Source organism: Pseudorasbora parva, chromosome 7 (genome assembly GCF_024679245.1).
Source record: "Pseudorasbora parva isolate DD20220531a chromosome 7, ASM2467924v1, whole genome shotgun sequence".
NCBI classification, from domain to species: domain Eukaryota; kingdom Metazoa; phylum Chordata; class Actinopteri; order Cypriniformes; family Gobionidae; genus Pseudorasbora; species Pseudorasbora parva.
This window is the reverse complement of record NC_090178.1, coordinates 15239680-15383858: the sequence shown is the minus strand read 5'-3', so window position 1 is coordinate 15383858 and position 144179 is coordinate 15239680. Positions and strand designations below refer to the sequence as shown.

Below are 144179 nucleotides of genomic sequence, written 5' to 3'. Positions count from 1 at the left end.
CCATTTCTTTTTTTCTTTGTTCTTTTTTAACCCTCTGAAGTCATATTTTATAGTTGACAAATCTCCACTCACTTTCTGTTAGTTTCCATCACTTAATGTCACAAAGAGTGCGGCGGAGTGTCTTTGAAGGGCTTGTTCCCTTTAAATCCTCGAGCACCTGCGAAACCACTTCTTTCGCAGAGTGGCATTTCAACATTAATTCCTCATTTTGATGAATTCACAGGCCCGGGGAATGCTACAGGGTGGAGGAGCTCAAGTAAGAATGTTCCAGAAAGAAACACCCTCCGATGGAATAGGAAAAAAAAAAGGGCTATAGCTAGCTCTGGCCAAGGTTTGTTTTCACCTGAAGCAGCCATTTGTCTTGGCGTTTGCCCAGCGCTAAACCACTGTGTATGTTTCTATGGTCTCGACGGACCTGAGTGTGCACCACAACCACTTAATGTGGTAGAGGAACCGAAGATCTCTGTAATAATCTTGAAATTGTGAAACCACACGGTTTCCTCGCACCAAAGCTAACAGGAGAAAAGCACATTTCCCTTAAACTCTAGCCATACAATACTGTCAAGAGAATGCCAGCTCATCAGCCAAACCTGCAGATAATCACACAGGGGCATAAAGAGGTACTTGACCTTGTTGAGCTTGAGGCTTCCAAGAGATCCTGAAAAGTACCAAGATTTAGATGAGAACATCTCAGAATTGGGTCACTTAGCACTTGAATGCGACGGTGACTGTCGCAAGGATGAAGCCCTGAGGGCTGGACCTGATCTCCATGTGGATCAGATAAAATCGAGTGCGAGTTTGTGAGCTAATCCCTCGACGAGTCGCTCACCTGCATAGCAACGAGGCTGAAGAGGCTGACGCATTCCTCGCGCCTCGTTTGAGAGAACAGGATAGAGTGGGATTAAGAGCTACTTTTGAGACAAGCCATCACACAACAGCAGAACATAAAAAAATACTGTCCATAAAAAATATGGAGCGTGGTTCTCAGGTGCTTCTCCGGGTTAGAAAGCTCTCCCGAGAGCTTCCTGGAACATAACTTGGGATTAGACTTATGTCGCTGACCTAAAGAAGGATCTGATAATTTATGGGAGGGATTTAACTGTGAGGCCACAGTTGCACAACAAGGCAGTCACTTGCAGGAATCTTCTGTGTTGATACACTCTGATTTACTGGAAGTGGAAGCAAGGTCCAAATGTTATCGCAACCATATGGAGTATAGGTTATGAATATTACGATTGAGTGTCAACATGACCTTGGGAATACCAACCTTGTACTTGGTTCATTGCTTTAGTGGAAAATTGCGTATTCAGACCAACTTTAGACAAGTCTGAGGAGCTTTTTGTTTCTGCAGAATTATAAAATTCAACATTTCCTGTAGTAGTTCCTGATGAGCCCGGGCTGTCTGTGTTTATGTGGGTGGGTGTATATGTATGTGTGCAACAAAATATACAGTGAGAGTCAGTAAGCAATTCAGCTCTCTTAAAAGACTCTTCTAAGACATAACAAACAGTAAATTGTCTGTGCTAAAACAAAACGTTTAAAGCACGTGGGGATACGGACTTTGCTATGCCTCTTAAACCCTACTGTTTATGCGTGTTGTTCTATGAGTTATATATCATTAAAAAGAAACATTTCTGTTTTATGAACATCAAATTAAAATGGTCTTAGATATTTGTAACCAGTATTGCTACTTTTTAAATGCATTTTAAATTCATTATATTCTATATCCCAAATTACTACAGGACAGCTATAATATTGTAGCTCTCACTTAGAACATAAATAATTTTATTTGTTGTGCAATCATTTCCACCACAGCAAACAGTTTTGCCTCTAAAAAAAAATTCTCTCTCAAAATGTAGTGTACCAAGGAGACGTTTCATAGTTTCGATGAAATATGAGATGTGATATGCAAGTAAAATCAAGGTAAATGTCACTTATGAACACGTGCGTCTTTATCAATAAACTATCAATTTTGAAAAAAGTGTGAGCATTTAATTAAGGTGTGTATTTGAGATACATAAAATGCTTTGGAAGTGCCATTTTTGCCAATGTTGTTTCCACAGCTGTCATTTCCGTGACTATTAAAATACATAATTTGACATCAGATAGAAATAAACATCTTTTTTATTTTTATTATTTAGGTTTCAAAAGCAAATGGCTAAAATGACAGAATTCTCCTGAAAAACATTGTTAGCAGACAAATTAAACCATGTGTGAAAAGTGGGTTTTAAGTGGGTTTATTTTCTTTAAGCCCTCAGGGCCAAAAGTGACCATGCATAGTTGAAGAAACACCCATATACATTTTCAAGAATGCAACTTTGCCGTTTGATTGCAGAAGTTGAGAGTCTGCAGCTTAGAAGATGTAGGTGGATTCAGCAGTGGACAGGAACATATGTGAGCCGAGCAGGGTGGAGCTGGACCCCGGGCCGCTGATCGTGACTGGTTGGTGGGGAGAGAGGCCCCGGCAAGGTGGGTCCCAGGCCTGCGGCGAGGTCCTGGGGAGTCATTTCAAATATTGTCCATGACATAGCGCTGGGCTGATTCGTACATGGTGTGCACGCTCCCCTTTTCTACTCACCCCGCCTGTCTCACCTCTGCTGCGCTGGAAGTGGCGGAGTTTTGACAGCTGTGTTTGGATCACTCCGATGGCGGTCTGGGGGAAAAGGGCGTGTGCTTAGCTTGTGTGCACTTCGATATCAGGTGTATGTGAATTTCTGTAAGTTAGACTGGTGATCTATAGGCAGGGTGAAAATTTGGAGCCTAGTCATACTCATTTGTTGACATATGACCTTGAAGTTACAGTACTGCATGTTGCCCTCATCAGTGAGGCCGAAGCTTTGGGAATAAACCTGGAATGTGGGCTGAGTGGGGGCTGGCGGGCGGCTCAGCTCTTCTGGGTTGCGGGGAACATGGCCTGGCCGGCCACATGAGTCTCAGCTGATCCCAGCGTTAACCACAACTCTGGTGGTATCAAGGCTGGAGCGAACTGGAGCCACGAGCCCTATACACTCTTAAAGGGTTAGTTCACCCAAAAATGAAATTGATGTCATTAATGACTCACCCTAATGTCATTCCACACCTGTAAGACCTCCGTTCATCTTCGGAACACAGTTAAAGATATTTATATTTAGTCCGAGAGCTTTTCTGTTCCTTCAATGAAAGTGTATGCACACTATACTGTCCATGTCCAAAAAAAGCATCATCAAAGTAGTCCATAGGTGACACCAGTTAATTAAATTAGAATCTCTTGAAGCATCGGAAATACATTTTGGTACAAAAATAACAAAAACTACGACTTTATTCAGCATTGTCTTCTCTTTCCGATTTGTTTTCAATCCTCAAATAAAGATTTAAATGGTAATTAGCGTATTGTTTAATGATTCAGATCGCCAATGTGATGTGATTTTAGCAGTACGAATCATGAATCAAAACGCTGATTCTTAACCGTTCTAATCTTTATTTGAGGATTGAAAACAATGGGTGTGGAACAACATTAGGGGGAGTCATCAATGACATTAATTTCCTTTTTTGGGTGAACTAACCCATTAAAAATAAAGGTTCCAAAAGGTTTTTTTTTTTCTGCGATGCCATAAGAACCATCAGAAGTTCCTCTTCAGAGCTCCATTTTGGAGGTAGACTTATAATCTTAAAGTAAAATCTGTGTAAAATACATAATTGCGCTTTAATTGACGTCAGCCAGATGTCGGCTAAAGTGCAGAAAGAAGCATCGGGCCAATAAACTTGCTTATGTCCAGGTCAACAGAACTGAATTCAGTTGGATTTCTATAGCGGCTTTTTTTCTGTGCGCTGCACATGATGCATCAAATGTGTAATTGCTTTATTGTTTTTCTTGGCAAAGCGAGCTTTTTCACAGCTGTGAAGTTGAATAGACTAATTAAGTTGGAGGAGGTCACTGAGGGGCAAGGTGAATCACTCTTACCGCACGCCTGGCACCTGCGTACCAAACAAGCCGTGTTCCTGCAGCGTTACCGCAACAATGTCGCATGTTTTTTTTCCGATAGCATGGATGACCTCATGTGAGGCTGTAAAACCTTCACACTTTCGTAAGCACTTTATTGCAGGCACCTTGACTTGACTCTAGTTTACCGACCAAACACCACTGCTTATCAGCAAGGCTGACACAGGAAAAGACAAGCAGGAAACAATTCTGCCTTACCAACAGGAATGCTGTGACATACCTTCTTCTTTGGAATAAGTAAAAGCTAGCTAATAATTACTCTGACCTTAGCATCATTACACATCGAATGTGTGCTTTTACATCTTTTGGCCAACCTAATAAAAAAGGCATGTTTTGTGTTCTGTTGTTGCTTTAGATTTGTCCTCTGGGAAGGAAAGTGAATCAACGCTAAAGCTACTTTGTTTCTTTTTTCCTGCTGTTTTTCAGGATGGTCATAACCTTAGGTGGTTACACTCTCGTGGTAGAATCAGGAAGTAGTTCCCTTTTTTCCCCCATTTTGCCCAAGAAGCTCATAAAAACACAGGACATCCTGTGGACTTTTAATGACACTGTGCACATTGTAATGAAATGAGTCAAATAAACACTCCTGGTCATGTCAACCAATAAACAAGCATGACCTGAGGAATGGGTGGTTTTATGTATCTTTATCATTCATCCTATTATACCAAGGGTTATTAAATGGCCCACCTGTTGATATTTTCCAAGCATGCAAACATGCTCGGTTTGGGTTTGAATCATCGTACCGGTAAAGCCCATTGGCCCATCGCTTTATTATCAATGCCAAATGCTTTAGTCTCCATCTGTGGCTGTACTTTTTTTGTCGGTGAGGTTTGGCCTATTGGTAACACTTGATCCAGGAAGACTCTGGTGTTGCCACGCCACCAGGTGGCTAATCTGGATTATTGCTCTTTTGCATGATTTACTGTCATGCAACAGATGGTGCAAAAACATCTGACGATGACCACAACTTATAAAATCTCAGAAGAAAAACATTATACCACATAAGAGGAATTGTACTTATTTTTTGTTTCCCACATATATATATTTTTTTTTATCACCAAACAAAAAGTTAAAAATAAGGCAGCGGTTTTAATCTTTCCTTTCATGGTTGCATTTCTGACTATGGTGCTCATGTTTTGCCCACTGGAATATTTATAGTGCAATTCAATTGAATTATGCCGGACAAGCCAGCGGTATTAAGAGCTGCTGCTGTGCCAAGATAAGAAACTGCAGGAAAGATAAAAGTGTTTGGATCTTGCATAAATAATGTTTTTGATTTCTAACTTAAGCCTTAAATGTGCATAAATATTACATGCAGTTAAATACTGTAACTTCACTTGGTAGCAGACTTTGATAATGATTTGTGGTCATAATGCTTTTGTAAGCTTTGATAAGAGTATCATATTGATAAGATGGCTGATAGTACTCTCATATCATATCTTTCAAACATATGCTCAGAAATCCAACAATATACTGTTCTTCCAACAGTGAGAAAGGACATTTAGTCTTTAATAGGCAATAGGCACCTCAGAGTATATATATATATATATATATATATATATATATATATATATATATATATATATATATATATATATATATATATATATATATATATATATATATATATACTCATTTAGGTTAAGGTTGCTCTTTAAAACTCTTTATTACAAACTACCATATTATTGTATTGTAATATATAAAATCAAGTACAGTACTACTGGTTACAGAGTTGGTCAAAGGGCACTTTCATTTCTCCAAATTTTCATATTGTTTTACATATAATATAAACTTTTTTTTATTTAATGTAAATCAGTCATATTTTTTTAAATCATATTTCATTCCAGAACCCATGTTTGTGATTAGATAAAGGTAGGTAAAGAAAGGCTTAGAAATTTTTATTTTGGTATTGTTTTACTAATGTACTTCATTTCATTTCTCTTGCAGATGTGAGCATTATTACTAATGAGTAAGTGTAAGTTTACCAACATAGTAATGATGGTTCAGTCGGGTTGATTTATCACACGTTTTCATTAAAAGGTATATATCAGTAGTTCTTAAACAGGGGGACTCTTCAAAGAAAGCCTCGATATGCCCTCAAATTATTTTAAATAAGACAAGACAAACATTAAAATAAGCTAAAACAACTAAAATCAAGTTATTTATAAGTATTTACACACACACACACACACACACACACACGCGCACGCACGCACACACACACACACAGTACATGGTGGGTTGGGAGTCACTGGTGGGGAGGAAAGGGGCTGGGGGATGAGGAATGGAGAGAGGGGACCATGTCTATCTCGAGGATTTGTGTTGGTTGTGCTCACTGGCAATTGTGGAGTTGCTCCCAGACTAAAATATACACTAAATTAGTGTATATCTACAATAACGTTACTGACTATTCTAAAGTTCTTATTCTTCTTATTATTACTAATACTATTATCGTTATTATAATTCACAGATGATACAGCTACTATTACGATTGTTAACATGAATACTATTGCTATTACTACCACTTCTGCTACTATTATTTTTGTTGTTATATTTATTATTATTATTACTACTGCTACAAAAACTCGATTACAATTTTTTTTCTTTTTTTCCCTCTCTCTCTCTCTCTCTCTCTCTCTCCTCTTATGTAAGTGTATGTATATCATTGATCCCCTACCTTGTATAAGCTATTTTGTAAATTTGCAATTTTGCTCAATAAAAATTAAATAAATTAAAAAAGAGTTCAGTACACTGACATCACATACTGTGAGTCTCATACACCATTGCCTCCTCCTTCATATGTAAATCTCGTGAATCAAAAAACACCACAGAAAATTAAGTGCTTCTCAGCATAAACCCAACCGTGACGCAAGCATAAACCCAACCGTGACAAAAACGGCTCTCATGACTCACGTCATGTTCAGGCTGTGCAGGGGAAGTGAGGACTTTTCATATGTAAACAGTCATGGTTGAGGTTTATTATAATTGGATACCACAATAATTTATTTCAAAATCTTTCGTTTGTTCAGCCCATTTCAAGCAAGCTTCGCTCAGCGTCTTAAACTGAAGAAAGGGGCAACTGTATTCCTGCAAGCAGTAAGTAGTGATTTATCCACTTATTGACTAGCTGTTTAAACAATTTCTGATTAAATTGAAAGTTTCTTAGAGAGACCGCATTGTCTAGATGACGCAAGATGCTAGTACAGTAACAATAGGAAACACCAAGTACCATACAAAACTAAATAGTGTCTAATGACAATGGTTAATATTATTTTGTATTACAAAATACAACCGTAGATACGTTACTTACAGATCGTTCACACGATCCTTCTAGCAGACGTCATCTTTTCCACCATACAAGTTAAAACGGCTATTCATTTTGTAAAAATAGAAGTTATATATTTATATTTTTGAAAACTGAAGTAGGCCTATGATGTTTTTTGCATGCTTGTATTTCAGATTAGGCTACATCAAAGTCACTGTGTAGCTTACATTGTGACTAAGGTTATATAAACATGCAATATCGTTGATGAAAAAAGACAAGTCTAAAATGTAGACTGAATGCCACTTTAAGCAGAACATCACAAAAGGCAGATTTCTGAAATAAAGCTTACATGTTTATTGGTGTTTTCAGTTCACCGGTGCACGAGAGAGAGAGCTTGCGTGCATATGGTTGCCAGATTGGACATGTTTAGGTAAAACACCGGATAGTATACGTGTTCTTTTCACAGAAAAGCTCTGTTTGGGGGATTTAAATTACTAAAATCTGGCAACCGCAAGCACGCAAGCTCTTTCTCGCGCGTAGATGACTTTTAGCGCAGCTAAAAGGCTGCATTTTAGCTATCTCCATTTGAGATGTTCTGCTTAAAGTGTCATTCAGTCGGTTTGTGTTCTGTCAGGACGGTCAGGACTCACGAGTCGCTTCACTGAACAACTGAACTGCTGTGAGCTGAAATAAGCCAATCAGAGCAGAGCTCAAAATTTATATTCAAGACTCTTCCAAATAAGGCAAAAACAGAGCATTACATCCTACACTGTAAAAAATTATTTAGAAAAAAAGTTACCTGGTTGCCTTAAAATTTTGAGTTCATTGAAATTAAAATTTTGAGTTAATACAATGAACATTTCTTGAGATTTGACAACCTTTATTAAAATATTATTAAAAGATTTTTTAATTATTGGGTAATTGTGTGTTTTATATTTCTGATGATGCAGTGAAACATGCCAAAAAGTGCTATTTTCATGATTTATCAAAATTTTTATGTCGTTCAGATACAAAAATATTTTGAGTTTCTATTTATTTAACAAATTTCCTTCATTGTATCAACTCAGATTTTTAATTTCAATAAGCTCAAAATTTTAAGGCAACCAGGTAACTTACTTTTTTTAAGTAAAACCAACAAAAAACAACACTTTTTTTTTTTTTTTTTACAGTGTAGGGACAATTTACAGGGTTGTAAATGGACCTGTAAAACTGGATCTGGGCAATTTTTCATTTGTCCTTTTGTGCGTGTGTCAGAAACTGAACGTGCATCTGTATATCCAGTGATTATAATGGGTTCTATTTGCTATTTTTTGCTCACATTCAGTGTGTAGGCAAATGTCAGCAGTTAATCAAGTGCACTATAAAAAAGATAAGTTGACATAACTTAAAATTTGTAAGGCAACTTGCTGCACAGCTTTTTTGAGTTTACTCAACTTTTACACAATTTAGTTCACTCAACTTCATTAACTAAGGTCACATGTCTCCCAATTTAAGATCTTTTGTTCAGCTGATTGAGTTTGTATCTTTTTCTTTTTTTTGACTAAATTTTTTTTATTTTTTTTATGTCGCATAATGGTGATTCGTGTTTTATTTAGTTGGGCAGTTTGACAACTTTTTAATGTTAGTGTTTTTCTGGCTGCTAAATAAGAACTGAATCATTGTGTAGTGGTTTAATTCACAGATTTTATGACTGAGTTTAATATGCTATATACTATTAACTGCATTTTATTGTGATTCTAGAAAAGATCCAGCACGGTTTTAATCAGAAAAGCTGAATAAGGTTTAAAATGATTGTACTGATTAAGCACTTTGACCTCCTGTGAGATTTACTCCCACAGACATCAAGAATCAGCATATGAATCTCAACAATGGTGACATGCTTCATGCCGCAATTAATGCTGGGAGTCATTGATGAGTTTTGCATGATGCACCCAGAATGCATTTTTAACTTGTATGCTTGTAAACTTGCAATTACAAATCGAATTTAAAAATGAATACTAAATTGGTACAACAATTGTACAACAACTTCTTTTCACTGGTTAAGCCAACTTTTTTGCATTTAATTGTCCAGTTAACTAAAACATAATCATTAGCCTAAATGTTTGGGAACTGGATTTTTTACAGTGTGAATGCCAGTGGATGGGGCCAGTGGTGTGATGGCATTTAACTATTCGGCGAAGTAATTTTGTCAAATGTATTTGCCTCTGTGTGACATCACAAATCCCACGATATCCAAACGAGCTGTTTTTGAAGCTTGATTAAAAAATTGCTTTGTTAATGAGGAGGATGTTTTAAACTATGAACTTTGTAGGATGTTTTAGCCCTATTCGGAGCGTACTAGTTCTCTAAATGATGTTTGGGTTGAAAGTTTATAGCAGTGGCTGTTTATACTAATCTTGCATAAGTGAGCAGAGACATCTAGAGAAGTATTTTACTCTTACCTGACACAGATATTAAAATAGAAGTCTTCATAGTTTCCACAATTTTGCTCTATTAAGTTTTTGTTATTTTTTCGTCTGATACCAATTGTAACGTTGTAAATAATTTGAGCACAAAATGATTTGTGCACAAACGGTACGTCAGGTATAGGTCAAAAAACACACAAGGAAAAGTGATTGGATAATACAATGTCAGCAATCACAGATTTTTGACTGTTGAGTTGAGGAAAAAAAAAACTGTATGGTATTTTGAAGAAGAAAAAAAACAGACTTGGCAGATTCAGATGGGATTTAAATTGCAAAGTGCATCTGTGAAACACACATTTCTTAACCCCCGGGAAAGCTAGTCCCATCTCAATAGGGCTAGACCTCTTATGTGTCACAAGATCAAGGCAAACTTTTACACTTGAAACTGCAATGGCATCTTTGATGCAAACACAGGTGGATGTGAACATAAGACTGTCTGAGAGTCATACGTCCTTTTTCATCTCTCGTCTGTGTATTTAATGAAGTTCTTTCTGTTATGAGTGGTTTGAATACACCTGGTTCCATGCCAGATCTTGGGCTGGCCAGTTGCTGCGATACGCAGGTCATGCACTCTCTCTCCCTCCTGCAGTGGGGCTCTTCAAGACATGATTAACGGCCGTTCTTTTTCCCACTCTCTCATTCTTGTTCTTTCTCTCTTTTCCTGTCGGGATTCTTCCTCTTTAACCTATAGCATTAAGTCTGTGGCCCGTGCAACAGCACATGTGTGTTCCAAGTTCGCACAGGGAAACTGCTGGGGTTGATGAGAGAGGCGGACGGCACGGGATGGCTGGGGTGTCGTTGGTGGGGTCCCGATCGGGGCTGTAAATTCAAGCGGGGAGGGCGAGATCCTGTAAGATGAAACCCTTCTCCCTCCGTGTATCAGCAACACAGCTCAGGCCGAGACAAGAGAGAAGAAGCAGGCAGTAAATCCATTGGAGTTCACTGATAGCACTGTTTGCACAGCCACCGCCGCCTCCTTTGATCAAATCGCCGGGGGAGTGGGGGTCGTGTGTCGCTGCCAAAGGTCAGCTATATATTACGCTCCTAAAAGTGATTACTGAAATTCTTAACTGAAACCATTCTGCTGCCAGGGTGTGCCAGAAGCCCCTGCAGCGGTGTCTGGCCCGCTCGGGGGCCTCTCTGCAGCACCGTCCGCCAGAGAAATGCTTTCTGCTTGTGTTTCCTATCATAAGAGGAGGGCCCGAGAGAGCCACACATGGAAACGCGCTATCCAATTGCGGCGGCGGTGGGTAAAAACCCGCAGCTGAGGCTTTAGAGTCAGGAAATATAAATGTGTAGCGCACTTCAAAGTGGGGGAACTGCAAATTAGGCCAAGGCAGTAAGTGGCCTTGCATTCAAAACAGTATAAACAATGTCTGCTTTGTGTTTACTGTCCTCTTTCTCTCTCTGTCGCTGTGCTGGATGGGAAGAAACCAGCTGATCACTGCTTTGCTGTAGGTAAAAGGTTTTAGACGACAGCTCAATTAAGTTGTGTAGGCGGTGTCTGCCACCTGTTTAAGTAAAGGGACAGTTCACCCAAAATGAGTTATCATTTACTCAACCTCATGTCATTCCAAACCTGCCTTTTTCTGTTTTTGAAAATGGCAAGGGGAGTCCAAAACAAACCTCAGACATTTGTTCCACAGACCAAAGAAAGTCATGCAGGTTTGAAACAACATGAGGGTGAGTAAATCATGACACAAGTTTCATTTTAAGGGCACCGTATTGCCCACGTGACACCTGTAAGTATGTGGAAAGTCCTTTTCGGAAGAGCTGTTCAGCAATGAGACGACTGACAATCTAAAGTACATTTTGAATCGGTCTGAATAATCCCGCAGCTCCTTGATAATGAGGTGGAACTCTCCTTCCTCTACGCAATCGCAGGAGTGGATGGACCCTATATTTCGTCTTTCTTTTTCTCTTTTTAAGAAGATAGAGGACAAAAAAAAATCATCCTTACTACTCGAAGACGCCATTTTGTATTGTTTTGCATTTTATCCCCAAAACGCATCGGATCACGAATACAAAAACAAAAAATGTGAGAGAAATTGTCTGTGCTTATTATTTTTCCTAAAATCACTGTGCCCTCATAATCTTAATCGTCATAAACCTCCCTCTTGCAGCAACATCGCTTATTTTCTGGCACAAGGGCAGGACAACATGTCAATAACATGAGATCATCACAACATTAAACCACAACCATTACCCCACCCCCAGGAAACCAAATGTAGTATATTTTTGTTCAATAATATTTTTTGATTATTATTTAAAAATATAGAAAGGAATAGGAATTTTATGATATTGCGCAATATTAATAAAATTGTATTAGCTATTAGCTAAAATAATACAAAAATATATTTTGATTTTTGAACATGAAGGACATTTTTCCCCTACCCTTTAATCAGGTAATGAAAATGTTTTTTTTTTAATGGTTTATATTTTTTATAGTAATATAATTTTAAAACGTTTTAGGTAACTACAATATCCCTGCTAATGATCATCACTTCTACAACATTCCTTCTATAGCTGCTGAGGATTTAAAACGTTGCCATCATGGGATAAAAAGAGAAATGTGAAGTCAAGCTCAATGAAACTTTATAAATGTTCGCTGATCATTATACCTAAGATTGCATTGTGTTAACTTTGGCAGACCTCAGCTTGGCACTTAAGTTAAAAGGGATAATGTATTTCCTCTTACAGTACACCCTTTGCAGTGGGCTACTGAGAGAGAGAGAGAGAGAGAGAGAGAGAGAGAGAGAGAGAGAGAGAGAGAGAGAAGAGAGAGAGAGAGAGAGAGAGAGAGAGAGAGAGAGAGAGAGAAAGAGAGAGAGAGAGAGAGAGAAAATTATGTCCGTTTGACCGGCGGGCGCATGCCAGAAATAACAGAGTGGACCTTGCTCTAGAGTCTCATTAGCTTGTGGAAAACAGTTCCCTGGAGGCACAACAGGGTGTAAATACGTTTTAAACCTTCTCAGACCTGAGGCAGACCTCTGCCAATTTTGTCCAATTTCATTCTCAGAGCGAGCAAGATGCACACCCATGCAGATGTAGACTTGAACTGTAAGCTCCTCAAGAGCTGAATCGTGTGTTTTTAAGTCTCATAAATTTAGGCAAAGCAAACCCTGAAAGCTGAAAAAGCTGTACGCTAGAAATCTGATATGAATTGTAAGTCTTTTCTTGATTTGATGACAAAACTAAAATTATTACACAGCAGATTTTCTTTGTGGTTGGTGTGCTCTGTATCAAATCAAGGTTATGCAATTTGTCATATTAAATCTGACTAAAGGAGTATTTTGTTCCCCTTCTGAAACATTGAGATTTCCAGACTGTTTTCTTCAGTAAATGTTAAGACATTTCAGTTTTCACTAACACGCAAAATTCAAATTTGGTTTTTGCTATTAATTAGTCTTAATTATGTTGATGCCTAAAACAGGACTTAAAATTCAAATGAAGTAGATTCAAACTGGGATTAAATTATTTTTTTGTGTTTAGGTTCGAATAAGTAGGAATCAGTATTAAGTTTGATTTGTGATTATAGATTAAGAAAAAAAAGGCTCATTCATTAGAAATGAGGAAAACCATTTACAACAAAATTGACATTTCCAATAAAAAATAGCATTTACATCAGATATAGCTTAGTTAATCTTACCATATCATGATATCTTGAATTTTTAAGCCAAGTTGCACTGTAGCTTCTTCTCCACCTCAGACTCTGGCTATTGACACAGCTGTAGTAAAACTTTTATTAAAAATTAATCTTCTACAGAAAAAGCCACATACAGTGCCCTCCACTAATATTGGCACTCTTTGTAAATATGAGCAAAGTCAGCTGTGAAAATAAATCTGAAATGTTTATCCTTTTGATCTTTCATTAAAAAATTGCTCACAATTTCTATGAATTATATTCACTTTTTCTTTTTCTAAAGCACATCAGGGTGATAGGAGCTTGAAATTGTCCAGCCATGACATCTGTTGCACAGGAGTATAAATAAGAGGAAACACAAAGGCCAAATTCCCTAAATCATCCATCACAATGAGTAAAACCAAAGAATACAGTTCTGATGTGCAGCAAAAGATTGTTGAGTTTCTCAAAATAGAAAGTAGCTGTAAGAAAACCGCTAAAACACTAATTGCAAATCTGCCTGGAAGAGGACGGACATCATTCTAATGCACAGTGATGCAAGTTTGCATGGCCAAAGCCTCTTCAAAGATCACAGATGGACAGTTGCAGAGATATGTTGAGTCTTGGGGTCAGAAAGCCTAAAGAAAATTATCAAACAACCCCTACATCACCACATGTTGTTTGGGAGGGTTTCAAGAAATATTCTTCTCGATCATCCAAGAACAAACTCCAGCATATTCAGTTGTCAGACATGACTGGAACTTCAAAAGGGACCTGGGTCTATGGTCAGATGAGAGAAGAGCTTTTTGGCAGAAAACCCACCAGATGAGTTTGGGGCTAACAGGGATAAAAAAGAACTCTACGCACAGTTAAATGCCGCTGGATCTTTACTGTTGTGGGGCTATTTTTTTTTTCTGGAGGTCCTGGACATCTTCTTCAGATACATTGTATCATGGATATCAGCAAATACCAGCGGGTTTCTTCTGCTAGAAATCTTATAATGGGCCGTGGTTGGGTCTTCCGTCAGGACAATGTCCCAAAACAAACATCAAAATAAACATAAAAATATGTCACTGAGCACAAAATTAAGCTTCTGCCAGGGCAGTCCCAGTCCCTTGACCTAAACCTTATAAAATATGAGTGGGGTGAACTAAAGAGAAGAAACACCAACATGAAGCTGGGGATCTGAAGGATCTGGAGAGATAATGATCTCTGATCTTTTGTCAGTCCAAACTCATCAGGCAGAAGAAGAATAAGAGCTATGTTGGGAAAAGGACGTTGCAATAACTGGGTGCCAATAATTGTGGCCAATGTGAACCATATAAAACATTTATTTCATAATGATATTTCCCCTCCACTTTCAAAATACTTTTGTGATTTTTTGACTGAAAGATCAAAAGGATAAACAATACACATTTATGCTAATGCACTTTAACTTAGTCACTGTACTATTTTAGATAAAGCATCACATGACATTCTTATATATTTGTATTCTCAACTTCAAAATTCTTAACACTATTATTCCTGAGCCTCCTAAAATTATTGACCTAGACAAAAAATGGCAAATATAGAATCTTCTTAATAGGAACTGAAGTTATCAAATAGCATGTATGTCATGTATTTAACATACATTGACATAAATGAATATTATTTTGGTGCAGATGTTATTGCCTTTTCTAGACATGTATATCTGGGTACTGCACCACACTATCTTAATAGGCCTACTTTAACAAAGCCAAAACCCTTTTTCTTTTCATTGGTTCATGGTTCATTGGTAAAGATTGGTGTTTGTATTATCTTGTGCACCAGGCTAGGAAAATTCAAAGAAATTATTTAAATCTATAAGTTATAGATTGTGTAATAAGAGCTTTATCATTAGGTATTTAGGCTTGCCCAGAAGAGGGCAGTGGTGTGTTGGTGAAAGCAACAGTATAAAAACCCTGAATGAGGGTTTTTATACTGCACTAAACTCTACATTTTGGAAAAACACCAAATTATTACTATAACTCTATACAAAGATAATACGGTACATAGATTGTTAACTGTCCAGTGAGCAGGACACTTGTGCCTGGTTTCAGACTAGACTTAAGTCTAGTGCCAGACTAAAATGCATCTTTGAGTCGTTTTATCTGAAAGAATATCTTTAAATATATCATTGCTAATGGTTAATCTCAAGATGCACACCACTAATTTAGTTTTTTCTTTGTTTCTAAGGGACATTTATAAAAGCTACTTAAATGTCCTTATTTAACTATGACCTACTTCTGGCTTAATCTAAGCCATGAAACCAGGGGTTTGTACATTTTATGTATTGCCCTTACCGATCACATATTTTAGTAATCGTCAGAAATTAAGCTTAAACACTCCACTCATCCTGTTCTGAATATAGACACTGCACTACCATGGAAATAACCGGTACTTTAAAACCTTTTAGCAGGCTCGGTTTTGGAGTACAATTTGGCTGGAGGCTTTGATTTTCTAGCAATATAGTTCCAAATTTTATAAAATATGTATTTTACAAATAAATACATTTTGACTTTTTTTTTTTAATTACAACAATTTAAGTTCAGATCTATGCTCAAGAAAGGGGGTGATAGTTAACCGGTTAAATTATTCAAGCTGTACAAAATAATACAGTTTATGTACAAACATGATCGACCTTTATTGGCAGTAACAAAAATACAATGAAGAGTGAAATCACACCATGAAACAATTTAACTTATAGCATCCTGGCATTGCTATTGGCATAATGTCAATATAAAAATGACAGATACTCTCATACTGAGTATTTTCAGATATACTGAGCATCATGTCGAGTGCTGGGCGAGGAAGGCTCTTATTCTTTGCAGCAGCTCCTTCTTTACACTGTCAGGCACCAGGGCTGAGGACACAAGGGAGAAACAATATATACTATTAATTATATAATTTCTCATATTTGGTGATGTATTTTAACAACCAAATGGTTTTAATATATAATTGGGACGTAGAGAACAGCCTACCTCTTCCTTTGGGGGTAACACCAGCAACCAAGTCCTCTACGGTAACATTCTCTATACCTTTTTCCTTGATCACCTCTGCAAAAAACAACGCTGCGTCAAAACAACAACAACCATGGAACGTATGCAATGGTTTCTGAGAGATCAGACTAATGTTCATACCTTTGCAGAGTGCTTTGAGCTGATCTCTCCAGCCACACTCGATGAGCTTGGCTCGAAGCAACTCCTTTAACCTGATCAAAAGACAATGACCTTCATAGCAGAAATGCAGCCTGTATGGGATGCGCCTAAAAGCTCAGCGAGTTCCCTCGCTAGACAGCATTTATACAACTGTACGACTACTCACAAAGAGTCATTTGTATCCAAACCAAACATTAAAGGGTCTAAAACATTTCTGAAATGACTTAATACTTCATAAACTCCAGGAATGTGTGTCCAGGCAGGCAAAAATGTTTGAGACTATGATGGCCAAATGTTGTACAAGTACGCAATTGCTAGGTTTTAAAACCCAGTCCATGGAGGAACATGAGGATTATATGCACTTACCTCTCCCTCTCACCCATTTCAATTAACTTCTGGTTAATGGCGGCCCTCATTTGTGATTCTTTACTCATATTATTCTGAAATAAGAAGAAGATGGTGAAACTTGGCGTGATATCGAACTCGTAATAGATGTGTCGTAACAGAGCCACACACAAATGTTGTCCCCACTCACAAAACCCATTTTACGCCTCATTTTTTACATTAATCATGAACAAAGGCAGGCATCTAACCGGTTTTGGGTGTTTCAGCTTTTTTTTTTTGATGAACTAATGTGCATTTTTGTGTTATTTTGGCGAACACATGTGGACTGTTTTTATGGACCGTGGCAGAGGCAGCATAACAAGTTAAGGTTGTTACAAATATAACTTAGTATTGTTCAATAAACGTACCAAATACTGATGAAAATCAGCATAATGTTCTCATCGGCGTGTATGCGGACCTCTCTGCTCTTGTTTGTAGCCGGCCGTTCCGCACACCGTTTAGCTTCCCCACAGAAACACGATGGCCGGTGGAAGGTTCCTTCCTACTTAATGGTTCCTATGCAATTGGCAATTGCAATGTTTATGGCGTACGTTCTTGCTTGATACATGCTAAACTCCTGTGACATTTTAATTGTTAAATTGTGTAGCTTGTATTTAAAAATAATACGCCGTATTGAGAAAGAGCGTAACTGTGCTCACAAAAATAGACCATGTTTATCAAGACGTTATTTGATAGGCCTACTTGGCATTTTGATAACGTTAGTCAATTAATCTATTAAACGTTAACAGTTAATATATTTATCTTTTCATTGATCTTAGCCTACATGCTACGAGAAGCAATCCATGTTTTTTAGGCTGTCTGAACCAGCATTACAAGTAGGCCACAGTTAAATCAAGTAAATCAGGCAAACATTTCTGACGGTTGAATTACGCGAATTGATACGAAATGCATAGCATGTTTACTTTTACTTTCTTTTTATGAAGGTATATCATACCACAAGATGGCGATGTGTCACAGAGAACGCGAAAGATTGTCGATCTGCCTCCTCGGCATATCAGGTAAACAATAAATATATAATGTATAAGAAAATCATGAGGTTGTGATGCCTTAAGCAGGTGACCGAGTTGGCTCTTTCTGTAAGCTGAAAGATTAAGCTTTCCTCATATTTTTTCCCCAATTGCATGTAAAAAGTCATTAGGTGTATCATGAAAGAAGTAGGCCTAATGTTGACAGACAATTGGTGAGGTCTATTTAAAGTCAGTTTCATATGCCATGTCTCTTTGGACACAAATGCAAAGCTTTGTTTACAGTAATTTTTTTTAGTTTACCAAAACAACCGCCTACTTCTCAAACTCATGTCACCCACTTTTATTCACTCTAAAGGAAAATGTTAGTGATTTGCTGGTCACTTTTTTTTTTTTTACTGTGCAGTTACAATGAATGCGAGTAGAGATGTCAAGCTTCAAAAAGTATGCAGAATCATCATTTGAATCACAAACACAAGAGCGTAACGTGTTACAGTAATAGCTATTAAACTACTTAGTAACTTTTTTGTCACAACCACTTGTGATTTGAAATAAAAAAATCCAATCATCCCTATCAATTTTCTTAATCGCTTAATATGACCTCACTAACGCAGCAAGCTAGCTTCGTCCAACGATGGATAAGCCCACATATCATATTCTACCTGTGAGCTCTGTTGCAGATTTTACTATGTTGCTGCTTTATTAAGTTCTGTAACTAATCTGTAACTATCATGGATTCACAGGCTGCAAAAAAAAGATGCAATTACCAATTTCTTTGGGGTGTAATGGAAAAGTAATGTAACTAGTGTAATTAATTACTGATGGCTTTGAGTAATAAGTAAAGTTTGCTTTACTTTACTTTTGAAATGAGTAACTAGTAATGAGTAATATATTACATTTTTTGAGTAACAAGCCCAACACTGAAGTAAATGGTGACTGAATTTTCCTTTCTTGGTACATGGTTCATGTAGGAATTACTGAATCAAACCACCTTAAGAGAAGACAATACAATAAACACTTGTTGTTTAAGTATGTTAGAACTTGAATTAAACCAACATGTCTTTGATGGCCTGCGTGCCAACATGTCAGTTTAAATAAAGATAAATGTTCCCCAACAAGTGTTTCCTTCTCTATGGTGGTTTTCTGCTTCCATGCACCTTGTTTCAATAGCTATTTCAGGCTAAAGCAACAGCCAGAAGCCTTTCAGTGAGGCAGAAGAAGTCATCCTGACTGGCTGTTTGATGGAGGCAGAACACCTGTGGTACAGATTAAGTCTCGGGTTGAAAATTTCATTTTACTGATATGTGTTGGTTAGCCTGGACTATGTGCTAGATTTGTGAAAACTAATATTAATTATACATATAAAGAAGAAGAAGAAGAAAAAGCTTGGGATCAGTAAGAAAGTATTAAAAAAAAATCAGATAATAAGCATTCAATTAAATAGTTGATCGTTGGAAAAAGTTATATTATATTTAAGTTAACAATCTTTTGAGCTTTCTATTCATGAAAGAATCCTTAAAAAAACACAAGGATTTGTGTTAACACAACTGCTTTTAATGTTGCCGATAATAATAGAAAATATTTTGAGCACAAAATCAGCATATTAGAATGATTTCTGAAGGATCACATGACACTGAAGACTGGAGTAATGATGCTGAAAATTCATATAAATTACATAATAAATTACATTTTAAAATTCTTTTAAATTGCATTAATATTTACAATATTACTGCATTTTGATCAAATAAAAGCAGCCTTCTTTCAAAGACATTACAAATTTTTACTGACCCCAAATCTTTGAACGGTATTATTATTATTATTGTTAATTTTATTTTTCAAGTCAGAAAAGTCTGAAACATGTAACTGGACATCAATTCTCGCTCTTCAAGTTTTTATTTATTTATTTTTTAAATTATTATATAATTACATATATTAAATATGACATATTTGAAGCAGGCAGGTGTAGCTAACTTCTTCAGTTCTAAGACCAAACCTCTGGTGGTTAGACAAAAAGTATTTCAACTATCTAAATGATAATTTCCACCCACATCAGCTAATTAATCCATGGAGTGTCATAAATGGATAAAACGTGTGGCATTGTACTTTTTAAGGGGTCTTATTATGCTTGATTTGAAGACCCCATGACAGTCTATTACCATGGATTTGCTCGTCTCTAGTTTAATTAAGCACATACTGAGCTTTTAGATGCCTCATGATTTTTAATTGCCTTTGATTTACTGATTTCTAAGCATTGTAAGCTCTGGGCTGAATGGGCTAGGGTTCATAACATTTGGTGTTAGCACATTTCCAGACATTGTGTGCTGATTTTTATCGATTCTGACCGGTATGTGTGTTAAAGTAATAAACTGAGGCTATACGATTGAGGGGGCGAGCGAGCAATCAAGTGGAAATATCCTGGTGACAGAGCAATTGATGGATTACAAGGTCTGTAGAGTCATAGTATCCTGGCCCCAGTTATATTGTTTACTTTGTCAATGCTGACACCTAGTGGTCACTTTAAGAATTCTCTCGCTTTTAGTAATGTATCAGCCATTTTGGATTTCGGAGCTCATGGTGCAGTGCATAGAGGTGCATCCACGTCCATCCTTTTCGTTTCGCTCTTGAACAAGGCACAATCTGTAAGTTTAAAAGATTAAGCTATGCGAAAATACATGACTATGTGTAATTTGTTAAGTTAGGTAAATGTTGGAGATCTATTTACATGTGATGTGATAAATGTAACTTGAGGACCGTAATTGTGATGCTAGATTGTGTATTTACTTTAACATCGTTTGTTCTACGTTTTGTAAAAGCAATTTATATGCATCTTACACTTCAGTGAATCTTACATTGGGACAAGGGACTGTAACATTGTATGAGATAGTGTTTTCTCAATATCATTGTTCATTTGTGTTGCAGTTTCACAAATTGGTCTTCAGTAAAGAAAGTTTGACCCTGACTTCCGTCTATGACCTTTACTGGGACTTTGTTTAACTCGCTGCCAAAGCAAAGTTCAGAAAACGCAAGCTGAGGGCAGAAGAGTGAAAAGATTACCTTCACATCGAAAGCTTTATAGTGGACTACATGCACTATCTCCTGAAAGTACCAGAATGTCGCACTCGTCGAAGCACAGCCAAGTTTCCAAGATGGAAACTAGGTCAGAGGCTAAATCTTCACCAAGCAACTCTTCATCCTCACGTCACTCCCATAAATCTAATGCAAGCCAAGCTGCAGCTGAAGCACGCGCAAAGGCAGAGGCCGCACGCACAAGAGCTGAGTTTGCAAAGCGCCAGATAGATATGGAGATCGAAAAGGCTAGGATAGAAGCAACGCTGAATGCTCTGAAAGAGGAGGGTGAAGCCGAAGCAGCTCTCGCAGCAGCAAGAGTGTTGGAATCAGCCGCAATCTGTTCCAATGACGAGACGGAAAGGGGTAGTTTCGTTGCAGCTGAACGCACAGATGAATATGTTAGAACACACTTTTCTCAGAATCAGAGTGTGAAGAAAGAAAAGGATAAAGGAAGCGCAGAGCACAAAGACATTCCTGAGACCTGCCAGTTTACTCCTGAGGCTGTAAATACAATGAATACACATGACCAAATGGGGTATCACCATACAAGGCAGCAAAATCGCTTTCCCTCTAATGTGAGAAACCCATGCTTACCACGTACACCGGCCCCTCGATCCAGCGAAGTGTCTGATCTTGCGGTGTTTCTTGCGAGACGTGATCTGCTCACTAGCAGCTTCAAAATATTTGACAACAAGCCAGAGAATTACATTCCATGGAAAACAGCGTTTATGAACGCTATTGATGGTCTGAATCTAAAAGGCAACGAAGAGCTTGATTTGCTTACCAAGTGGCTTGAAGGTGAGTCCCTCCGACATGCTCTGAGGATAAGAGCGGCCCATGCACATGATCCTCAAGCAGGCCTCATGCATTTGTGGCAACGACTAGACAAAAAATATGGTTCCCCTGAGGTAATTGAAGCATCTTTATTCAAACGTTTAGAGAGTTTCGCTAAGATTTCGAACAAAGACTTCAATCAGTTGCAAGCGCTCGCAGATCTGCTCCTGGAGGTGCAAGCAGTAAAAGAGGAAGGAAATTTACCTGGTCTTGGATTCCTTGACACATCAAAGGGAATCAATTCCATCGTCGAGAAACTGCCTCACAATCTGCAGGAAGCATGGATAGTTAAGGGAACAAAGTACAAGAAAGAATACCTACTTCATTATCCACCTTTTTCATACTTTGTTGAGTTTATCAATGAGTATGCTGAAATGAGAACAGATCCCAGCTTCTCCTTTCAATCTTCTAACCTGTTGCCTCTTAAAGCGGAAACAATCCCAATGAAACAGTCAAGATTCAGACCTTCTTTCTCTACCAGCAAAACAGAGATTGAGTCGAACATGTCTGTATATTCCAATCCCAGTTCAGTTGACCTGACAAGACAATGTCCCCTCCACAAAAGGAACCACTCACTAGTGAAATGCCGAGGTTTCAGAATGAAGTCCTTAGCTGAAAGAAAGAGGTTTCTCAAGGAGAATTATATCTGCTACAAGTGCTGTGCTTCCTCAAATCACAGGGCCAAAGACTGCAAGGTGAATATCCATTGTTTAGAATGCAATAGCTATGACCACGTCTCTGCTCTTCATGATGGTCCAGCTCCATGGCTTGACAAGGAACCTACCACACCAACAGAGGCTCAAGGCGGGGAGCAGGAGGAACCAACCCCCCAAGTGACCACATCTGTCTGCACAGAAATATGTGGAACAGGGCTACAAGGAAAGTCATGCTCAAAAATCTGTTTAGTCAATGTCTACCCTGATGGTTGTCCTGAGGAAATGAAACGTATGTATGTCATGTTGGATGATCAGAGTAATCTCTCTTTAGCGAGGTCAGCCTTCTTTCATATGTTCAATGTTCAAGGAGAAGTCTTCCCTTACACAATGAGAACATGTTCAGGCACAGTTGATACCAATGGAAGGAGAGCAAAGGACTTTGTGGTTGAGTCATTGGATGGAAAAGTATCAATGAGGCTTCCAACACTCATCGAGTGTAATTCGATCCCTGACAATAGACTGGAGATTCCCACTCCTGAGGCGGCTGCTTACCACCCTCATCTTCAAGCCATTGCCTCTCAGATACCTCCACTGGATCCTACAGCTGACATTCTCATTCTCATAGGGAGAGATCTTATTCGTGCCCACAAGGTCCGTCGACAGCGCAATGGGCCCCACAATTCTCCATATGCCCAACTGCTCGACCTGGGATGGGTGATTGTAGGAGAGGTGTGCCTCAGTGGAGCTCACAAACCCATAGTGAGCACTTTCAAAACTAGTGTACTCGAAAATGGCAGACCCAGCTTTCTCACACCTTGCAAAAACAGCATCTATTCTAAAGAAAGGTTCACAAATGAAGACCCCAGACTCTTCATGAGGAGCACAACACGAGCTCATGACATTGGGAAGCATATCTTCAAACAAACCAATGAAGATAATATGCTTGCGCTATCCGGAGAAGATGAGGCTTTCCTGGACATTATGGACAGTGAATTTACCAAAGACAAAGCAAATAGTTGGGTAGCTCCACTCCCGTTTCGCTGTCCCAGAGAGCGCTTGCCTAACAATAGAGACCAGGCTGTCAGTCGTCTCTTATCACTTCGTCGTACTCTGAAAAGGAAGACAGACATGAAAGACCATTATGTGGAATTCATGGAGACAATGTTCAAAAAAGGTCATGCTGAGATTGCCTCCCCTCTTGAACACCACAAGGAATGTTGGTACCTCCCAAGTTTTGGCATTTATCACCCACAAAAGCCAGGAAAGATCAGGATAGTGTTTGACTCAAGTGCCCAATACAATAACATATCCTTAAATCAAGTTCTCCTTAAAGGCCCAGACCTGAACAACAGCCTAATAGGTGTGATCATCCGCTTCAGATCTGACTCCTATGCTGTGATGGCAGACATTGAGCAAATGTTTCACAGCTTTCTGGTCAAAGAGGAACATCGAGATTACCTACGCTTCTTGTGGTTTAAGGATCACAATCTTGATGGAGATATTAAGGAGTACCGCATGAGAGTTCACGTTTTTGGAAATTGCCCCTCTCCATCAGTAGCGGTATACGGGCTCAAGAGAACAGCTATAGAGGGAGAGCAGGAATATGGAAGTGATGCAAGGCTCTTCATTGAGCGGCATTTCTATGTGGATGACGGGCTGAAATCATTCAGTTCAGAAGCTGAGGCCATTGATGTACTATACAGAGCTCAACAGATGCTAGCAAGATCCAACCTCCGCCTACACAAAATCTCATCTAACAGCCCCGTCGTCATGAGAGCCTTCCCGAGAGAGGATCTGGCAACTACTTTGCAGGGCCTTGATCTTGGCGTGAACTCACTAGTCATCCAACGAAGCTTAGGATTGTGCTGGGACTTGTCGACAGATACATTTGTATTTCAAGTTTCCATCAGTAACAAACCTTACACTAAGCGAGGAGTGCTCTCTACCATCAACAGCTTGTACGATCCTTTGGGATTTGTAGTACCTGTAAGCATTGAGGGTCGATCCATCCTGAGAGACATCTCTGGAAATGCAGATGATTGGGATGCTATTCTGCCCAAAGAGAAACAAGAGCGATGGCAGAAATGGAAAGATTCCCTCAAACATCTGCAAGGGTTAAAAATCCCAAGAATGTATACATCCACTTCATTGTCTAGTGCACACAAGAAAGAGATCATTGTTTTTTGTGATGCTTCTACTAAAGCTGTAGGTACAGTAGCTTACCTGAAAGTTACTGACGCAAATGGTCTCAGTGATGTTGGTTTCCTCTTCGGTAGAGCAAAACTTGCCCCAAAGCCGGATGTCACGATCCCACGACTCGAGTTATGTGCGGCTGTACTGGCAGTGGAAGTAGCAGAGATGCTTAGAGAACAGCTGGACACAACACTGGATGATGTGAGATTCTACACTGATTCTAAGGTGGTGCTAGGATACATCTTCAATGAGACAAGGCGTTTTTACGTCTACGTTCACAATCGAGTACAGCGCATTAGACACTCTACACAACCGCATCAGTGGAACTTTGTGCCCACTCATCTTAATCCAGCTGATGCTGCTAGCAGAGGACTCCCCTCTGAACAACTGACTTCATCATATTGGTTTAAAGGGCCTCCATTCCTCCTACAAGCAAGACAAGACGAACTTGATAAAACATCCTACACCCTCATTGATCCTGAAACGGATGCAGAGCTTCGTCCTGAGTGTATTACCTGTGTGACTAGCCTGTCACAAAGGAACCTTGGGAGTGTAAGGTTCTTACGATTCTCCAGATGGAGCCCCATGTTAAAGGCTGTGGCACGGCTGCAACACATAGCCAAGTCCTTCAAGCATGGGTCAGATGATGTCTGTCATGGATGGCACATTTGCAACAAGCATAAGGAGGAAGAGCAGCTAAAGCAGGCTAAAGCTACAATCATTCGAACTGTCCAGAGAGAAGTCTACAGAGATGACTTTAAACGTCTAGAACAAGGTCAGGCTGTGTTAAGGTCAAGTCCTCTCAGCAAACTCTGTCCAGTCATTGACACAGAAGGGCTTCTCAGAGTAGGAGGTCGGCTGGGGAGGGCTCTACTACCATCTGAAGAAATGTATCCAGCTCTCATACCTGGTAAACATCATGTTACCCAGCTTTTGATTCGACACTTCCATGAGAAGGTGTGTCACCAAGGCCGTCATCTCACAGAAGGGGCCATCAGGGCAGGCGGCTATTGGATTGTTGGGGGTAAGAGATCAGTCAGCAGCTCTATCTTCAACTGTGTCACTTGTCGCAGATTGAGAGGCAAACAAGAGGTGCAGTTCATGGCAGAGTTACCAGCCGACAGATTACACATAGACCCACCATTTACATATGTGGGGCTGGATGTATTTGGTCCATGGCCAGTCGTGGTCAGGAAAACAAGAGGATGTCCGGCAGAAGCTAAAAGATGGGCAGTTATATTTACGTGCATGACCACACGGGCGATTCACCTAGAAGTGATCGAGTCTATGAGTGCTTCGTGTTTTATCAATTCCCTGCGACGTTTCTTTGCCATCAGAGGCCCTGCCAAAATCTTGAGGTCTGATTGTGGAACCAACTTTGTGAGAGCCTGCAAAGAGCTACAAATTGACAAGAAAGGTTGCCACAACACGAACATCCAAGCTTACCTATCGGATAACCAATGTTGCTGGCAATTCAATCCTCCACATGCTTCACATATGGCAGGGTCCTGGGAGCGCATGATTGGAGTTGCCCGGCGTATCCTTGATGCCATGCTGAAGCAACATAGCCCTGCAAGGCTCACACATGAAGTTTTGGTAACATTCATGGCAGAAGTGAGTGCCATTGTGAATGCTCGTCCCTTAACTGCAGTCTCCACTGATCCAGAACAACCAATGATACTAACACCAGCAATGCTACTCACGCAGAAAGTTGGAGCCCCACCAGTACCACCTGGCCAATTTGAAAGTCCTGACTTATGCAAAGCCCATTGGCGTCGTGTTCAGTATTTAGCTAATGTCTTTTGGGGAAGATGGAAGAATGAATATTTGAGTGGACTTCAAGGACGTCGCAAGTGGCGTACAGCTAAGCCAAACCTATAGAATGGAGATATAGTGCTTCTGAAAGATGCCCAGGAGAAAAGAAATGACTGGCCAGTTGGTATCATAACCGAAACCTACCCAAGTCAGGACGGCAAAGTTAGAAAGGTTGAAGTAAAAATCGTGAAGAAAGGTGAACAAAGGTTTTTTCTGAGACCAGTCACTGAGGTTGTTCTTCTGGTTTCTAAGGACACAAGTTAAGATGGCTTAATGATCATGTACTGTTATGTTGACCTTTTTTTACCGTTCCTTAAGTCTGGCGTGACATCAGTTGATGTCAGACGGGGAGTATCCTGGCCCCAGTTATATTGTTTACTTTGTCAATGCTGACACCTAGTGGTCACTTTAAGAATTCTCTCGCTTTTAGTAATGTATCAGCCATTTTGGATTTCGGAGCTCATGGTGCAGTGCATAGAGGTGCATCCACGTCCATCCTTTTCGTTTCGCTCTTGAACAAGGCACAATCTGTAAGTTTAAAAGATTAAGCTATGCGAAAATACATGACTATGTGTAATTTGTTAAGTTAGGTAAATGTTGGAGATCTATTTACATGTGATGTGATAAATGTAACTTGAGGACCGTAATTGTGATGCTAGATTGTGTATTTACTTTAACATCGTTTGTTCTACGTTTTGTAAAAGCAATTTATATGCATCTTACACTTCAGTGAATCTTACATTGGGACAAGGGACTGTAACATTGTATGAGATAGTGTTTTCTCAATATCATTGTTCATTTGTGTTGCAGTTTCACAAATTGGTCTTCAGTAAAGAAAGTTTGACCCTGACTTCCGTCTATGACCTTTACTGGGACTTTGTTTAACTCGCTGCCAAAGCAAAGTTCAGAAAACGCAAGCTGAGGGCAGAAGACATAGTGTCTTTTTAAGCGAGAGAAAAGGATGGTAAGATTGATAATTCTCACATGTGAAATCTAGAAACTGCTTGTTAACTGTCAGTCTGATGGGATTTATAAAGATTGTTCCTTATTTAGTCTCCTTTCCGCTTAACTTCAAACTTTTTTGTGTAACGATAAATTCTCTGTTAAGAACCAAATTCTCTAATAAGTAATTAACTGTTGAAATATGAGGTGCAGAACATAATCTGACAGTGTTATTAATGCTCTGAGAAATAAGTTCACAATTAATCATAAAAGTTGTGTAAGTGATAGGAGGTGAGCAGTCAAAACATCCTCTTTTGCCTGTTTCTCTGATGCTAATTTTTATCACTATTCATTGAAGTGAAGAGCGCAGATGAGACATGCCTTAACTGAGGAATGTACTGGAATATTTAATAAAAATTCTCCATGGATGAATGGTATCAGCCTCACCGGAGCGGAAGACTGTTACTCGCTGACTAAATAATGTCTTTAAACCACTAAAAACACTTGCTTTAATGGCTTACAGGAAAACCATAAATGTTAAACCTTAGGAAAATAGACCATAGGCCTTTTTTAGGATTTAAAAGAATCATTAAAGACGTTTAATTGTTTCAGGAAGTTTCTCCAGGTGGTGTTTTATGGAAGGGGACATGGTGATTCACTGTCTCTCTCTTCTACAGCCTGGTGCGGCTCTCAATCTGCCACTTACAGCTGCTAATGCCTGGCAACTTCACAGCCGCCATTTAATTTGTCATGATCCGGGGCCATTTGCCTTTGTTATACACTCTAAAAAATGCTGGGTTAAAAACAACCCAAGTTGGGTTGAAAATGCACCGACCCAACAATTGGGTTGTTTTAACCCAATGGTTGAGTTGTTCTTACCCAGCAATTGGGTTGTCTTAAGCAACATTTAACCCAACCACTGGGTTAAAACAACTCAACCACTGGGTTAAAACAACTCAACCATTGGGTTAAAACAACTCAATTGTTGGGTCGGTGCATTTTCAACCCAACTTGGGTTGTTTTTAACCCAGCATTTTTTAGAGTGTATAATTTAGACGTCAGAGTGAAAGAGAAATCGTGAGCTTGCTTGGCATTATTCAGAAAACATCAGCATTGCTTACTATACTGTTTAATAGTATCAGATGTAAATATAAACTTCATGCTATAAAGATATTTGGTTTAATTGTAAAACTTGTGATTTTCTTATTTGTATGTCCAGTATCGACACAGCGTAGTAGTTGAACCATTCTGTTAAACTGCTTTACTTCTACGTGGCATTGATTCAACAAGGTGCTGAAAGCATTCTTCAGAAATGTTGGCCCATATTGATAGGATAGCATCTTGCAGTTGATGGAGATTTGTGGGATGCATATCCAGGGCACGAAGCTCCCGTTCCACAAAGTCCCAAAGATGCTCTATTGGGTTGAGATCTGGTGACTGTGGGGGCCATTTTAGTACAGTGAACTCACATGTTCAAGAAACCAATTTGAAATGATTCAAGCTTTGTGACATGGTGCATTATCCTGCTGGAAGTAGCCGCCAGAGGATGGATAGATGGTGGTCATAAAGGGATGGACATGGTCAGAAAGAATGCTTAGGTAAGCCGTGGCATTTAAACGATGCCCAATTGGCACTAAGGGGCCTAAAGTGTGCCAAGAAAAAATCCCCCACACCATTACACCACCACCACCAGCCTGCACAGTGGTAACAAGGCATGATGGATCCATGTTCTCATTCTGTTTACGCCAAATTCTGACTCTACCATCTGAATGTCTCAACAGAACTCGAGACTCATCAGACCAGAAAACATTTGTCCAGTCTTTAACTGTCCAATTTTGGTGAGCTTGTGCAAATTGTAGCCTCTTTTTCCTATTTGTAGTGGAGATGAGTGGTACCCGGTGAGGTCTTCTGCTGTTGTAGCCAATCTGCCTCAAGGTTGTGTGTGTTGTGGCTTTACAAATGCTTTGCTGCATACCTCGGTTGTAACGAGTGGTTATTTCAGTCAAAGCTGCTCTTCTATCAGCTTGAATCAGTCGGCCCATTCTCCTCTGACCTCCAGCATCAACAAGGCACTTTCGGCCACAGGACTGCCGCATACTGGATGTTTTTCCCTTTTCACAACATTCTTTGTAAACCCTAGAAATGGTTGTGCGTGAAAATCCCAGTAACTGAGCAGATTGTGAAAGACTCAGTATTCAAGCAAATGCAGTGAGTGGTTTTGTTTTTTTGTTGTTTGTTGTTTGATTTCTTATCAACAGCATATAAAGCAGTAGGTACTGTATTACACTGCTTTCACTTTAATAGACAGATCTAATATAAACATCCGATTTCGCTCCCTGCTTTTTACATTCACAGACATAACCGATTGTGTTTATTTGCATTTGTGTTTTTGATATTAACTTATATTATTTGACAGCTATTGTATTTGACAGTTGTGCAATAAGACGTGAAAGAGAACTTTAGAAGTTTACTCACTGATGGATGTGCCGTCTGACATCCAGCTTCCTGTGCGCATAGAAAACCATATATCAGAAGTTTAGACTGATATGGCTTTAAAACACATGCAGATTTTAAACTTTCATGATGATATAGGACTGAAATGTAGAGATGATAATCAAAACCCAACAGATGAGGGTTGGGTCATTTGAACAGCAGGTCATTTGCATTTAAAGCTACATGCACGAAAAGCATGTTATTCCTTCCACTCAAAAATGGGCATTTACAGCATGGTATAATAAATGGTCTGTGGGGTATTTTGAGCTAAAACACACATATTCTGGGGAAACCTGAGACTTCCTTTAAAAAGGGGCATTATAGGTCCCCTTTAAGTTATAATGAAAATTGCTAATTCATAGGGTATCCAAACGTCTTGTTTTCCCAGGACATAGACATTTTTGCTATAGATAGTATTTTGTAATAATTTTCTATCCACACAGAGGAGGTATACTTTAAATGTATTTAAATGAATGGGGCATCTTTGAGTAAACTTCGAGTTTCATTTGCGTATTGCTGGGCTGATTGTCCTGGTTTTCGATAATCAAAATATGGTCACCCTACTAATTCAAAATATGAATAAATCCTGTTAATAGTATATAAATAATATTTAATCCGCTAGAAATTGGAAACAGACATTATTTTTGCTCAGGTTCACACATTGCTTACGACAGCTTTAAAATGTGTTGGAAGTATTGTTATGCATAAGTTAGTTCCACTCTGTCATTCCTGGCACAGCAGCTGCTGCACGTCTCCAAAATGTATGTTAGATTTTAAAAGTGTGATTAAAGTACTGAAATACATGAAAGTCTTTCTGCTTGTGCTCATTACCTGATGGCGTTGTGGAGATCTTCTTTTGAGAGCGGTAGCGATCCCAAGAGACAGTCTGAAGATTCAGGGCTCAGGTGGGAACGTTGAAGTGTGGAGGATGCGTCCCTCTCATCAGCGACACTCGTTTGCTTCAGCTTTAATCAGTGACAAACCGGTTTGGTGCAAAATCACTCGGTGAGGAACAGAGCATGCGGCGGCATTCATTTGATGATTATGCATAAGTTGCTGTGGGAAATTGGTGATTGTGCCATTGATGAAATCTTGTTTGAGATGCAGCGGTAAAGTACATCCCTCGAGAGAAGCTGCACTGCGTACTTGAGCCTGGCATCGGGGCTGTCACTGACCGTCAATTTCTGATCTTAATTAACAGGGAATCAGCATGGCTTTCCATAACCCTGCTGGGTAACCCCATCACATAATTCCTCCATCTGCCACAGAAATATTGTCCTCAACAGTACCATAGCATATTGTTTATTTGTTTGAGTCTCTTGCGTGCTCCACGTCTATACTTCGCAGCTAATCCCAGTGGCCCAAATGGGTTTCTCTCAGCGAGCACCTGAGGAGAGACACTTGCTTAAGTTATAGTCATTGCTTTGATTCTCTTGGCCACCTGCAGCTCTGCAGTGTTGTTGAATGCTTAATGAAGTAAGCCAACACTGCCTTCGAAATGAGGCACTCTGTTGTGGTCGATAGAAATGCTGCGAATAAATCCTGGGATGCAAACATCAGTGCAGCAAATAGGGAATTTATGAGGTCAGCTTCCGCCTCAAGTAGTTGATCACATGGAGGGACATTTTAAACACATTCTGCATCAGCACCACAGCTTAAGGGCTTCAATATAGCAGATGTGTTCAAGCTAAAATTGCGGTGAGAGCTCTTTTAGGTCCATGTTGCCTCTGCCAGTAGCAGTCAATATGTTCACTGTCTCTGTGGTGTTGAGGTTACTGAACTGCAATTGATGATGTGGGTGATGATAGACTCGTTTTCTTTCTGTCTTTTCTTCCAGCTCTTATTCTTTTTTTGGTTGCTTGTGGACATTTCCAGTCTTGTCTACACAATGTTAAAACAACAATCCCATTTCTAGCGCACTGTTGTATAATGATTATTGCATTATGGTGGCATCAGTGTTGGAGAGTAAATTAAAAGTGGCTTTTACAGAATTTAGTTTATTCATTAAGTAGTGGTAAAGTCGCCAAACTGCTACCTTGGTTTCTTTTATATTTCATATTCAGTGTTGTAGTGTTGCAATGTTGAAGTTATTAGTCTTGGAGTTGGATTGTTTGATTAGTTTGTGTAAAAAATAAGAAAAAAAAGAAGCAATTTGAGTCAAATTTCTTGCTGTTTTTTTAAAAAAAAGTTATATTTTTTCAAATTTAGCGTTTAATGCCGATTAAGCAAATTAAAATTAAAAAAAAAAAAAAAATCGATTAAATCTAAAAAATAAATATTTTTAGCTCGATTTTCATCTTAAATATGTTTTTGGTAGCACTTTACAATAAGGTTTCATACAGTTAACTCCATTAATTAACATTAACTAATAATGAACTGCAGTTCTACAGCAATTATTAATCTTTGTTAATGTTCATTTTAAAATAAAACATCAATCAAAGGTGCAGTGTGTCGTTTTTACGAGACTCTATTGAAAGAAATGTATGAAAATATGCATAACTATGTTTTCAGTGGTGTATAAAGACCTTATATAATGAACCGTTATGTTTTTATTAGAATGAGCCATTTCTATCTACATACACCGCTGGTCCCTGTACAACAAATTTACCAATGTGCACTGCCATGTTTCTACACTAGCCCTTAATAGACAAAATGCCCTACGGTCTGCTAGTTGCTCCCTGCGATCTCAGAAGACAGCGTCTTTGTCCTGTGTCAGCCACTGTAGCTTCTCTATCTGTTTCAAAAGGGAGAGGTGAACAGTGAGCGTTGGATGGTTGCAATTCATGGTGCTCCTTTAACAGCTGTATTTTTAACTAACCAAAGATTAACAAATACAGTAACAAATGTAATGATCATGGTTATTTTGTGTTAGTTTATACATTGACTTACAGTGGGTACGGAAAGTATTCAGACCCCCTTACATTTTCACTCTTTGTTATATTGCAGCCATTTGCTAAAATCATTTAAGTTAATTTTGTTTCTCATTAAAGTATACACAGCACCCCATACTGACAGAAAAACACAGAATAGACATTTTTGCAGATGTATTAAAAAAGAAAAACTGAAATATCACATGGTCCTAAGTATTCAGACCCTTTGCTGTGACACTCATATATTTAACTCCGGTACTGTCCATTTCTTCTGATCATCCTTGAGATGGTTCTACACCTTCATTTGAGTCCAGCTGTGTTTGATTATACTGAATGGACTTAATTAGGATAGCCACACACCTGTCTATATAAGACCTTACAGCTCATAGTGCATGTCAGAGCAAATGAGAATCATGAGGTCAAAGGAACCTGAAGAGCTCAGAGACAGAACTGTGATAAGGCACAGATCTGTCCATGGTTACAAAATAATGTCTGTTGCACTTCAGGTTCCTAAGAGCACAGTGGCCTCCATAATCCTTAAATGGAAGACATTTGGGATGACCAGAACCTTTCCTAGAGCTGACCTCTGGGCAAACTGAGCAGTGGCTGAGCTCCAGAGATGCAGTCAGGAGATGGGAGAATGTTGTAGACAGTCAGTCATCACTGCAGCCCTCCACCAGTCAGGGCTTTATGGCAGAGAGGCTCGATGAGCCTCTCCTCAGTTCAAGACACATGAAAGGTTGCTAAAAAAACACCTGAAGGACTCCAAGATGGTGAGAAATAAGATTCTCTGGTCTGATAAAACCGAAATATAACTTTTTGGCCTTAATTCTAAGCAGTATGGTAAGCGGTGGAGAAAAATCAGCACATGTCCAATACGGTCCCAACTGAGAATCATGCTGTGGGTTTTTTTTCAGATGCAGGCCAAGTACAGGGATATCCTGTACGAAAACCTTCTCTGGAGTGCTCAAGACCTTAGACTGGGCCGAAGGTCTATGGCCCTAAACACAGCTAAAATAACGAAGGAGTGGCTTCACAACAACTCAGTGACTGTTCTTGAATGGGCCAGCCAGAGCCCTAACTTAAACCCAATTTAGCATCTCTGGAGAGACCTGAAAAATGGCTGTCCACCAACATTTACCATCCGACCTGACAGAACTAAAGAGGATCTGCAAGGAGGAATGTCAGAGGATCCCAGGTGTGAAATGCAGGTGTGAAAAACTTGTTGCATCTTTCCCAAAAAGACTCATGGCTGTATTAGATCAAAGGGGTGCTTCTACAAAATACTGAGCAAAGGGTCTGAATACTTAGGACCATGTGATATTTCTTTTTTTTCTTTTTAATAAGTGCAAAAATGTCAATATGGGGTGCTGTGTATACATTAATGAGGAAGAAAAAAAACAAAGAGTCAAAAATGCAAGGGGTCTGAATAATTTCCGTACAGACTGTATGATGACAAATGAGACTGTCGCAAACAGAACAGGACAGACTAGGAAAGCTACAATAACTAGTAGTCTGTATTGTATATAGCAATGGAGCTGAGCGGGAATACAACAGATAAGTAATGTAGTGGATGATAGATAGATGACTTAAGGCTTATCTAGTAGTGACACATATTTCTTCTTGCAGATGGTGAATGATGGAGCAGCCTGACAAATGGTAAATCCAGAGGGATGATGAAGGGAAGCAGACAGAAGTCAGATGACAGAAGATAGATCCGGCTATTCAGGTTCTCAGGTGAGTCATACAGGTCGGAATCTGTTGTTTGTAATCGCAACGAAACCAGACTTTGAAGTGCAGGGAACGGAGGCAAGTGATTGTGAAGTACATGCAGGTGAGAGCCAAGGAGGATGCTCGGAAGTGTAGTGCAGAAATGACAGGTGACAGAGTGGGTGACTGTGACAGTCTTACCATGTTTTTCATAGCTTGTATTGTAACCAGTTATACATAAAGAGATTACCTGTAGTTGAAAGGGGTCATAATACACTCAATCTCATGTTAATCTTGAGTACCTATAGAATAGGATTGCATCATTCATGCCTCAGAAGAGTCTTTAGTTTTATCAGATTAATAAAGACAGATACACTGTCCCAATTCTTTCTGAAAACAGCTAAGCTCGAGGAAGCGTGCAGTGGGCGAAGCGAAAGAGTCCCAAGCGCACACGCACGCATGCACGCACGCACGCACACACGCACGCACGCACGCACTCACACACACACACACACACGTCGTGTTTCCATGTATAGGGACTTTCCATAGGCGTAATGGATTTCATACTGTACAAACTGTACATCATATCCCCCTACACTGCCCCTGCCCCTAAACCTACCCATCACAAGGAACGTTATGCATTTTTACTTTCTCAAAAAAACTCCTTCTGTGTGATTTATAAGATGTTTTCCTCATGGGGACCTAAAAATGTCCCCACAAGGACAAGGATTTCGGATATTGCCATCTTTGTGGGGACATTTTGTCCCCATAACGTAGGGATTACCAGGTCACTCACACACACTCTCTCTCACACACACACACACACACACACACACACACACACACACACACACACACACACACACACACACACACACACACACACACACACACACACACACACACACACACACACACACACACACACACACACACACATGTTGGTCTATGTGGTTTACAGGGACTCTCCATAGGCGTAATGGTTTTTATACTGTACAAACCGTATTTTCTATCCCCTTACACTGCCCCTGCCCCTAAACCTACCCATCACAGGAAACATTCTGCATTTTTACTTTCTCAAAAAAACATCATTTAGTATGTTTTTAAGGCCATTTGAATTATGAGGACATTTGATATGTCCTCATAAACCACATTTATAGTGTAATACCAGTGTAATACCCATGTAGTTATACAAATTTGTGTCCTCATAAACCACATAAACAGGCTCACACACACACACACACACACACACACACACACACACACACACACACACACACACACACACACACACACACACACACACACACACACACACACACACACACACACACACACAATACAGCATCTTATGATCACTGGATAACTTTCGATTCACTATACATATGTGTTTTTACATTTTATGCACTTACGCTCTGATTGCCAACAAAACATACATTAGATGCAGTTTCACTCGATGCCTGCCATTTTGACCAGGGTGTCCGCGGGGTTTTAAAATGTATCAAAAAGTGATAAATCCAAATTGTCAAATTTAAGGCCATTAAAAGTGTTAAATGTGGTCTCAGAGGTATTATTTTTTTCCAAATTAGGTATTATTTTTTCAGACTATCAGGTGTCCTATTCTGATTGAAATTCTATCTGGATTCGCGTTAGTTCGTTTAAATATGGGTTTTAGCATATCTGGGCACATAATCAAAGATCTTTCATCTCTGTCTCAACCATGGTCTCAACGTATGTTTGATGCTGACGTCATATTCAGTGGTCGTTCGGCATCATCTCAGAACACTGCGCGCTCAACAGAAGTGGCTGGCTTAGGTTTTATTTTAGACTTGCTTATCTTAAGACAAGGCATAACTTCAACGACTATCATTATAAGAGCAATCTTAAATGATTTATATAAAGTCTAAAATTAACAAAAAGAGTTGTGAGAGAATAAGGCGAGATTCATAGACAGTATACAGTGAGATCCGCGTGTCTGTCTGCTCTTAAAGGGACAGCAGCCAATAAAGCTTCCTGTCAGTAAAGTTAAAGAACAAAGGGAACAGAGAAATTGACCTGCTGCTCTTGACTAAATAACTTTTGTAGCTTTAATAAGGATTAACTATTTCATTTATAGTTTATGCAGTGCAGACTGCATATAACTTTGATAACTTTATTAAATTTATGTATATTTCCTAACTGTTAAGACAGGAAGGGCAGGAGTAAACATGACATTTATTATGGGTTTATGTTAGCATTGTTTTAAGTTTACTTAAATTAAAAACTGTTATATTTTTGAAGCCTAATAATAAATGTCAAAAAAAAAATAAAAAAAAAAAAATCAGTAGCTGTATTAATAGGCCTATCAGTAATACTGGCCTTCATTAATAAAAAGATGCCATTTAAACAAGTATTTAAAATATACCGTCTTTATGTTGTTTCTACATTAATTTGATTAACTGTGAAATTATGTAAAAAAAATATATTAAAAACGTACAAAAACATTTTTTTTTTTTTTGCAATTAATCACAGAAAAAATGTGTGATTAATCTAGTTAAAGTTTTTAATCGATTGACAGCACTAGTTTTTAGTATTTTGTTAAATTCAACAACTTATCACAGTTATAGAAACTGAATATTTGGCTCAGGTTTTGTTGTTGGAAAAAAAACATTAAATTTAATTGCTGAATTACTAATTATTAATTGAAATCAAATGTGTATGCAGTAATGCTTCTCCTTAACCAACCTTTGTGAATGCTGAGATCTATTTTACTGTGTCTGAATGATAACTTGTAACAGATTTCCTCCTGGTGTCGATTCTAAATCTATTCTTTTTTGTATGTTATATATGTCAAAATCTATGTAAATAATAGAAAGGTCGCTGATTAACACTTGCAAATCAGTGTCCTGATAGTTTTAAAAAAATATTCTGAAGGTAGTAAAAAAGGTATTAAAAAGTAGTAAATTTAACCTAAGGATTGCTGTATATACCCTGTTGACTCTCGATGGGGATATTCTATCACTAGGACCGCTACATCTTTCAGTTTCAAACAACCTGCAAATCCAGCATCGAACTGGGCCTAGTTTATAAAAAAAAATGTCACGGAAATGCCGGGAACAAACAAACACACTTGTGTTTAACACACTTGCAGAACTCTATTGCTGCTCCGGAAAAAAACTAACTGTGTACTGTTCCTTTATTGCTGGGTTATTTTGGAAGCTAAACAAGGTTATCTTTTCCTCACAACCAAAAACACACTTCGTTAGTGACATCTTTAGTTGATTTTGTGGTATAAAAACGTGTGCACATGCTCATCCTGGAGGAGTGCCTATGTAAGGAATTCTGCCCTTTATGACATTTCCATACTCAAAAAAAAAAAATATATATATATATATATTTTTTTTTTCCAAAACTTAGTCAGAATGCATGAAATAGCATTAGATCCCTGCCCCTTTAACTGTTATGTTATTTATTTTTTGGGGAGTTTAACAAGATAAACTTTAAAAAAAAAAAAGCTTTTCCAATACTGGATGGTGGATCCATCCAGTATTGCAATTAGTTGGCATTGGTAATGCCAACTAATGCTGCAGTGTGTGACTCTATCATGGTGTCTGTGCCAAATGACTACTAATTCTTGCTTTCAGATTATCATGGCTGAATATTGGATGATTTTTTTTGGGAGGGTGGCAAAGCCTGAAAAAACAGCCAACTTTGGACTGGGGCCGGTGTGCAAACTGCCATGTCATTTTTCATGCAGCTGTGTGGAGTGTCAGAGATAGACTCAGGATATTTCTCATGTCCTTCTGTTTACTGTCGATGGGATAGATGGCAACAATGCCCCACATAAATTCATCAACTGAAATGGAGTTTCCATTAAGAGATAAAGATACTTAGGCTGAAAGCAGTCCTCTGGCTTTGGCTAGTTACAAAACTCACATTTACACAGCATGCTTAGATAATTAGCTAATTAACATGCAAGCTGAATAGCTTCTTTATAATGCCATGCTGTCATATCTATGTCCTCTGGTCATATAAATGACAAGCTAGTATGAAAGACATCCTCTGGTATTTTCTGTTCATTATAATAACAAGCATGGTACTGGAATATGCCAGGAAGTCTTAAAATAAACAAATTATACACTAATACATATCTGCAAAACCTCTTGCTCAGTAGGCTACAATGTTGCAGTATGCACATTTGTAGATGTGCACATACTGGTGGGGAAATCTTGGCTGAATGTAGGGTGAATGTGATGTGCAGTGACATTCAACTGAGAATTAATAACCATGCATGCAACAAGTGACATTTAGGGTTAGAGGTTTGAAGGCTCCAATCTAATAAGCTCCAGCCTCCTCAAACAGCACCGGACTGTTAATTTTCAGCCTAACCTGAGTCCAGTGTGTGTAAGAGTTGAGAAGCTCTTCACTAATGGTTTATTGATGGTCTTCTTTAGCCAGTATTTGGAGAAGCTTTAATGCTGGCACAGTGATTGATCTTAGGTGGAGGCTCGGATGGTAATAAATGAGCTTAAGTCAGGAAGGCTCTGTGACTAATTTCTCAAACTGCATGGAGGTTCAGTTGCTGAAACAAAACAAGGTTTCCAAGTAGAAGCCTGGATGATTTTGTACACACACACACACACACACACACACACACACACACACACACACACACACACACACACACACACACACACACACACACACACACACACACACACACACACACACACACACACACACACACACACACACACACACACACACACACACACACACACACACACACACACACATGTACATTGTGTTTTTGTGAATTGTGGGGAATTTCCATAGACATAATAATGATTTTTATACTGTGCAAATTGAAGTTGAAAATGCAAACTTTAACGTATATTAAATTCCCTAACCCTAAACCTACCCATCACAGAAAACTTTCTGCATTTTTACATTTGAAGAAAAAACCTGTAAAAAAAACACAATTTAGTCGGATTTATAAGATTTTTTCATCACGGGGAACAAAACAGTTCCCCACAAGGATTTTGGATATTGTCATCTTTGTGAGGACATTTTTCCCTCATAACTTGGGTTTACATGGACCACACACACACTTTAAGCCCCACAAAAATCAGAATTCAAATGTTGAAGTCACCTTCATTTGTTTAGCACAGATTGCTTTAAAGCAGCTTTAAAGTGATAACAGGAAATTAAGAGAGATCGTTTTGGCTGCACAGCACCTAGAAAAAAGTTATCGTCCAGCTAAAGTAAGTTTTTGAGTGATTCATTTCTGTTGTAAATAAATCAATAGCTATTTACTTTGGGGACACTTACACAACGCCATTTTTAACTAAAAGTATAGCAGCTCTAGAAAAAAGTTATTGTCTAGATAAAGGAAGGTTTTGAGTAATTACTTTCCGTTGTAAAAAATCATTAGTTATTTACTTTGGGGCCACTTACATGAAACCATTTTTAACTAAAATGGATAACCTTTTAATGCGATTGGACCATTCATTTGCATAGCAAAAGTGTTTGGTGGCTTGAGAACTCAAACGTAAAAAATTGGTTCGTTATCATCTTCGTGTAAACTTGTCACATGCCTGTCCTGTCTTGTGTAGCACATGGGTGTTTTGTTTTTTTGGGCATGTGCTCTTGTCTCTGTCGGATCCCTTCCCCTTTTGATATGATTAGAGTTTGATTTCTCCCACCTTTTCCCTCTTAAATTTCTTCCCTTTATAAGCTCCTTGTGCTTGTTAGTATTTGTCGGATCGTTGTTTTGTCATGTCTACATCTCCAGTTTCCTGTTGGCATGTTTGAGTTGTGTTTTGTTATGCTTATTTGGTTTTGCCCCATTGTGAGTTTTTTGTTGTGTTTATGCTTCTTTTTTGAAATATATTTACTCCTTTTTGCATACGAGTCCTCACCTCAGTTTCCTTTTCACATAATCAAACGCTAATCGGATCACAAGGGGGAGGGGTCAGGCAGAGACACGAGCACATGTCCAAAATAACAAAACACCCAAGTGCTACAGGACAGGCATGTGACAAAACTTCCAAAAATGTTGATCTGTGAGAATGGTGACGACATGCGCAAGCATTAAGTGTTTAGTCTGTAGGCAAGCACACTAATATTAGCATAGATGCCATTCTTCTTATAATGTAATGAGTACCAGGTGTTATGGGTAGCGTTACCAGTTCCGGATGACCTAGTTAATGCATCCTTTCAGGCTAATTAAAATGACAGAATACTTGAACTATTAAAAGGGCTGGCTCATTCATTAGGGAATCGGACTACACTGGTCGCACTGTGTGATGTTTGATTTGATGCAAAGTAATTTTTTCATTATTCATATTACAGTGGTCATGCTGTATGTTTAAAATTGACTGAAGAACAGGCTCATAACAGTCTGTTCGTGAATCTGACTACATTTGGCTAGTGTTTGTGCATGCAGTCCACAGCTACAACTCACTAGAAAAACTTTTATTGACATTGGGATTTTACTGAGCACCACTTCAGGAAAGCAAACATGGGAAACATGGCACTCAAGTTAAAATAAGTTCAACTTGGAAAAACAAATGCACACCTTGCTTCACTGCCCTGTGTCTCATGTTTTAAATGCAAAAATGTGTGTGAAGCTTAAAGGTGCACTATGTAGTATTTTTGCAGTGAAATATCCAAAAACCACCAGGCCAGTGTTATATATCATGTTCAGCTGAGTTCTTACAATATCCCAGATGTTTCCAACTATTTGTAAATTGTGAGAAAATTTGTATTTTAAGGAGCTGGGACGTCTGAGGGAGTTGCCTGTCAGTTGCATCATAACTGTGTAACCCTCAGTTTCCGGTTTTATTTGGCTGAAGCGCTTTACTCTTAGCAGTGTGAACAAGTGTCACAGCAGCCGCTGAGCGAACACACAGAGTAACTTCATAACATCATTTTAAACACACTTAAATGTATCTAATATGGTAAACGGAGCTACGTTACCTCATACTCATGACCAGAAAAGCGAAAATAGCGCCGGGCAACTGTGTCCGTCATAATAGAAGTCCCGCCTCTCCTGAGCCGTGTTGTGTAACAATGGCATCAGCGGCCTTGCTCAGCTCCTCTAACATTCAGTCCTGCTCTGCTTCATTCTACAGTAACTTTAATAATCACATTCATAATATTGGAGTCGTATCCCGATTATTTTCCACTGGCTGTGAAGTGAAGCCACATGTCCCAAGTGTCTGCGATCAAACTTGGCTTTAAATGCATTTTGTAGGGCAGGAATTTTAAACGTGCCTCATGAAGAGTTTATATTTAGTAGGTCACGTGCTTGCCATTTATTCATATACATTAAATTGTTATGGACATTAAGTACAGACATGGGCAGTCTAAGTGACCAGAGAGGGTTAGTCATTTGCTGTTGAAGATAAAGAGTTACATTACAATCGACAGTGTATAAACAGGATTTATGATGTTGATAAAGGCAAAGCATCTCTGTGGCTTGAATTTGTCTTTATTTTTTTTGCTCCTTTATGGCGGAAAAAACATTTTACACGAACCACACCTTCTATATAAATGTTATCTATAGCTGTCTTATTCTTCAGACGCACAGCCTATTGTGACACCTGGTGCAGGTTGGCATGATTGCCTTCAACTTTGTCCTTGACTTGATTTATATCTTTTGCTATGGGCTGAAAATCAATTGTCACCGCACAATTTTGTATGGCCTCATAGGTCACTTTTGACAAAAGGCAAGTCATTTGGCATCTGCCAAGAAAAGCAATGTAAATGAAAACCATTCCATTTTAGTGGAGGCAATACTTCTTCAGATTTTTAAAAATACATTTATTCCAGTTAATGTGCTTTTGGCTGTAATCCAATCTGATCTCAGCTGTTAATGCGATGGAATGCGTTCATTCAGTTTAATGCAACACAGTCTAGAGTAAGAGAGTAAATAGGCAATTAATTGAAACAACTCTGTTTGGAAGGTTCATAGATAAACTACTGTTGATGTTAGTTCCCGAGACAAGTCAACGCTGCTAGGTCGAAATGGCGCCAAGTCACCAGCGTCCTCTGCGATAAATGCATGCCCAAACACTTCAAGGCAAAGATCTATAAGACAGTCATCTGTCCAGTCGCCCTATATGGAGCCGAGTGCAACCAACAGGCATGAACAAGCCCTTCATGTAATGGAGATGCGGATGCTCAGGTGGACAATAGGGCTATCTCGATGGGACAGAGTATAAATGATTGAGGAAAGACCTCGCTCAGGAGCGAGGAAGAGTCAATAGCGAAGAGGACCCTAACGGCCGTTTCACACCGCAAGCGTGAGCGGCGCGTGAGCAGCGCGTATTTTTTTCGGCGCCCATGTTAATCAATGAGTGCATTCACACCGGGAGCAGGAGCAGCACGTGAGCGTCAAGCAGGAGCGTCGCGTGAGCAGCAGTGAAGCGGGGGTTTCGGCTGCGAGCCTATTTTTGCTGCGCTGCTGACGCTTCTGACGCTCAATTAAAGTGAAAGCACACTTTTAAAGGACAAAATAAATGTGATTTCACACAAAAAGTGCCTAAAATGCACACAGGAAGCACGTGTAGTGTATTTGAACAATAACTGGAGTATGTCAGAGAAGAAAACGAAGAATAAAAATATCTGTGGAAGATTTTAGCAATTTAAACTTGTTTTGATTTTTCAGTTTGGGTGAAAGTATGGTTATGATTAAAAAAAATAAAGTAAACTAGCCAGAAAATATAACAAACTTTTGTTTAGTTTAGTATTTAATACTCAGACAGGTAAAGGCTCTCGGTCTGCAGCTGCAGTCACGGTGCAAAGCGAAAGCACACTTTTGATGGACAAAATAAATATAATATCACAAAAGCGCTCAAAATGCAGAAAAAGAAAACGAAGAATAAAAATCATCTGTAGAAGATTTACCCATTTAAACTTGTTTTAATTATTCAGTTTGGGTGAAAGTATTATAAAAAGTAAAGTAAACTAGGCAGAAAATATAATAATTTATTTTAGTTTAGTATTTAATACTCAGACAGGTAGGCTCTATCATTGTGGGAGCCGCTGCTGTGACGCTGCACCAACGCTTCCAGTGTGAATACACTCGCGCGTCTGCAGCTGCAGTCACGGTGTAGTTACGCTGAAGTGCAGCTCACGCGCTGCTCACGCTTGCGGTGTGAAACAGGCGTAAGTCTCAACCCTGAAGAAAAGCGACTTAGAGGAAGACCAAAGAAGCAACGGGTGGATCAGATAAAGGAAGACACGAAACATGACAATGTCGCCCCCGATGATGCCCTCGATCAGAAGAAATGGAGAGCAAACTGCCTCTGAGAAAGAAAGGTACTGGGGCGGTACCCTAAGGTACAAAAGTAAAAAGGTACATCTTTGTAACTTACCCTTAAATGGTACATATTCAGGGGTATGTACAGAGAGAGAGAGAGAGAGAGAGAGAGAGAGAAAGAGAGAGAGAGAGAGAGAGAGAGAGAGAGAGAGAGAGAGAGAGAGAGAGAGAGAGAGAGAGAGAGAGAGAGAAAGAGAGAGTGATTGATTGATTGATTGATTGATTGATTGATTGATTGATTGATTGATTGATTGATTGATTGATTGATTGATTGATTGATTGATTGATTGATTGATTGATTGATTAATTTACAAGTTTCATTCTGGGGTAAACTTTTCCTGTAAAAGCTTAAAGTATGGAATCTAAATCATAAAACTACCGACTTGTTAGAATTCAATATGAGAGATATAAGGTCTCTTGTGCATATTTTACAAAAAACACAAATAATTATCTTTGAAAGTCATTGGTCTTTTTCAGGAAACTTTTTTTTTTTTTTATTCTAAAAGTTGAGAGAGTCTTTTTTTTGCCCTAGTGTGTCATACTGTATATTCGAGTGAAACGGCATCTCGGTCAAGAGAAGAGAAGAGAAGAGAAGTGAAGAGAAGAGAAGAGAAGAGAAGAGAAGAGAAGAGAAGAGAAGAGAAGAGAAGAGAAGAGAAGAGAAGAGAAGAGAAGAGAAGAGAAGAGAAGAGAAGAGAAGAGAAGAGAAGAGAAGAGAAGAGAAGAGAAGTGAAGTCACCTTCCTTCCTTCCTTCCTTCCTTCCTTCCTTCCTTCCTTCCTTCCTTCCTTCCTTCCTTCCTTCCTTCCTTCCTTCCTTCCTTCCTTCCTTCCTTCCTTCCTTCCTTCCTTCCTTCCTTCCTTCCTTCTTTCTTTCCTTCCTTCCTTCCCTTTCTTTCTAGTTCATTGCTTCCATTCTGAAAACAGACTGTGTAGTGTGTTGCCTTTTTCAAGAACCCCCACAGCACCCGGCGTAGACCCTTGTGTGCACTGATCACTTTGATTTTGAGACGTACTGCTGCAATCACACTGAATGACGGTGCTAGTTTCTCTATGGGGACTGAATGTCAAAACCCAGAGTGATTTACCCTCCCACTCAAAACATCACAGCCAGACATTGATTAATAACCACTGGACCGTGAAGAGTCAAAGGGCTCAAAAGTGAATCGCTGCCTGTTCCGTTGCTATATTTCCGTGGCGTGACCGTTTGATATCTTCCTGAAGAAGCACTGCAATTTGTTAACGTTGTTTGTATGATGAGTCACAATTTAAAATAGAATATAATTATATGGCTTATTATTAAACACTGATGCTAAGCACAAAAAAAATATAGCAGGGGCTCAGGTGTTTAGTTGTTTGGTCTCCCAAAACCTTACAGAAAAACCTTTCTGTAATTACTATATTACTATTACCCTGTACAATACTACAGCAAATGTTCGGTATAATAAATATCTGTAATTCCCTTTGCATCATGGGAATTTTCTGTAATGTCAAACAGCACATACAGAGATTTACTTTATTTGTAAAAATTGCTGTAGGCTGTATTATTGTATGTTCTCTTTGGCGCCATACAACATTTTATTTATTTTCCACATTTTTTTTTACATTTGAATTGACAAGATTTGTTTTACACGGTGTCAAAGCCACAACAGCTTGAGGCTGTCTACATTGCAAACAGCTAATCAATTTGTCTTTTGTGAAATAGCTCATTCACTTGGAAGTAAATATAACGTGGCATCACTTATCTGGGATTTGTCATGTCCAGTGTTGACAGTATCACAGATTATAATGGGTTCTTGCGTTTTTTGTCCCGTAGTGGTGCTCGTGTTCCAGGGTAGACACGGAAGAAGCACGGCATACAGCGCCACAGCCCACGGATTTTTCCTTGGGGTTGAAGGAGTTGAAGTGTATGGACAAAACTTAAGAGTTCACACAAAATGAATTTTTCAATTCCAATGTGCTACTTTTCCATTGTTTTTCTATGTAAACCTGCTAGACAAACGTGTACAACCATTGCGCTCTTGTCTTTTGCATGTCTCGCACATTACATGGCATTCTGAAAAGGCTGTGCTCAAATTAAAATCAGTTCAACTTTTTTTTTAAACGCACCTCGAGACCTTGCATTTTTTTCCCCATGCCTCTGCCAGCATCTCTTATATTATAAAGCAAAAATGCATTCTATGTGAACAAGCCCTAAGGCTGCATCCAGGGTTGCCAGGCCTGAGCAAATCCCAATGGTCAGTCAAAAGTAGGCCAAAAATAGCCCAATGCAATTTGTTTTTGCCTAATTCTCCATTAAATTTGTACATCTGCATCTAAGTAATTACTTGCATTTTTTGTACATCTACATCTAAGTAATTACTTGCTAAAAACTGCTAAAAAGATATAGTATGAATGTGTGTAGGATAAATGTAATCTGGATATACTATATTCACCATGTTGTCATAATCATGTGACCTACCAGCCTCCGTTTTATCACTTCACTGTCTGTCATAAATCCTCCCCTGTGGCCTCATGGGGTAGTAAAGTGCCCATCATACATTTCCATCGTATACTTCAGAATCTGAATCAGAAAATAGGCTACTCTTTTATGAGTACTGTGAATTCTTCTTCTGTCACATACTGTTTTAGCCTGCTATATAGTAGGGAAGTATGTGATTTCGGATGCAGCATAATAGACCTTACGAAGACTGTTATCCCTGAAAGAATAAGAAAGACCAGCAAGCAAGGTAAAAACCTATGTGTGTGTGTGTGTGTGTGTGTGTGTGTGTGTGTGTGTGTGTGTGTTTGTTTGCGTGTGTGTGTTGTCAGGTTTGTGCACCCCAGTTTAACTTAGGTTAACATTTACTTGTCAAAATGACAGTAGCATACATTTTACTGTGGTAAACTCCACTTACGTTTTATTTTGTAGTTTTTTTTTACAAAAAATTGGATAGATTATTGAATTACTGAATTACAATTATTTTAACAAGCAACACATACGGTGCATTCACACGGGTCGTCTGTGTTAACACTTCTCATTTACTTTGGATGACATCATGCATTGCCGAACTGAATTGTGGGTTCCATTGCATCAGGTCACGGGTGTTGCTTATGGCAGAAGTTGCAGGCGTCGTCAACCAATCAGATCGCCTATGCATATACCCTAGCTCATACGTTAGCTCTTTCAGGTCTATTAAGTCAAGAACAAAATAGAAATGATTTAGGAATTTTTGAATATATTGCAATTCAAGATGATAATTCTGAATGAATGTTTTGGCGGTATGGCTCTGTTCCGGGAGTCCTCTGACCTTTCATGAGCAGCATGAAATAGCAGAGAGTCAGAGGACAGCAGCAGCATTAGGGAACGCTCGCACAGTTTAGCCTGTGAGAGCTGAACTATTCCCCCTATGAACAGAACAGCAACGATGACAAAGTTAAATGCCATGTTATACACGACATGGAGGAGCTGGGGAGGTGGTGGGCAGCAAAGAGCTAGCAACAGCAGTTTAGGAGCGAACTGAATCTGTTTGAAGATGCGCGCTGTTATATCATGGCCATTAGCAGCAAGTGGAGTGTGAACAGCTGATGCACTGATGCATCTCAGCTGAGCAAAAACAGCTGATGAGACCAAATAGTGTTAGCAGCGTCTTGACTACCTAGCCTGCCAGAAATGACGCTTACGCTCATTCTAGCTAATTACATTCATGCAACACCGAAAAAGTAATGTGATTAGCTATTGTCACTATGACAGTTATGTCAGCTTTAAGCTTCAGGCTTTTGTCAATCGTTGATGGCCGTGTGAATGCAGCGTTAGCTTACCTTAACATTAAGTTATCTAATGTGGCATTCTATCCAGGTTGTTAATGTTGGTCAGTAGTCTACCTAGCTGTAAAGATAACATTATATGTTAGCTAGGATAAACAAACCTTTTATGGCTAGTCACCTTTTTAGTTGTAGAATTAGTTTATTATAGTGTTTTTATGGAATTTAATATTTACTGCATTTTTGTGTTTTAACTAGGTAATGGCAACAAAGCACCAAGAATGAAATGAGCATGCCAGCCACTCTGAGACAGATAATTCTTGGTAAGTGAAGACTTGCCTATGATTTGGAGAGTTTTTTGTATTTCACATGGAGTATGGCTTTTAAAAGTTTCTTATTCTTGCGGATGCTCAGGTGGACAGTAGGGCTAACTCGATGGGACAGAGTAATGAATGAGGAAAGATGTTTTACATTTATGTTTTTCATTTCTCTCTGTAACAAAGTGGATGGTAAGCCAAGCTGGCATACCTTTTAAAGCAGTACCTGGGTTTTTCAGACAACTTATATGTATTTTTGCTGCTTACATTATTTTACATACATTTTCTGTTGCCTAAAGATTCTTTGTGAGGATAAATCCAGATTATATAACATAATGGTACAAAAAGTAGTAAGACAGGAGAAATGGTGATGCACTGTCTCAGCGTTGGCAGAATGTGTGTTGTTAATATGCAAGTGTTATATATGCAGGGGTGCTCTAGCATTTTTGGTCTGGTTTTCAAGGGAGGTGAGGCTTGGTACTCATACTTTACACGGTAAACTTATCATACAAGCTGTCTTCATTACATTACTTCAAGCTCCTTTCAAGTACTTTGATAAAAGAGAAAGAACTATATGCCTAACTTATGAAGTTCAAAGATTATTAAAGACAAGTGAACAGTCATTAATAAAATAAGAACAATTACACAAATTACAAGCAGAGATGAGTACTATATAATATTATATATAAGTTACAAAGTTTAACAGTAGCATTTAATTACAGAAATTAATATTTATGCTTTAATGTAAAATAGCACTATAGAAATAAATAAATACAGGTTTATTGTTGTTTTAACACAAGTATAGGATCACACCATTGTGATCAGTCTCGGCTGTACCCTGGAGCATACGATCACACCGGTGTGATTAGAACGGTCAGTGCATCACATGACCATTTGGTAAATTCAAATGTGTTTTTTGGCGTGTTGGCTGGTGCTGAGCCAGAGACAAATGCATTCAGCGCTTGTCATATACAACAACAATTCAGTATTTTCAGCTGCATAAAGCTTAGTTTAGGTTTCAGACATTGAATTACCAACAAAACAATACATTTAGATTTTTGTAAAATACACACTGATGTCTATGAAAACGGCAAAAATAATCCTTTCCATTATAATCAGACAACAAATTTTATTCATATCAGACACATTGTGTAAGTAACTTTAAAGTTTATTCTATTCCTCTCCCAGTTCACCGGCCACTTGTGTTCATGTATTTCATGAGAAGTGGATGAATTCACGTGTTGTAAATCTAATATATCTGATTCTCTGAAAAGAGGAGAATAGCGCAGTTTAATTTTGGAAACTAAGATGGCTGCACCCATCGCGCAAATAGCTCAACTAATGCTATAAAGGTGTTTAAACAACCAAACACATCCACTTGCCCATATTTGACAATCAGATATTTCATGCTATAGTTAACAAATGTGTGAATATTTTTAACAAAAAACCCCCAGAAAAATTAAAATCACTTCAAAAAATTAAGTGATGCATTAAAAAAAACTCGCTTTGAAAAACTCACACTGGGCAGTCAGCCAAAATATTTTAAACTTAAGTGTGAAAGGGTTAAAGACACCAACAACAGCAGGGATATTAGGCTGCTGTCACTTTAATACCGAATACACTTTAAGACTGAATATACTGACACACATCTGGTTTCTTTTTCAACTTTTCACTTAAGACAAAACTGAGAGAATACTTGCAGATATAGGTATTTTGAGATCATTTTGTGCGTATGGGTCTGTTTAAGCACAAGTAAACGTGAAAGAGGAATCAATTCAGTGTTTCAGCTCTATCTGAAATGCATCTCTATTGCTGCATGCGTGCACTTCGGGTGTGTGCCGCTGTGTGCACAGATGACAGTGTGCAAGTCCCAATTTTCACCTCTTCTTCTTCTTTTAATGGGTAAATTGTAGATTAGGTATTGTTAGGAATTTCACAATTCGATTCGATTTCGATTCTTGAGGCTTTGATTCAATTTCAATTATTGAAATTTGATTTTCGATATTGATTTATTAGCTTCGATATTGATTTGCATTTGTTATATTCACTAATAAGTTCTTATTCACTTATTAATTCACTAAGAATTAATATTCACTAATTAGTATTCACTAATAAGTGAATACACAAGTAATTAAGTAGCTGAGTATATTTTTATTTTTCGACCCCAGCCTGGTTCCTGTCATGGTTTTTTTTTTTGGTTTGCGGAACAAACTGTACAATATTGTACATGCGTTGAGTACAAACCACAACTGTAACAAACAGGTACTTTATTAACACCTCTAAAGTGCATGTTACTGTAAGTAGTAGAAAGTGTATTTCTTTCTTGCTATACATTCAAGTTATAAAAGAAATGTAAACAGAAGCACATACTCATAAAAAAAGTGCATACTCATAAAAAAGTTCAACCATAGATATTATAAAATTACAAAGTTTTTTTTTGTCAACACAATACAGTGTTTCCCACAGATTCAAAAGTAAATTTTAAACGATTAAAATTTCACATTTAAAGATATCTAGTGTTTGACCATGTCTAAACATGTTCAAATGCAAATCCTAAAAATAAGCAAGCAGTTATGATCTGCAATACTATTATTTTGCCTCTTTGCATTGGAATTCTAGCCTAGAAATCGAATGCACGAGTTTTAGGTTTTATCCTATAGTTTTATCACTGAGACCATTGTGTGAAACTGGCAAAGGGCGCATGACACACGTCACAACCAAATGTTAGCGATTGGTTATGGCAGATCCAATAGTTTTAAACTTCAACAGAGTACCTGCCTTCGCGGAAGAAAATGCTTGTCAATGGAGAGTGACCAGACTCTATGTAGAAATGAAATATATGAGAGTCTGGTAAGACCAGGCTACTGTATTACATGCAGTACCATGAAGTTACTGTAAAACTGAAATACGGTTCTCTTTTAACATCTCGTGTTTGAGATCCACCTATGAAAAGGGCAGTCGTACCTGACATCTGCAGAAGCATCCTATTGCACCTAGCCTGGCAGGACGGACAGAAGCGCACAGCCAATGCATGTTAAGACCCCACCCCTTACCCCGCAGGGATATAAAGCCTCTATGCGCTATACTGTTCATCAGTTGACATTCGCTTCTTGCGATCTCTTCACTGACAGCTCCATTGGAATTACGCTGCTCACCATACTTGTCTGCAGGAGGACAAATCGCCAGATCAGCGTTTTTTGGGATTTGCCTAACCCCCCTGCCTTGGGATATAACTTCCATCAGGGCAAGGAAAGACCCCGCAACAAACCCCCGAAACCTTGGGGAAATTCTACTCATGCCGCGGCAAAAAACCTCACCTCAAACCTTTACCCAACGACTCGAAAGGCAAACGATGATGTTCGGCCGATGGGGGCTTCGAGTCCACGTTCACGAGCGTCAAGCCCTGTGCCCCAGAGCCCCTGTCCAAAAGATGGAGGGTCTCTTGTGGAGGTCATCCCCTTCTTACCTTCTGCCATGAACCCGCTCTACAGAGATTGGGGCCTCCACCTTCAAATAGTGGGAATGATATGGATGAGATTCAGACAGCCATCCGTCTATCTATTTTCCTTGTGCGAAAACACCCATTGTCCTATGTTCTTCTTGCTAAAGGACGTGGACGTGCCCCTGGGGTTGGACGCAATGGCCCAACAATGGCCCAGAGTGCTACTGTATCCTTTTCCTCTCCTGATGATTCCCACACTGGCCAGGGTGAGACAGAAGGGCACGTCTCTCATTCTGATAGCACCTAGGTGGACCAAAGCACCATTGCTGGCAGAGATAATCCCTCTGTTATGCCCAGCCTCAAGCAAATAGGAAGATTTATCACTCCCACCCGGACAGGGTGGCACACTGGGCCTGGCACGTGAGACAACAAACCTAAGTGCACTAGGGCTTACCCCGCGTGTGGTTGCTACTATATAGATTGCCAGGGCCGTTTCTTTGCTGTCCCTGTATGGCTCTAAGTGGCCAAATAAGTGGTGTGATGGGAGTGGTCTCACAACATGTCAGTCCTCTGTTCGTGATATTTTGTGTTTCCTTTAAGACCTTGGGGATAAGGTTAGGTCTTTTTCCATGATTAAGGTCTATCTGGCTGCTTCTCTGCTTGTCATATGGGTTTTGAGGGCTCAATGGTTGGGCAGCATCCTCTAATCTGCAGATTTATGAAGGGTGCTTGTCACTCTTTGCCATTCATTTGGAGAACATTTCCTGAATGGGACCTCTCCATGGTGCTGGAGGCTCTGTCTCAATTCCCTTTTGAGCCTCTGGGAAATATTGCCCTGAAGCTGCTGTCTTTCAAGACAACTTTGCTCTTGGCCTTAGTGTCAGCTAAACATGCCATTGAGATAAATACACTTTCGGTTCATTTCTTGTGCACTAAATTCTGGGTGGAGATAATGTTTTCCTTTAAGCCTAATCCGGCCTTCATGCTGAAATGTTTCCCTGCGTTCACATCGAGGGGTGTGAACTGTCGGCTTTTCACCCTCTGCCCTTTTCCTCCACGGAGGATAAAAGGCTGAATGTCCAGGCCAGACATATTTGGGTAGGACCTGTGCTTTCCGGATGAATGACCAGCTCTTTGTTTCATGGGCACCCCCAACCCCCCTTATGATACTTATGAGGTCCTGTCTTTCTCTGGCTTACAGAACCTCACTGTGAGTGTATTGGGCAGTCGGGTAGCTGTCCATAGGTGGGTCTCGAACATGAGATGATGAAAGAGAGCAATAGGTTACTGTCTCTGAAACATTTAGTGGAGAGAGCCACTGGCTTTGCCCGCTTACTGCACAATAAGTGAATATACTTACTGATGAACAGTAGCACATGCAGGCCTTATATGCCCACAGGTTACCTTACTGGGCATTGGCGACTGTAACCTATTGTTATAGTAAAAAAATAATTACAGTAACTAACTGGCAACACTGGCAAAACTCTTTGAAATGTCTAACCTGCTTATTTATCCACAGTAAGAGGCCACATTTTAGTTGTTTTTTCCTATGCCAAACTCATGCTGACTAACATGAGCACTGTTGATTGGTTTAGTATGTGCGATCCCATGTTATGTCAGTCAGTTTCTTTGCAACATAATTAGCTTTTATGCTTCCCCTTTATGTGAACACCACAGAGAATTATTTAAGATGTTGTTTATTCAAACCTGCCTTTTTTCTTATTTTATTGTCTTGAAAGGGAACATTTTGTCAGTGTTTGCATGCCATCCATCTGGGGTGTGTGTGTGACGTCAAATGACTGTAAACAAAAGATGGAAAGTACAAAAAGACCAATGTTTAATATCCTCTCGCTGTTCCACTCATCAGTGCCTTTTCATGCTGTTCAATATGTGAGATATAAAAGGAGGGAAGTTGTTTACCGTCCCTCCCTCCCTCCCTCCCTCCCTCCCTCCCTCCCTCCCTCCCTCCCTCTCTCTCTCTCTCTCTCTCTCTCACTTACACACACACACACACACACACACACACACACACACACACACACACACACACACACACACACACACACACACACACACACACACACACACTAGATGCATATTTTTTCACAAACACTCTTTCCTTCCTTTGAACCCCAAAAGCTCACATCAGAACTACAAAACTGTTGTGTTCACTTGTAGTGTTGCCATAGTGACCAGATGACGGCTAATGGTAACTTGAAAAGACGTGCTTCCATTTAGCAAGAGGTTTCTATATGTATTCTCTTTATTTGGAGATTTTTAATACCTGTTAACAGTTTTTTCCCCTGTTTTTTTCCATTAAATCAATTGTGTTAGTTCCTTCTGCTTCAGAAATGCAAATGGAAATTTTAATCAAAAACAATATGGAACATATAATAGATTTTAAGTTGTTTTATAAAGATTTTATTTGTATTCATATGTTAAAATATATGAGATAAAACATTACAATTGTTACATTTTAACAAGAAAAAAAGTTAATGTAGGCTACAGTTTACTAGAAGACAGCACAAAAATTGAAAATTAGCTGCTTCGAACACAAAGTTTATTACTTTAAATGTGCTGTGCTCTCCTTTTGAACTCAAATGAATCATCACTGTTGTCTAATTATGAGAAAATTACAGTCGTGTTGACCATTTTACTCCAAGATTGAATTACACCTTTGTGATATCTGCCATAGTTCTGACTTCCGGTTCATTTTTATGTAAAATGGATTTGAGAGAAGGTTCTAGGTCCAGCATTAGCCTCCTCTTGTACCACTGCAAAGCTCCTTGCAGGCTGAAATTGGGAGATAAGGGCTATTTGGACGAGCCTTTGACTGACTGTGCCATTTATAATAGAGCCATTCAACAGGCTGAAAAGAGCAAACAGTATACTAAGCTTCTCAGTCCACATTTTGTAAAAGAAAAAAAGGTGGAAAGACTTGTTTTTTCACGTTAAATCAATATTTGATATAACTTTTGAATAGGATTTGTGTTATAGTGTCAGGGATCTGACAAATATTTATGTGTCCAAGCGCATTATTTCCTTTTAAAATTTGAAATTTGATAAATTCATGACATATAACTCTTTATTCTTTAAAACCTGATGTGTGAAAACCTGATGTTTGTACATTTATGTAATTTTAATACATTTTAATAATACATATTTTATGTTTTGTTATCTTAAACCCCCAAATGCAGGTGGTGCAAACAAATAAATAACAAAACTATTTAAAATAGTGGCTTAATAATACAAAATTAAAAACTAAATAACTAAACTTATCATTTTGTTTTTTAAAACCTTAAAACATTTTATAAATATCCGTATTTATAAAAAAGCTGTTGGGATAATTGAAATATTTTGTCCAGCAATTTGTATATTCTCAGATGTCAGGGTGGCACAGCGGCAAACATGGCTCTTTTATTGTGAATTGACAAGGTAATATTAACCAGAAACATGATAATGCATTATCCAGAAGACCCCGACCTGCTAATTTAAAGTATGGGTATTTTGGTACACTTTCCATGTCAGGTGGTACAAATCAAGCATTCTGTGTTAGTTCAGGCAGGCCAACTAGTCAAGCTCCACTATCAGCTGATTGGAAAATTACAAGCCCGCTCATATCAGCTGATCCGATTCCACTATTATTGCATACTGTTAATGTACAACAATACTGAGGTGCAAATAGCATGTATCTGTCAAAATAAATTATAAATAGCATCAAATTAGGATACTATTTACACATATTGCAAAGACCTGCTACTTTTACATAGTGTAAATAGAATATATAACTATTTTCACTTTGTGAACATTGGTCTGGGGAGTCTTCTCTTTTGCACAAAAGGTATGATCAACGGGCATATTTCAATTGACTATACAACATTGGATAGACCTTCAACCAATCAGACCAACGATGCATCACTTCTCTATCCGTCATTGTGTCAAACCCGCCAATAGCGCGCCAGGTGGATAAGCCGATTTGTGATTGGTCCCCGCAAAATTGTAGGCTGCAGGGTGAAATCAAATCGCCAGCAGATCTGGCTGCGTTTACCAAGTCTATAGCTTCTATTTGCAGTAAAAATCATATATAGCTAAGAAAATACATTATTTTCCCTTAGTGTAAGTTGCTTTTTACACTTGGTGAAAATAGCATCTATTGCTATTTGCTCTTAGTGCAAATAGCCGCCGCCTAATCTATATCATTATAGCAGGGCTATTCAAATCTTACCCTGGAGGGCCAATGCAGTGCAGAGTTTAGCTCCAACCTTAATCAAGCACACCTGAACATGCTAATCAATGTCTCCAGGATCTTTAGAAAATCACAGGTTGGCGTGATTGATCAGGGTTGGAGCTAAACTCTGCAGTGCATTGGCCCTCCAGGGTAAGATTTGAATAGCCCTGCATTATAGTCTCAGTAGATTTACTATGTGTCACATGTCTGGTCTTTGTCTGTCGTGTTTTCTCCATGTTCTTCCTGGTTTCAGTTTAGTCACATGTTCCTTTGTTCTAGTTTTCCTGCCACAGTCAGTCCCCTCGTGTATTAAGTATTGTCAGCTGTGTCTTGTCATCTGTGTCACCTGTTCCCCCTTATTAGTCTGTCATCAGTGTTTGTATTTAAGTTCCTAGTGTTCACTCTGTTGTTGTTCGGCCTTGATGTTCTCACCATAGATGTTCTCTACGTTTAGGTAAAGTTTTAGATGTTTCTTGGAAATCCAGTTTTGTAAATAAAGATTGTTTGTTTGAAAGTCTTGTACTCTCCTTTGTCTTGGCATCTACACACCCCATAACACTATGTCACTGTCATGCATTTTCCAACAAAGTACACTATTTGCACTCGGTTTAAATAATATTTTGTCCAAGTTATGGCTTATAGCTTAATGGGGGTTACTTATGATTAAAGTGGTGATGAATTGTGAAATCAATTTTCCCTTGAGCTTTTGATATATAAAAGGTCATGGTAATATAAGAATATCCTGTAAGTTTCAGAGCTGAAAACGTCCTTGTTAGTCAAAGAAAGGTTTGACAGGGGAGCTGAAGCTCATTACATATGCAAATCTTATCCAATCCTATAGCCTTGGGCGTTTACTTCCAAGTCTTCAGTGCGGCACGCCCAACTGTATGTAACCTGATGATCATGTTCTCCATATTTGAGAATATTCCAAAGAACATCTTAATGTGGAAACGAGAATATCTGACATGTATACTTCACATGATCAATATGTTTCATTAGTGACCTAAAAATAGTGCAGAATCTTAAATATTTTATGTATCATTTCTTTACATCGCTTTAAAGCTTTCAGGTTTGGTTTAAATAATGACTTAAATGCCAAATTTTTTTAAATAATTGTTGGACTCCATTGTAGATATTGAGACAGAAAACAATTATTAATTGTTAACAAAACGAGGTATTAGTAATTTCCAAAACTTTACCATCTTTCCATCTTTCCTTCTCTAGAAAACGTCTATTTGGAGGATAAGCTACATGAAAACAGCACTACTTCTATAATGTCTGTCCATGTGATCTCTCAAAGAAAAGGCTGGGATGTTTATACACTTCACCAGGGTTAAGAGAGAGTCAAGAAAGAGGAAAAGCAATACTGTAAGTGATTTGAGTTTTCTGTATTTTTTTTACTTCAATATTTCTTTTAATGCAATGCAAGGTCATATCGGTAAAGGGTCTGAAATTGTACTTTTTATGTGAATTAGAATGCAAGGTTTTCAACATTAGCAAACAAATGGGGCCATATGTATTTCCTTGTGTGTTCTGATCATGCCGATTGCTGCACTAATCGTTGCTCTTAAACACCAAATGGTGGCTTATTGCTTACAATCAGGCTAATACCACAAAGATGCCATGATATTTAAGCTATAAATGCCACCTGTCTCCCACGCGGTTGCCATCCGGAGGCCACGTTATGAGAGAATGTTTTAATAAGAGCAGGCTAAGCGATGGAGGAAGTAAACATTAGCCATCTGGAAGCATGACCCAACACTCAATGGTCTTCTCTTTTAGTTTGCCGTATCGATTAGTTATCTCTTAGTCTGGAATAGGTATACATCCGATACACACGCAGCAACAAGATTATTAGCACTGTTAGCAAGCACACACAATCTATCATTAGCGATTAGGAAAATGCACTGTATTACTGAAAGAATTCAGCATCCCAGAACAGACTTGACAAATATATAAAGCTGTTTACTGTTAAGCATGTCTGGACAATCTCACCAATTGTCGTCATAATCTTAACAGCCCTTATCGCTCACAAAGTGCTGCGGTACTATTGAGCTGCTTGTCTGATATGGCACCATAAACAACCCAGAACAGGAAATCTTTGACGTAATATTTCTTAAACAAACATGAACTACTGTCACAGTAAATCCAGCCCAATGCGACAAAATCCAAACCACCCAGGTTACAATATATTGCAGTCTGACATAAAGAATGAGAAAATCATCTTTTGTGTTGGTTGCTATGTCATTATGTACAGTATGCAGTAGTAATTATATACATTGGGTAATTTAAAATGTCTTGTATATAGCCTTTATATTATACTCATCTAAAAATATGAATATGAATAAAGTGTTTTCCTTCCTTGCAAAATATTTTTATTATGTCTTTTGCAGTTTTTCAGAATGGTCTGAAGCCATTTATTGTACCGTTTGTCCTCCATAATTTTCTTTTTTTTTTTAGTGAGTCATCAGATTAATCTTCTTGTGCTCTGCTTGCATATGGCTAATGAAAGATATGATGTCTTACATTATAAAGTATGTCTGACCAAAACACAGTAACTTTCTGTCTTCTGGCTGTCAGTGAGCTCCAGAAGAGGGTATAACTAAATTGATCTCTCCTCTGGGGCTAGTTCATTAAAATACAGTCAAAGCAATTGTTCCACGTTTGTGTTTGATGCTGATTGGTCTTGAAAGCCAGGGTACCTGCGGATAGATGAAGACATGGTACAGTGATTTGTATTTTTAGTCACGGTTGCTGGATCAATTTGTTTCTAATTACATCATAGCTAGGTCATCTCGGGATACTTTTGACTGTAAGTATCTAATCTGGTTAATGCAGTTCCAATCAATGAAAATCTTCAAAAAGGAAGCATTTTATCTTATTTTCTTTGAATATATTAACTGAAAGGCTACAGTTGATGATTTTTAACAGTAAATATGAGCAAAATTTACATTTGTTGTGAGTTTAATTGCTATATAATGTAAGGCTGAAGGCGCTACAGCTCCAATATCTGTCTGTAAATATGTTTTTTTAAATGTTTTTTCAAAACAACTTGCATACAAATAGATAACCTTAGCTTTTTACAACTTGCTGGATAATGTGTCATGTGGTGGCGTTAAATTCATGCTGATATTTATGGCTGTTTACTCAGAAATGCACCTGGCAACTTTATTGACTGGTGAGAAAAGAGACCCCTAATTGTATCTCAATGAGACTCTCAATAGGTCTCTATGGGAGTTTCACAGATCAATACAGCTGCCATTTAAATCATCTTTACATATCAAAAATATAACAGAAAAGGTATCCATGTACTACTAATACAGTATCTACTGTGCCAATAGACAGTTAAGAATAGTTCGCCCAAAAATGAAAATTCTGTCATTAATTACTCACCTTCATGTCATTCCAAACCCCTTAAGAATTTCATTCAACTTTGAAACACAAATGCAGATCTTTTTTAATTACTGTATATCTAAGAGATTTCTGTCCCTCCATTGACAGTCTAGGCAACTACCATTTTGACACTTCAAAAAGTTCATAAAGAGATTATAAAATAAATCTATGTTAATTAAGCGGTTTAGTCAACATTTCCTAAAGAGGCTCGGCCACTTTATACACTAATACAATAATCCTCATTGGTTCCTGCGTAAGGTCAAAATTGCTACATAACACGCTAGAATGAACCTCATTGTTTCTTGAGGAAGCTCAAACGTGCTACCTAACACGCTAGAATAAACCTCATTGGTTCTTGAGGAAGCTTAAATGTGCTGTGTAACACACATGAATGAACCTCATTGGTTCTTGAAGAAGCTCAAACATGCTACATAACATGCTAGATTGAACATCATTGGTTCTTGAGGAAGCTTAAATGTGCTGTGTAACACACATGAATGAACCTCATTGGTTCTTGAAGAAGCTCAAACATGCTACATAACATGCTAGATTGAACATCATTGGTTCTTGAGGAAGCTCAAACATGTTGTATAACATGCTAGAATGAACCTCATTGGTTCTTGAGGAAGCTCAAATGTGCTGTGTAACACACAGGAATGAACCTCATTGGTTCTTAAAGAAGCTCAATGTGTTGTATAACATGCTAGAATGAACCTCATTGGTTCTTGAGGAAGCTCAAATGTGCTGTGTAACATAGGAATGAACCTCATTGGTTCTTGAGGAAGCTCAAATGTGCTGTGTAACACAGGAATGAACCTCATTGGTTCTTGAGGAAGCTCAAATGTGCTGTGTAACACACAGGAATGAACCTCATTGGTTCTTGAGGTAGCTCAAATGTGCTGTGTAACACACAGGAATGAATCTCATTGGTTCTTGAGGAAGCTCAAATGTGCTGTGTAACACAGGAATGAACCTCATTGGTTCTTGAGGAAGCTCAAATGTGCTGTGTAACACAGGAATGAACCTCATTGGTTCTTGAGGAAGCTCAAATGTGCTGTGTAACACAGGAATGAACCTCATTGGTTCTTGAGGAAGCTCAAATGTGCTGTGTAACACACAGGAATGAACCTCATTGGTTATTGAAAAGAATGTTTGAAGCTCAAACGTGCTACATAACAATCTAGAATGAACCTCATTAGTTTTCGCACATCAAGCAAGCATTTGATCTTCCATTTAACACAGCTGTGTGCATTGAATGTTTATATGTGAATAAAAGTTAAATCTGCTCATCATATAAAGCGATTGAGTCTCTTCAGAAAATGTGGACTAAACCACTTAATTCATATGGATCAGATTTATGATCTCTTTATGAACTTTTTGAAGTGTCAAGTGGTAGTTGCGTAGACTGTCACTGGAGGGACAGAAATCTCAGATTTCATTGAAAAGATCTTCAGTTGTGTTGGAAGATGAACAAACGTCTTACAGGTTTGGAACGACAGAAGGGTGAGTAAATAATGACCCTTTAATAACATGATTTTGCTTGAACAACATGCAGTTTAGTACCTCAATAATAGCTATATTAATCATACCATTATGTGATCTCAGCTAGAATTAACCTTGTTTTGATAAAAAAAAAAAAAAAAAAACAACTGGTGACTTGCCAAATAACTGTGTGTGCGAACATAGTATTTATACAAAATTCTGTGGGCTTCTGTAGCTGGAGTGATTATTTCGTTTATTTATAATATGGTATGTGCCTATCTTAGAGTTTATTTAAAATGCTCAAGTTTTGAGACTAAACATGCCGTAGATTATATAACTTGAGTTTGTAGATTTAGATTTATTGTAACTTAAGATTTAGTTAATGCGTTAGAATGTTAAAATCTAAAGTTTATGAAATCTAAACCTCACACTTTTTATTTCTAATAATAATAATAATAATAATAATAATAATAATAATAATAATAATAATAATAATACATTTCTTTGATGTAATATTTGTTCATGAATTTATCCAATTTTTGCTAAATTCTAACCTTTTTAAACTTTTATTATGATCTTCAGATCTTCTTTTTACTGCAAATACTCCTCAATCACATCACTTCATCATTTGGTGAAATTGTCATTGATCTTCCTTTGTTCGAGAGACCTTTTCATCCAGGCCTAGAATGATCATTTTCCTGTTCATTGTACTAAAGAGGATGGCACATTTTAGCAAGAAGGCCCTAAACCCCCTGTGATTCGGCCACTTGATCCTGCTTAATGCCATTGGCACTCCCACTCAAATTTGGAGATTAAGCCTCTTCTGATGACAAAGAACAGATAATGTAAACAAAAGCCTCCGCCAAAACAAGCGTCAGTACATCCTTGATTCTGGAAGAGGTAGACACTTTTTTTATCAAAGTTTCACTTGATTGGTATTCATTGACTATTGATTGTTTTATCACAATTAAAACACTATTGACAATATCTCAGCAATAACTGAAGTGTTTATATTTTTATGTATGAGCATATAATTCTGTTTGTTTTCTATAGGTTATTAATAACGTTAGAATAATTCATTGCACTTCAAAAGCTTTAAACCTTCACTTGTGTGAAATTCCACAAACGGCTTTAACATTTTACCCCTTTTTTCTCTCCTCCTCCGGCTCTTTTGCTAGTTTCTCTAGCTCCCTTTTCTTTTAGAAAGCTGTGTGTAATGAAACAAAATAAAAACAAGAGGGAACATATGATAGGGATAATATGAATTTCAGCAGATATTTATGGTAAACTATCTGGCTAAATGCCTTTGGCAGAACATGCAATTGAATTATTTCTTGTGTTTAGATTAGTTTTGTTTCTCTGTGCTTTTTTTAATTAAATTTAAGATATTCTCCAAATGAGTCCAAATAAGTCTAATTACCTATTGTTCTCTAGATTAATAGTTATTTGTGTTAGAACAACAACAACAGTACATTCAACAGTGAGATTGTGTCATACACACAAAATAATGTGCTAACACTAATAAATACCAAAACAAGAGTGAAAAACAAAAGGATATTTATAGAGCAATCTGTCCCACAAAGTGCATGATAAGTCCATAATGTCACAGTTGCGAAACAATACTTAAAGGGGTGATGAATTGAGGGGTTGATGAAAATCAACTTTCCCTTGACCTTTTGCTGTATAAAAGGTCATGGTAATATAATAATATCCTGTAAGTTTCAGAGCTGAAAACATCCTTGTTAGTCAAAGAAAAGCTTTCATAGACACCAGGCCCAGAAAACGATTGTGTTCACATCTTGACGTCATCGACTGACGAAACACCGCCTCTAAAGAATAATAAATATGAGTAATTCAGTAGCCCCGCCCACCGATTTATCGGATCACGCTAGCCAGCAGCAATAACATGCCGAAGAATATTGCAAGATATTGTGCTAATCCTGGTTGTGGAAGAACACAGTCGCTGCATAAGCTTCCTTCTGTTCCTAATATTAGGAATGTGTGGTTGAACTTTATTTATAATGAAGTTCCAGCTGATGGGAGGAAGACATGTTCACTTCACCGCAGGATCATTTGTAAAAAAATCTCAAAATGCTATTCATCTATATTGGATCCGACAGGCGGAACTGTGCAACACACTTATGTGAATGAATGAATGAATGGATGAATGAATGAATGAATGAATGAATGAATGAATGAATGAATGAATGAATGAATGAATGAATGAATGAATGAATGAATGAATGAATGAATGAATGAGGCAATTATAGAGCGCTTTCATATCTACTACTGTACACCCAAAGCGCTTTACACTAATGACAGGGATCTCTCTTCAACCACGTGCAGCATCCACTTGGATGATATGTAATATTATTGCATTGTTATAGATGGTTTTGCTTATGTGTACGTGTCTAACAGAACATACCTTTATCACGCTGGACTCAGACATGTATGGGGCAGGGCTCATGAAGCCCAACATCCCGGTGCTGTGTGTTTTCCAGACGGGCTACCAAAACGGAAGCCTGTCAGCAGGCAGATGAATCTCGTAATATTCCTTTCTTGTTCTGCTATTCTCTTTCTCTTGACTTGACATTTGAAAGGCGCGCTCGCGCACGTGTATGTGATCGTGCGGGCTATGTACAAAAATAATTGTCCAATCAATTGCAGGTGGATGTGAAATAAATCATTGTGTTTGTTTGATAAAGACGTACTTGACTCATTCCAGTTGCCGCTTTCAAAACAACCCCTCCCTCAAGTGAACTGAACTGACAGGGGCATATAGATATGATGGAAGCTGAAGCTCATTAAATATGCAAATCTTATCCAGTCCTAGCCGTGGGCATTTACTTCCAAGTCTCCAGTGCATCACGCTCATCAAAACCCAGCGTTCAGGAGAGAGCCTCAAAACCAGTGTAGAAAATACCCTATTACTTATTAGTTATGAAGTTTTTTAATGTAAAAACCACACAAATGTCATTAGTTGAACTCAGACAACAGTATTACATTGTTTAAAAAGCCAGTTCATGACACCTTTAAAGGGATATTTCACACAAAAAATTGTATTCTGTCATTACTCACCCTCATGTAATTGCAAACCCATAAGTTCATCTTCGGAACACAAATGAAGATACAGTGTCTTGCGAAAGTATTCGGCCCCCTTGAACTTTGCGACCTTTTGCCACATTTCAGGCTTCAAAAATAAAGATATAAAATGGTAATTTTTTGTGAAGAATCAACAAGTGGGACACAATCATGAAGTGGAATGAAATATATTAGATAATTCAAACTTTTTTAACAAATCAAAAACTCAAAAATTGGGCGTGCAAAATTATTCGGCCCCTTTACTTTCAGTGCAGCAAACTCTTTCCAGAAGTTCAGTTAGGATCTCTGAATGATCCAATGTTGACCTAAATGACTAATGATGATAAATAAAATCCACCTGTGTGTAATCAAGTCTCCGTATAAATGCACCTGCACTGTGACTAGTCTCAGAGGTCCGTTTAAAGTGCAGAGAGCATCATGAAGAACAAGGAACACACCAGGCAGGTCCGAGATACTGTTGTGGAGAAGTTTAAAGCCGGATTTGGATACAAAAAGATTTCCCAAGCTTTAAACATCCCAAGGAGCACTGTGCAAGCGATAATATTGAAATGGAAGGAGTATCAGACCACTGCAAGTCTACCAAGACCTGGCTGTCCCTCTAAACTTTCAGCTCATACAAGGAGAAGACTGATCAGAGATGCAGCCAAGAGGCCCATGATCACTCTGGATGAACTGCAGAGATCTACAGCTGAGGTGGGAGACTCTGTCCACAGGACAACAATCAGTCGAATCTAGCCTTTATGGAAGAGTGGCAAGAAGAAGCCATTTCTTAAAAGATATCCATAAAAAGTGTTGTTTAAAGTTTGCCTCAAGCCATCTGGGAGACACACCAAACATGTGGAAGAAGGTGCTTTGGTCAGATGAAACCAAAATTGAACTTTTGGCAACAATGCAAAACGTTATGTTTGGCGTAAAGGCAACACAGCTCATCACCCTGAACACACCATCCCCACTGTCAAAAATGGTGGTGGCAGCATCATGGTTAGGGCCTACTTTTCTTCAGCAGGGACAGGGAAGATGGTTAAAATTGATGTGAAGATGGATGGAGCCAAATACAGGACCATTCTGTAAGACAACCTGATGGAGTCTGCAAAAGACCTGAGACTGGGACGGAGATTTGTCTTCCAACAAGACAATGATCCAAAACATAAAGCAAAATCTACAATGGAATGGTTCAAAAATAAACATATCCTTGTATTAGAATGGCCAAGTCAAAGTCCAGACCTGAATCCAATCGAGAATCTGTGGAAAGAACTGAAAACTGCTGTTCACAAACGCTCTCCATTCAACCTCACTGAGCTCGAGCTGTTCTGCAAGGAGGAATGGGCAAAAATGTCAGTCTCTCGATGTGCAAAACTGATAGAGACATACCCCAAGTGACTTACAGCTGTAATCGCAGCAAAAGGTGGCGCTACAAAGTATTAATAATTTTGCACGCCCAATTTTTCAGTTTTTGATTTGTTAAAAAAGTTTGAAATATCCAATAAATTCCGTTCCACTTCATGATTGTGTCCCACTTGTTGTTGATTCTTCACAAAAAAATTACAGTTTCATATCATTATGTTTGAAGCCTGAAATGTGGCAAAAGGTCACAAAGTTCAAGGGGGCCGAATACCTTCGCAAGGCACTGTATTTCTGATGAAATCCAAAAGCTCTCTGAGCCCTCCATAGATAGAAATTTAATTAACACTTTTAAGGTCCAAAGGTTGTAAAGACATCGTTAAAATAGTCCATAAAATAGCTTGAGGGAATGAGAGCTCTCGTATTTCATAAAAAATATCATAAGTTGTGTTCCGAAGATGAACGAAGGTCTTACAAATTTAGAATGACATTAGTGTGAGTAATTAATGACAGAATTTTTGGGTGAACTTACCCTTTAAGTAATAAGGCATCTTGCTAATTGTTGTTATAGTGACAGCTAATCATATAATGTATCATGGATTTAAAATACTTGGATCACTGTACTGACCAATCTGCATCCAGAAACATGTAATCTATTTTTTCAAATTGCTTAATTGTCAAGAGCAGTTACAAAGATTAACACAAAATTATACAGCACAGAATTCTGTTATTTTCTTATAGATTTAAAGAGATTAAAACATACGAAGAGTTTTGATTCCCATTGACTTCCATTGTAGTTTTGTGCATATAATGAAAGTCAATGGGAAATGAAACTCTTTTCTGACCAACCTTATTCAAAATATTTGTTTGTATTCTGCAGAAGAAAGAGGGTGATTAAATGTTTAAGGGGGTGGACTATCCTTTTAAGGATGCCAAAGTATTTTTGTTTGACAGTGGTGTAATTACCTTTACCTAGCAAGGTTGTAGCCTAAAGATAAAGTTTGTTTCCTAAGTTTACCTAACATATCCAGTTTCAACTCCAGATGGATGCTTAAGGGTTTGCTATCTGTCAGGAAACACTGCCAGACTGCAAAAACAAAACAGGCTCACCTGAGAAAACAGACACAATTTAGCTGTTCTCTTCTGTTAGTACGAGTAGGATTATTGAGCATGCAAGACTTTGTCAGAACAAATTTGCAGTCCTGCTCTTGATTACTCTTTCAAACACAAATGGGTGTAGGTAAATACAGATAGTGCCTCTTTATGTTTGGTAATTGAAGTGTCTGAAAGTCATTAAGACACATATGAGGGTGGCATTAGACCACCTGGGTGGTCCAGCCAAGCTGTCCTAGGAACAAGAGACAACATTAAGGGTGAGTAAATGATAACCTAACTTATGGCAATAAGGATGTCAATATGCACACTTTACACATCTTCTCTCTTTTACACATGCTTACACACATTAAGCAGCACAAAGTAAAATAATAAATAAAGAGTTAAACCAGGCAAAACCCATGAGACATGGCAGAGAATTGTTTGCTGTTTGTGACTCGTTTCAATCAGTGACTCTGTAGCCATCTGCTCAATTCAATAACTGTGTAGTCCCTGGAGCCATGTTTATTTAAAAGCCTCTATTTTGCATAAGACCTGTTTGTTTTCTGTGAGATGATATTTGAGGCTTCAAGTAAATGTACACTTGTACACAAATGTGCATTGTTTTTATAGAATTTTATTTTTATTACCTAAAATTAAGCAAAAGCCCTTCATATTGTCTTTCTATTTTGCTCTCTTTTGCATTTTATGTATTTAAAATGAAATGTCTTAAAATTAAGCATTATCCCTTGATTGTTTGTTCTTTTGCTTTCCTATGCACAATTGTTCCTTTTTCTAATTCATTTAATGTAATAATTTAATACATTGACATTTATTAATGAAGAACTTCCACTAAGGTGAATGATCACCTTTTTGTTCTCTTTCTCTTTCCATCATAGTAATTTGAAATTTCCATTAGCAATCTTATGTTTCTTATGTTCTGTCAGAACGATTAATCATGAATAATCGCACCTAATGTAAAAGTTGTTTTTATATATTGTGTGTGTGTACATACATACTATACACACACACACACACACACACACACACACACACACACACACACACACACACACACACACACACACACACACACACACACACACACACACACACACACACACACACACACACACACACACACACACACACACACTATATATATATATATGTATATGTGTGTGTGTGTGTGTGTGTGTTTGAGTTTCACAAGTTGGATTATTAAGGAAGGCTTTATGGGCAATATGCATTTTTTTAAGGAGGGTGGTAATATGTGTGGAATTTTCGTCAAACCAATCCTGGTTTTTTTTTTTTTTTTTTTTTTTTTTTTTTTTTTTTCTCAGAAGGTCTGGCACGGACAGAGAAAAGCAATGCAAGGGACCTTGCGGCAACTGCAGAATCAGTGGTGGATATCCAAGGCCCAGCAGATTCAATCCTTTGCAGATAAGCATGATATGCATAATTTTTATAATGCAGTTAAGGCCATTTATGGCCCAATATCTTACTCGATCTGCCCCTTGAGATCAGCTGATGAACTGACCCTCATTAAGGACCAAACAGGTATTGTTCAAAGATGGGGAGAGCATTTTCAAGCCTTATTAAACCAAAAGGCATCTGTTGATCTTACAGTGCTGGAGGAACTACCAACTTTACCAAGCATTCAGAGTCTTGATGTTCCACCTTCTTTTTCTGAAGTGTATGCTGCAATCAAGAAATTGAAAAACAGCAAGTCCCCTGGACCTGACTGTATTCCTGCTGAGCTCCTGAAGGAAGGAGGGTACCTCTGCACAAGGGCAATCCATCAGTTCATCACCCTAGTGTGGCAGCAAGAAAATATTCCCCAACAATGGAAGGATGCAAATATTGTCACAATATATAAAAACAAGGGTGACAGGTCCATTTGTGAAAATAGTAGGGGTATCTCTCTTCTTTCAGTTGCAGGTAAAGTTCTGGCAAAGGTAATGCTCCATAGACTTGTTAATACTATCTCAGAAAATCTATTGCCTGAATCCCAAAGCGGGTTCAGAGCAGGTCGAAGTACAGTGGACATGATATTTACCACACGCCAGCTGCAGGAGAAATGTCGCGAACAACATAAGAACTTGTTCATTGCTTTTGTGGATCTTTCCAAAGCCTTTGATTCTGTAAATCGTGACATCTTATGGGAAGTGCTTTTGCATTTTGGATGCTCTGTAAAGTTTATCACATTGCTACGACAGTTCCATGATGGGATGACTGCCAAAGTGACATTGGGTGGACTAGAATCTGCACACTTTGCAGTAGGCACTGGAGTAAGGCAGGGCTGTGTTCTTGCACCAGTCTTGTTTAACATCTTCTTACTGTGTGTCACAAAGCTGCTGCATAAAGAAATGAAAGAAGAAAGTGGCGTTACAGTGGCTTATAGACTGGATGGTAACCTGTTTAACATCAGGAGGTTCCAGGCAGTCACTAAGCTTCAGTTGGTTCGAGTGCTGGAATTGCAGTATGCAGACGATTGTGCCTTGGTGTCACACACTCCAGAAGACTTACAGAATACTCTTAATGCTGTTGTTAAAGCATACAGCAGGATGGGTCTAGCTGTGAATATCAAGAAAACGGAAGTCCTTTGTCAGTGGTCCTCGGATCCTCCACAAAAGCCACCAGTTTTCACTGTTCATGATTCCACACTTACTATAGTGCCACACTTCAAATATCTTGGCAGTTATCTATCAAATGACTGTAGCATAGATCAAGATATTCAATATAGGATCAAGCAGGCTGCATCTTCATTTGGGAGGTTGAGGAAAAGAGTGTTCAGTAACACAAATTTAAATCTCCACACAAAGATTGCTGTTTATCGGGCAATCTGCCTCACCGCCCTTCTGTATGGTTCTGAGACATGGACTATCTATGCTCGACATCTGAAAATGTTGGAGTCTTTCCACATTAGATGCCTGCAGCGTATCCTTAAGGTGACTTGGCAAGATCGAGTGCCACATGTTGATATCCTGAAAAAAGCTAACTGTTGGAGTATAGAAGCAACTCTAATGCTATACCAACTTAGATGGCTTGGTCATGTGGTGAGAATGCCATCAAGTCGCTTTCCACGTAAGGTATTGTACGGGCAATTACATCTTGGATGTCGTTCTGCAGGAGGTCAAAGAAAGAGACTGAAAGACCAACTAAAATCCTCTCTTAAGAAGTGTGGGATGAACCCCTTATCCCTGGAAAGTAGTGCCGCAAACCGTACACTCTGGCGGCAAACATGTCAGAATGGAGCACAAAGCTATGAAGCCAGGAGAATTGAACTTCGCCTGTCTAAAAGAGATCAGAGAAAACAGGCAATGCTTGTTCCCGCACCCCCAAGGCAATCCGGAGACATTTTTACATGCCCTGTCTGTAAAAGACAGTGTGCTTCCCGCATCGGACTTTACAGTCATCAAAGAACACACAAGTCATAGAAGAAGTCATCATCGGACATCGATGGACTACCAGAGAGAGAGTGTGTTTGTGTGTGTGTGTGTGTGTGTGTGTGTGTGTGTGTGTGTGTGTGTGTGTGTGTGTCTCGACTTTAATTCATCCCAATTGCTTTATCGGGTTGAGGTATGTGCAGGCCAGTCAAGTTCCTCCTCACCAAATTCACTCATCCATGTCTTTATGGACCTTGTATGTTGGAACAGGAAGGGGCCATCCCCAAACTGTCCAAAATTTCTTGTTATGCTGAAGCATTAAGAGTTAATTTCACTGGAACTAAGGAGCCAAGCCTATCCCCAGAAGACCTCCACACCATAATCCCCCTCCATCAAACTTTACACTTGGCTCAATGAAGTCAGGTAAGTACCATTCTCCCTGACTTTCAATCATGAAAGACTCGTCTTTCTCGGGATTGCTAGACGGAGAAGCGTGATTCATCACTCCAGAGAACATGTCTCCACTGCTCTAGGGTCCAGTGGCAGCATGCTTTACACTGCTGCATCTGATGCTTTGCATGGCACTTGGTGATGTAAAGCTTGGATGAAGCAGCTCAGCCATGGAAACCCATTCTATGAAGTTTTCTACACACTGTTCTTGAGCTTATCTAAAGACCACACATAGCTTGGAGGTCTTTAGCTATTGACTTGGCGACTTCTATGCGCTGTGCGCCTCAGCATGCACTGACCCCGTTCTGTGATTTGACATGTTGCTGTTGTTGCCAATTGCTTCCACTTTGTTATAATACCACTAACAGTTGACCATGGAATAGTTGTGAGGAAATTTCACGAATGGACTTGTGCAACCTGTCACAGTACCCCGCCTAAATTCACTGAGCTCCTAAGAGTGACCCATTCTTTCACAAATGTTTGTAGAAAAAGTCTGCACGCCTAGGGGCTATATTGGCTATGAAAGTGATTGGAACACCTGAATATAGTGTATATATGTAAAGACAAACTTGTTAGATGTGATTAATCATGATTAATCAATTTTATAGTACTAGTGGAGTGTTTTTTTGTTTTCGTTTTTTTACCCATATAAGGATCATTTGTTCCATTTGTATAATTTAACTGAATTATTGTAAACAATTTAAACTATCTAAAATTAAGAAAAACACACTTATCTCTCCCCCCCCCCCCCCCCCCCTGTTTTTTGGACAGAATTCAAAGTCAGAATTTTTGTTTAGTGCATATTAGGCTTAGGTAAATGTGCACCTGTTCCATTTTTTATTATTTAGTTCGCCTTGATAAATATTTCTTTAATTAATTAATTGAGCAGCAACCGTTCATCTGCTCTCTCAGCTACACACTTGATAAAAAAAAAAGATTGTGATTTCACGGCCACTTGTAAATGCGTTTAATGCTGAGTTGAGTGGCAATGTAAGAGCAGTCCTGCTGGACCAGCACTGTCGTCTCTTGCAGCTGTGTCCTGATGCATGCACTTCACAGAGAGGCTGATCAGCAGTCCACCTCTGCTCCTTTTCCATTCCATTAACATTTAATGCTGTCATTCCCGTCCTCTGATAAGCACATCTCCCCCACACAGAGTTGATGAAGGCCACTCACCCACCATACTTACTGATACTCTTTTATTTGATCGTATGAATGCACTAAGAGATGGAGAGGGAAAATAGGTTGGGGGGTGGAATTAAAATGGATTAAGTTTAATGAGTTCATGCAACCGTCCAAGTAACACACAATATGGCACTTTTTATATATCATATAAAATATGATTAGATAATTACAGTGCCGGACCCACGGCAATGTTCATCATATTATATGCTTTTCTTTTCTTTTCTTTTCTTTTCCCTGCTTTCTTTAACTTCTTTCATTAGTTCCTTGAGGTCAGAATCAGTCGTTTCAATTGCTGTGGTTATTATGATGGCGATGGGTAGGCTCTGCTCAGCTGATTTCTGGGGTGATGGTAGTGGCACACAGCTAGCTAACATTGATTCACATAGGCCTGACATTTTATCCAGCACTGTGGCAGAAGGCTTTAGAGATTGATTTGGCATTGTGCTAGCTCTTTTCTGTGTTTTTAGGGGAGGTCGAAATACGGTTCTGTTCAGAGTGGGGGTGCGTGCTAGAAAGAAAACCCGGCAAAGCTCTTTTGTGAGTCAGCCTTCCTACAGCGAGCACTGTGGTGTTTTTAAACCTCTGTCCCCAGAAATACTTACTGAAGTCTGTATTTTTTAATTACTTAAAATGTTTCAAAGGAATAGTTCACTGAAAAATTACAATTCTGTCATTTACTCACCCTCATGTCATTCTTTCTTTCTTTTGTTTTCCCAAAAGGTGGATTTTTTAAGGAATGTCATGGTCTGAATATGTACTTGGGTACAGTGAATCAGTACTTGCAGCTCAAAGGGATCATAAAAATGGTCAGTATGACCCTTGTACTATATTAAAAGACCATATCTGATGCCGCACGGTAACTTGGTGAGGAAAAGACTGACAATGTCAAAAGTCAGTAAAATAAAGTGTGTTATAGGCTCTCCTTGTTTTGAGAATCATATTTTTTTATATACAAACCTGATTCCAAAAAAGTTGTGAGACTGTACAAATTGTGAATAAAAACAGAATGATGATGTGGAAGTTTCAAATTTCAATATTTTATTCAGAATACAACATAGATGACATGTCAAAAAAAAGTTGGGACAAGACCATGTTTACCACTGTGTGGCATCCTCTCTTCTTTTTATACCAGTCTGCAAACGACTGGGGACTGAGGTGACAAGTTGCTCAAGTTTAGGAGTAGGAATGTTGCCCCATTCTTGGGCTTCAAGTTGCTCAACTGTCTTAGGTCTTCTTTGTCACATCTTCCTCTTTATGATGCACCATATGTTTTCTATGGGTGAAAGATCTGGACTGCAGGCTGGCCATCCTTCTTCTACGCAGTCATGATGTTGTAATTGATGCAGTATGTGGTCTGGCATTGTCATGTCGGAAAATGCAAGGTCTTCCCTGAAAGAGATGACATCTGGATGGGAGCAAATGTTGTTCTAGAACTTGGATATACCTTTCAGTATTTATGGTGCCTTTCCAGATGTGTAAGTTGCCTATGCCACACGCACTCATGCAACCCCATACCATCAGAGATGCAGGCTTCTGAACTGAGCGCTGATAACAACTTGGGTTGTCCTTGTCCTCTTTAGTCCAGATGACATGGCGTCCCAGTTTTCCAAATAGAACTTTACATTTTGATTCGACTGACCACAGAACAGTTTTCCACTTTACCACAGTCCATTTTAAATGAGCCTTGGCCCAGAGAAATGTCTGCGCTTCTGGATCATGTTTAAATATGGCGTCTTTTTGGACCTGTAGAGTTTTAGCAATGGCAAATGGCACGGTGGATTGTGTTCACCGACAATGTTTTCTGGAAGTATTCCTGAGCCCATTTTGTGATTTCCATTACAGTAGCATTCCTGTATGTGATGCAGTGCTGTCTAAGGGCCCGAAGATCATGGGCATCCAGTATGGTTTTCCAGGCTTGACTCTTACACACAGAGATTGTTCCAGATTCTCTGAATCTATATAATGATATTATGCACTGCAGATGATGATAACTTCAAACTCTTTGCAGTTTTCTCTGAGAAACTCCTTTCTGATATTGCTCCACTGTTTTGGTGATTTTCTGCCCATCTTGACTTCTGATAGACACTGCCACTCTAAAGCCCTATTCGGACGGGATTAGATTAACATGGGGACGTGGGGGTAAAGTCATTTTACCTCAGGACGTCTGTAATATTAATGGCCAATTCGCACGGGATAAGACATCTCAGTAAAACTAGCAGAAGTGGGAGGAGCAACTCGCTTTACGCACCTCCTTGACGTCATGTGCGTATGACGTTACCGTTATCACGTGAGCAAACACACAACCTGAGCGCCAGTCTGAACTCCGTCTCCAATATATATGTGTGTTTTAATAAACAGTTAGGTCCAGTCTAATGATTCTCATTGGATTGTGTTGATAATAGACACTTTCCTAGAGCTAAAATGTGTTGTGCCTCTAATAAGTGCTTTTGATCTTTTTGATCTTTTGGAGCTTTTTGCTTTAAATGATATGCGGAAAATACTGGACATTTGCCACAGATTTGTCCCACCACCCACAACACAACCGAATGCTTCAAGCGCCTCCAAGTTCGCAAAATGCGCTTTTTTTTTTACTTTTAAACAGGAAATGACGGAATTTTGCCTCACATTTTTACAGCGGGTCTATTCGAACGGGATTAGTATTACCCCAGGTCATTTTTCCGTACCTTTTTACAGAAGGTAAAAGTCTCGGTAATCATTACAGACAATGTCCGTGAAGATTACAGAGATGGCACATTCGGACGGGACTAAAATCACTGAGAACCTCTGGTAATAATTACTTTACCCCCACGTCCCCATGTTAATCTAATCCAGTCCGAATAGGGCTTAAGAGGCTCTTTTTATACCAAATCATGTTGCTAAGTGACCTAATAAGTTGCAAATTGGTCCACCAGCCGTTCCTAATATGTACATTTAACTTTTCCAGTCTCGATTGCTACCTGTTAGCCTAGAAATCTAGACACACCCTAGCGGCAGCAAATCTAATCTGCCCGCGAGTGTTGTCTAGCAACTCTCAATACCCATCTGAGCTGTAAACGCCAAGCTCTTGACAGGCCAATCACATCGTGTATAGAGTCGGTGGGCTGGGCTTAACATAATGATACCAGTTGCGCTTGCGTGCTTCTAGTCAACACAGAAGCTGCCGAACGGCGGTCATTCGAATCAGCTTTGACTCCGCGACTCTGGAAAACTTGGAGTTAAGCTTTTCTCTTAGAAAAGGACAAAGAACGGCACTGAAGTCATTCTTAAAAAGGGAAGATGTGTTCGGAGTTTTGCTGACCGGATACGGCAAATGTTTAATCTATCAACGAGCTCTGTTTCACCTTCGTTGCTCTGGTTGGTGTAGCGCTATCCTATCACGTGCAGAGGGAGTTTGAAAGACAACCGTTTATCCCGCCCCTCGGATTGAGCCCTGTCTATGGTGAGTTTCCAGACCAAACATCTTGATGTGGGTCTGGCTTGTCCGGCTAGCTACCTGTTCTAACTTTTTTGGAATGTGTAGCTCTCATAAAATCCGAAATGAGCCAATATTTTGCATGACATTTTAAAATGTCTCACTTTCAACATTTGTTTTGCTATCTATATTCTATTGTGAATAAAAAGTAAGTTTATGAGATTTGTAAAATTTTACATTCCTTTTTATTCACAATTTGTACAGTGTCCCGACTTTTTTGGAATTGGATTTGTAATTGAATCAGATCTCACTCATTGTGTCTGATTCACAAAGCTGGTTTATTCCCACCCATTCTCACTCCCAAATCCGAAGCATGGTCAAGTTCCTTCCGTGTCACAATGAAGAGGCTAAAGGTACCCCCTAGCCGTCACTTTATCGGCACACAGGGTACTACATTGATTTCAGTTGTTTGCCTAATGCGTCAGATCATTTCAGATGCATTTAATTCTTTGCATTTGTGAAAGTAGACATGATTTTATGAATATTTATAGGCTACTTTTATATTTTGGAGCAACTAACCCAACTTCTGCCCTAAACCTACCCACTTCTAAACAATATAAAACACGTAACATGCATAAAGTACAGTCACAGGTATTTCTTGCAAAAAATGACTAAAATTACAGTATAAAAGTATTGACTAATGTTGCATTCCAAGTCTTCTGAAGTCAAACGATATCTTCATGTAAAAAACAGAGTTGATCTTCGTAGCACATGTACGACAACTCATTTTGGCGTATATATTCCACAAAATTGCACACTCAGACTATTGATACGCATTACCATGTGAGTGTGTTGCTCATTTAAATGACACATATGACTCTTGAGCATGACACAATCGTTCACAAGACACACAAGAGCCAATGGCATTTTGCATTCAAAGCTCACGTAATGGTGCAATTGGTCATGAGACATACGAGAGCCAATGCAATTTCACTATGAAATCATACTTAACGTTTCTTGGGGCGGCAATTTATGAAATTTGATGTGTGCATGATTTTCGGCGGTTGAAGATGCGTGTCGCTTTTAGGGATTTACGTCATACAAATCAATCGTTTGGCCTCGGAACACTTTGGATATTTGTCCTTTTTAAATAAATTGTGCATACAGTCGCATCTGCCTGTTATATCCTGTATTTTATATAAAATAATACACAAATGGGTAGGTTTAGGGATGGAATGGGGCTGGGTTACATTTTAAAATGTCTAAATAGCGTAAATAAAATGAATGTAAATTAAATTATGCTGGCTGATTAAATTAAGAATCACAACATATCATAATGGGGAAATTTATAACCCAATATATAATTTCACCATGACGATAACATATTCATGCCCAATGCGTAAAGTCCACGAAGTTGAGTGTGATCTGGGGGATTTTACCGATATAGCGCGGTAACGCATGAGATCTGAAGCGTGTATGACAACAAAGGTTTCTCACTGAAATCAATGGAGTACCCTGCAAGTCAATATAGTGATGCCTTTCAGTACTCATTGTGACATAAAAGCACTTGACCATGTTTGAGATTTTGACGCCCATGGGAGTGAGAATGGGTTGTTCATTCATGATTTGGACTGATTCAGATTTAAATTTCAAATCACATGAAGGAAATAAAGACTTTTCAGTCTGTTCATCACGCATGCATGGCTTCTGAAGACTTGTAATATAACACACAAGTCATATAAAGTACTTTTATTACTTTTTTAATACTTTTGCACTTTTTTGGAAGCTTCAAATCTTCAGTGCCCATTCATTTTAATTGAATCAATTGAATTAATCTAAGCTATAAGTTATCCATTTCTAGAATGATTTATATTTGTCTGACCAATTCTGAATAGGGAAGTGTTCGTGAATTATTTTGGCAGTTCTGCTGAAGTGGAGCAGAAAGGACACATTCCAGCTGTAACTTGATGGCTGCTGGCAACACTGTGGGTGCTGTGGTGTCATAAATGTATCAGCATTTGTTTGGAGAGCTGATCTTTCCCAGCAGTGTGATTTATGAATTCTGTACTTTGAGATTTCCATGCCATTTTATTTTGTATAAAAGACACAATTGGACAATTGGCTGACAGCAGAAATAGTGGATGAACATGACAAATATGCTCTGAAAAGCACTTTACTACTTTAACGTGGCCTTTAACCATTTTGTATCATATCAAATAAGGCTCTCACGCTAGTATGAGTAAACACTGTTCATGCCTATGGATTATTTTCAGGAATATTTCCAATGTTTTAGGTTATTTTGCACTCATTTGCGCTACTGTCTGTACTACTTTTTTGATGAAAAAAATAAATAAATAAACCAAACAAAAAAACCTTCCTGGGTTGTGGGTGAATGCAGTTTTCTTTTTTTTCTTTTTTTTAAATCTTATTTTCAGTATGGCTTTGATGAGTTCTTTTGTGTGAGCTCTGTGTGTTAGACAGGCTGTGTGAGGAGAATGTGTGCTCTTCTTCCAGTGGTGTGACTCGAGCATCCATTAACTATTCTTAATCACAATAAGAGCTTCCGAATATACTGCACATTATTAGGAGGATGAAAGGAACCTGCCGTGCCATTATTGCGAATGTTGTAAAGATGCCCCCCAACCCCCCCCCCCCCCCCCCCCCCCAGAGGAAAAGTTTTGCTAATGTTTGCTTCAAGGTATGTCTTACCTACATTTGGGGGGTGGGGGGGGTTGCATTATGCTAGCTGTAGTAAACTGCATTGACCTCCCATTGTTGTGTATCCACTTCTCTCTCTTTTTTAAATCATCCTTTCACTTGTCATAACATCACAAAAGCACTTCAATGTTCCCAGTGAGAGGAAGCACAATTTATTTACAAGGTCCTACAGGAAGTGCTGCCACAGCACGTCAGTGACCATATGATGAATTCTATCTTTCTTTCTTTCTTTCTTTCTTTCTTTCTTTCTTTCTTTCTTTCTTTCTTTCTTTCTTTCTTTCTTTCTTTCTTTCTTTCTTTCTTTCTTTCTTTCTTTCTTTCTTTTTTCCTTTCTTTCTTTCTTTCTTTCTTTCTTTCTTTCTTTCTTTCTTTCTTTCTTTCTTTCTTCTTTCTTTCTTTCTTTCTTTCTTTCTTCTTTCTTTCTTTCTTTCTTTCTTCTTTCTTTCTTTCTTTCTTTCCAATAATGCTCGTTTATCAGCCATATTGTACAGTACACTGTAAAAAATCCAACTTATGTTTCGAGAATTTTTATGCGACGAGAATAGTTTTTGTGCGCACAAAAGCTAAATAAAGACTTATATAGTGATGGGCCAATTTCAAAACAAAGATTTGAACCATTATGAATCAGTGTATCGATTCATGATTTGGATTGCCAAAGTCACGTGATGTCAGCAGTTTGGCGGTTTGACACGCGATATGAATCATGAATCGATACGCTAATTCATAACCATTTGAAGCTTTGTTTTGAAATCAGCCCATCACTATAAGTTATTTCATTTTTTTGGCACACAAAAACTATTCTATAACTAGTTATTTGTAGAACCACTGTAGTGAGATGGACTTTGTAATGACGTCTTTAGTGCCTTTTATGGGTTTTGAAAGAGGAAATGACATTGTGTCAATGAAGGCCTGTCTGAGCCATCGGATTTCAAGGAAAATATATTCATTTATGTTTCCAAGGTCTTACGGGTGTTGAACATGAGGGTAAGTAATTAATGACAGAATTTTCATTTTTGGGTGAACTTACCTTTTAAATACATGTGTGTATTGCCATGATTGGTTAAATAAGTAGCCACATTTCATTCGTCATTGCTGCAAATAGGTAATTCTGATACATGCGATGACTATCCATTATGACGTAAGCATTTTTATCTTCATGTACACAATAATAAATAATAACATCTTTAAACTGTAATCCTTTTATTGTTAATATTTAAAAATGTTTGTCTGCTGCTGCCCTGTGTGTAATAAGCAAAGTGTACATGCCTTGTGCACCTGCCTTTAGGTGCATAAACGTGCCCTTTAAATAACACAAAAATACTGCGCTATTGAACATTTGAGATGGGCGTGTAGCAATCTCAGGGAGTCTTGGTTTTCATATTGCCAGATTCTCAATTAAAGTTCCAACACTGAATCCTAAACGATTAGGGAAAGAAAATAATGCAGTGCTGTAATGTGTTTGGAGGGCAAGGGAAATATAGCTCACCACAAATCATTAAACGCTAATCTAACTAATGTAGCACACCAGCTAATTAGGTAGATCCCATAATTTACAAGGTTGATTTTTAGAATTATCATACTGTTTATGTCATTGAATAGCATAATAATTAGATTAATTACAACTATTTATATACTGTAACACTTGAATGTTTTGTATTATTTGCAGTCTGGATGATTTTCTCACTGAGTTCAGTAAAAGTGGAAGCAATTAGTCGCAACTCCAGTTTACCTTTACGTTTACCTTTACCTCAGATATGCTCCTGGCAGACTTGCACATGCCCATTATATTTGAAGACAGACTTTAGACACCTGTGGGATTTGGCTGAGTGCTTCCAGATCCCACAGGCACATTACAGTGTGGACCTACTGACAGATCAGATGCCAGGGAGGAATTCCTTTGGGAGAACTGAGAGTCAAGAGGCATGTGCATATTTATAAATGTTTGAGTGTGTATTTGTCTTTGTGTTGAACTAAAGTTCCTGGTTTGTTACAGTGTGTAAGAAAAAGACTAAATGGAGTTTTCCATGTGGTATTTCATTGCAAAAACCAATTTTTTCACTAATTGCCCTCGATCCAGTTTAAGCAAGAGTTCATAGTGTGAAATGGCATAGTAGTTTCATGATTGAACTATGCTGTGAAGTCATTATCATTCATCCTTTTGCAAACAATTATCAATTAACGTCATGCAATTATAACACGAGTGGTATACATTTAATTTAAAATCTGTTTTTGTACATTGTTTTGGACTAACTGTATTGTTGCATCCCATATATATATATATATATTAGGGGTGTAACGGTTCACAAAATTCACGGTTCGGTTCGATACGATACACTGGTGTCACGGTTCGGTTCGGTACGGTTCGGTATGTTTTAGATACAGCAAAAAGAAAAAAAACTTTTTTTAATTTTTTTTTAAATAAAACTAACAAAGTATGATTTTTTTTTTTTTTTTTTTTTTTTACACTGAACAATGATGGAGCTCATGGGCGTCGCTAGGCCCTTTTTAGGGGGGCTTCAGCCCCCCTAAACTTATGCCTCAGCCCCCCTAAAAAATATGTGATTAACCTTTAAAACATATGAAACTGGCGGCAGGCTTCGCCCCGTTTTTTAGTCTGTCTCTCCAATCCGCAGCGGCTCTAAGCAGAGCGCAGCGCACGTCAGAAGCAGAGGTGTGTGTGTGTGTGTGTGTGTGTGTGTGTAAATCTGAGCGTCATTGGTCTGTCACCGCTCGTCGATGTCAAAATATTTGATAAAACCAATCAAATCAGAGAAGGCGGGCTTTATGGTCACACAGAAACTGCTGAGGCTGAGCGCGCAACTCGACGTCAAGTAGGCTACTAAGATAATTATATGCTGCTAAACTAAACATTCATGTTTGACAGCTACTGCTTTAAGTCAGAAATGTTAATCAAAAGAAAAAAATATTTAGGCAAATGAATAAACTTGTTGTGTCTAATTTTTTGACATTTTTAACTGGAAATATGCCAATGTGATTCATAATGTAGGCCTAATTAACGAACAAGAAATATGAACAAAGCCATTTTCATCAGATTAGGCATAAGATTAATAATGAATGTGTATATATTGTAAATTAATATAATTCTATTTGTAACATTCAGTAAATAATAAAAAATAAAAAACTCAGCTTTTTCAGCCTGTATTGGGCATAAGATTAGTAATGATAATGAATGTGTTCATATTGTGATTTTAATAAACTTAAAACTTTGATAAATAGTAAATTAAGTAAATAGATTATTTGAGATAAGAAAGACAAATAATCTACTGCCCAGTGACATGGTTTTCAAGCTATTGTTATCAATTTTTTTGGCCTTCAGAGCATCTTGAAATGCTCATATGTAGATCATAGAAATCAAAATTTTCTCGGGGGACCATGTTAGAACTCCCTAACATTTGGGATCTTGGTGATTATAAACCTGCCTACATTATTGGGTATGATTAATATGCATGTACAGTATGGCCATGCAGTAAGGTGTTAATATTTGCTTTATAAGGTATGATAAACAGCCAATATCTTAGGGGTATGCATGTTTGTAAGCTATTAATTAATAGCGCAATTTGGACCCTAAACTAAATAGTGTAACCATTTTTTCTACAGGCCTACCTCACTGGGGGCTGAGCCCCCCTAAAATGAAAATCATAGAAACGCCCCTGATGGAGCTATACTTTACCCATCTTCTATGTAGTTACAGGAATAAGACATTAGCTCTTTACATTAGCTTTCTGCACACTTTTTTTCACACACTTCTGCTTCTGTCATCCCTATGGCCAAATCCTCACTTGTTTGAATCTCAAGGGGGGGTGTCTGAAGAACGTGGCTGTTCAGCTCCCATTCATAATGTAATGTGCCGTTACAGTCAGGTAGCGTTGACATCCAGCCGTCTGTTGTCAGAGCAACCGCTGTTGCTTTGGCCAATTGGTTCTCTGTTTGTGCTTTTGTTTTTTGGGACAAAGCAGGAATTACTGGCTGAAATGGGCTCGTGAAGGAACATTGTAACGAGGCTCAATTACATTACTTTAAGCATGTTCTTAAAACTCCGTCTGCGGTGCGTTTTGCGCTGCGTATGCGGTGCAGGAGCCGCACACCCTGTTGCATGTGCTTACATGTAAGGTCTCATATCCGCGGCTATAAATAGACCACTCGCCGCGGTGATGTCTTTTGCCATTTGAATAAGTTGGAAATGTCTGTCTAAATGCTGCGGGGATAGTTTGTGGCTGTTTCTCCTTTTTATCGTCTTGTTGTCGGCATAAATGAGTTGATTGACATGACATTAATTATTCCCGCTGCTGTACCTTCATGTAGCAAATGCAACATACCGTTGTTTTTTATCCATCACTCTTGCCAACACCATCATAGCTTACAAAGAATCCAAAGTTCACCCAAACACCAGACCTGTTGGTTATTGGAGGATCTTCTATTTCTGCTTTGTTAAACGCAATAGCCATTTTGCGACGAGCATTCAGCGCGTAGCCTGAGTAAGCGAGCACCAGACTGAGCAGCCTAAAACATATTTGGTGGTTTTTTTTCCTTTCACTTCGGCGGTGTCAGGGGCATTGCCTTTTATGTCGTTTTGGCTATTGGGCTACCTTGTTGAACGCATATTATTATATTTCACAGACTTTTTTTATTTTCCAAAAATTTGTCCAAGAACCGTTCGGTTCATAATGCGTACCGCGTACCGAACCGAAAGCCTCGTACCGAACGGTTCAATACGAATACGCGTATCGTTACACCCCTAATATATATATATATATATATATATATATATATATATATATATATATATATATATATACATATATATATATATATATATATATATATATACATATATATATATATATATATATATATATATATATATATATATATATATATATATATATATATATATATATATATATATATACATATATATATATATATATATATATATATATATATATATATATATATATATATATATATATATATTAGGGCCGGGACTCGATTAAAAAAATTAATCTAATTAATTAGAGGCTTTGTAATTAATTAGTCGAAATTAATCGCATTTTAATCGCATATAAATATTTGACCTGAGAACAATGAGAAGTAATTTTTCACATGTATTTTTAGTATACCATTGAATAATGACTGAAAACATAAGCTTAATCAACAAAATATTGTTTATTTATTTCAGTCCAGCAGACCAGCGCAATGTTTGCCATTAAGTTTAGCAAAAGCATATTTGTGATATTTGAGGCTCAATGTGCTGCGGTGATACGCAAATTCCTTGTTGTATAGCTTGCACACAACCCTGCTCTTGACGACGCTTCCATTCTTTCGTTTTTTTAAAACAAAATTTCCCATCCACGGGGCCAAGCAAAGCGCTCTCATCAGCTCGTTCATGTTCACTCATGCCCTGCGTCTCAATCAGCTCCCTAGTTCCCTAGTCAGGGCACTGATCAAGACATAAGTCAATGGGCTGACTCCCTGATCAGGGCCCTGACTACTGAACTAGGGAGCTGATTGAGACGCACCCATGGTTTGTTGTCGTCGTTGTCGCGCTAGTTGGTGTTCCAGTATAATCGGTCCGTCGAAACTGATTCATTGAAAAACGTTCCGCGGTGCAAAAATAAATGCGGTTAAATTTTTTATTTTTTTGCGTAATTAATTAACGCGTTAAAGTCACGTAATTAATGAATCTTAATTAACGCGTTAAAGTCCCGGCCCTAATATATATATATATATATATATATATATATATATATATATATATATATATATATATATATATATATATATATATATATATATATATAAAAAAAAAAACTCACCTAAAGGATTATTAGGAACACCTGTTAAATTTCTCATTAATTAAATTATCTAATCAACCAATCAAATGGCAGTTGCTTCAATACATTTAGGGGTGTGGTCCTGATCAAGACAATCTCCCGAACTCCAAACTGAATGTCAGAATATGAAAGAAAGGAGATTTAAGCAATTTTGACCGTGGCATGGTTGTTGGTGCCAGACGGGCCGGTCTGAGTATTTCACAATCTGCTTAGTTACTGGGATTTTCATGCACAGCCATTTCTAGGGTTTACAAAGAATGGTGTGAAACGGGAAAAACATCCAGTATGCGGCAGTCCTGTGGGAAAATTCCTTGTTGATGCTAGAGGTCAGAGGAGAATGGGCCGACTGATTCAAGCTGATAGAAGAGCAACTTTGACTGAAATAACCACTCGTTACAACTGAGGTATGCAGCAGAGCATTTGTGAAGCCACAACACGCACAACGTTGAGGCGGATGGGCTACAACAGTAGAAGACCCCACTGGGTACCACTCATCTCTACTACAAATAGGAAGAAGAGGCTACAATTTGCACAAGCTCACCAAAATTGGACAGTTAAAAACTGGAAAAATGTTGCCTGGTCTGACGAGTCTCGATTTCTGTTAAGACATTCAGATCGTAGAGTCAGAATTTGGTGTTAACAGAATGAGAACATGGATCCATCATGCCTTGTTACCACCGTGCAAGCTGGTGGTGGTGTAATGGTGTAGGTGATTTTTCTTGACACACTTTAGGCCCCTTAGTGCCAATTGGGCATCGTTTAAATGCCACGGCCTACCTGAGCATTGTTTCTGACCATGTCCACCCCTTTATGACCACCATGTACCCATCCTCTGATGGCTACTTCCAGCAGGATAATGCTCCATGTCACAAAGCTTGAATAATTTCAAATTGGTTTCTTGAACATGTGAGTTCACTGAACTAAAATGGCCCCCCACAGTCACCAGATTTCAACCCAATAGAGCATTTTTGAGATGTGGTGGAATGGGAGCTTCGTGCCCTGGATGTGCATCCCACAAATCTCCATCAACTGCAAGATGCTATCCTATCAATATGGGTCAACATTTCTAAAGAATGCTTTCAGACCCTTTTTGAATCAATGCCACGTAGAATTAAGGCAGTTCTGAAGGTGAAAGGGGGTCAACACAGTATTAGTATGGTGTTCTCAATAATCCTAATAAAAGGTTTAGGTAAGTGGTAAAAGACCGGTGTATCATATTTTTCACAGTTGGTTTTACTGTGAGCTTTTCCCATGTTGATTGTATTATGTGTCTGTGGTCTTTTTTCGGCACACCTAAGTAATCTATTGGATATCTGCAATAGATCAGATTTTTCACCTTAAATTGGACAGGAAGAGGAAATTTGGTCCCTGACCAAATCTTCACATTAAACTCACTATTCTACCACAGACTCAGACCATCAACATGGTTTTATCTCTCATTTTCCCAATTAACATTCCAGAATAATTTATGTTTGTCTAATTAATTTCCCCACTTGTTCTGGGACCCCCCCCCCCCCCCCTTCCCCATGCTGGTTGTCTCTTTCTCTGAATTTCTTTCAGCACGCCTAAATATTTTGTCGGACAGTCCCAGCAGATCCAATCTTTCACCTAAAACCGGCCTGGCAAAGCTAGGACCTGGCCTGCTTTGAACACTCAATTTTTTTTTTAAAAGTAAACGCTCCAGGCCCCTGATTTCAGTCCAAGCTTCGATTAATCACCCTCACAGTTACAACAATTTCTCTTCCAGAAACTTCTTAACAACGGTACATTACCACAGAGCCAGATCAACCACTATGCCCTCCCTCCCCCATACACACACTATGGTCCCCCTTTTTTTCCAGACTAAAAATAAAAAGGTTATATAAAAAGGTTAAATTAAAGAATTAATACAACAAATTAAAAGAAGGAAAATATGATAAAATAAAGGTCAATCAGTTGGACTTTCAGTAAACAGATGACTTTTGAGTCTGGATTTGAATGTGACTACTGTTGGACTACTGCACATCTGATCTGTTCTGGAAGCCGGTTCCAGCTTTGGCTTTCATAAAAGCTCAAAGCAGACACTCCTTGCTTATTTGTAAGTGACTTGATCCTAATCATCTTAGTGATCTTTTCAAATATAATCAGCATATCTGAAATGTATTGAGATCCCAGGCCATTGAGTGATTTATAGACAAATACTTTAAAATAAATTCTAAATGTAACTGGGAGCCAGCGTAAAGACCTTAGGACTGGTGTGATATGGTCATATTTTCTGGTTCCTCTCAAAATCCTGGCAGAAGTGTTCTGAATGAGCTGCAGCTGTCTAATGGCCTTTTTGGGAAGGCCGGAGAGGACACCCTGCTGGTGATGAAAGTCTTGTCTGCAAACAAAGCATCTAATTCTTGAAATATTTTTGAGATGATAGCATGCTGATTTAGTTATTGCTTTTACATGACTACTGAAACTAAGGCACGACTCTAAAGTCAACTCGAGATTCCTGACTTCATTTTTTGTTTTTACACCTCTAGTGTCATGGTGTGCGTTCACCTTAAGCCTTTTATCTTTGTTTCCAAATGCAATGCATTTGCACATGGGGTCAATGGGGCTGCAGTCATTAGGCAATAGGGCTACGTAGATCTGTGTGTCGTCTACATAGCTGTGGGAAGCAATTTGGTTCTTTCTCATTATTTGGCTCAGTGGGGGCATATAGAGGTTAAATAGGAGTGGCGTAAGAATTGAGACTCCGCACGTCATGGATGTCCTCTCAGACTTATGGTCTCCTCATGAGGTTATCCCTTCTATGTAAGAACCATTTTAGGACCATTCCAGAAAACCCGACCCAGTTTTCCAGCCTGTCAAGAAAAATGTTGTGATTGACAGTGTCAGATGCAGCACTGAGATCATTTGCCTGTATCGGGCGAATATAATTCATTATCTTTTATGTGCTGTGATGTCCAAATGTCCATTTGATCTTAAGAAGCTGATTGAAAACAACTTCTTCAATTGTCTTGCCTATGAAGGGAAGATTTGAGATTGGTCTGTAGTTGCTCAATACGGTGCTATACAGATTGCAGATTGTTTTTATTATTATAATTTGTTACATTTATAAAGTGCTTTTCTGGGCACTCAAATCGTTTTATATATAGAAGGGGGGAACCTCCTCAACCAACACCAATCATTTCTAGGAGAAATCATTTCAGATCAGCTTCTAAACAGTTAAACACAGATTTTGAAGGGGAAAAAAACGTGGGGAGTGTGTCAAGGGCTTTAAAGTGCTATACTGTTTCTTCCTAAATGTTTCTACCCTCAATTGCCACAAAATCAGACATAGTGACTAATTTCTGAAATTGTGGATGATACTGTCTGACCTTAGCACGACATGAGGATATACTGATCGCCTGTCTGGTATTATTAATCTTCTCAGAAAAATTGAAGGCAAACATTGCATTTGCTTTCAAGGAACAATTCACTGGGAATGTGACTTGAGGGGTTTGTTGGTCACGCTACAGTAGCAAAAAGAGTGTGGGTGTTGTTTAAGTTGCTGTTTATAATATTTGAGAAGAAGGTTTGTCTGGCTTTCCGTAGTTTAACATTATTGAAAGCATGAAAGCTGTCTTTAAAGATAATGGACTACAGGTTTTGTCTTCCGCCACATGCGCTCAGCTTTCCTGCATTTTCTTTCAATACTTTAAACTGTCATTCTTTTTCCTGACTTTCACAGGAGCAATGTCATCAATACCATTCTTGACATTTAAGTTAAAGTAATCAAGGAGAAAAAGTCTACAGATATTTTTGGTGCCAGAGATATGGCCTTCATAAAAAGTACACTAGTGCTTATATTTAAACATCTCTTTTGACAGAGACAGATCTAGCTTCAATGGCAGGTGTCATAATATCCCTGTGTGTTTGTGGACTCTTTTGTTATTTCCTGTCTTGTGCCATGTTTTGGAGCCCTTTGCAGTTTTTATGTTGATTAGTTTTCCCAGGTGTTTCCCATTTACCATGCACCCTTATGATCTTGTTATCTTTCATGTGTGTATATCGTACTTGTGTTACTCAGTTGTTGTGGATGTGTGGCATTTCCTCAAGTGTACCTGATCCTAGTTTTTTTCGAAGTTTTATCTTTTTTTTTACTGCATTTAGATCCTCTGCTCTGCCTGATCATTTACACGTACTCATGAAAGCAGGAGAGATCGGTATATCAAAGAAAATACAAAAAGGATCAGACGGGGCTACGTCCTTAATAACAATCGATAAAATGTTTAGACCCTTACTGATAAGTAAATCTAGATTGTCCACGATTGTGTGTGGGTCTATTTATATGCAGAGACAAATCAAAGGTGTTAAGAACAGTCATGAGATCTTTTGCTGTAGGCTACTGGATTCAGCATTGTCAATGTGAATATTAAAATCCCCAGCAATGGTTCACCAGTCAAACCCAGAAGAGATTGCTGATAAAAGCTTTATAAAGTCCTCAACAAAGGCTGGAAAGTATTTCGGAGGCTTTTAAATAATGATAAGTAGAATGCGTGGAGCAACTTTTAACACAAAACCCAGATATTCAAAAGAAAGGTAATTACAAAATGACACTTGCTTACAGCTATGCTTCCACCTCTCCTAACCTCTCAGCAGACACTCATAAAAGTAAAGTGTTGAGGGGCTGTTTTTTATTAAGGACTGTTGCATTGCAACTATCTTCTAGTTCTAGATATCTAAAATTATATTCTAGATATCTCATTTTCCTCTGTATCGATACACTAATAGCAGCTGCGCGTACTCCAGTTGAGTAGTGTTAGTGTTTAGCTTAAATTTCAGCGCTAAATTACATTTCCGAAGGTTTCATTCTCACACCACCACTTATCTGTACAAGTGGAGTTAACATAAAGAGTTCACACATTTTGCAAGTACCAAATTGATTTCCCTTTCTGTCAGTCACTTTTGACGTTATGTCGACTGACATAAGGGGTCTTAGTCCACACGATGCCAGAACTTTCCCAATCCAATCTTTTTTTCCCCTCGTTTCAAGAAACTGGCACTGACTCAAAATGATGTAGTATACACGCCAGGCCAGTGTGTGGTGCTGTAATTATTATAGGCCAGTGTGTGGCCACAGAAATACACTTAAAAGAAGACTTGTGGCTAGAAGGGGTATAGCAGTGGTAGGAGGTGAGGCAAAATCTCACGATAAAATAATAAATTTGCTACTTAACAGATGTGTTTTATGAACGACTACACCTACCCCAATCCTAAACCCACCCTTACAATAATGCAAATACGGTAATTAAATGACGCAATATTGATGTGCGCATGCCGAGTGCCCGTAGTTGTTTCCCTTAACTCTTTCACTGTGCTTGACGTACTGTGTGATGACCGTTTTGAAATCATCACCGTTTTGCAAAATATACAGTTTGGCTGTACACACGAAAATGTAAGATTGTCGTTTTCAGATTTATCGACTCTGGGACCCGGTTTCAGAAAATATCAGATTCATGCTTCCAAAACGCTGGATCCGTGTGGACAAAATGCTGATACTGTACAAAATTTATACTAAACACGTCTCCGTGTGGACGGGGCCTTACTTGGGAGCCCCACACACCTCCGAGTTTTAAAAAAATGGCCAGTGAAATATGCCTAGCCACTCCCTTGTTCATACGTGTATATAAGTTGCCAGCCTGCATCCACTTAGTTATTAGGTTTGTGCTGTGGAGCCGAGATGGAGGGACATAACGTCTCCGTTTCCTCCATCAGGGAACAATGGTTGTAAAAGTAAATATATATATATATATATATATATATATATATATATATATATTACATTATATATAAATTACATTTTAAAATATATTCAAATATAATTTTTTTTGTGGTATTTTTATTCAAATAAATGCAGCACAAGAGACATCTTCTAAAAACATAATATATATATATATATATATATATATATATATATATATATATATATATATATATATATATATATATATATATATATATATTATTTATTTTATTTTTTTTATTATGTTTTTAGAAGATGTCTCTTGTGCTGCATTTATTTGAATAAAAATACCACAGAAAAAAAAAATTCTATTTGAATATATTTTAAAATGTAATTTATTTCTGCGATGCAAAGCTGAATGTTTAGCATCATTAATCCAGTTTTCAGTGTCACATGAACCTTCCGAAATCATTCTAATATGATTTGTTGTTCAAGAAACATTTATGGTTATTATCAATGTTGATATTATCAATGTTCAGGATTCTTTAATCAATAGAAAGTTCAAAAGAACAGTGTTGTTAACCATGGGTACATTTTATCTCCAGAAGTTGGTAAAAAAAAAAAAAAAAAAAAAAAAAAAAAAAAAAAACAACTAGTAAAATACTACATGTCAAACAAAGACACACAGAATTAAGTCTTGTTAACATTAATGACACTATTAGTGGTTGCATTCATTCTTAGTGAATTCCTCTAATTAAATCACTTCCAAAGTTAAAGCAAAGGAAAATAATCTTTAAAATGTCAACAGCGCTATAGAGTCCTCAGACTTTGCAGAGTAAAAGATTATTAGTTATGTTGTTTTTTGTGTGTTTCATACTCAGAATCTATCTTCAGATACATTCAGCTGTGAAAACACATAGTCAGTGAAAGATAGCAGGCGAGCATCTCGATTCTCGAAGCAGCAGAGAATGTGTTTGTGGCCTCCGGTCCTTCACAGAACATAAAGATAAAGCAGGACAGACAGCTTGCCTGGTAGATGTGAGCACACGGATACACCCTGCCGTAAATCAATTATAAGCAGGCTATGTTACCCTTCAGTCAACTCCTTCTAAAGATCCCTTTATGACTAGCAAATATTTATCTTGTTACTATTTGCTTCATTTAAGAGTGCAAGATCTCATTTGATAGGGACGATCCTCCTTTCCTTCTTCATTATAACTGATGCAAGCGAAAGGAAATGCGCCATAAACAATATTTCTGCATTGTCAATATGACAGAGCACCATCATGGTTAAATCTTTTACATTTTTCATAGACCTAGAGCATATTAGTCTGAAATTGTTGTGTGAGGCTGTTAAAGTATCAAGCAAATAATATTGTGATTCATGTAACAGTTAATTGAAAAAGGAGGCAGAATCAATATCGCTCTCGAAAAGACTTAATTTGGTTTCTGCACTTCATCTCATATATTGGAGTTGCTGACATCCCATAAATCCATTCCTCTACTAGATCAACTATACATCTCTCAGCATTGGTGAATCTGGTCCCTCTGTGCACTGTCACTGTAAATGAATTCCTCTGATTACAGGGTCCCACCAGACCGTACTGTGCGCCACATATCATGCAGTTATCCAGCTCTATTCAGCAATGATTATGCAGATGGACAGGGAGAGTTGTTTTAGGCTCCGTTGTCAAAGTGAGGAATGTGGTGTGTGAAATGACATTTGACCTGGAGTCAGATTTTAATTTTACCCTGACATTGATCTAGTGAGCAGGATCAGACAAAGCCAGGAGCAGTGATTACCACTGCATTGTTATTAGGCTTCAGCGTGAAGTGAGTAAGCATGTTTTTTTACGTCCGTGGAGATGTCATAATCTTAATCATCAAGCCTGTTATTTACATAGAAAGCTAGTTCATTTACAATTCAGAAAATGAGCCAGTTGGGAAATTTGCTAAAATGTTTTTAATTATTTAATCTACCTCAGCTATGCAAATTCCTCTACTGATTTAAGCCAGTGGGGCCAAAGTGAAGTCAATCATTTAATTTAATTTTGTTTGGCCGAATTTGCATTAAAGCACAAAATAAACTAAAATAAAGTGTGTCCCAATTTGCGTACTTGTGCTCTATTCTACGGCATTTTGTAGTATAAATATGTGAGTATACCATGATGTTGAAAAAATGCACTGATAATGCACTTAATTAACTGGAAAAAATATATGTGTAATGTTGGATAGGGAAGAGCGGGGCACAACCTAACACTTTTTGACTTTCTTAGTTTGTGTAAATCCCTTGGGGTTCAGAGTATTTCTTTTTTTCCACATTGATTTCACACGTCTAATACAATTATATATATATATGGATTTGTTTCATTAATACAGTGTATACTTTTTTTCTTTATTTACTCTGAAAGAATGAAAGTGAAATATGACAACATGCCCCGTATTGTAACATGTCAGGAAACCAGGATATTATAGATGGCAGGCAGAGATGCAGGATCCAAATGCAGTGGAGAATTTAATGAAGAAAAACAATAAAGATCAAAAATCAGGAACAAAATAACACTGAGCAAAAGGAACCCCTTCTTTACAGTAAACAACGACCGACAGAGAACAACTGAAGCACTGGGATATATATATCAGGGTATTCTCACAAAAATGCGTATAAATAGTACGAGTGTGCAATGTCGTGGAATGTATACGGCAAAACTCATTTTGGCGTGTCTATGACACGCTGTTTTTCGCGTGCATATGATACGCATTCGTATGCATAATACGCCATAAAATGCATGCGTCACATCGCAAAACACAGGTAAGCAACATAGTTAAAAACAGAATAATAATTAATAATTTATAAACATCATCTCTCAGTCTTTATTCACCCTTTTCTCACACTTTAAAACATTATATGTTCAATAAGTTATGACAACATGTGTTTTTACATTGTTTTAACTTATCAAAATAAGTTTTTTATAAGTTATACAAGATACAACTCAATTTTTAAAGACAGTTTTTTTTTTACAGCACTCACAATAGAATTCATAATATAGAATATAATATCATAGTTCACTATGTTACAACGTGCCCAACATTAGCAACTGTAAACTTTAAATATTCTGTTGTTAGATCAGCATTTAAAAACTATATCAACTTTTAAATAACAGATATAAGATTCAGATTTGTCTAATTTAAAAAAAAATAAATGCACTTTTGCAATGGTTTAAAAAATGTTCAGTAATCCTAATCTTTTTCAGTAATCCTAAAACTTTTTAATTTTGGTAACACTTAAATACGTGTAACCCCTGCATTAGATTGTGCCCTTGCTCACCCCCCTACCTCATACATTTTAGCATGTTGCTAACGTGATTTATCATATTGCTGACATGTTTTAACATGTTGCTATCATTATTCACATTATTTAGCACACTGCTTGCATGTTTATGTTACCGTGTAAATTGTGTTTTACAGTAGATATTTCTTGATCTTTATTTCGTATGTCTTTAGAAACACAGAACAAAATCAAAAAATGCTATTGTCATATATACTACATTTCATAAATTAAAAATCAATGCATACATTCAACATTCAATTAATTAAATGTTTTATGAATCTCAAAGGATTAAAAATCCCCTAGGTATGCCTTTTCTAATCCAAGTTCAAACATGATGTTTCTAAACAGGACATTTCTTCCTGGAGAAGCCAATTTAGACTCTTTCAAGAACTTGTTTGTATTGGGGCTGAAATGAAAACGATGCTTATGTGTCCAGTCCTTCATGAGTCAAAAAATGATGTGTGTCCTTTCATCTCCTCACGAAGAGGTGCATGAGTCACAGTGGCATATTAGTGTTTCCTTGACGATGCAATATCTTTATTAGAATAGGAAGGAACAGGAAACATGGTTATTGGTCTCATATCACCTTCATGGAACTCTCAGACCTTGAAACAGTATTTTACTGGAAATGTCTCCTGTCCAGAGGGACATAGTGTCAAAGGTATGAGGAAGAACATCGTGAGTGTTAATGCAATCTTTTTTTTTAGAAGAACATTAGAGTACCAGAACTGTTCATCATGTTCTGCTGAAACACATTGTTTTAACAGTTTTTTTTTTTTTTTTGTCCAGTACATAGATATTGTAAGATGTAATGTGTAATTGTTTTCCTGTCCTAAAGCCAGCTGCACATTCATTTAACCAATGAAGCGCTTATCGTTTGGCTTAAATTGCCCTATCATGGTTTTTTGAATATATTCCCTTTTTGATGCAGTGCGTAATATAGCTGTTTGTGCATGTAAATGCTCTGCAAAGTTGTCAAAAAGTGCTCGATAAATAAAGTTATCGAGTCCCAAAAGAAAGAATTGATTCTGAACCTCCGAAACGAGCTAATTTGAATCTGTAGCGAGTCTTTAAATTTGAATCCCACTGCTTTGCGGTTCTCTATCACATTTGCATACATTTGCATAATGCTTGCCTTTAAGCACATCATTTTACTGACTACTTCTTCTTAAATCTCGGAGTTCAATGCGGGATTCACAAAACACTTGCTCTTGAAAGATGGGTCAGTAGTACCCAGTTTGTTTGGACCAGCTTGCTCCTCAGAATCATAGCCTGTAAGTATGAATAATTATTGATGTATATATTTACTACTGGGTGTTCAAAACGTTCATTAACATTAGTGCTCAGCTAACATATGCACCAGTATTGATACAGTTCCTGCATGTGCACTTCAATAAATTAGAAATATACATATCGGTTTATTGATGAACATACACTTGGTATTGCTGATGGTGAGGAATTACAGTGGCAACATCTCCTAATGTACCTCAGAATTAGTGTATTACTGAGTAACGACATGCTCAAGTCGTCCTTTGCAGTGGAGGTTTGGCTTGAATAACTAGTTGTTTAATCATCTGACTCATGCTCAGATTGATTTAGTAAAACTCACTTCACAGTTTTCGCTGAGGAGTGAGGAAGACTTAGCTGAAGTTCAGTTACGGTAATAGTGCTGTTTTTGTCTTGTTTTTTAGCTTACAAAAAGCGCTGTAAGCGGTAGACCAATCGTAATTGACCGTGCCATCTGGTCAATCAGAGCATTAGGGGCACTTTAAACAATTTAAGAAGCAACAACAACGCTATTTCATGCATTCTGACTTATTTACATTTGATTTAAAAAAAATGTGTTGAACATATTCTGTGCCAATTTCTGTGCAATTTCATTTTGAAAGTTTTTTTTAAAAAGGCCATGTATGACATCATAAAGGGCAGAATTCCTTATATGGCCACTTTTCCCGGCTGAACGATTGCGCTCGTCAACCCGAGCCAGAGAAAGAGCGCGCCCATTGACGAGCTCCGTTTGGGTTACGATAGCTTCCGTCATTTAGTTTTTCGATCACAAGATCAACAATGTCACTAAAGAAGTGTGTTTTTGGTTGTGAGGGAAAGATAACCTTGTTCAGCTTTCCATAAAACCCAGGGTTAAGGGAACAGATGCATTTGTTTTTCCGTAGTAGCAAGTGAAACTGCAACAAATGTCTGTATTTTGTTGGCAATCTGCACTTAAGTGTATATAATTTAAACAACACAAATCTGTAGTTAATCAAAAGTTATCTGGGTACAGCGTATCTGTCTTTTATAAATATGATAAAACTATAGACTCTTCGGAAATATGAAGGATGCAATTTTACTCAATAGGCACTCAAGATTAACATGAGATCTGCATAAACTGTGTGTATGTACCCTTTAATGTTGGCTAACAGAAACTGGTGATTCATACGGAAAATACATAGCCTGACGTGGTCATACTCAATTCTAGTCAGAATATGAGTCTGATACTGCTCCATTGGGCTGTAATTATGGGGCGTGTTTCAACCGAACCAGGAAAGTCATCAACTGGATAGACCAACAACAAATCAGAGCAACGAAGCGACACCAAAAGTCAAAAGTCAACAGAGTTCAACTGCACAGTGTTGCCAAGTCCGTGTTTTTTTCCGCGGGATGTTTTTGATGTCTGCGGGTTGAAGCGACTATTATGTGATATATACAGAGGTGGAAAGAGTAACAAAATATTCTACTCAAGTAAAAGTACTGTTACTTCAATGAAATTTTACTTAAGTACAAGTAAAATTACTGGTCTAAAAATTTACTCAAGTAAAAGTAAAAAGTAGCTCATTTAAAATGTACTCAGAGTAAAAGTTACTTAGTTACTTTTTTAACAGTGGGGGTGGGGGACTCTCCCCTGTAGGGTTGTGATAGAATGAGATTTTCACGATATGACAACTATCTCAGAAAACATCAATTAAACATTTACTGTACCTATTATTAAATGATGGTTATTATCACTTGTTAAAATTATGTTAAATGAATGAAGAAGATTGGTCTTTTTTTATTTGGTTGAACAAATGCTTTATAATAACAAACTTGAAACCATTTGTTTATTTTGTTTATCAAAATTTCAATAAAACATGTCTAATAAACTAAATTAAATAAATTATTATGAATTAGATTAACAACTTATTTTTATCATTAATTCGTAAAAATGTTTAAGAATAATAGAGTCCATATGTAGTAGACGGAGCAGCTCATTCACAGAGAGAGAACAAGCAGATCATATATTCATATAGCAATTGTTTTGTGCTTTAATGTTCACAGACCATGTCGCGATTTGATTTATTTCTAAGGCCTACAGCTCTACATTCGAGTTTTTCGTTCATCCACCAGTTTGCGTGTATTAAGCCAAATCTACGTTAAAATGTTAAGTTAATGTTCATGACTGGATTCCGGGATTCCCTCTGCGTCACAGAAATCAATCGGCCTAAGTTATAAACATATCTTTATTTGCACAGAGGGATGTGTGCCCGAACATGTTCTATGTGTTTCTTCATTTGCATCCACATTTTGTGCAAATTTGATATCCTCCAGGACAACACCACATTATTTTTTTCTATATCCAAAGTATTTCCATACTAGCCAGGAGTTCACGACGGCGTCTTTCACCTGGGTCTGCGTCACTGACGTCTGTCTTGTTCGTCTCCATCTGATATTTGCTCGCATGTTCTCTCCTGCGTCCCGCGCCCTCTATTCAATATTAGTCATTTCCGGATCGCGGTCTTTTTCCTCCTCTCTTTGCATTAATGATTTATTTTTACTCAGTAACGGATGTGGTTTAAAATGTAGCGAAGTACAATACTTTCATCAAAATGTACTTAAGTAAAAGTAAAATTACAGATTTTTAAAACTACTTAAAAAAGTAGAAGTACACAGAAAAACTACTCAATTACAGTAACGCGAGTAAATGTAATTCGTTACTTTCCACCTCTGGATATATAGACCCATGGGTGCAAATTTTATCAGGCAACCTTGCCAAAATAACACATTTTACTCCCCCAACCTCATTTTTTTCCCCGGAGAACCCCTTTGATGACGTGCATGATTACGTTACTGTTTATCATCTGTCTGTTATCGTCTAAAGCCCGCCCTGATGATTTCATTGGTCCGAACAGTTTATGTTCGGAGATAATTACTCCTCTATGGAGCGAGGCCAGACCAAACTGCCCGACCTAAAAAAATTGTGGGCGGGGCTAAATTCGGCTGGCGTCCAGGCTATAAAATACATACATGTAACAATAATCTCATCTGGCTTGTTACAGTCGTCTATAAGGCCGTGCTTCCACCAAAGTGTTCAAGCCGCTGGCTGGCATTTTCAATTGTTTTCAATGGGACCGCTGCGTTTTAGAACGCCTGGAACGCAACGAGGCACTGAGCGAGTATTTCACGCTCAAGCGCTGAGTGCTCAGTGTTTTTAACTGGTCTCCGAGAGTTGAAGAATATTCAACTTTGAGTAAAACGCAGCGCTTATCACTGTCACTTTTCACCCAGCTGTCCAATTACAGTGGAGGAGGGGCAGGACAAACACAACACAGACCAACCGCCACATTCTGTGTGTTGCAATAATAACGGAACAAAGTGATTTAAAAAAAAGCCAGAGCAAATACTTTACATTGTATCTGCAATTTTATATAGAATCAATACAGGAACAAACTACCTGTGAAATTAGAAAGACTTCCGCGGATTTTCCGTATCATAACAACAAGCAAAGAGTCTCAACTGAGGAAAAAAAACGCTGCCTGCCAAAACGCTCTCAAACGCTTACAGCGAGGCGTTTTCAGCAAAGCGCCTAGCGTTTTTAACTGCCTAAAAACGCTTTGGGGGACACACGGCCTAAGTGTATCTTTATTTCACCTTAGGCCTCTAAGACTGATGGGATCAAATGGCATGAAGTGCTATATAAATCACTAAACTTGAGAGCAGCCTTGGACTTGTGTATAAGCTATTTTTTGATGGTTTTGGACAGATAGACAGTAAAGGAGGGGCCTTGTTGGTGGAATATAATGTGCAATAAAAAGGAACGATCTATATTTCATCACCCAGCCATCCATGAAGCAAAAGAGTCATGTTAGACACGCCGAAATTTGATGCCAGGGAAAGTTGTGTAGACAGATTTATTCTGACATGCAGAGCTGTGAAACTGCAAAAATAAAAAATACACTGCAAAACAGATGGTGAATATAAATATTCTAAATACATTTATTTTAATATCTGAAATATATATTACTGCATTACCAAACAGTAATTTTCTTGTTTCAGAATTAACCTCACTACATTTAGTTTGATGCTTAAAACTAAATCAAAATCAATTTATATTCTATGAAAGCTGAATTTTACATCTTATGCATTTTTTTCTTTACTACTTTAAAATGAAGAAGATCTTCAGGGTCTGGCATTTTCGTGAATAATACATTCAGCAGGTGATATATGACACCAGTTAAATACTATTTAGAGATCAACTTTGTTTCTCGCAAGGGAGATTGCTATTTTGGTGACTAGCTTTGCTTGAAATTTACCCAAAGACGTATTTCCTGACAATTTCAGTGGTTCATTTATTACAAGCATTTTGATTAAACCCACCATGTATTAAAAACAAACTTTATTTCTTCCCCTGGTACAACATGCCATTTCAGACCAAATGCTATCACATGCACAACAGCATCAAAACCATAATTCCACATGATCCATTCATATGTGAGTCACATCCACGGATATTAGCAAATGCTTTAATCTGCATGACTTTAACATGACAGGAGGTTAATGGAGAAGGAAGACTACTTGACATTTGAAGTCACTATCATTTTAGCACACACATTTACTAGCTCATTTATTACTAGTAGTGTATTTACCTTTTTGCCACACGCAGTGTAACGCTTTGACCCAGATAAATCGTTGAATCATGAAAAATAAAGTGTGAATGCGAAAAAAGAGTCTATTTCACACGTTTATTGGCAGGTACAGACACGCGCCGCCTCATACATGAGGTACTCGCTCTTTCATAGCGTCACAAATAAAAGTCAACAAATCAAATATTACAAGAAGGTAGAGCAAGATGTATCATCTACCGTGGCTCGTATCACTCTGAAGATACCGCTCTTCTACGTCACCAACGTTGTGCGCGTTATAAGTCAAGTGATCAGTCTCTTAAAGCTACACTGTGTAACTTTTTTAGTTTATTCTTAGCTAAAATCACTTAGTTCTTTCAAAAATATATGTGCTCAGTAATGTATATTTACTTCTTTCAAGTAATAATGCATTCTCGTAATTTTATAATATACCATTGAAAATGCATACGTGTTGAGGGTTCGGATGGCGGTCGCCATGTTGCTCCTACATCTTGAAAATACATTTGCCAAAGAGGGACATACCCGTAAATTCAAGCTTCGCTTTTCGCGTTTTTACACTCGATGGCACTGTGTCGAATGTGAAGAGGGGGATTGCTTGAGGCTGCTATATGATGATGGAGGATCACTCTTAAGCCCCTTTCACACTGCACGTCGGACCCGCAATATTCCCGGAACATTGCCGGGTCGCCTTCTGTGTGAAAGCAACCACGTCCCGGAATTGATTACCGAATTCGACCCGGGTCGGGGACCTAGTAACATTGCGGGATATGTATCAGAGTCGCCAAGGAAGCGGAAAAGAGAATTAAGACGGCAACGCAACAGGCAAATCAACAAGACAAAAGTATATACTGGAGTGGCCTTTCCAAGATGGAAAGAGCTCATGAGGAGCAACGATTTTAAAAAGAATGCCGACGTTGCCTGCTTTCTTCTCGACAGGTAATATTAATTCAGCCAATTTGTATATATTGGACATTTTATTGTTGCTTGGCTAATAATATCATGGTGTGCTGTGCATAACACTAGAACGACGTCTAGGATAGTTTTCCTCGCATCAATGATGAAAAAGTATTGTTTACCTTATAACATAAATCCGTGTTCTATGACGGATAACATGAGATTAATATTTTAATTGCATTATAATTTGTTTGCCGTACGCTAGGGATGTCGTACAATACACAGAATAACGATAGCACTGATAAAAGTTACTTTACTAAGATTAGCAATGAAATGGTAAAAAAATAACGAAAATGTAAAACTATTATTCATTTTACATTGATTAATTTGATCATAGATCATTTGGCAAATTATAATAGTTTTCAAAAGTAACCTCATCACTTGAAGCAACACTCATCGAAGAGGTCGAACTGGAAGCCATGACTAGATCGGCCACCGTAGGAGTTGAAACGAAATCGAAATTGAGAGGAACAGAAACTATTATTCACTGGATGGTCATATACCTTTTCACCACTAGATGGGGGAAAATATCACACAGTGTAGCTTTAAAGGGGCCACTGCACAATAATGTGATGCATGCAAAAACATAGGTTTTGGTCGTTATAGCAACCACAAAATCACTACAGCAGCAAACTGGATTGTTTCCTGCTGTACCGTACATGCTGGACCGTATATGCTGGTATTTGGGAAAAGTGCATGAGTGCAAGTGTGTACAAGCCCTATACAATAGCCTTGTGTAGTCAAACCCTCAGACTGACGGCAGAAGGTCAACTGGACTCCATCGCAGCTTTTATTGGTCAAGATGAGGACGTTTGACTGTCATGTAACGCAACCAATCGCAGTTTGTTTTGTTCCGCGTCATGTATAGGGGTGTGTAAATGTCAATGTCTCTGCAATAACAGACCAGCTTACATCTATAAATTATTCATTCAAGAACCTTGTTTAAGTTTACTACAAAAATCCAGCGCTTAGTTAATCCTGGAAAGCATTCATTGTCACCTTTGTAAACACAATGGCATTCTTCTTCCACAAGAAAGTTTGAAATCATTACACACGTCTCGCAGACATCCTGTAGAATTCAACCAATCAGATGACAGCTTCGAAACTCCCGAAGTGTTTCCAATGTGCCATGTGCATCAGACATTCAACAAACGGTCTCATTGGTAAACAGTATCCCGGTCACTTGACAAATTAATCAAAAAGAGAAGACAAGTAAAGTTGTGAACTGTTTTTAAACCATCTTGGACTGCATTATAATGATGATCAAAGATTGCATTATGGGCACTTTAAGGAATTGGGTTTTTAAAGGTGGATCCATATTAAAGGTGTCATGAACTGGCTTTTTTTTATACTGTTGTCTGAGGTCAACTAATGACGTTTGTGTGGTTTTTACATTCAAAAACATCAATTAATAAGTAATAGGCTATTTTCTGGTTTTGAGGCTCTCTCCAAAACGCTGGGTTTTGATGGGCGTGACGCACTGGAGACTTGGAAGTAAACGCCCACGGCTAGGATTGGAGAAGATTTGCATATGATTTGCAATAGTCAAGATTTGACTTGACTATTGCAATGCGCTTCTGGCTCGACTTTCATCATGTGCAATCAATCCGCTGCAAATGATCCAGAACGCTGCGGCACGTCTTGTCTTTAATGAGCCCAAAATGGCTCATGTCACACCTCTTTTCATCTCTCTGCATTGGCTACCACTCGCTGCCCGGATCAAATTCAAAGCTCTGACTCTTGCTTATGGATCTTCCACAAGCTCAGCACCCACATACTTCGACTCACTCCTACGAGTCTACACCCCATACCAGAAGCCTTCACTCAGCTAATGAGCAAAGGCTTGTGGTACCATCACAGAGAGGCATGAAATCCCTCTCCAGAACTTTTTTATTCATTGTTCCTGGTAGGTGGAACAATCTTCCATCCTCCATACGCACGACAGAATCACTATCTTCATTCAAAAGACAGGTAAAAACTCATCTCTTCCATGAGAACTTAATCTTATCATAAAAAACAACAACTCTAAACTCATCCTCCACTACTTTTTCTTTTCTCCTTTTTCTTCTCCTTTTCTGGTTTTTGCTACTCTGAGTAGTATAATCTTGGTATTTAGGGCACTTTTTGCGTTTCTTTGCCTCTTCTTGACAGATCGCTTCCTGTACTCCTGAGTTGTAAGTTGCTTTGGATAAAAGCGTCTACTAAATGCATGTAAATGTAAAATGTAATATTTAATGAGCTTCAGCTCCTCTGTCATTTCAGTTCACTTGAGGGAGGGGTTGTTTTAAAAGCGGCAAATGGAATGATTCAAGTACGTTTTTATCAAACAAACACAATGATTTATTCCTCATCCACCCGCGATTGATTGGACTATTATTTTTATATTACATAGCCCACACGATCGTTCAATATAAGCGTGAACCGCGTGCACACACATACACGTGTGATCTTTTAATCCTGATAACTGATCTCGGGCTAGTTAGGTTCTTCAAACGAATTTGCGGTTTGGATTAAAATATCTGAATTAAGTTATCTAAGATCACTGCTCGTGCATGTGTTCCCTGAAGAGGGCAGATGCATCGATACTCGAAACCACGATCAGCAATGCAGCGATTGGCTGCTGTCAAGACAACGTAATGGCATCATATAATTAAAAAAGAAAAGGAAAAAAACTTGTCAAAGAAAAAAAAAGAAGAAAAAAATAATTTCTGGACCTTTATAAAGAAACAGACAAACGACCAAACCAACATAAAAGTTAGATAAATTAAATGTATACTGTTTTGATTAACATGATTCCCAATTATTTATATTCACAATTTTATAATATTTGTACACACTTTACATTTTTATTTTAATGTTGTAATTTCATTTTTAATTCAATTTGAAGCAGATTTGTTTTGTGACAGTTTTAATTAAAGTTTCTTAACAGTTCAGATCAAATTATCGGTATCTCTTGCGCTGCATCAAGCCACTCTCATAATATCCATCATCACTCAAATTAATGCACGAGGGAGATTAACTGCACAATGTGTGTAAACCTCCAATACAAAGTAATCATTCCATCACAATTCACAAACAAATCTCTCAATCAAGTGACTGTGTCTATAGTATTATACACAAATTTTACACAACATTAAAATATTATTTTCAAATAAACTTTTATATTTATTATTATTATTATTTAAAATTATTATTGCCCCTGGTTTAGTAATGAACTCTTGTAATAAAGCAGCAGTGGCTGGGACAGATTTTAAGTATCACCTCAAGATGCAATCTAATCCTGTTTACATGAAATAAGCCTGGTCGAGCAGGTTTAAGCTAACGGACCTGTTGCTATGACAGCAAGTCCAGGATGAGTTTCGAAGAATCAAACTATCCGAGATCAAGCCAAATCGTCAACAATCAAATCCAGCTAACTGAGTTAGCGACGTACGAAGAACAGGCCCCTGGTGTCTATAAAAGCTTTTCTTTGACTAACAAGGATGTTTGCAGCTCTGAAACTTACAGGATACTCTTATATTACCATGACCTTTTATATATCAAAAGCTCAAGGGAAAGTTGATTTCTCAATTCATCACCCCTTTAAAAATATAATATTTTAATGCATCAAATTTTGCTGAACGTGATTTAACGACCCAAGTCAGTAAAATAATCCAGTCTAGCATCACTAAAACAAAAAAATATATCTAAATTATTCTATAGCGGAATTAATTGTTTGTTCACTGAGCAACACAACATTAGCAGAATGAATCAGTGTTATTAAATTAATCATTTGCATGAATGATTCAGTGACTCACAGTCCTTTGGGAAATTCCTAAATGAATCTGCGTTGTTGAATGAAACAGTTCACTAAATGATTCAATGAGTCACTTGTTTCGTTCCTGGATGAGTCAATGTTTTTGAAGTGAGTGAAAAGAGTCAATGACTCACTCATAAAGGCAGTCATTTGTCGGCATTTACTGGCATGATGTAAATGAATCATTGAAAAATCCAATAATAAAAATCTGTAATCTGACATCCGATTCTGTTCTTACATTTAAGAAATTGTAAAAGATTCAAACCATAGTAGCATTTTCTTATAAAGTTATCATCCAATGGCAAATAACTTCTAATGCCCGTTTTTACTCTCATTTTGCACTTGGCAAAAGTTAATTTTAAACTACATGCAGCAACGCTCCAACGGCAGCAAATATATACATCACAGCTATTTATTTTCCTTTTTACAGACTTTAAAGGTGAATTACAGACCTCTTCATTTAGTGCTGCTCTCGTAAAGGTCAGACAGAAGAATTTCACTCTTCGATGTGACCTGTCAAGTGGCCATTTGCTGACCTTTTGATAGGTGACCTCATCAGTATGCAGATGCATGACCTCCAAGCAACTTACTCAAAGCCTGAGGAGACGGGCTCAACATGAAGCCACTCACCTCGCCTTAAAAAAAGTCTAAAGAGGTCAAAATGTAACACATTCAGACTTCTTCTGCACAGGAGGCCTCTGTAAAACACAAGGCATTAAGGTTGCACAAACCAAGAGATCAGCCAGTATATGACGCACCAAAACCTGGTAAGCAGGAACAAGAGACAGTGGGAGATCTAGCATTCAGCATGACGAGGAGAATACAAAATCAAAAATGGAAAATGAGATTCCAGTGGGGGTCCGGTGATGTGTAAGGAAATATAATTCACACTAATGTATTAGATAATTTCATTTGAAATGGTATACACTGATGAAATATCAAATGGTTTTCAGTTATGTGGAATAGCTTCATATGAGCGCCATAATGTGATCAAATGCTTGATATAAGAGGCTTAATGTGATTTAATGTGAGGTATAAATTATTGCTTCAAAACATTCAAGGCTTTATTAATCTCTGTCTGCATCAAGAGCTTTTGGAGGGGCATAACATTAACACTGCAGTAAAATTTGATGTAAATATTATTTTGGAGGCTGACGATTCTTAATGAATCTTTCTATCTTATAAAATGGCATATTAAAATAAGCACATGGCTAACTAGATACCATTGCGAACATTTTTTTAAAGGAAATTAAGTATATGTTTAAAACATTTCAAAAGCAGAATGTGAAGGGTCTTATGGAAATTGTGACGTTAGTAATAAAATATGCGCATCTCAGATTAAGGCGTTCGTTTATGAAACAGATGAATGTCTCAAGAATGAAGTTAAACATGAGTTGGCATGCTGTCTTCTCAATCATGCATAAAATATCAATATTCATCTTGCTTGACAGAAAAGGCTATAATCGCATTTCATTTATGCATCAATATTCATTATTGGCAGTTCACCTAATGAAGGATGAACAATATAAACCACACTTACCCACATTACAGGCATTTGCTCAGAACCCTATAATGAATAATTACAGCTGTACATCCCTATACTGCTGCTGTTCTGTTCTCAAGCTGATCTTTTGGCTGCTCTTAAAGGAATTTTGTGGACATTTTTCTCTGGTTCAGGTTGGGAGACCATCTTAAACCAAATATAAAAAATGTTGATTTTTTTTATTTGAATTTTTTCTGTATGATTCAAATTTATATTTGAATGTGACTTACAATTGTACTCATACTCAAGGTGATGAATGGGAAAAGTCAACCAAAGTGTTTAACCAATGGTGCTTGACCATCCAAATTTTTATTCATCTTTCTATCTTATAAAATGGCACATTAAAATATGCTAATTGCTAACTAGAAATCATTGCCAAAGAAATTATAAAACATGTTTAAAACATTTCAAAAGCAGAGTGTGAAGTGTGTTGTGGAAATTGTTAAGTTAATAATATCATGCGGATCTCAGATTAAAGGAGAAAAAAAAAAGAATATGAATTCTAGTCAGAATATGAGCTGGACACGCGCTGGAATAAACAATCATTGCCGGTGTTGTACAAAAATAAAAGAATTTAATGATACACCTTACCAACATGATCAGAATTTTTGAGAGAAATGGTGAAGGTTAATGCATATACAAATAAGCTCTCCGTTTCGGATTTGAACAAATATAATCCAAGCCCCTTTGGTGATGTGCATGATTACGTTACTGTTTATCATCTGTCTGTCATCGTCTAAAGCCCGCCCTGATGATTTCATTTGTCCGAACAGTTTCTGTTCAGCATAATTACTCCTCTATGGAGTCCAGACCGAACCGCCTGTATGGCGTTTAAATGAAGTCAAAAGTCGCGCGCACGAAAACCACGAGCACGCGAATAAACCCAAGCGCGCAAAACAGACCCACGAGAGGAAAATAGCAACGCGAGAGCGCATCTGTGCACCCGCGAGAGCGCATCTGTGCAGCCGCGAGAGCGCATTAGTACACTGCGAGCGCGCATTTGTACACCGCGAGCGCGCGAAACAGTATTTAGGGGCGGAAATGAATACTAGCGCAAGCCCCTGATGCCTAGCGCGCACAACTGCAAATGAGCGCTCGCGTGACTACTCAACACTCGCTCGCTCCTCGAGTTGACTTTTGACACTTTGAGGGCGGGGCAATGACTTTTGTCTTCCCACCTGTGATTGGTCATTTGTTTAATCAGTTTTACTCTTGTTTAAACATGTAGCAGGACTAGGACAAGGCACGTTTTAAGGAACCATTATGTCGGACCCTGAGTAGGTAATTTAATTTTTAAGTTTTTGTGTTTCGAGTGCAATATATTCAATATATGAAATTGTATTGTACAATTTCGAAGGTATTTTGTTTACAATCATCTTGAATAGTTTGTATAGGACCTTAACACCAAAAAAGATAAGCTAATTTAAGATAAAGCTGACTAACCCATAAATGTAGGATGTTAAAGGTTAGTTTTGACCTACATTGACAATATACAGTAAATAAATCATTGCTGAGTAGCATTTCTAGCTACTTAACAAAGCTAGTATGCTAATGTATAAACAAAGCAGCGTAAATGCAATCTTTGTGATTTATTTATCTGACACATGGTGCTGGATGTTCCGCTTGTGCCCGTATAAGGTCAAAGAGCTCTTGCAAAGCCTGGGTGATACCACCCATTGGGCCACTGAATCTGCATTAACGACAACAGCTGGGGCAACAGCCTTAGTCCTAATGGGTTGTTATCATAGCTATCAAAATCCAGTGTTTTGTATTTTGCGTACGTGAGTTTTTGTTGTACATGTCTATAAAAAATAAAATAAAAAATTGTACTGTGCTAATTAATTGAGATTTCTTACAGCTCTTACAGGTTGTTGGCCTTGTCTGTTTCGTTGCTTCTATTACTCTCCCCTTTTTTGTAAGTCGCTTTGGATAAAAGCGTCTGCTAAATGATTAAATGTAAATGTAAATGTAAATGATAGCAGGGGGAACTTGTATGTGACTGGACAGGGCCTCCAGAATATACAGCTCCTGACGACACAGAAACTCCAGATAATCTAAAATCCAGTGGTATTGTGCTGAAGGCCTGTTGCAACTTGTGTAAAAGATTTGCCAAAAAGTGGTGTCTTAGCTATTGACAGAACAAAGAATAATTAATGAGATGTTAAGATACCATGTCACTGTTGTGATAAACACACTTCAAAAGTTGAAAGGGTTACATTATCTCTACTCATCCTTTGAGTCCAGGAAAGTATTAAAAAAAATAGATAATGAGCATCAAAGTTTGATTTTACTTACTAATTTCCCTATTTCAAACATGGTCTTAGTAGTACATCTATCAAAATAATTTTCTTAATTGTTTGCATATAGGATGACAGAAAACATCAAAACGTCACTTTTTTTTGTTTTACACTTTTTACAGGGTCACATAGACCATCAGCAGAAAAACGCTTTCAGTGATGTAACCCTTAAGTTTCACTAATGCCGTTTGTAATGTGTTCTAATCATTTTATAAACGGCATTACGATAATAGCAATAGGGGTCGGTGCTGTGGTTTGAATAAATTACAAAGGTTGCATTTACGCTGCTTTGTTTATACATTAGCATACTAGCTTTAAGTAGCTAGAAATGCTACTCAGCGATGATTTATTTACTGTATATTTTCAATGTAGGTCAAAACTAACCTTTAACATCCTACATTTATGGGTTAGCCAGCTTTATCTTAAATTAGCTTATCTTTTTTGGTGTTAAGGTCCTATACAAACTATTCAAGATGATTGTAAACAAAATACCTTCGAAATTGTACAATACAATTTCATATATTGAATATATTGCACTCGAAACACAAAGACTTAAAAATTAAATTACCTACTCAGGGTCCGACATAATGGTTCCTTAAAACGTGCCTTGTCCTAGTCCTGCTACATGTTTAAACAAGACTAAAACTGATTAAACAAATGACCAATCACAGGTGGGAAGACAAAAGTCATTGCCCCGCCCTCAAAGTGTCAAAAGTCAACTCGAGGAGCAAACGAGTGTTGAGTAGTCACGCGAGCGCTCATTTGCAGTTGTGCGCGCTAGGCAGCAGGGGCTTGCGCTAGTATTCATTTCCACCCCTAAATACTGTTTCGCGCGCTCGCGGTGTACAAATGCGCGCTCGCGGTGTACAAATGCGCTCGCGGCTGCACAGATGCGCTCTCGCGGCTGCACAGATGCGCTCTCGCGGGTGCACTGATGCGCTCTCGCGTTGCTATTTTCCTCTCGTGGGTCTGTTTTGCGCGCTTGGGTTTATTCGCGTGCTCGTGGTTTTCGTGCGCGCAACTTTTGACTTTATTTAAACGCCATACGCCTGACCTAAAAATGTTGTGAGCGGGGCTAAGTTCGGCTGCCACCCAGGCCAAGTCTGATACTGCTCCATTGAGCTGTGATTATGGGGCGTGTTTCAACCGAACCAGGAAAGACATCAATTGGATAGACCTACAACCAATCAGAGCAATGACGCGACGCATAACTTTAGTTGTCAAACAACAACAGAACTCAACTGCACTGTGTTGCCAAGTCCGCGTTTTTTTTTCCGTGGGTTGTTTTACATCTCCGCGGGTTTAAGCGACTATTATGTAATATTTCAACCCATTCTCACTCCCAAGGCGTCAAAAACCGAAGCATGGTCAAGTGCCTTCCGCGTCACAATAAAGACGCTAAAGGTGCCCCAAGGCGTCATGTTTCGACGCGCTGGGTGTTCCATTCATTTCAGTGAGAAACCTTTGGCGTCATACACAGACGCGCTGGGTATTAGTAATGTTATCGTCATGGTGAAATTGTATTAGTTTATAATTTTGCCATTATGACATGTTGGAGTGTGTTTTTCAATTTAATCAGCAAGCATAATCTTATTTACATTTATTTTATTTACGCTATTTAGACATGCTTAACATGTAACCCAACCCCATCCCATCCCTAAACCTACCCATTTGTCTGAACATGATATAAAACACAGGATATAGCCTGACATATACGACTGCATACACAAGTTATTCAAAAAAGTTAAATAATCCAAGTTTTCCGAGGCCAAACGATTGATTTGTATGAAGAAAATCCCCAAAAGCGATCAGCATCTCCATCCGCAGAAGATCATCAACAAACACAATCAAATTTCAAATATTGGCGCCGGTTACGTGAGATTTCATAGTGAAATTGCATTGGCTCTCTCGTATGTCTTGTGACCAATTGCGTCATTACGTCAGCATTGATTGTAAAATGTCATTGGCTCTCGTGTGTCTTGTGACCGATTGCGTCATGCTCAGGAGTCTTTTGAATTATTTGAATGAGTTATGAATGAGTGCGTTCACGGGGCAGCGGGATCATCATTTCAGCGATTAAAACATCAAGATCGACTCTGTTCTTCACATGAAGATATCATATGACTTCAGAAGACTTGGAATGCAACACGAGTTAATACTTTTATACTGCTTTGGTCAGTTTTTGCAATAAATACCTGTGTCTGTACATTTATTTGCCTGTTATGTGTTTTATATTGTTTAGATATGGGTAGGTTTAGGGTAGGAGTGGAGTTAGTTGCTCCAAAATATAAAAGTAGCCTTTAAATATTAATAAAATCATGTCTGCTTTTATAAACGCAAATAATTAAATGCGTCTGTTTATGACGCCAAAGGTTTATCATTGTAATGAATGGAGCACCCAGCGCGTCGCAAAATGACGCCCAGGGGCACCTTTAGCGTCTTAATTGTGACGCGGAAGGCACTTGACTATGCTTCGGATTTTGACGCCTTGGGAGTGAGAACAGGTTGAATATTTAGGCCCAGGAATGCAAATATTAGCAGGCAACCTTGCCAAAATAACACACATTTTACACCCCAAACACCATTTTTTCTACACGCACGCTCTAATAAACGATATTTGCCGGTATTTTAAAAAAAAAATGTTTTTAAGGATACACAGTTACTTATCAACATAATCATCATTTCAGAGAGAAATAGTGAAGGTGACTGCATATACAAACAAGCTCTCCGTTTAGGATTCGAACAAATTCATCCAAGCGCCTTTGATGATGTGCATGATTACGTTACTGTTTATCATCTGTCTGTCATCGTCTAAAGCCCGCCCTGACAATTTCATTTGTCTGAACAGTTTCTATTCAGCATAATTACTCCTCTATGGATCAAGTCCAGACGGAACACGAATGTTGTGGGCGGGGCTGAGTTCGGCTGGCATCCAGGCTAATCCTATAGTGTATATGATGTTGTTCTTTCAGAATTATAATCTGAGTTATATAAAAAAAATGTCCTCTTCCAAGCATTATAATGGCAGCCCAAAATTTGAAGCCCCCAAAAAGTGTATCCATCCATTATAAAAGTATGTAATGTAATGTTATTTTAAATATGTATTAAATATGGCTATTTTTCTTATACAAACCCATCGATCCTCTTCAGAAGGCCTTTATTATCCCCTTTGGACTGTGTGGATAATAGATGGATACATTTGGGCTTCAAATTTTGAGCTGCCATTCAATGCTTGATTAGCTAGGACATTATTTTTATATAACTCAGATTCTATGCGTCTGAAAGAAGAATGTCATATACACCTATGGCTTGAGGGTGAGTAAAAAATGAGATAATTTTTTCAAACAAATGAAGTTTTTTCTGTTTATCAAACAAAAGATGAATGTCCCAAGAATCGTGATTAACCATGATGTGTGCTGTCTTCTCAATCATGAATAAAATATCAATATTAATCTTAAGAAATAAACAGAAAAGGCTGTATTTCATTTATGCATCAATAATCATTATTGGCAGTTCTTTGTCACTGAACGAAGGATAAACAATATAAGTACAAATGATTGACTTTTAGCTCAGATCTCTATAATGAATATACATGCTGATCTTTTGGCTGTTCTTAAAGTGGTTTAGTGGAATTTTCTGCTGGTTCAGGTTGGGAGACCATCTTAAACCATATATAAAAACAGAAAAAAAAAATTATGATTCACATTTATATTTCAATGTGACTAACAGCTGTAATTGAATTACGCTCTATGTCATTTTTGAATGGGAAAGCATGGTTTAACCAATGTTGTCCATCCAGAACCTGTTTGAAAACAGTCATTTATTTCGTCATTGTGTTTAGTGACACATAAATTACTGCACCTTTAAAGAAACACAAATTTGCATTGAATCATATTCAGGGTAAAAAATAAATGAAATTAAAAAATTGACCATATCCTATTTTAAAAGATAAGATTTTTGTTCAAACAGCTGAAAATACTATTTTTCTGGCAAGAGATTTAGAGAACAACTTACCGTTATCGTAAGAGCTGTCATGTTATACTCAGCTGATTGGGTTTTTCAGAAGAATCAGCGGGCAAAATAAATGCATACACCTCGCTGTATCACCCAAGCCGCTTCTTTTTTTTTAAAGCATTTTTTTCTTCTAAATAGATCTAAATTCAATTTTGCAGCCTTAGCCTTTGAGTCTGAGTCAATCAGTTTCACAAATAATGCTGGAAACCATAAATGTCACTAGGATTATTTTTTTTTATAATGCCATTGCGTGTTTGATAGCCAGAGGTGGTTTATTTGTATATTCTGGGCTTTTTTCCAAAACTATGATTTTCAGCAATACTAAGATTTAACCAAAGTGTGATTTGATTAATCTCTAGTATCATGTCTTATCGGATTTGTCCATCGGTCTGGCTTTCACCTGAAGTGCCCTCTTGAATAAGATATTTTCCTCTGCTGGGGTTCTTCCTCAGCTGTCCACAAGAAATCCGTCAACTTGAGCTTTGACAGATAGAAATAAATAATTGTTGCCTAGCAACACTGGCTTGAGATTTGTGAATGCCAATGAGGCTTTACTGTTCGTTCATTCATTGCACATGGGAATAATAGAGGTTAACCATTAATTTTAGGCACAGTTCAGGCAGAAACATCTGCTCATTCTCCCATCCTACAGTATATCAGAGCACACTAGGAGAAATGTTGCATGGCACACTGTGAGATAATCCACAGAGTTAATGTTTTCTGCTTGGTTTGAATGAAACCAGCTTGCTTTATAAATGCGAGGGCGATTATTTGAGGTACATTATCCTTAGGTGTGTGATTATTTTATATGCTGAAGCAATTTTTTTATTAATTTAGCAAATAATAGATATTGGTTTCATGGGTTGAGCACACCTGGACTGTTCCCAGGGTCTGTTTTTTTAAATTATGTGATAAGTGACTTCTTTGTTGTTGTGTTCATTATAGTGGTTTTACTCTACCTTAAAGAGGCACAGGTAAATATGTCATATAACTTCCTTGAATTGCAATTGACCATTCATCCATTGAAGTCTGAGCCTGGTCCAGGTTTACGTATTTTTTTTACAGGTTACGGTTAAAATGACCTCAAAGGTCAATAGTCACACACATGTCTCTTTTCGCAGCTGCACCCCAAAGTAACATTGAAGAATGAAAAGAGGCCTTAGGGTGAAGCCAGCATGGATAGTATCAAGTGTGTAAGTTTGAATGGCACTTTTCCACTTGTCTAACAAAAGCCAATCAGAGACGGCTAGCCAATCACCGCCTCAACAACCCATTATTATATGGGTTGATTCATTTTGTTGCACTTGTGATAGTCGTCAGTGCAGTGATTGCCGCACCATTTAAGCCGGTTATCTTTTGCATAAGCATGATATCATTACAATAAACTGTTTTTTTGTTGTTGTTGTTTTTTTTTTTTTAGATATTCTTAGTTAGAATAATCATTTAAATAGCCTGTTGTTATATTGATACTCAAACCTCAAATAGCCCCAAAGTACCACTATAAATTAGATTTCTTATGACAATGAGATAAGTTAAGAGACCTGAGAGAGGAAATACATTTTGTTGTAAGCCCTAAAAGTTGTTTGAATTACAACACTTATCACTCTACTTCTGTGATTTATTGTTCCAATTCAGACGGGATTAACAGTGTGTGTTTTCTTGATGTGGGCGTTACAGTATCTGTGCTTCCGTGCATTATGAATGACGTTTGAATTTTACAGAGGACCATTGAGTTTGCAGAAAACCAGTATGTAATTTACCCTGGAATTTTTACTAAATTTGTGTGAGAGAAACACCTGGCAGACTCGGTCCGAATTAACGACCTCCGTGAAAACAGTCCCGTCCAAATGGGACTTTAGAGTAGCCTGACAAGCCAGACCCACATCAAGATGAAGTTGGGTCGGGGAACACACCATTGGAAGGGCTTACACTGGGGGGCAGGATAAACGGTTGTCTTTCAAATTCCCTCTGCACGCAATAGGGTAGTGTTACAACCAACCAGAGCAACGAAGAAGGTGAATTGGAGCTAGTTGATAGATTAAAGTTTTGCCGTATCCGGTCGGCAAAACGCAGAACACATCTTCCCTTCTTAAGAATGACTTCAATGCCGTTCTTTTCTCAGAGCGAAACTTAACTCCAAGTTTTCCAGAGTCGCGGCCAAAGCCAATCTGAAAGACCGCTCCTCGTCAGCTTCTTTGTTTTCAAATAGCACGCGGAACCGTCAACTCTGCCATCATTATGTTAAGCCCCCCCCACTGACTCTATACACAATGTGATTGGCCTGACCAGAGCTTTTTGTTTTTGTTTAAGTTCGCAAGCCAACGAAGAGTTGCTAGACTACCCTGGCTGCAAATTAGATTTGCTACTGCTAAGGTGCGTCTAGATTTCTAGGATAGCTTTAGAGGAATAATTAACCCAAAAGTGAAAATTTTGAAATACTGAAAATCTTCACTTATTTTTGTTGAGAGCAAAATGATGTGACACTGGTCAATGGCATCAATGCCTTCATCATCCAGAAACTGTCTCTATACACTCAGGGCCCACTGCTCTAATGTATAGAGCTGTGTATTGCCAATAATCTGGCAAAGCGATACAATACATATCAAGTAACAAGTTTTATTTAATTGATACAGTATAATTTTGTATACAGTCTGTGGTTTAATTCGAACACAAAGCCACAAATCATGGATGTAAAAAAATAAATATATAAATATCGATACAGTGTTTTTGAGAATCTATACAGTATCGCCAAACATAATATCGCGATACTCGCGTTTATAGATATTTTCTTACACCCCTACTCATGTAAGGTATGACAATGGCTCTAAGGACTTCATCCCAGTACCTAATATTTCTCCCCAGACCATCAGTGGCCCACCACCAAACCGGAGGATGCTGGATGATGTTGCAGTCAGCATACTGTTCCCCATGGCATCTCAAGACTCCTTCACGTGTGCTCGGTGTGAACCTGCTCCCATCTGTGAAGAGATCGGGGCACCAATGGCAGTCCTGCCAATTCTGGGAGAAACAACAATCCTACTTGTGATGGCATGTATGGATGCTGGAGGATCTAAACTACCTGTGCAAATTGATTGGGTTTCAGGTACTGCTTAATGTTATAAGAAATGACAAGGACCCTAACAAAACACAAAACTTAAGGCAAATCAGTCAGAAAGGATCAAGAGAGAGTAGTTGTCAGTGACCACCACCTGCAAAATCATTCCCTTTTTTAGAGTTGTCTTGCTGTTTATACAGATTTAACCAAAACAGGTGAAAATGATTTACAATCACTTTCACCACTTTTTGCATTTATTCAAAGCACTTTACAACTGCACCTGCAAACCAAAGTATTGTACAATTAGCACAGAAAAACATGCAATAAATTGAAACAACAAACAACATGCTTAAACAACAGATACTAGCCAAACTCTTAACCACATCATTAACCTGTTTATCAAATTTCAGCTCTGGGTCAAGCATCTAGATGCCTTTCTTAGCCTTGGCAATAGTCCATGAACCTAAATAAATGGCAATATCTATGCATCCTCTGGCGGGGCCAAAAAGGCATAATCTCAGTTTTACTTTGGTTTAATTGAACCAAATTGTGAACCATCCAGCTCTAAACCTTCTCCAGATATGCCAAAAAAACTATAATTCCATCCCACCCTCAAATGAAGATAACTCTGTGCATCATAGGCAATAGTAAATGGTTTTGTGGTATATGGTAATTGTACAATGGTCATATATATATACTCACTCAAAGGATTATTAGGAACACCTGTTTAATTTCTCATTAATGCAATTATCTAATCAACAGACCACATGGCAGTTTCTTCAAAGCATTTAGGGGTGTGTTCCTGGTCAAGACAATCTCCTGAACTCCAAACTGAATGTCAGAAGGGGAAAGAAAGGTGATTTAAGCAATTTTGAGCGTGGCATGGTTTTTTATGTTCACGGGCCGGTCTGAGTATTTCACAATCTGCTCAGTTACTGGGATTTTCACGCACAACCATTTCTAGGATTTACAAAGAATGCTGTGAAAAGGGAAAAGCATCCAGTATGCGGCAGTCCTGTGGGCAAAAATGCCTTGTTGATGCTAGAGGTCAGAGGAGAATAGGCCGACTGATTCAAGCTGATAGAAGAGCAACTTTGACTGAAATAACCACTCGCTATGGAGGTATGCAGCAAAGCATTTGTGAAGCCACAACACGCACAACCTTGAGCAGGGACGGATTGGCGATCTATGTGTTCTGGAAAAGTCCAGAACAGCCGTCCAACCGAGGGCCGCTCCCCCGGCCGTCGGCAAAAAAAAAAGTCTAATAATAGGCCTGTCGCGATAGTCAATAAATCAATTAGTTGTACGATAACAATAATGAGCGTTTCCATTTGCATACTTCTTTGTTTTTCATGTCTCTCTCTGATGGAAACGAGCCTCGTCCGTTAGCATTGCAAGATGCTATCCTATCAATATGGGTCAACATTTCTAAAGAATGCTGTCAGCACCTTGTTCAATCAATGACACATAAAATTAAGGCAGTTCTGAAGGCGAAAGGGGATCAAACACAGTATTAGTATGGTACACAGTACACAGTATTACTATATATATGTGTGTATATATATATATATATATATATATATATATATATATATATATATACAGTCTTGTTCAAAATAATAGCAGTACAATGTGACTAACCAGAATAATCAAGGTTTTTCGTATATTTTTTTATTGCTACGTGGCAAACAAGTTACCAGTAGGTTCAGTAGATTCTCAGAAAACAAATGAGACCCAGCATTCATGATATGCACGCTCTTAAGGCTGTGCAATTGGGCAATTAGTTGAATTAGTTGAAAGGGGTGTGTTAAAAAAAAATAGCAGTGTGGCATTCAATCACTGAGGTCATCAATTTTGTGAAGAAACAGGTGTGAATCAGGTGGCCCCTATTTAAGGATGAAGCCAACACTTGTTGAACATGCATTTGAAAGCTGAGGAAAATGGGTCGTTCAAGACATTGTTCAGAAGAACAGCGTACTTTGATTAAAAAGTTGATTAGAGAGGGGAAAACCTGTAAAGAGGTGCAAAAAATGATAGGCTGTTCAGCTAAAATGATCTCCAATGCCTTAAAATGGAGAGCAAAACCAGAGAGACGTGGAAGAAAACGGAAGACAACCATCAAAATGGATAGAAGAATAACCAGAATGGCAAAGGCTCAGCCAATGATCACCTCCAGGATGATCAAAGACAGTCTGGAGTTACCTGTAAGTACTGTGACAGTTAGAAGACGTCTGTGTGAAGCTAATCTATTTTCAAGAATCCCCCGCAAAGTCCCTCTGTTAAAAAAAAGGCATGTGCAGAAGAGGTTACAATTTGCCAAAGAACACATCAACTGGCCTAAAGAGAAATGGAGGAACATTTTGTGGACTGATGAGAGTAAAATTGTTCTTTTTGGGTCCAAGGGCCACAGGCAGTTTGTGAGACGACCCCCAAACTCTGAATTCAAGCCACAGTACACAGTGAAGACAGTGAAGCATGGAGGTGCAAGCATCATGATATGGGCATGTTTCTCCTACTATGGTGTTGGGCCTATTTATCGCATACCAGGGATCATGGATCAGTTTGCATATGTTAAAATACTTGAAGAGGTCATGTTGCCCTATGCTGAAGAGGACATGCCCTTGAAACGGTTGTTTCAACAAGACAATGACCCAAAACACACTAGTAAACGGGCAAAGTCTTGGTTCCAAACCAACAAAATTAATGTTATGGAGTGGCCAGCCCAATCTACAGACCTTAATCCAATTGAGAACTTGTGGGGTGATATCAAAAATGCTGTTTCTGAAGCAAAACCAAGAAATGTGAATGAATTGTGGAATGTTGTTAAAGAATCATGGAGTGGAATAACAGCTGAGAGGTGCCACAAGTTGGTTGACTCCATGCCACACAGATGTCAAGCAGTTTTAAAAAACTGTGGTCATACAACTAAATATTAGTTTAGTGATTCACAGGATTGCTAAATCCCAGAAAAAAAAAATGTTTGTACAAAATAGTTTTGAGTTTGTACAGTCAAAGGTAGACACTGCTATTTTTTTGAACACACCCCTTTCAACTAATTGCCCAATTGCACAGCCTTAAGAGCGTGCATATCATGAATGCTGGGTCTTGTTTGTTTTCTGAGAATCTACTGGACCTACTGGTAACTTGTTTGCCACGTAGCAATAAAAAATATACTAAAAACCTTGATTATTCTGGTTAGTCACATTGTACTGCTATTATTTTGAACAAGACTGTGTATATATATATATATATATATATATATATATATATATATATATATATATATATATATATATATATATATATATATATATATATATATAGTGAGGAAAATAACTAATTGAACAACATGCTATTTTGCAAGTTAAGTTTTACAACTTGGAAATCATGGAGGGGTCTGAAATTGTCATCATAGGTGCATGTCCACTGTGAGAGACAGAAATCCAGAAATCACAATATATTTTATTTTATTTTTTTGCGCCCAGAGGCAACATATAATAGGAAAATAAGAGATTGCCAATAACAGAACAATGTGGAACCCCACAAGTGACAGGCACTGTTGTTGGAACAAAGTTATCAAACTTCAGTTAGAAAGTTATATTTGTAAAATAAGACATGAACCAATTGAACTATTTCCCTGCCAAAGACAGGTGTTTTCACTATTAAATGCTAGGGGGCACTATTTTGCATCTTCTGAATGAGTTCAGAATATCCTAAACAAAACACAGACGAAGGAGACGCAATAAAACAAGTCATCGTATGAAAGCATATGCATATGTAAAATAATGTGATCATCAACATTAAACATATAAATCGAACCATCTAATGTTACTGAATGAAATGTCGACCCAGGGTGAGCTATATGGACTTTGCAAGCATCTCTCTACTGACTCTGTACTGTGACCTGCCCTAAAACCAGACCGGAATATGTCTAAAAATGACATTAGCTGTTTTGAGATGGGGCAGTAATTCTTCAGTTCTGGAGAGTCTAAATTAGGCTTTTAAAGAATCGGCTGAATAACTGCTTGCTGAAGACCTGATGGAACAAACTTGCTATTAATGATAGAGGCGATACTAGGCCCAATGACAGCATCTCCTTAAGAAGACGTAGAGGAACCACATCACAACCAACAGAAGCAGGCTTCAAGTGAATAATGATGACCTTGCACCAATGACACCTGCACAAAGAGGTCAAAACTCCTGTCACAAGCTAACATCACAGTCTCTATCAGCAATGTTGGAAGACTAGATATAATCTCTACTTTTTCCACACAAAATGTCTGAAACATTTCACAATGACTGAACATCCAGTCAGATTAAGAAGTCTATTAATCATTGAGAAAAGTGCTGTAGGGGTTACATTTCTGTGCAATGACATTGGAGAAATAAATTTGCTTCGCAGATCTCAAAACAGCCAGTGCGAAAAACATTGCCTCATAATTTTGAAGAGAAACCTATAAATTATCCTTTCTCCATTTCCGTTCAGCCTTCCTGCATTCCTTCCTCACAGAACGAGTATAAATATTAAGCCATGGCGTGAAATTAAGCTTACGTTCCCTATCTTTATATGGGGCCACTACATCCAAGATATCTGAACAAAAAGAATTAAATAATATTAGCAGCTCGTCTAGGCCCACAGAAGGAGGAGACTCAATCACATTCGCAAGTGAAGAGGAATTATACATCAGAAAATTCTACAGCTCTGGATGGCGTAATGAGATGAGAATAAAACATCTGTCTGACAAAAAACTGGTTTGCACGGCATAAAAACATTAAAAATAACAGGCAAATGATCACTGACCTAATGGGTCTTAACTTACACCATTAATATGCCTGAAGTTTAATGGACTATTGTACTGTGATGATTAAGTGTTCCCTTATTTTTGGGACAGTGTAGTAAGAAAACAGGCAGAGATTACATGAATGCTTCAGTAAGTTTGTGAGGGAGATTTTATCTTTGTGAGTGTGTACAGTATGTTGCTGTCACCGCTATAAGCCCAGATGAGCTATTGTCAATTCAGTTGTCAATTTAGTGGTAATTCAGAAATATCACAACTGGAAGGATCAGGGTTTCTGAAAAGGTATTCTGAAAGGGTTTTTAGTGTACATACCAATGAATGAGACAATTTATTTTCATTGTGGAATGTTACAAAGGTATCAAGGAAATCAAAATGGAAACAAATCATAAATGGAACCTTTTCATGATATGCTAATTTTTTTGAGATAGGAATTTTTTGGTTTTCATGAGCTGTATGCCAAAATCATCAGTATTAAAACAATAAAAGACCTGAAATATTTCAGTTGGTGTGCAATGAATCTAAATACATGAAAGTTTAATTTTTATCATTACATTATGGAAAATAATGAACTTTATCACAATATGCTAATTTTTTGAGAAGGACCTGTATATGACACGCTCTTGGGTAGTGGGGTTGGTGCGTATTATATGCCATAAAGTGCACACGTAAAACTGTGTACCATATGCATGCCTAAACTCATTTTGGAATATACATTTCATTATATTCCTTGTATTGTTGATACACATTTTCATGTGATCGGGCTCAAAAATGTTGCATGATTTTGATTGTTGGAGACAGTCAAGACGTCTGAGGTGAGAAACACAATTCTAGGTTAATTTTCTAATTTCCAAATATATCTTTTGGTCTCACAATATTGGATTTGTGCCTGTTTGTTTAAGACTTTGCTGGCTATATTGAAGATCCCTTGTTTTAGCTTTATGAATAATGTTTAATATTTACCAACTGAGTCAGTCTAAAATTTGCATGATTTAATTTGTATGTGTTGTATTTTTGACAGAAAAATGACAGGCCAACGATAATTTAATTTGAACGGAAATTGCAGTTCCGCTGTCATATAATTGAATGTTAAGTTTGACAAGCTAGACATGGAGAGTTGACATTTCCATTTGAGTGTTTATTATGTTTTGTTTGGACTGAAAAACTGTCCTAGCCTCAAGATGTGAGTTTCTGTCTATTATTCTGTTTCACTATGTGGCCTGTAGAAGTTTAAAGCATTGATTTTCATAATTCGTCTCATAGCAAACCGTCTGGGAAGTTACTTTTTGTTGAATATTTTGGAAAACAGACTGTAAATTAATAGTGTAAAATCTGAAAAAGATTCTTTTCAGCATGCCAAACAGATTCATGCAGATTGTCCTTGTGTTAGACATGCATTGAATGAGCACCTATAAACTGCTGCAATTCGTTTGTATTCCAGACTCTTTGTGTTCTAGTACTAGTTATGATGTTATGCAATGCTGCATCCTAAAATAGAAGTGGGGTGTGTGGTTATCTCCACTGTCAAGTGTTGACATAAGTGCATGAGGCTGAACTGGGCTGTAGCTGTTTACACTAATCAGCCCTGCCTGGCTAAGCTCCTTTGTTGACTCTCGTGTCAAGAGACCTTTGGTTGAGATTAATGTTCTCATTCTCACCACATCCAACTCAGGGCTAATGCTGGACTCATTTGTTTGTGTCTTTCTGGCTCCAGGCACACCAGCCAATGTGTTTTGATGCAGAAACCAGCTAGCACTTGATTCCAATTAGATGGTGTAAATCAAATGTGGAAAAAGTATATGTTTTTATAAGCCTCTTATGCTCACCAAGGCTGCATTTATTGATCAAAAATACAGTAAAAAGGCAACATGCTTACAAATCATTACAAATTTAAAGAAAAAACTAAAACCTTTTATTTGAATTGGTTACGCGTTAAATTAGGAAATACTATGCACTATTAGCTATGAGTTTTCCCCTTAATTAATCACAAATTACTGCGTATTAATTGTAAGTAATGTAGTTGTTGTGGTGGTTATTGTTAGGTATGGGTTAGGGTTAAGGGATATAAAATATAGTCATGTAGATTAAGGCATTAATATGTGTTTTATAAGTACTAATAAACAGCCAATATGCTATTAATATGCATGCTAATAAGCACCTACTTAATTGTTAATATGTGTTCCCTAACCTAAAGTGTTACCAATATATTTGTTTTTTTATAGGCTACTATTTTTCTAAGGATTATTATTATTAGTAGTATTATTATTAAGGTTTTGGGGGCATTTGGGGCCCTTATGCTCAAAAACCCATATTTCTGAATACGCCGTCATTAGGTCCGGGCCAGAGCTGGTACACGGGAGTTGCAAGGGGGTTCTACAGCGCCCCCTTGAACGCAATCTTAAATCGTGGAAACATACTAGCACATACATTTGTGAAACTCTGTACAGTCACAGGATCAGCCACGCCCTCAGCACCAGATTACTTGTGTTTGCATTCTTCTGTTCCATGACAGCTACACGTATAGATCTCGACAGGCCGAACAACTTCCACACTGTATGTCATTAGCTCCGCCCAACTGGAAGTTGGCTATTTAGGGTTGTTTGAGGAGAACAAACAAAAAATAGCTCTGTTATTTGATATTTTTTTTCTAGGTAATTCATTCGATTGCCACCAAACTTGTAGCCTGACGTCGCCATACTTCTAGTCAGAATATGAGTCTGATACTGCTCCATTGGGCTGTGATTATGGGCCATGTTTCAACCGAACTAGGAAAGACATCAACTGGATAGACCTACAACCAATCAGAGCAACGGAGCAACGCATAACATTAGTTGTCAAATGTCAACAGAACTCAACTGCACTGTGTTGCCAAGTCTGCGGTTTTCCCGCGGGTTGTTTTCTATGTCCGCGTGTTAAAGCGACCTCAATTAAACGATATATAGACCCAGGAATGCAAATTTTAGTTGGCAACCTTGCCAAAATAACACATTTTACACCCCCAAACGCCATTACCCCCAGAACAGATACAGATTTAAAAAAAAAAAACATTCTTAAATCGATAAACATTCACTTGAGATCCAAAAGGACATATTAAGTCATGTCATGTTTTCTGAGAAATGTTAAGCAAAGTTTATGGATAAGAAATATCTTCATGTGCAGTAAGAAAAAAACGTAGTTCAAAGGGGAAACAAGTTTATTCAAAGTTAATCTTAGTCCATTGGTAGATATGTCATTATGCATCGCATAAAAATATATTGATTTAGGAATAATTTCAGATACTGGAAAACAAGAAAAAATACTCAAGAAAATAGTAAGAAAATTACTTTTTATAGAATAGATTAGGACAGAATATAAATTTCGTTTACAGTAGTTTAGAATGACATGAAGGTGAATAACTACTAGAATTGGCATAAAAATCTAAAGTTTTTGTAATTTTGTCAAGATGATTTTTTTTTGTCCAGGAAACTGAACTGACAATAAAGTTTTTTTTTTTTTTTTATTTTTATTTGTCAGGGACAATGCAGTGCACATTATTACATACATCATTATCATAGACAAGCCACAACAAAAAATGTGTAGATGTGTTGCATAAAAGGTTTCTAGCCAATAGGCTAATTTGCAACCCCAGTCCCTGGTCAGGCCTTTCTAAAAACATATACCCAATTTATAACCACATTACACAATCCATTAGAACTAAAATAGCTCAATGTCCACATATTTGATTTTCTTTCAGCCAGAATTTCACCTTTCTATTAAATGTTTTCAGGTCCGTTTCTGTTTTTATTTCTGTTGGTAAATCATTCCAAAAACGGGTCCCTATTACTGAGAAACTTGACTGGCCAAAAGTGGTTTTACGCCCCTCTGCTATACAGTTGCCACCCACTGCTCTCCTAGTGGCAACTTTCCTTATGTTTATTTTTGTCACAAAAGAACAGAGTACGGTTGGAGCTAGATTATTTATACATTTAAAAATCAATTTAAGAAAAGAAAACTTGATAAAACTATCAAAATTTAAAAGCTTATACTTCTGTACAATCACGCAGTGATGCCACTTAATTGGTTTCTGATCCATTACTTTCAGTGCTTGTTTATGCAATGATATAATGGGTTTGACTGTTGTCTGGGAAGCTTGGCCCCATACAGTAGCACCATACTAGAGTTAGTTTAACTCTAACTCAAGGGCCCCGTCCACATGGAGATGCATTTAGCTGTATATGTATACATTTTGTACATTTTGATCCAGCGTTTTGGAAGCCCGAATCCGAATCGGGTCCCAAAGTGGATAAATCTGAAAACGATCATCATCTGTTTCCGTGAATACAGTGAATCCGTATATTTTCTGAAACGGTGATGTCATCACACTACGTCCAGCACGGTGAAAGAGTTAAGGGATACAACTACGGGCACTGGGCATGCGCACATCAATATCGCATCATTTAATTACCGTATCTGCATTATTGTAAGGGTAGGTTTAGGGTCGGGGTAGGTGTAGGCGTTAATAAAACACATATTTTAAGTAGCAAATGTATTTATTGTTATTTTATTGTGAGATTTTGCCTCACGTCCGACCACTGCTATACCCCTTCTAGCCCAAGCCTGCAGTATCCCTTTCAGATACTGAAGCTTTCACGCCTCCATCACCCCCTCAGTGACCAGTCCCAGTATAATTGCCCCTCTGTGTTTTCTAATGGACACGAGACAAACTAAACAATAAAATTACACTTCAAATATTTTTTCCCCAAAGTTAGTTTATGTCATTGTAGGCAGTTATCATCACGATGATTTCATTTCAAGTGTTCGTTTTTAAAATAAGTTTAGTTTTAGTTAGTTATGTGACGCTATAAAAACGGGGGATGTGACGTCATGATTGACAGCTGAGACTGGCGTCTTCTCTGAGTGAAGTTGTCACTGAGGCACTAACTGACTTTTTTCTGAATTTTTGGGAGCAGATTGGAGCTTTAGCTTGAATTTCTACATTTCCATAACTGTTTATTTCACACCAACATAATTAATTGTTCTGCATCTGCGAGAGTGTGGGCGGGCTTTTGATATCACAGCTGTACTTCCTGCTCTCTACTGCGCAACTCCGGTCCTGAAATCGCTACTGCGCAGACTCCGTCCCAAGATGTCAGCGCCGTGCAGGCCACCTGAAAGCTTCAAATCTGGCAAGCGGAAACGGATGATGTTGAGTCGTCCATATTTTTTTACGGTCTATGTTCTAGCCCCAACTCTTCTTCTCCGTTTTTAGTGTATTTCTGTGGAAGAATTACAGCGCCACACACTGGCCTGGCATGCAAACATCGTTTTTAAATGGAATGGACTGGTAAATGGACTGCATTTATATAGCGCTTTTATCCAAAGCGCTTTACATTTTTGCCTCACATTCACCCATTCATACACCGACGGCGATGTCAGCCATGTAAGGCGCCATCCAGCTCGTCGGGAGCAGCTGGGGTTAGGTGTCTTGCTCATGGACACTTCGACACTTGGTCAGGTGGAACCGGGGATTGAACCACCAACCTTCTGGTTTGTAGACAACCTACATGAACCACTGAGCCACTGCCGCCGTTTTAAGTTGGCTTCGGTAATCTCGTGTGGACGCAGATATTTCTTGAAACGAGAAAAAAAAAAGATTGGATTGAGAAAGCTCTGGCTTTGTGTGGACGGGGCCTAGATGGTACGTAGTGGTCACAACCCAACAATTATATTTCACTTTCAGCAATCACTCTAATGTTTGTTAGGGCTCTTTGATGTATTGCCCATCATAAACTACTTTGTTGATTACCCACTTCTCCATATGGAGTGATGATTTATTGTAATTGGAGGGCTGGAAGGAACAGTAATAAATGTCTGTTCAGGCGCTTCTGCTAGAGCTTCTCCATCCATCTTCTGGCTGAGCATCTGCCCTGCGTCATGGGCTCAGTTTGATAACTTAGCGAGGGTCCGGACTGCTTCTGCATTGGAATGAGCCTAAAAGGTCTTTGGACCAGGATACTCAAACATAAACAACTTTACATCTTGGCTGTTTTTGGTCACTGCGTAATCTGTGACAAAAAACAATATCTAGGGGAGGAAAAGGAAATGAGCTGAAATCCATTTGATTGGATTTAATGTTGCAGGATCGTTGTAGAAATATTTATTGAAATAGATTCTCATACATTGCAGCTTCTGCATTAGCATAATATCTGAGTGTTCTGTCATTAGAGGATGTTTAACCATAAAAATTAAAGCATGCAAAGAGGAATTTCCCAAATAGCTATCACTTTATTGTACAAAATACAAATACAAAACATGTTTTAAAACAGCAAGAAAGGCAATTTAAACACAAAACATGTTACTAACATACACTTTTTTGCTTACATCACAACAGCTGTACATTTCATCCCCTAAAGTCTTCACTGATTATGAGAAAAAAAGAAAAAAAACATTTGAGTTGTGTTAGGTAAAAATGTCACATTACAATCCATGTTCACGCAGGTATTTTACAGCAACCAACTTCTGAAAACCACAGATAGAGAGCTAAAACATATATTAATTTTTTTTTTCTCCAAAAAATCAGATACTAAAACAAGGTATTTACAGCATAAAATAATTGTTAAATTACCTTCGCCTTCCATTATACCACAAAGACACAGATATAAACATCCACAATCACAAATTATCTTCATCTCCTCCATAATTTTGCAGTGTACCATCTGCAAAATAGAGCTCTGCTAGGACATCAATGCCACGTGAGAAAACGGATTCTATTCACAATATATGTGACAAAAGCAAAATACACGTTTACTCTGGTTTTAGACTGATAAATGTGGAAAGTGGGTGTCAATCGTGGATTGCTGATTCTACAACACCCTCAAATCTAATATTAGGGTTCTAGGTGTAAAATGGGCATTTGAGACACAATTGGGTCATTTTATACTCCTCTGGCATGATACAGGAGTCTACAATTGTAAAATTGAGCTTGCGATTGAATTCGAGAAGTAATCAACTGTCCATTTTTTCAGAGTGCAGTGTGAGCATCAATTTGGCGACCGTTCCTGGAACAAGTTTTCCAGAGTGATGCATGTGGTTGTTGCCACAGTGACCACAGTGGTAGTGCTTTGAGTCCATAGTGGTACAAATCTTCAGAGTGGAAGAAGTACCAAAGAATTCACCCCTGAGCTCACACGCTCAGTCACCTCCAAATCTATCACCTGTCATGTTCAATCAGCCATTCAATCGTCTGTCCGTGATTGCCCACCTGCACAGGACTGGAATAGGCCTATTTTGGTCTTCAGCCGAAATTCTAGTCTAGTTTGGAAAGTTATGAATAAATATGCTTTGTTTCATATCTGCAAATTAAAGTCTGAAATTGTCAAAATGCTGTTTTCATGTGGCGGCCACCCCAATATATGCCACTCTGAGGCACTGTGTAACTGTGAATTAAGCAACCTAATCAACACACACCAACAAGGAGCTAAGCACTAGACAATGTGCCTTTAGAAGCTAGTGAGGACTCTTTAAATGATAACCTCTTCTTCTCAGGCAGGAGCTCTTCTGCGGCTCCCCGGATGTCGTCTAGCTCTGTGGTGTAGTGGTCTGGGCTTTCTCCATTGGAGGTCTCCTTAATGACACTGTACGTGAGGGCCACGCTGTACGTGGGAGGCTTCTCGGAGCGCTGGGCCCCGCAGTGGCACAGTTTTCGGAAGGCGGCGCGGAACTTCTGCGACATGGCATTGTAGATGATGGGGTTGATGGCGCTGTTCATGTAAATGCAGAGACGGCAGAACAGAAGGAACCAGGTGTCCAGATAGGCCTCCTTGAGGAAGGAGTTGACCACCACCAGCGTCCGATAGGGCATCCATAGCAAGGCGAAGAGGATCACCACCACTGCCAGCATTTTTGTCACCTGCAGCAGAGAGCATGGCAGACATTCTCGTATGTAACGCTCTGATTCCTCATAATTGCATTTGAACAAAAATTTTCTTCAATCTCTTCTCATTTAAACAATCAAAATAATTATATTATATTAGGCTATTATATTATTATTATTATTATTATTATTATTATTATTATTATTATTATTATTATTATTATAGCCTAAGCCTCAAAAGTGTTTAAATGAAAAATAGGTTTTGCAGTTTTGTATTTATTTTGCACCATTAATTACTTTACAAAATGTATGTTGCTGGGTTTTTCTCTCTCAATACAACTAAATAGCGTGTAAGACGAATGTGTGAACATCTGTGAAAATGTGTGACATGGTAAAAGGATACCTGTTTTTTAATTAAAGAGGTACCAGCATGCTCATTTTAATTTATCACTCAATCTTTGACTTTTGCAACAGTATCAAAATGATTTTCACGGTACAGCTGTTGTTGCCAAATGTGTTAACACACCATAACATGTCACGGATAATTTATGAAACAAACAATTGCAGGGCTTGAGCAAATTCATAGCTTTAAGACTTGATTTTATAAAGGTCATCAGAGGTGTGTTTTATCGCCGTGTTTTACAACCAGGCAGTTCAAGAGCCCCAGGGCAACACAAAAACAACACAATGTGCAGTCGCTCCGAGTTTATCAAATGGCGTCTGGCTTCACTATGCATTTGGACCTTTACTTGCCCGAGGCTGTGTGAGCCGTCACAATACATTCAATTTCTAACTGGTAAGGCCTGATGTGTTCTGGTTCGGGATCATAAATGTTTCCTGCATTGCCACAACCGAATCTAGAGCGCAACCTGCGTAGTCCGATTCCCGAAAAACATGGACTCTTATGAACCGACTCTTTAATGTGAATCAAATATGACCAATGTATTCCGAATTTTGAAAGAATGAGTCTAAAGAATCGGCTCTTTTAAAACATACACTGCAATATAGAAATGATTATGAGTTGAATGAGAATCAAAAACATCAAACATGGGATCGAAAACTGACGGAAAATGACCGAAGTGCATTAATGAAAAAACGTCTCTAAGACGTCTTTGAAAAATTATTAAAAAGTCTTTGAACAATATTTATTGCAAGAAGATTATTCAATGTATTAATAAAAAGTATTAGCCTACATTTATTTCCGATTTGTTACACTAAATGCAATAAGAAATGCATTTATTTACTCATTAATTCGTTCAATCAAAATTTCTTTCATCATCGTAGCTATAGCTAACGGAACATTAAAGAAGCCGTTTAGAGAAATCAGAACCAGAATGATTAAACTCTGATTCACGTTCCAAAGCAGTGAATACTGCCATATAACTGCAGGCTCCCCATGCGCACAATTACGCACAGAAGAATACGCTATTCAAGTTAAATAACCCGAATAAAATCAACACTTTACCTGTCTCCGAGAAGCAGCAGTCGTGCTGCTGGAGGAACTCCTGGAGTTCCCATGCACCGACGACTCCTTTTTCCAGTTTCTACGACTTTCCTTGGGATCCGACGGCAGTGGGTTGAGGAAAAGAATTCTTGCGATCAATCCGTATAAAACGGTGGCTAGCAAAAGCGGGATAACGTAGAACACCGCGTAGTCTGTGAAATATATGGGCAGATACATGTTTCTGGATACTTTGTAGGCGCATGTCAAGACGACAGCGTTGTCAAAAACGACCTCTGTCGTGTCGGAAAGATAAAACCACATAACGCAATAGAGGGAAGTTAAAACCCAAACGAGAATAATGATCTTCTTGGCTCTGGAGATGGTGCACATAAACTGCGCTTTTATCGGGTGGCAAATGGCAATGTAGCGTTCAATGGTGAATGCTGTGATGGAGCAGGAGGACGCGTTGATACCCAGGTACTGAAAATAAGTGATGGAGAGGCACCCGGCGTATCCGTACACCCAATGGCCACCGAACAGACTCTCGGTGATGTTGGGCAGCCCCGCTGCAGTCAGGACCATGAGGTCGGCAACTGCCAGGCTCACCAAGTAACAGTTAGTTGGGGTACGCATGTGCTTGGTCGTTAAGACCACAAGAATGACCATAACGTTGCCGACAATTCCAACTCCACAAATAAGGATCACCAATAAGATGCTCGCGACCTTGTATTCGACACTATAATCAGTCCATGTGGAAGTAGTGCTGTTGTTAAATTTGAATACAGTGCTGTTCTCCATGCTCCACTATGGGTTGTTTCCTTTGTTTGCGCAAAAATCAGTTTTCAGCTGCCCAGGACGCGCGCAAAAAGGTCATGTTTCAGTATTCCAGAGAAAGAAAATTCTGTAAAGTTAAAATTATGCCGTTTTAAATGTCCTTCTTGAGTAAAAACGCTCCTCTCGCAGCAGGGTTTAGATCTCAGAGATGAAAATTAACGAGTTTTCGTTTGGTGCGAAGCCAAGGATGTGTCCGTGGTAATTTGTGTGATATATAAAAATCCTTTCCCTTGTGTGCATAACTGCAGAGCTGACAGAGGTGTTGCACCGCCCAGGGCTGAACAGGCTGATATGGTCTGAGACCGTGGTAACCCTAATGCGCGACCGAGAGCGTCAGTAAGGGCAGGTTGTGCAGTGCGTAATGCCGAAGCAAGCGAGAGGGGAAGTGTCTGTTCAATTATATGTTTATCGCAACTGCCACAAAAAATAAAATAAATAAAATATATAAATAAATAAAACACTAAATATAGGCCCCTTTCACGTTCTATTTACAATGTTCCTCTGCAATATGGTGTTTGTTTTAAAGTCAGTTTGCTTTGGTTATATCAGAACTGATAGTGCTTGCGTTTAGCCAGTTTGTTTCAAGGGTTATAAGGATACAGATTGATCCGAGCCCGGGAAAGCTTGCCAAGTTTGATTTCACCTGCAGAAGTCAGGAGGTTTACACCCAGAGGAGAGCCATTATTGACACTTAACTGAGTCTATTGAGGATGCACAGGTCTTAACAGTCTTCTGTGTATTTATGATGAGAGACAAATCCCTGTGATTAACCTTTGAGTTATTGTGCCTTGAGCTACGATGTATAACATGGTAGAGTTATTTGCCTTACCTTGTGACATTATTTATACAAACATTTTTGAGGAAGTTGAAAAAAGCTACAGCTTTATCAGTGCAGACCTTTTAGCTTTGGAGCATTCAAGTCAGCCTGAAACAGAAGTTGCGAAAGGGCGGGATTTGATTTTGACCGCAGGACATTAATTATATTGTTGTGGTTTGCTGTTGGTCGAACTCATGTGATTGGCAGGTTGCCTCGCCCGCACTCCAGTAAACAGAAGAGTTGCAAGTGGGAGGTGGAGATATTTTGATTAAAGATTATGAGGGCACATGAACTTAAAGATAAATGCTCTGTCATGTTTGGCATGGTATATTGATATGAAAATAGCTGCGTTTACATGGACCCTTCGGATTGGGGGGTTGTAACAAACTAGTATTGATCAACGCACTTGATCATATTTGAAAACTGAAACTGGAGAGTACTACACACGTGCAGTGACATTTGACACGCGGAACAAGCTGTTCTTTTTGTTAAATAAAGTGTCAAGAACAGTGTCCTGTCATTCTAAAATGTAAAATGCGTACCTTAAAATGCAATGTAAGTCGCTTTGGATAAAAGCGTCTGCCAAATGCATAAATGTAAATTTTCTAAAATTCTCTTACCACTCATCGCCTGTGACGTGGAGCAGGACAGCGTCCCACCGGTTGTTGTTTTGTCTCATCCACAGTCGACTGGTTTTGGGAGCGGGAAAGGCCGTTTTTACTGCTTGATAAATATATACTGCACAGCACAACAGTTCATATGACGTTTTATCAGAGGTGGACAAAGTACACAACTTCATTACTTGACTAAAAGTAAAAGTACTACTGGTCAAATATTACTGCGTTACAAGTGAAAGTTGTAAAAACAGATTTTTACTTAAGTAAAATTACAGAAGTTTGTTTTCAAAAGTACTAAGTATCAACGTAAATTTCCTTTTTTATGCCAATGAATTATTTTATTATTGTTGTATAAATGCACACTGTCATCATGGTTTAAGCCAGTCAGTGATGCTCCATCTGACGTACTAGCATAATGACTAACTTATACTAATTTAAATACTTGTAGAAAAGTTACACAGCTCTTTATAAAGCTGCTGTCACTTTAAGGCCAAATGCATGGATCCAATACAGTGATACACTTACGATATTCTCCCAACTTTAATCTTCTCTTTCTCCCAGACGTTTATATTGTTAATATTTTATAAGACATGGATCAAGTGTATGCCACCTAAACTAATCTGATTTTTTTTTTTTTTTACTGAAACATACTTTCAAAGTATTGCTATGGGTGCACACACTTGTCAATCAATCAATCAATCAATCAATCAATCAATCAATCAATCAATCAATCAATCAATCAATCAATCAATCAATCAATCAACTTTATTTATATAGCGCTTTTACAATCACGATTGTGTCAAAGCAGCTTCACAGTGTCAAACAGGATAATATTGCGACAAAATTAGATTTGGCTGTACAGTCGTACTGGAGAAAACAGTGATGTTCAGCTTATTTTAATTTATCATATAGCGACAATGTTGGCAGATCAGTATTATAGTTTATAGAATTAAATAAGACCTAATGCATACATTTTATTTGTATAATTAGTTGAATAACTTTAATCATAATTTTAGTGTCCCCAACTGAGCAAGCCAAGCCAAAGGCAACAGTGGCAAGGAACCAAAACTCCATCAGGGCGTGATGGAGAAAAATAAACCTTGGGAGAAACCAGACTCAGTCGGGGTGCCAGTTCTCATCTGGCCTATTAACACACCGTGTAAGATTATTATTCTGGCAACCTTACAGGTCAGAAATCATATTAGATTGGAATATTCAAAATTTCAGGGTATCACGGAAGAGACGGATTTATTTAGGATGGGGCGTCGATTACACAAGAGTATGAATACATGAAAGATCGGAATTATTGCGCCGAAGACGGGTTTTGAGCATGTTGTGCCAGTGAGGCAAATTCGGAGGAGACACCATTTGACACGGCTCAGCAGAAACTCCAGGATGCGTTGGTCATGTCCAGGCAGGTCCACCATCCGATCCGGACAGGGCCCAGATCCGGGATAAACCTTGGGATAAACAGAGAGACTAACATTAGCGTAGATGCCACTCTTTTTATGATGTAACGAGTACATCAGGTGTTATGGGAAGTGTTCCCGGTTCCGGCTGACCTAGTTAATGCAGCCTAACAATCAGTCAATTGATTTGAATAATGAAAGTTAAAATATGAATAATGTTGAATAATGACTTGTGCCGAAGTTGAATAATGACTTGTGCCGAAGAACCGTCTTCTTCCATTTTGCTATGAACAGATCAGTGTTCAAAACATGTTGGGAAAATGTATATGACCCTATAAGAGAGATTACTGATAGACTGTCTGCAACAACAACAACAACAAAAAAAACTTTTTAAAAAAGAAAAAAAATCCACCGACTTTCAGAGCTGCTACAGAAACGACTTTCGACCTTGACAGAAATGTAGTGGAGTAAAAAGTACGATATTTGTCTTTAAAATGTAGTGAGGTAAAAGTCATAAGTTTCCAGAAAAAATAATACTCCAGTAAAGTACAGATACTCAAAAAGTGTACTTAAGTACAGTACTCAAGTAAATGTACTTAGTTACTGTCCACCTCTGCGTTTTATTAACAAGGTTCGAGAGGAGCACGTCCAATTGATCTACCTAATCAATCAACATAAGATATAAATAAGTATAGCCTGACTTATTCATTGACCACCAGCCTCACTTATGTTCCTCGACAATTTTTCTGCATTCCTCCACCGCCCTGTCTCCTCACACTCACCTGGTAACTTGAGATACAGGGGAGAACTGGGTTCGGTTTCATTGGTCAAGGACTGCCCAAAAGGACGTTTGACTGACAGGTAATGCAACCAATCACAATTTGTTTTGTTCCGTGTCATGTTCAGGGAAATGTAAAGTCGTTGTCCCTGCATCTATAAATTAATCATTCATGAAAGTTGTTCAAGTTTACTGCAACAATGGAGCCGTAAACTTCACATCATTTTGAAAATCCAGCATTAAGTTGATCCCAGGAAGCGTTCATTGTCACCGTTGTAAACATTAAGGCAGTTTTCTTTCTCGAGTGAGTTTGGCATCACAGCATTTGTTTCCAGGTGGACCGTTAATGAATACAACACACACGTCTTGCGGATATGCTGTAGAATTCAACCAATCAGATGACAACTTTGGAACTCCTGAAGTGTTTTCCAGAAAAGTGTGCCATATGCATCAGACGTTCAGCCAATGGTCCATAGGTGTGTCGTCTAGTCGTCTCTAATAAGGACTCGAAATAGATATAACATATATTGAAATAGATATAACAAATAGATATAACATATATTGAAATAGATATAACAAACAGATATAACATAAGCCTGCTTTTTAAAGTAAAGTATGCAAAAACAGCGGGATACTCGTATATTTGATCAAAAGATTAAATCTGTTCAGAAGCTTGTGACATATAAACCCACACATCAATCCGATCACTTTATTTAGCATTCACGTAAGCATTACGGTCAGATTCATCCATCGGAATCAATTCATTCAGACAAGCAAAAATGTAAACGTAGCTAATGTTGATCTGATACGCTTCTGATTGGCAAGTATAGTACTTGCTACTGCCAATACATACACGACACACTGTTGTGAGCGAGTAAGACAAGCTGCTGCTGTACAATATAGCATACATGAATAGCAGATCTATCCAGGTGGAGCTGGGGAAGGTGGAGCGTTTGCTGATTAAGTATTAGAATGGCCACGGATAAAGAAGGAATCGGCTGTGCCTATAGAAAATTATGTGATTGAGTTAAGCAGAGGCGGACAGTACAGTAAAGTATTTTTATTTTCTACTAAGTAAACTTTTGAAGTATATATTTTATCAGTGTTTTTCTTCTGAAATGTTTTACTTCACTACATTTTAAAGCATAATTTGTTGCTTTTTACTGCACTACAGTTCATAAATAGAAGTGTTTTGCCTTTATACTTAATTACATTAAAAATATATTACTTTCTCACTTGTACTCGAGTAAAATTTAAATGACTTTTATTTGTGTAAAAGTATACAACACTACATTTTAATGTAATTAAGTATTAAATGATATTCAATATGAAACATAGTGCAGTAAAGTTTCCACAGAAGAACATTGATAAAGTACATACTTGAAAAATAGAAAATGGACTTTTAAAGTAAAAAAAAATCCTTCACTACACCCTTAAAAATAAAGGTGCCAGGAAGAACCAAAAATGGGGTTTCATAGTGATGCCATAAAAGGTTTTGTGGAAGGTTCTTTAAAAAAAAAAAACATTTTTTTTCTAACAATTGTATTGTCTAAAGAACTATTTTATAGTCTAAAGAAAAATGGATCTTCTACGGCATCACTGTGAAAGCCCATTTTTGGCTCTTCCTGGCACCTTTATTTCTAAGGGTGTATTGTCCGCCTCTGGAGTAAAGGAACTATCGGTCTGCGCCATCTAGAGTTTCATGACAGAACTTTGTATACTGGTATGTGCACGGATAAATCATTTATAATAAACAATGCAATATTCCATGAAAAATGCATTAGCTTTGAAATCGGGTTGACTTTAAGCAGTTCTTCAAGATCTTGTTGTTTTTTATATGTTTGTGTGAGGCAGTTCTGTGAGCTTAGATTAGTTCATTTTGTTCATTCTTATTGTTTTGCTATATATGTTCTTTTGTGTGTCATTCATGTCACAAAAAATAATGAACAAATATTTGACAGCTTCTGTGCTCTCTCGAGACTTGACAGATTGCTTTTATATTCTTGAGAAGAGTTAATAACAGTTACCAACCTTAGAGCTGTCAAATCTTTTCTTTTATTTATTTATTTGCTACATTTTGCATCATGAAATCTATTGCAGACAGTAAGTGCTAAAAGTCATTGCACTTTTCCATTATGCGAAGGTCAGATCTATTTGTAGAGTTTATGAGGGGGTGATATCTCACGGCCATAAAGGCGTAATCCATTATGGCCACCTTAAAAAATATCAACGTTTCAGTAGGGGCTTAATGCAATGAAGCGTTTCTAGGCTATTAATCTTTCTAGATCTTTGTAAGTGTATACACAAGGCTATACTTTATTAGGGTATTTATTATTTGTTTTAAAGTTATAGATAATGCATTGTTTGTACAATATATTTGCAATCATAAATTATCTTTATATTGGTGATCACACATTACCTTATGCAAATGTTTGACTTTTCATATTCTGATTGTACGTTCAGTGTTACACTGCCATCTTGTGGACATTTTGAACAAGCACACAATAGTTCAAGAACGCTTTTGTTTAGAGAAATAAAAAGCAACTAAAACATATTACTGCCGGATGTTTCATTATTATGAGCATGTTTAAAACCAGTTTAACAGATTCACAATAGTTATTTTTAAAAATCTAAAAATGCTGTTATGTCACATAACCATACACTGTAAAAAAAAAAAAAAAATTAATAAATGGCTCCAATTGAATATTTTTAAGTGACTGATCACATCTACATTTTTCAGTTAGCCGAATTGAATTTCTGTGAATTAAATTCCATCATTTCACAGAATTTTAATTCGGCCAACGGAAAAATTTAGATGTGATCAGTCGCTTGAAAATTTTCAATTGAGCCTTTTTTTTTTTTTTACAGTGTAGTCAAGATACACATTTTTGAAATATTTTAGGATGAGCCTAGGATGAGTCCTATTTCACTGATAATCTGAATCCCAGAACCATACTGTATCTGAACTCAACACTATGGCAGTAAAAAAAATTATGAGTTCATTAAAATCTGGACGCTATTGTTTGGGAAATCTCTCCTTAAGAAAAAGACAAAGGAGAACATTATTGCATTGATCAAATGTTTCCGCACCCAACTTCTACAAAGACTGTGAGGGATCTAAGAGATAATCAAGCTGAGAAGCAAAAGTTTATGAATATGGGAGAGTGCCAAGCATTCACAAAGACAAGGCTGTGATTTCATCGTTTGTTATGGAAATGTAATGAATAATTCATCATCTGTCGGACTGTATGAATCATTCATTCTCTAATTGAATTTGATTTCAGCAAACTTCAGAATTTAAAACACAAAGATGTTGTCCTGCTTTTAATCCGGTGCAATGCCAGCAGACCACTCAAATCTTGGCAGCTGGCATCTCACAAGAATAAATAAAAAAATGTCTGGCCGCGACTCGGGACTCTCTCATTTTTCTAATGACAAGAGCCCTTTCTACACTTCACCTTGCACGTCGCCCATCTGAAAGGCCGTGCACACAATGAGGTGAAACTAGTCATTCTGTGTGTTCTTCTTATTGGCTGCAAATTGGTGGTGACAGCATCGACCAATCAAAACCTTTTAATCAAATTGGATTTATTACAATAATACTACCTTGTTCAAGGACAATGGAGATATACTTCTTTGTCCCTGATTTAAGTATAGTTTTGATTCTCAACTATAAAAACCTTTCTGTCAATTAAAACTCGGATACTGGAAGTTGTTTTTTATGATTTTAAATGGACAGGAATGAGCTCATATTATGATACAATAAAAACTGTGAGTCATTATATGACTCAATATTTTCATTTAACTTTAAAGAGCTTTTTTGACTCGTGGTTTCAGCCGTACTTTAAAACCTTTGCTGCCTCTCCACATGTCCAAAAATGTATATCTTAAATGTATTTAAGAGGCCTAAGAGTATGGGTCTTTGTCAGAGTAATATTCCTTGCAGATATACACCTCATTATCCAAGGCTTTATTCAGAATAACATAATGCTTTATGGCAGTATAATGTGCTCACATGCATATTTTCTGTATGTATAGAATTGCATCGTATCCCACGATACAATGTGCTTCTTTTTTTCTTTTTTCTTTTTTGCTCATGTGTATTTTTATTTCCTAATTGAATCATCTGATTGCAAAATGTTGTCATATTTTAATGCAAAATTAGAATAGTAAATAAAAATGCTAAAGAATAAAGATGATAGAAAACCAGCTGTTATTTTAGAATTGTTTAGAATCTAATATTTAGTCCTTTTTTTAAGCTTTATTTAAATTAAAATAAGGTTTAGTGTTGGTTAACAATTACAACACTGGAGGTCACGTGCCAATGTCTGCACAGTATTCATCAAGTACTATTCTAATTCTGAACAAAGCCTGTTATGGATCGTATAACACGTGACCTTGGAACACATGAAACATGTGACATGTTAATCTCTGTGGGAAGCACTGATTTCAGTCTTTCCTCCGTTCTAAGGCAATCACTGCGCTCAGGACCAAGGACAGCTCCTTCCTTCCCTATACCTTACGCAGATTTGCTTACCTTGTCTGTATTTTTCACAAAGACACATATGGAGACTAATAAAGATCTAAACGTCCTCCAGCTTGACAAAATACAGTAGTGCTTATGTCATATACATACCATACACTGGCGTTTAAAAGTTTGGGTCAGTAAGCTTTATTTTTAAAAAACAGTAATACTTTTATTTAACAACACATCCGTCACATGCATCATGTTTGTAGTTTTTTAACACTTTTTATCCAAGTTTGTAGTTCTCGCAATGGGTTGTGGGCAATATCAGTCATTAAAAGTGCTTCGATCCGCACTTCAAATTCTGACCGGACCATCTGGGTTTGGATGGTCTTGGATCTCTTTTCCGCATATTACGGCTTGGTATATACTAATTCTATTTTCGAGTACTGTTTAGTATGAATAGTATGCGAATTGGGACGCAGGGTTGGTTCTGACTTCTGAGATGGTCTTGTGGGTCCTAAAAACAAAGAACCGAACTTTACACTTCTTTGTTCCACTCTTTCATTTCATTTTAATGTGATTTTGCAATTAATAAATGTTAATAATTTTTAACCTTTAATTTTGCCTTTATTTTAAGGCACACTATGTAGTTTTTTGCCGCTAGAGGTTGCCTATTCAAATCAAAGGCGTAGCTTGGTAATGCTGAGATTGAGCGCAAAATCTTGGGAGTTGTCGTCTTCACCCTCACAGCCGGTGGTAAAGAATCTGACAGAAATCATTTTGATGGATGAGATTATTAACGGTACTGTAGTACGAAGCAAATCAGGGCCGAGTGCTGTGGAGTTGAACGAGGTCGCCGGAGTGATTATAATGAGACGGCAGCGGAACTTTTATTTTGCCACATTTGCCGCTTCCGCTTTTTCTGGTCATGCATTTGTGGGGTAATGCAGCGCTGTTTTATCATATTAGATACATTTGAGTGTGTTGAAATGATGCTATAACGTTACTCAGCTGCTATGAGACACTTGTTGCAAACTGCAGTAAGCTAGATCGATATTAGAATATCATATTAATAATTGCTGGATGCTTGTGTTGCTAAATGGCATGCAATTAATTTTAAATCATATTGTATGAAGGAGAAATGCTGTATTACTGTACAGTAATTAGTTTCCTTTCTACAAAATTATCGAGAGTAACGCGGGTATGATTTTATTGATATGTGACTCAGACACCATGTCCTGGTTAAAATTGCTTATTTCTCTGGATTAAAAAAATTCTTGGAAACATTTGGAATAATGTAAGTACATAAATACATAAAAACAAAATATATAACTCAGGTTTGTTGCTGCTGTGTGATTTTGTTGAGCGGCTATGTGTCATTTTATGCCTGTGTAATCACCTGGTCCAAACACCATGAGGATAGACAAGCCCCATCGTGCTTCTGTACATTCCAGGGTGACTTGATTGATACCCAAGACTCTGAAACTCAATTTTGTCCTTGGCAAAGAAAGCATGCAGGATTGGCTCAGCTGGCTGCTGACGGTATGGAAATCTCAGAGGGGTGTGCAGCACAAAATAAGCTGTGCACCATTCTGAGATTTCCGTCCTGTTGAAAATAGTCCAAATGTACTGTCTCATACACCTACCTCACCTATGCTCATAAAGCCAGCAATGACAGATGGGAATTCATGACTGTGCACCTCGTACTCCCTGAGCCGAGCCTCCACCAGCCTGGGACATTAATCTCTGGCTGAGTAAGCCCCACTTCTCTGCAGACTCATCTGTTAAATAGGAACTTGCCTGGCCTTGAGCCGAAGCCATCTTTTGTACTGGTGGTGAACACAATAGAACGTATCTGTAGAAATAAAATTGATTGTTTGTTGGCAAGGGGAGATCTGACCTTTGGATTTGAGGTTATTTCTGACTACGCCTTAAAAATGTTTAAAAAGCATGTACAGATATTTACTCATGTAAGGTCATTTTAAAGAATACGCATAGTGCATGAAGATTAAAAATAGATTACATAGAGCTTGCTCAAACTGACCAGTAATCTTTCAAGCTCTCAAAGAATCACAGAGCAGATGGTTAGAATAGGTGTGGTTTAACACAGCCGCTGCTCCTTACTGGTCGTTGTGGGAAATGTCTCCATGCAGGCTGTAGTTTCCAGTTGTACTGTGCTGTGGTGATAATTAATTTTCGCTTCCGAGAACCTAATTTCCCATGGTTCCAAAACAATTTTAAACCTCTTATGATGCACTTCACAATGCAAGAGTGATGTAAATCTGCGAGGCGTAGCTACCGGAAGAAATGTACGAATCTTACTATGGCGAAGACTTGGTTGTTAATATTCATAAGCGGTTGCTTCGCCATTGGAGCGTTTGCAAGTAACGTCAGCAACAACTCATTAAAAATTCAACAAGAAAGCATTGCTATAGGACAGTAGCTAAGCGACGTCGAAGCAATCTTATTTATATTTATACTCGAACACTTCCCCATAGGAAAGTTCCCGTGGAACGTCACAACTATCATATAATTATTCATGAAAAGGCCTTTTCCATAGTAGAATTAGTCATTTCGCTATTACGAGCTCAGTTCATCTTTAAAACGGAGCGTGGGAGGGAGAACGGCGGAGAGCAGCAGTCGGGAGGCCAAAATGTTCATCAGACGAGAAGGTATTAACAAACAAAACAATTGATTATACCAAACAAACAATGTGTCTAAATATAGCGAGATGCGAAATGTGTCCTTTTTGTGTCGTTTTCTCCACGGTATATTCTATGACCTATTGATGAGTGTAACGATGCAGTCTGATGGATACGTGCCAAAACTAGTGTATAACCTACATGTGTCTATCATATGTCCGTTTTTAAATGTTTATTGCGTAAACAGTGTAATGTTCTATTGCCGACTTTATTTCGAGTAGCATATATAGACCAATAATCGGTTTGAGCCGTTTTTATACTGATATTCACTCTTTCCTAGTTTATTATATAGTTTTTTTTTAATTATTAAAGCTGAAAATGTAACGTTATTTAGATATATTTCAAAACAAATTTGCATAGATGTAATGACATAAATTAAAACAATGTGAATAATTTACATATTCAAACGGCTACATGTAAAAGTATCTGTATATTGACCGTAATATATATCATGATATCGATCTCTACTGTGAAGTGTATCGCTATTTCCCGTAGGCCGTTGAGCCGTGAGTTTAAAAGGGACTTATAGATTATCTTGGGTTTTATACGGATTGCTTTGCTAATTGGATGTTGAATCAGTAGGACTAATCAGTAAATATAGCCTAATCGTCTTTCATTAAAGACTCGAAGGATTTCGTTCAAATACACTCGGGTTAGAGCAATAAATAGAAGGGCATAGGCTATGCTTGAGTCACAGTAATGCTTGAAATCAGGGGCACGTGCTGTAGTTATACAAGACTGACTAACAAATGTAGAATGCAGTTACACTTTCTATAAAGTAAACATTTGGTAAAAAGTTATTTAGGAGAAAATCGGATCTCATAGGTCACAGGTCAGTCCTGTGACAGTGACATACAGATTTACCAAAATTCAGAGACATTATTTCAATGAAAAATACACGAGGTGTGCTAAAAAAAGAAGCTTGTCACATAGTATTTAATAAAATAGTTTGTCAAAAGTATATACGTTTATTTAGCATGCAATAAAGGTAAAAGACGATGTGCAATATTGAATCGCTATTATTAAAATATTGAGTGTTTTTATTGTAGTATGCTATTTAGTTTTTTTTTTTTTTTTAAGTAGAAATACAACAACAAAAATATGTTCTACATATTAACTATCATACATTTAAATGTACAAATAACTAGTATTATTTGTATGAAAAACCTATTGGTCGATAGTTATGACCAAAAACGAACTACAATGCAGATTCTGTGAGTTGATTTCTCATCTGAATTGTCATTTGTATAGGTATAGTGTGGATGGCTTGATGAAGCAGGAAATCAATGTGATCTGTGGGAGTGGATCTGATGGCCTCAGTGGAGTTACTCTACATAGATAATAGAGGGGCAAGACCCGATCCCCCTGGGGTATTGGACTGGTCCTCTAGCCCTCTTCATGTTCACAGACTAAGCAGTTCGGTGGAAGAAGCTTGTCCCCCTGTGAAGGTGCCTGCCTGTGAGGGACAGTGTAATTCAGCACCAAGGACGGCTCCCCTCAAAGGACAACATGGCCAGCACCGCCATCATCCTGCGGAGAAGGTCAGGGTGTGTTGCGACGAGGAGCTGGAGACCTCGTTCACTTACATTGATGAAAACGTCAATCTCCGGTTGGCCACCCCGGACACGAGCGAGAAAAGTGCTCGGCGCATGTCTTCGCTCCACGACTCCTCGAGCGAAATCCGCCCCGAAGGCCTCCAGGAGTTGTCGCTGATGTCTGACATTGATCTCAGCTCGGAGAGTTCGGCGAAATCCTTGGATTATGGGTTCATCAGCGCAGTCACGTTCCTCATCACCGGGATCTCGCTGGTGATCATATCGTACACGGTCCCTCGTGACGTCAGAGTGAACCCCGACAATGTCTCCGCACGCGAAATGGAGAGTCTCGAGAACGAGAGTGCCCGGATAGGCGCGCACCTGGACAGGTGCGTCATCGCAGGGCTTTGCCTTCTCACATTAGGCGGAGTGGTGCTGTCCACTCTGCTAATGATTTCTATATGGAAGGGTGAGATGTACAGAAGGAAAGCATTTGCTTATTCCAAGCACTCCGCAAAGCTCTACGGTTCGATTAATTTAAGAACAAGATCGAGCCCCAGTCGCTCATCGCCACCACATAGTTTGGTCGAGGAGGAGAATGGCAATGCCATCAGTTGACTGTTTTCTCCAGTTCTGAGTTCTCTCTTCATCTCCATTGGACTATCAACATAACTTTGACCTTTCCAGCATGGCCAAAAGAGCTTGTTTTTCGACCTTGTATCAGTGACAATTGCTTACTGATGCATAAAAACCGAGTATCCCATAACAGAGTTCTCAGGCTCCAGAAATATACAGCATGATAACATTTGTATTTGTCATAAAGCAAGTTGCTTTTTGAATAAACAGAGGTTAGAAACTTCAGGTTGTGTGGCAGGAAGTTAAATGACGTTGCTGATTAGTATTCAAGTCCTTACTCTCCAAGCTGAAAATGTGAGAACTAAAGCTGATTTAGCTATGAGTCCGATTGTACAGAATCCTGCTGCTAATACTGACAATCCCACTGCCTCTTTCTTACTCTTTCAGAGCACGGAAATATTTCCACTTCATCCATTTTATCACGGTATGCAGAGTGACACAGTCGCTGGTTTGGAGCACTTTGGTGCATTTAGATTGTCAAAAAGCATTGTTCTTTGCAACTCTGCTAAAATGGCAGTGTATTTTTTGGATGTTTTTGCCATTATTTTCTCACATTGTCCTTGTTAGTTCATGTGTGGAACAAGCCATGCCCACCCCAAGCCCCCCACCCAACACTAAAATATTTTATAAATATTTAATGGAGGAAGCTGCCACACAATGATCTGCCATCTTTTGGAAATTTAAATCCATCTCTCTGAGAGAGCGAAGCATAACTCCTGTATCCTCACTGACACCATATACACAGTTCAGCCTATATTATTGACACAATCGAGAAAGAAAATATCTTCTGTGCTCACAGGATTTATTATAAGAATTACAAATACAATCTGTTTATCAGTGCATACTCTGATAATAAATGACCGTTCATAAAACTCATAACTGACTCTGGTATGAAATAAAACTATATTATTCTTCATTTTTCTGTTTCATTGCTTGTGATAAATCTTTAGTGTAGCTATTTTATAGCAATAACCTTGACCATTTAAAAACTGAATTTGACATTTTATAAGTTGGGCATTTCATCACAACGATAAAGACATTGTTTTTGTGAAATGTGCATTCCATAGGCATAATGGTTTTTATACTGTACAAACCCTACACCCTTAAACCAACCCATAACAGGAAACATTCTGCATTTTTACTTTCCCCAAAAAATTAATTCTAATTTATAAGCATTCAGAAAAATGGGGACATGTGTAAATGTCCTCATATTTCACCCGCTCCTTGTAATACCCATGTAATTATACACATTTGTGTCCTGATATTGCATAAAAACAAGCACACAAAGACCTGAGAATGTCGGTCTCCAAAACAGTAGCTGGTTATAAGTCGCATTTAGCCTTTTCCTGCAAAGATTTTACCTTTAGACTCATTAAAGGGTACAGTGATTAGCATGTGGCTTTGTATCAGTAGAAACCCTGGAGTATATTCAAATGATCGTGGGGCCAACAGAGCAATGTAAGTGTTTTAACTTCTCAAATTAATTCCTATGAATGTTAAGCTTCCAAAGCCATGAACTGAACACGCGCTGTGAATCTATGCCGCGAGTGCCGTCGCGTTTACCTCAGCTCTCATCATGAGACCTCTTACACCAGCTCATCAGGAATGTATGTAATTTGACTCCTGCAGTGTTTGTGCTGTGTGAAACTCCCTCGGCGCCTAAAATCACATATTGAACATACACGTTCAGTTTTTAATTTCTAGTAGTTTCTGTTCTCTAACTGAACTGATTTTATGAAAATGAACGTGGTCACAGTGGGAAAGTGATCCAGTCAGAGTGATTCAGTAGCAGTGGCTTTGAGTGGCCTCGTAGGGCAGTATATTGAAGCATTCTGGGAATTGTTGTCTTTCATCCACATGAGACAAATGAGACAAATTTGTTTCATGAGACAAAAATACATTTTCTGTCTTTTCTCAGTCTAGAAAGCACCAAATTAAAAAATGATTTCACATTTCTACTACATTAATGACCCAGTTTAAATACAGATTCATCTTCCCAGCGCTGAAGTACCCCTTTAAAGTTTTAAAGCAGTGTAGATGCTTCACATTTGTTATCAATTTAACAAGTAATGTTTAAGTTAGTAACTGGTAAGTTAGCGGTTTGAAATTTTGTAGGAAAATTTGTCATTGCTCATGATAGGTTCCTCACAGTAAGATCTAAATTTTATAGAAAGGCCTAATGAGCCCAGATTGTCTAGGAGAAAGTCTCAAAAGGGAATTCTAAAAGTTAATACCGTAGAATCACTAAGTTCATGCTGAAGGCAGCATGTAAATGGAACAGTTAGTAAAACTGTCAGAGTGCATATACTTTTACCTATCACAAAATAGACGCTAATTATTCTTCTTTCACGTGCTATCAGAATTACCTTAAATACTATAGTTTGCTAGAAAAACAATGGACATGAAATTTTAATGTGATGAGTTCATAATCACGACTTCAGAAGTGGGAAGTAGGAAAAGGCTGCAAAGTCACCTGTAGGAGGTAACCAAAACAACTGTATCGCAGGTTTCTATTGCAGTTTGGCGCATGGGGTAATTGCCAATATAAAGTATTGTTGTTATTTTTCAATGAATATTCAACTTGACTCCTTTTTTATTTCGATGCAAGATTAGTCAGAGCATAGTTTTACCTGTCATAAAATAGAGGCTATAAGCTAACAATATCTAAAGTATATTGTGCATTTTCTGCAAGTTGACGTTAAGCAAAAGGTTCTGTAAAACATAGAAAGTAATTTGTTCCCTTAAAGGGATAGGCCTAGTTCACCCAAAAATGAAAATGTTGTCATTACGAACCCTTA

At 38.1% G+C, this 144179-nt stretch overlaps 3 protein-coding genes and 1 long non-coding RNA gene across 4 annotated transcripts; 2 read left to right on the top strand and 2 right to left on the bottom strand.

Moving 5' to 3' along the window:
- Positions 1-15963: 15963 nt before the first annotated feature.
- On the bottom strand, positions 15964-17415 carry eny2 (ENY2 transcription and export complex 2 subunit). Its single transcript, XM_067448275.1, has 5 exons — positions 17260-17415; positions 16874-16947; positions 16490-16560; positions 16331-16405; positions 15964-16212 (listed from the first exon to the last, which is right to left on the bottom strand). Exons 2-5 carry the CDS (start codon positions 16939-16941, stop codon positions 16139-16141), a joined length of 288 nt encoding a protein of 95 aa, XP_067304376.1. The 5' UTR covers positions 16942-16947; positions 17260-17415; the 3' UTR covers positions 15964-16138.
- Positions 17416-55566: 38151 nt separating this feature from the next.
- Positions 55567-125949, top strand: LOC137082800 (uncharacterized). The gene is made up of 3 exons (XR_010906411.1): positions 55567-55645; positions 56720-56863; positions 125814-125949. It is a non-coding gene; the product is annotated as an uncharacterized lncRNA (long non-coding RNA).
- Positions 124531-129778, bottom strand: trhra (thyrotropin-releasing hormone receptor a). The gene is made up of 2 exons (XM_067448274.1): positions 127607-129778; positions 124531-126177 (listed from the first exon to the last, which is right to left on the bottom strand). Exons 1-2 carry the CDS (start codon positions 128381-128383, stop codon positions 125746-125748), a joined length of 1209 nt encoding a protein of 402 aa, XP_067304375.1. The 5' UTR covers positions 128384-129778; the 3' UTR covers positions 124531-125745.
- A 9313-nt stretch (positions 129779-139091) lies between these two features.
- On the top strand, positions 139092-142266 carry LOC137083630 (transmembrane protein 74). The gene is made up of 2 exons (XM_067449577.1): positions 139092-139180; positions 140462-142266. Exon 2 carries the CDS (start codon positions 140521-140523, stop codon positions 141361-141363), a length of 843 nt encoding a protein of 280 aa, XP_067305678.1. The 5' UTR covers positions 139092-139180; positions 140462-140520; the 3' UTR covers positions 141364-142266.
- The last annotated feature ends 1913 nt before the right edge of the window (positions 142267-144179 follow it).

Bases quoted from the DNA above. Each gene is read 5' to 3' on its own strand.
- eny2 (XM_067448275.1), bottom strand. From the start codon at position 16,941: ATGAGTAAAGAATCACAAATGAGGGCCGCCATTAACCAGAAGTTAATT. The intron at 16,406-16,489 runs GTATGAACATTA...TGTTTTTTGCAG, and splicing joins GCTCAAAGCACTCTGCAAAG to AGGTGATCAAGGAAAAAGGT. The intron at 16,213-16,330 runs GTAGGCTGTTCT...TTGTGTCCTCAG, and splicing joins TGTTACCCCCAAAGGAAGAG to CCCTGGTGCCTGACAGTGTA.
- LOC137083630 (XM_067449577.1), top strand. From the start codon at position 140,521: ATGGCCTCAGTGGAGTTACTCTACATAGATAATAGAGGGGCAAGACCC.
- trhra (XM_067448274.1), bottom strand. From the start codon at position 128,383: ATGGAGAACAGCACTGTATTCAAATTTAACAACAGCACTACTTCCACA. The intron at 126,178-127,606 runs GTAAAGTGTTGA...TCTCTGCTGCAG, and splicing joins CTGCTGCTTCTCGGAGACAG to GTGACAAAAATGCTGGCAGT.